The sequence below is a fragment of the Penicillium diatomitis genome (genome assembly GCF_028827545.1).
Source record: "Penicillium diatomitis strain IBT 30728 chromosome Unknown utg000013l_segment0_segment0, whole genome shotgun sequence".
Lineage (NCBI taxonomy): Eukaryota > Fungi > Ascomycota > Eurotiomycetes > Eurotiales > Aspergillaceae > Penicillium > Penicillium diatomitis.
The window spans coordinates 1,229,334-1,371,938 of NW_026623185.1; the positions used below are offsets into that span (position 1 = coordinate 1,229,334).

A 142,605-nucleotide genomic window follows, 5' to 3' on the forward strand; every position below is an offset into this window, starting at 1 on the left:
CTCAGCGTTCAGGAAAGCAGACACAAAATCAATCGAATGATATTACCATCCAAGAGCTGTAGTGATAGCTATAAACAACTGAAAGCTTGTTGCTTTGGCAGTTGATGCGTAGACATCAAGGTAATCGATTCCCTGCCGTTGTTTGAAACCTTTTGCAACAAGGCGAGCTTTGTAAGTGCTATCATGTTTGAACTTGAATACCCATCGAATCGTAATAGGCCTTTTGTTCTTGGGGCGCTTCACAACTTTCCAGGTGCCGTTTTTCAAATGCTTCTCAAGCTCCTTGTCCACTGCAATTTGCCATTTTTCCTTGACAGGACATGCCATGGCTTCTTTGTAAGATGCCGGTTCAGTTGTATTCTTTGCGATAGATTCAACTGCACTGATAAGCGGTGAGGAGTCATGTTTCAATGTAGCAAGGAAGGCGCTCACATCGAGTCTTGAGGACGCAGATGGTAAATCCGCATTAGATCCCTCTACCCTTTTTTGGCAGTAAAGAGCGTCCGCGCCGTCGTCTGCAGTTTGAGCAGCGGCTGCGAAACCTGCAAGATATTGCTGAGATTCAAGCGCAGCTCGAGACGCCTTCTTGATGCGTTTTGATCGTCTCGTTGGAGGAGAAGACTCCTCCAGAACTTGACGGTTGACGTCGATGATGCAGCCATCCTCACCCGCCTCAATATCCTCTTCGGGTCTGAGAAGGCCTCACTGGAGCCTGGAAAGGCTTCGGACGGGCCTGAAGAATTCTCATCTTGCCCAAGCGCAAGGATCGCTTCTCGCTGGCGTTTCCTTGCAATCGAGGTTAATTGAGGAAGCTTCGCTCGTTCTGACGGCGGCAGATCACTCTGAGTGATAAACGGAGTTGGAATGATAGGCTGAGGACGCGTATGCTGAGTAGGTTGTGTATCCTGTTGAATAGAAATCTCTGTATCCAAAAAATCCGTAGGCACGTAGCGCCTGTGATCAATAGGTGTAGCACCAGGCTGCTGAGAAGGAGCATCGAGGTCGTAGACCGGCTTGGGTAGTTCGTCAAGCGAAATCTCGTTGAAAACCATATTCCTTGATACAACGATCTTGCGAGAGTGAATATCATACAAGCGATAACCACCAACTTGAGAGTAGCCAACCAGGCGAGATTCCGCCATTTGAGGCGATAGCTTTGAATGGCGAAGCTCCTTTGGAATAAAATACCAAGCTTGACAGCCTAGAGCACGCAGACCAGATACATTAGGTCGCTTCCCATAGAACATTTCATAGGGAGTCATGCCAATCTTTGAATGCCAGAGTCGATTCATGGTGAAGTTGACTCCAAGGAGTAGCTCACCCCAGAGATGTTTCGGCAACTGATTTTCAGTCAGGATAGCCACCAACGGCTCAATAAGCTAACGATTCTTTACCTCTGCAAGACCATTCTGCTGTTTAGTGTATGGTGGCACTGGATCCTAAGTGATGCCGGAGATCTTATAATGATCTGCAATACTAACGTGTTCGCCAGCATTATCACCCACAATAGATTTGACCGTGTAATTGAATTGAGTCTTAAGGTAGGTGATAGTCTCTTTGACTCGATCAACGATCTTATCCTTCGATTTGAGCAGGAAGACCTAACAGAAGCGAGAAGCATCATCAGTGACGGTCACAAAATAACGATAACCACCGAGAGCTGCATAGGAGATTGGACCCCAAATATCGATGTGTAATCGATCGCCAGGTCGAGTCTTGATAGGATTATCCTTGTTGTATGGAGTGCATGGCCTTTTCCTTGGATACAAGGCGGGCAGGGACGTTTGATTCTAGTCCCTTGATGAAGCTGATACCATCTGAAACTGATGGTATTTTAGCCACTTTTTGTTCACCTGTATTACAAGCACGGCGATGCGCGAGATCCATATAGATAGGTTTCGGTTCTTTGGTGACTGCATCTGCGTGAACGTAAGAGAGCGTGGTTTTAGAGGATGCAGCGGATGCGGCATAAAGTTTTGAAAGCTGCTCCTCGCTATCGCAGGCTGTGAGCCAATATTGGCCACGTTGGCGTTCTGCGAATGCAATAATCGCATCATCCTTATTGCGCAAAGAGCCACAAGATTTGCCAGAAGTTGAGAAAACATCGTTATCATCTGCAGGCTTGGCTGTAGAGATCAAGTTATGCGCGAAGGATGGGATATACCACACCTTTCTAAGCAAAATCTTGGTTACCTTGAACGTTTCAGAGTTGCGAAGCTTGAGGCTGATATCGCCGTATCCCTCCGTCACAACATCGCGACCATCTGGCAATGAGACGCGAATGCGGCATGTTGAATACGTGACGAAGGCAGCTTTGAACGGTGTCATATGATCACTTGCGCCGGAGTCAAGCATCCAAACATGTTGGTAATCATCAGCGTCAACGCTCGCTACTGAGAGCTGAGGAGTTACGTATGCAGACGCCGCGCTTGTGAAAAATTGGTCGGCGTTAAAGGATACAGCCGATGCAGCTGGTAATTCCTGATTTGTCCTTAGACGATGAGGAGGAGGTTGTGGCAGCTGCGGCACCACCAGACTTGTTCTGGTCCTTGGGTCCCTTGTAATTCTTGCCCTTAGGATTCTGAAAGCAATCTTGAGTGCCATGTTTGCCGTTAGTTTTGTGGAAGTGACACCATTTCAGATTTGGATCCGAGCTTGAATCTTTCGAGTCCTTGTTACCATCCTTTTTGCCGTTTTTCTTAGACTTCTCATTTGACTTGATATTCGTAGCCATAGCTGAATAGTGGCGTCTTGATGACTCGAAGGAAAGGAATTCTGCAAACGTATCTTGCATCAAGCGAGGACTCTCTATGTCCGGTTTGTGGCGTGTAACTAGTGGCTCAGTAGATGGGTGTGCGCGAATAGCTTCAATAAACTGGCCGTACTGAATCGCCTGTGGAATAGGTGTCTTGATTGCTTCCTGTAGCTCTTGGAAGGTCTTCTGCCACTTCGTGACGAAGGTACTGGAGTTACCCCCCTGACGGAAGTGACAAGTCGCCCATTCGCTGTATTTCTGTTGGAGGGATTGGACGCTCACTTGACCGAAAGTTGAGCAAAGAGCTTTGAAGGCCTGTGGCGAAGATTTGTATTGTCGAATAAATATTTTGATGGAATCGTCAAGAGACGCAGATAGGAAGTGCAGACATGCTGAATCAGTCTTTCGATAGACTGTTAATTCCTCATTCTTTTCGAGGATGTCGGTCTGCATTCAAACCCGAACTTCCGCATCGGTGATGTTTTGAGGATCAACACCTTGTTTATCAGCCAAGATATTGCGTACTTCGGACTGACGAGGGAGGTCTAGAGGAGTATCAATAGGCGGATGGTAGAAACCGGTGATAACGGGCCAATAATCGAGATCCTTGTAATTAAGGAATCTCTCGAACTCCGTCATCCAGATATCGAAGTTAAAATCGCCCTTTAGTCTAGGGACACAATCCTGAATCTTCTCCATCTTAATTGTATGTGTTGTGTGTGAAAAGCTTCAACCTTTAACGAGGTTTTCGAAGCTATCGAAGCAGCTCGGAGCTGCAGAGGGGGTTGGCCCAGAGCCTAAGAATCGGCGCGGAGCCGTGAAAAATCAGCGCGGAGCTGTGCGAGTCGAGTAAGGTCGACGAAGAGTTTTTGATAGTGTTGCTGGTGTCGCGAGGTGAGTTTTAAGCCGCAGCGCTTGCAGGACAGCAAGGTTGGTGTGAATAACCTCACTGGCACGCTAGACGGGGCTCATAACCTATTTGACTGTAGGATCCTGCAGTCAAATAAGAATCCTCTAGAACCTCGTGATAGAATCGCTCAGAATCCTTCTGCCAAGACGATATCCGAAGGCCATGGCACATGGTTTACCACCGGGCTCTGGCCCGTCACAGTAGATGCCATAACTTCCTACTCCAATATCTCAACAACCATCAATTTTTTTGAATCGAATAATAGGATATAGACTTTTCTTGACTTGTGAAAATGATATACCTCAATTTGAAGGAATTTAGATGGTGATTTTGATGCTTTACCATAAAATACGACGTAATATTTACATCAGTGTTAAGGAGTCTGTAATCAAAAACTGAATCTTGGAGTCCGGGTAGACTCCACTAGTTCCCACAATATATACATAGAGGTTCCGCGTACCCAGTCCCTATGGCCCCACACGGAGCCCTTGGGGTTGTTACCCTAAGGTAAGGCGGGGTCGATCCAACAGTGAATCGCCTTGAGTCATCACGTATGACTTGCGCCGTGACAATCAGGGACAGAATATATATTTTTTCGTTAATACTGTTATTGGTTTCTGATACTGCGGCAGCAGATTAGAGACACTACTTGGATTAAGGTCCCAATTTATCTTATTTCAAATAGATGTAGTTGTTGCGATATGAGGTGGTAATGTATCGCATTTACTATGTGTTTTTGGGTGGCCCGCTCAGCGGGGTGACCCGGTCATCCGGGAACTACGTTATAGTTTTCCTAAAAATCTTCGCGAGATCTAGGTCATGTGGTATTCGTTTTACCTAGCGTGAATGATGAGATACGGCTACGGTAGGGGCAGCAGTATCGACGTGTGAGAGGGATGAGGAGTGAGATTGCTGAGGGGGGGGAGATTCTACCTAAGCTATGGACTGTAGTGAGTGGCAGAATCACATGCCATGCAAACAGTAAAGCTCGCGGTTTCTCGTATAGCTCGCGAGTTAATATTTAGAGATTAAAGCCCGCGCTCGTGAAATTTCGACCGGCGGGCGGGGCGGGCTAGCCCGCCTATAAACTGCGAGCTCTAGCAAGGTCAATGTATATACCGCTGTGTTACGGAAGCGTTCTGGGCGGACACTAACCAAGACCATCGAAGATCACTAATATCCGCGGTTGCGGATTATTTGACTGAGGATCTTACGAAGGAAAACCCTAGAAGGTGAAAACACTCGACCTTGCCAAAGCCCGCGAGTTAGCCCGCTCCGCCCGCCAGTCGAAATTTCACGAGCGCGGGCTTTAATCTCTCAAGTCTTAACATTAGCTCGGAGCCCCGCGAGCTCTAAGCTCGCGGATCATTTGATGTTCGCTCGCTCCTGAAACTCCTGCACCATTTTCGTAGTGAGATGCGTGAAAATAGATATTACGTTCGTGTAAGAGATCTGTTCCTTGGGAAACACGTCCGAATTTTCACTTTTATCTAGTCACGTGCTGCTCTTCTTTCTAAGTCCAAGAGAAACTTTCGGTTTAATTATCTGGACCTGGGTCCTACCGCAACTGTGTCGCATCGTACCTGTGACGGGCCAGAGCCCGGTGGTAAACCATGTGCCATGGCCTTCGGATATCGTCTTGGCAGAAGGATTCTGAGCGATTCTATCCGAAATGGGATCGACACTCTTAAGGACCGCGACCGACCCCAGTCTCTTCTTCTTTCTTTCCTCAAGATTGTTACACACAGCATGTTGGCCTAGTACAATTGAATCATTTCTGCTACAGCCCTTCACAGTAACTGCTCACAATGAAGGTAGTTTGAAAGACAACGCCAGCAAGGTGGGCTGGTCACTGGAAATTAGTGTTGCGAACATGGTGGGACCAGACAATCTCAGGATGAGAGGAAGGACAGGACATGGGAGGACAGGACGTGACAACGCCTGCCACGTGTGCCACGCGCACCACGCGCACCACCTCAAAACTTAGGATGTTACTGTAGCTTCTTCTTTTTCTTTCTCCTCTCCAGCTTTTGAGATCCTTGATACCACGCCGACAAGTTTTGATAGAAAGTTTATGAGTCCTTCTGCAGCTTTTCCTAACTGGCGTACAACAATTAGCATACGACTCAAGTAACGTTATGTACCTCAAGCGCTGCTCTACTTTCTCCGCTTGAGAAATGACAAATTGCGCTGTTCTAGCCATGTTTTCTATGTATGAGGAAACTTCCAAATCTGAATGAATTATGCCGCGAAAAAGCGGGCTCGACCGTCATAATTCTGATGTCTTTTTACTTTGCTGCTATGGGAATAGCCGAGTCTCTTAACCAAACAGCCAAAAGACTAGTTAGAATATACCAGGCTGCGGGTGGCTACGGCTTCGCATGGCTATCAAGTCCGCAGTCCGCCTACCAAGTGCACGAGTGATTTTGCAATATCATTAGATCATATAGGATTTAATCTCATTTCCCGACGCTTGTCCACGATCGTGAATTACTGGATACTTCAACTTCTTTACCCACAACTCTCACCGAATGACCGGCTGATCGTAGGTGCAGGGAATACTTAGAAAATAATGGATTGGGCGGTAGTTATTCGGGTGACGTACGGAGGTATCAATGGCACACAATCAGAGTAGTTTGTATCAGCATCGTTGGTAGTGAACCTTTCGCGACAAACTCGCTGATTGGGCGTGGGTTTTATTAAGTGAAATGACACTCAGTAATGTCAATCTAGCATCGTGATGACCAAAGTTGTGAGTTGTGACCAATGCTGAGTCAAGCGTGACTTTATATAGAGATACATCTTCCCCGCTCACGGCCTTTTTGACGGATTCACCCTCGTTTGCGTATATCAAGCCCAGAATGCGCACGATATTCCAGGTTTATACGCAACTTGCGTGCATACTCTCCCTTGTCAATGAAATTCATGCGCAAACTTGGAAGACACAAGTGAATACAACCATGTGTAATTGGAATCAGTATCGCGGTGTGATACGAAATCCGTTTCTTGATGATCAATTGTGAGAAAGGCTAAGTGTTCCAAGCAATACAATTTCAGCAGAGTATCGTGTTCAACGGTGGCTCGCTTTGGTGGCAGAAGTAGGTACCTCATTCGTTTTTTGAGCACTACTAATTCTTCCCAGCGGATACTCGGACGGTTCGCTCGGTATTCCTGAAAATAATGGTAGGCGTTTCTGGAGGGCTCTGTCAGATATGTCTAATGAAGCCACTAGAAAACAAGAACAGCCCGTTTTTGAGCTTCCCTCTGAGCACGCCATTCGATACCCAAACAACGAATGTGACTGCACTATTCTCGGCAAAGCCGAGGTCACGAATCCAATATCAAAACTTTCGAAGCGGTGCCATGTTTGGCAGTGATGAAGAAATACTTCTTTACGGGTTAGTCTATTATTATCACTGTAATTACGGCATATATTAACTCTGTAGCTCTGGACGATAGCGGCGTGACCAGGGAAACCGACACTAAGAGCTCCAATTCCGCCAATCTTCTTGGATATAGATCCGCGACTCATCCGTCAGAGCTGAATACGGGGTACTTCTTCAATTCCACTCTGCCGAGTACCATTAGTGAATCTGTGACGAGCGGCAGCCAGGTCTCCGTGCCAAGTGAAAGCCTTGCATTTTACTTCGGTGGAATGAGAGGCAAAGACTGGGGTCAGATCTCCTCCGACGATGGCTCGGCAGATACAGCAGCTACGACTTTGATCATGGTCAACATGGGGATATCCGGTGACCAAAAGGTCTGGAAGAATTTTTCGTTGCCAACATCCGTCGTCAGCCGAGCTGATTCCCAGATGGTATGGATACCGGTTTCCGAGCGCGGAATTCTGGCCGTGATCGGAGGGGTCCTTAATCCGCAAAACATTTTCCCTACAGGCCTCTCTGTGTCTCAGGCGAAACAAAATGTTTGTAGACGCCCTTAGATTGATGCACATTTATTCCTAGCAGCAACATTATTTTGCTAATACGACTCAGAAGGAGCGCGACCCGGAGTTCATGCGACAAATTTCGATATACGATATCGCACGGGAAAAATGGTAGGTGTTCCTTTCTTTTTATCTACAAGATAGTCTCGTGCTGACATAGAGCTGGATGAAAGGTTTCTTCAAGGGACGACTGGAGATATTCCATCCAAGGCCTACGCTGCGTTTTGCGCGGTCGTTGCTTCGGCCTCAGATGGAAGCTCCCACAATATATACATCTACGGCGGTTACGACGGACAGGATGCATTGTCCACTCCTTACGATGATGTTTACATTCTTTCCTTACCATCCTTCGTGTGGACGAAGGCTTACACAGGCCGACCACAATACGGCCGGAGTGGCCATCAGTGCTTTCGCATATTACCCGACCGCATGCTGATAGTTGGTGGTCTCTACAAAGATCCGTCGCTCTGCCTTCAGGATGGTTTCGTACGAATCTTTGACTTGAACACTCTGGCTTTCAACTCGTCATATTCGCCGTACATTAACGAGGATTATCTCGTCCCTGATCCGATTATCCGCCAAATTGGAGGATCGTGAGTACTCAAGCAATAGATACAGATAATGGCTTTGTGTATTCACCACAACATAGAAACACGGGAAACGCAACGGCAAGCGCACCGATACTCAAGGCCGACCCAGAGCTAGTGTCAATATTGAACACCAAGTACACGAAACCGATACCGACGTGGTATCCGTATGCAGAAGGCATGGCCACATCGGTGCCGCTCTACTCACCCGCAAAATCGTGGGTGGTCCCTCTTGCCGTGGGGCTGATCGTCCCTAGTGCTGTTCTTATGATCGGTACGGTAGTTTGGTGCTGTCTGCGACAAACACGCCCTAGAGTGCGGTGTGTATTGCGCGGTAAAACAGGCGTTGTGGAGATTGACAGCACGCCAGTTGCCACCTCATTGAAAACGCAAATTCACAAAGTTCACGAGCTACCAGGTTCGCCTGCTAATGACACCTCCGGCTACCCGCTATCGATTACTAGCACACCTCCTGAAATGTATGCTCGGCTCCACAGCTGAGTCTGCGAGGCGTACTTTAGGAAGCCAGTGAGCCAACCTATTAGCTGGCACGTGGCGCCTCATAGGGAAAGGATCCAAAGCTTGATAGTAACTAATGACTATATGAGACTGGTTCAGATAAGACATGATCCAATTGGATTCGAAGACTACTGTATCGGCCCGGTCAGCTACAATACTGTCAAGTCTGGATGTTCGTATTCATCGAAAATTCTACGCAGCTCTCGGGAAAAACAAAGGGCTTCGCTACGCTATCATTCCATTCACTTTAAAATCAATAATGAGAATGACGATCTGAATTTCTGTAGCTGTATGGTTGTTCAAGCGTCTACTAGATCTGCATTGGTGCTGCAAGATCACGAAACGGACTCAGTACTACGGATAAGGCTATAATCATGATCGAAGCTCGAGTGCACAGGATATGGAGGATCTTCGCTGTCAATGCCCATGATATCTCACAGTAACCCGCTGTTCAGTTTAGTCGTAATGGGTCACTCAATAATCATCCTCCTTTTGGACCATGAATGGATGTAGGACGGTGAATGATGCCGAAGTTGTCTCTCCATGAACTAAGATAGGTCTACGACGCGAGGTGTAACTGTCGAGATCCTAATCATAATTGATCAATTAAATATCTATGTTTCATTACCCCGAAGCTTAGACTGTTCGTAGATTTAGACAAGTATTACTTACTTTGTATTCTATAAACAAGTGGTGACTACCTGACTACCGTATGTAGCCGTACCCTGAAAGAGTAAAAGGCCTCAATATTCACGCGTGAATTATCTGATTGTTCCAAAGGGAAGAAATACAAAATATTCTTCTGATTGCTAATAACCATTCACATTGACAGCCCATATGAGTATCCACCTGAACTTTCGGCAGTACAAACTGCACATGAAGCTTTCCGCTTTCCACTGTGGTTTCATAAATTGAACTGCTGGTTTTCGTACTCTCGACATCCCTCGGCTGGTCACTTGCTCGAAAGGATGCTCAGCAGCTTGATACATACAAACTGACTTCCATAGCGACGTGTCGCTCGATGTGCACTTGTGCCACTGGCAGTGCACCGACAGAGATAGGTATTTCGACACGGTTCGTTTTATTAAAGTCTACAATCGAGACTCCACTTCCATCTTCGACAACTGACAGAAGTTCTAAAGAAGCAGTCCCCGTTACATCCTGTAGGTAAACCAACTCACTATGAGTACAACTCTTTTAGGTTTAACCCGAAACGTAGTCTGGGTAGATTGGAGCCACTCAATATGTCCGACGCGTCTTAGGAACCCAATATTTACTGCGAATTCTCTACTACCGACTGATTTCACTTAGGGCTGCCCCCCGGGGATTATGTCAAACGGACAAGAAGATGCCAAGCAGACTATGCAACTTCGACGCTGGTCCACCGGCCAAGGGCTATTACTGCTCACCACGGGAATGTGCTCCATGTCCACTATCAATCAAGCATCAATCAAACCACAGTTTTGGAGACTGTTTATTCTAACAGCATATTTCAATCTGGAGCCTTTAGAATTCGGTATTGACTACGATATCTTTATTCCACAATCGAAGATACGTAGTTGAAAATAAGGATGTGTCGCTTCCAATTCCAGGGCGGTGCTATGACCGATGCAGCGATGCAATGCTGGTGGCTGATGCAATTGGCAAGAAATCCGACCTGTGTCGATCAGACTCGGCTTTCCTAGCTTTCGTCAGGGTATGCCAGGCTTGCGTTTTATCCATAAGCCTTCCACGTTAGGAACTTACCATCCTTCCTGAATTCCAACAGTTCTTATATTACTATAGAAGGCCCTCTGTGCAAGAGCCACTAACGCCGACTTTCTCCTCCAGACAAGGCTCAGAACGATTTTTAACAAAATATATGACCCTCGGGGGCACGGGCGGGAAGAAGTAATTATTGACCATTAAACATTCTTAACTTCGAGCGAGGCAGCTACTTATCGTTCTCTATCGGGCGAAAGACTCTTTCAAAGTTTTTCCGCCATTCACTATACAACAAACATCCCAGACACCGGCTCCTTGACACTAGCACTGCGCCATAGTGTACAAAGATCTAAAGTCATAGACCTTTTGAACCATCAGCACAGTCAATGAAAGGCTATCATTCACCAACAGCGTCCGAGACTAAGGTCAATGGAATTACCACGAATGTGGCGAGCTCTCCTGGCACATTTCAAGCTCTGTGGCTTAGGGTTGGTATCTGGAGCATTCATGGACTCTTCTTCATAATCGAGGCCCACGCATGACATGCTGCGGGTATTGAGTTTGGACTTCCAGTCGTAACGCACTATACATGTCATCGAGGCCGATGTGTAAATGACCTTGGCAAGGACAAACAGATCTCGGCAGAGCAAGTCAATTTAGATGCCCGCGACAAAGCGACGGATTGAATGAACGTCGAGTTCATCACAGTTCTATCCCATCCCGCCGAAACAGAAAAGATAGTCAATTACGGGCAATGGTAACGTATAGAATCACGACATGAGTGACCCTTTCTAGATGGATATTAAATTAAGAAGATTCAAAATATTCTATATGGCAGTTCGTTTAAAGTGCGTTTATCCTTCTCGTCGGCGTTACTAGGTTCAAAAAGGACTCCGTGCTTTTCAAGCTAATTTCTGAGCTTGACTGGGAAATCCAATTTTTGGGCCAAACCAAGTGGTCATCGTACTCTGAAGACACTGGAATGCTTCATTTATTGCCTGAGTCTGCTTGCATTGACCTTGCTTTTCTTTCCCGGTTCTTGTTAAATGGTACGACTCAACTCAAAACGCAGGTGTATTTTTCGGAAGGCGTCAAAGCCCATGGAACGGGAGAAGGAAAAAAATAGACGAAAGAGGGACAGCAAGGAACATTGACTTCATGACATGATAGCCTACTTAACCAAGCACGGTTGCAGAATGATAGACCCCCTAGAGCTTGGTTAGCATGAGTCTGGGATTGATTAAGTCGCCAGTCAACTTTGATTAATCTTCGAATCTCCAGTTCCCATGGTGAGTCTCCCGTCATGATCTGCGAAGTTTACAACTCCGAAAGCTAGAGATTTTAACATCCTAGATGTTTCTGCCTATGGTTTCTCAAACTTGCAACTCGGATTTATGTTGAGTCTTACTCATTACCAGTACTCGATTTATCTTCGTAGCCGGCCCGTGTTCTATTAATAACGATATTTCCTCATGAGTGTTTGGAAGTTTCTGAGAAACACGAGGATGTAATGATTTATGGTCATTATCTTTATTAAGAGTCACTTCTCCTAAGAGTTCTCTGAATTAAATGACTACGCCACTCTGATGGCATTCTCGAAGCCTCGAGCACTTTCTTAAGGACTGGGTCACTTAGAGATGGCTCTACAATGTGACGACAAACCCCTGATAACATACACTGACTGATAGGGAGGGGTTGAAGTTGGGTGGTGTTTCCAGAGCTGTCCGACAGCTGACTGCGAAGGCTTCAACGTCACTAATTGTCAACCTAAGGCCATAAGAGGTGATGCTGGTCCGCTGGAAAGTCTAGAGGAGGCCGGTAGGTGATTTGTGAAGACCCTCGAGGTCTCGTATGTGGCCGATTTCACGACAGCGTGTGCAGAAGCTGCGTCGCGGCTTGGGTCACGAATCAGACCATGGTTATCGTCAACCAGGGGACTAGACTCAGATATCCAGTGCTAAGCACCCAAGAGACAAAGTTAATATCATCCAAGCTGTCGACCGCTTGTTCTCCAATTCCGTCAAGCCATCGCTGGGCCAGTGGCGTCGACACTTCCATGTCTTTTATGCGGTCTTGGTCAGAACGCCTTGATATACAGCCATTGCACTGGGCGTCTTTTCCAAGCATTGCAATATTCTTCGCTCAGACTCGCATAGTCTTGGGCGAATGGTGAAATACAACCCCTCATTGACTGTCCGTGTCATTGTGTCATTGTAATGTCATCCGCACCTTACGCCTTCTTGGTTGAAAAGAATGACACGCTTTTGTATCGAAGGGTCAAGGGGTTCGGGTCACGGTTGAAAACGAAGAAGAGAACACTAGGCTCCAAGGAAGCCAGAGAGTAGAAGATGAAAGAAGCTTGGCTATTCAGTCTATGACTAGTTCGGAAAGGTAGTATCTAACTCACCAATGGATTTCTCGGCGTACTGGATATATTCGATACCAAGTAATCATATATTACCGTAAGTCTCTGTGAATTCCTTAGCTGGTTGGATTCCAACCTCACGTACGTCCGCCCACCTTACCTTCCATGCCAGGTATTGACAGTATTGACACTGGCATTGACACGTGGGGTTTCATCTTTGCGCACACCCCATTTTTTTGACCGCCAGTGTAATACAAGTATAATAGCCATTAGAGACAGCTTCAGTCGCAATTTCCAGAATCACTTTTCACCAAATGGCGAGTTAAGGGGTGATTTCTGGACGCAGATCAAGTGTTATTTTCCACTTGAATATGTCATTGTACAGTGACCGTACATGAATATATAGCTTTGCACTTCAGGTTTCGTACCAGCATATATAGTGCATTATATGATGAGGGGTTGAAAGATCATCCCTCTATTTTAGACATAGAAGGCAATAATGGGCGGTACTGTACATTGAGATTCCAACATCGGTAAAGCTCATGAGGTATGACAGGGTGCGGGAAACTTCAGTCCGCAGTCTCTGCTAATTTTGAAACTGATAGAGCCATTTATGGACACGTAAGGTGGATTGTTTTTATTCCTCACACCGAGCCACCTGTAGCCAACAACAATTTCCTGCCTTGCAAAAAGCAAAAATGATGGTCTATGGATGGAGTTTCATATGAAGAAAAGCCATTGCCCCCATTACCTTTGAACATCAAGAAAGCTGGTAGATCCTCAATCCCCGAGGTCAAACTGAGTCAAAACCCAGCTTTCGCGTTCATAGATGACGAAGAAAAAAACAAACCATTACCTCTGGAGCCACCTAGCCTCAATGAACGCACCACTGGGACTTCCTCTCAGTCATCGCCTAGTTTTGTCTCGAGTAGGACCGAGCTATCCACGTCATGCTGGCGACAAGTCCCTATCCAGAGCAAAACAGATTATCACGACAGCAGAAGTTTCAAAGGAAGACCGTCCAGTACATTAGTGAGGACAAGAGTGTGCTTGGAAAGCAGATTACTGGCAACATTTTTCGGCTTTGATCACGAGCAAAGATTTGATCATGCTGCCCTTTCTAGTGGACGATTACTCCAGCGACTGAAAGATATCATCACAGGAGATTTCACGTGGCCTACCAAGTTTGACCGACCTCTAAATTGCTGTCTTCTACTTAGGAACTTTATAATCTGCTCTATTGACGAGTTTGATTTCGATAAATACAGGCGTGAGGTGCTTATCTTTCAGCAAGATAAGTATTCAGACCTCCTTGGAGTGAATCGAGGGTTTGGGCTATTGTGGGACTTTCTACACGCTTACGATAGCTTTACCACCCCACCTCATCGGTTTCAGTGGTTCCAGGTATGTTTAAAATGATCTGCAAGGTATTACGTGGGATCATGCCATAACCACTTTAACAGGATCGCGATCTCTCTGCGGTTGATGCAGAGCATATGCTTCAAATTTGGACAGCATTAACAAAATCGAGCGTTAAACTTCAGAAGATAGTTCTCTACGGTAGAATTCCATCTGCGACAAAAGAGGATTTATCGCATATTCTTGAACATCTAGACCTAGAATCACAGGAAACTGAGACTCGCGGAAATTCGTTCAAGAACATTAGTCAATTATTCCTTGAGTGGGAAAATGTGAAAGTGGAGGAATGAAGAAGAGCCGTCCCTCCAGAGTAACAAAACATTTAATCCAAGGAGACAGCCTCCAGGAAGCGATTTTTGAAAATTTGTTCCTCCGTACAGTTGATTCCGAAAACAAATTAACCCCCCAGGTTTTCTTTCCCAGCACGCCACTGATATTTAGCTAAGCTAATTTCGGCTACTTAGCTAGAACCCCTTCTCTGAGGCATGAGTTCACGACGCCGTATAACAGGCCGTAGAAGAATCTGGAACCTGGGCCATCCGGATGAGGAGACAAAGTGGGTTTCTGGGAGAGGGAACGCGTGTGTCTGGGAGTTATACGTTTTTGAAATCGCGGTATCCCGTATGCCGTTGCTCACATGGTAATACCATTATACCAAAAGGTCTATGCCAGACTATTCGTATCGATAAGTCTGCATGCAACCGTATATATAGTCAGTTGATCCCGCGCAATATACCACATACGCATCCTTTGGGATCATAATCAACTTTATGTTCATACCTCCAGCTTCCGTACTGCCATCCTATTCGTCTAGCACACGGGAGAGTAGAGTTCATCCCTTTCACATCCGCGGCACCATCACCACCGCCTGTAGCTGAGATACTATTAGCAAGCAAAGAGAGGGAATCAAATACAGATCATGTCATTTTCACAGAACGCTCCTCCATACTCGGTTTTGTCTAACTCCGTTCTACCTATATCATGGGGTAATTTTTGTGATTCAACGGTAGCTAAAAGCCAATTGTCGTTGGTGGCAAGGTTGCAATTGCTGTTTTAAACGTACGTCATTTCAGATATACATACTGTTACACTGTACGCCAAATTTCACTTGCAAAATTTAGGTCAGGCAAAGGCAGAGAGCTCACTTCACAATTTCTTCGTCCAACACTCGAAGATAAAAGTGTATATACCCCAAGTAATCTTGAAATGTCTGAATTGAACATGGACTAGTAAAGGTAACACAAGATAGGTAAGGTATTAAGCCACTGGGTACCGGTAGAGGTAATCACTTAGGTAAACTACAGACTCTCCTGACCTCGGTCGGCATCCGTGTTAGAGCGAGCGCAGTTACTAAATGCTCCTCTAGTATAGTGGGTCTGAGATTTGATGATGGACCGGCATGTCAACGGACAAGAAGTTTGACAGACTGACTCACTCTGAAGGTGGACAAGGGATTCTGGACTGGCCGCAAGAGGCATGTGGTCAGGAAGTTCTTAAAGATCCTTACATTACATTTTTAACACGCCGAGTATGTAACAGGACTCAAAAAACAATCCATGATTAGCAGATTAGAACTTCATATGGGAACGAAAGTAGAAATTTGTTTCAATTCGAACGGTCTATACAGCTTGTAAGTTTCGAGGCATATGCATCACAGATATTTCGATACTGAGCATTATCAGTTGGTTGTAAACAGCGGTTGGTTGGGGATTATCGATGAAATGGTAGCATGCACAACCCTGCGACCCTGAACGGTGAGAACTTTTACCGGTGATTACCGGTAGGAACCGATAATTCCGGCCGAAATAGGCATAGCTAATTGAAAATTTCCGATAAGGAGGTCGCGGGGGTAAGGTCCGTGCATCCCTGCGACCTCCGTGGTCAGCGAACCCGGATGGTATTGGCATCTCATGATTTCTACCGGTAATTCCCAAGTTTTGGCAGGAGGAGAAAACCTTGCGACCTTGTATGGATTTACCGGCTCCTATCAGTAGCTAGCGGGTAATATAGGGAAAACAGGTAATTCTCGTGACCGATACAAAACTTACCGAGACTGAGCTCAACTCCTAGCTTTTACCGGCTTTTACTATTTGCTACCAGTAGCGAGTCCCTACTATGTACCTACTACGTATCAGGCTGTCTCTTGGCCGCAGAGAACGGCTAATTCCTGGTCTTTTTAAGAAAGAACGTACGCTCTTTTTCTTTGGATAATTCTGGCGGCTCACCACCGAGGGACCCGCAAACCCACAACATTAGATAGTGGGCACTGGACAGTTTTAGCAAAAGTTTACAAGAAGTATACACATGCCTTATTTGTTATTTGGTAAGGCGTAAAACTTTAGCTAGAGCGGTCAACAAAAAGCCGGCCACATAGCCGTCCCCGCACTTCCGTTCTGCCACCGCCTGCCCGCTTCTTCTATCGCTGTTCCGCTTGTTCCATTCCTTCTCTTCTCCAAGCTTTTTGTAAACAGCATGTTGGCCTAGTCAGTACTGAATCAATTTGGCTTCAGCCCTCCACAAACTTACTTAATGGCCTTTCGCGGTTTCCCCTGCGCTCGGGGGTGAGCTTACCTAGAAATGCCTAACTTTAAGTAAGACCTAGTCCTAAATTATAATCTTTGATCTTTCATAGTCCTTAATGATATTCTATAATTTTTAAGTATAATGTGATTCCAGAGGCATACCGCAATGTAATGCGGGTGCGGGATCATCTGACTATATGGAATCCCGGTGCCGTTGCTCACATGGTATTACCATTAGGCCAATAGGTCTAAGCCGGACTATTCGATACGAATTGTATTTGACTGAAGGATCTTACGAAGTAAAACCCTGGAAGGTGAAAACACTCGACGTTGACTAAGAGAAGAGAAGAGGAGGAAGAAGGAAGCTAAGCTAGACTACTGAGGTTGGTGGTCCCAGCTGGTGAGGGCGTAGCCCAGGCAGTATAGCAGGCCTCACCATCAAACAAATTGTCTGCATGCTGTAAAGGGCTGTAGCAGAATTGATTCAATTGTACTAGGTCAACATGCTGTTTACAACAATCTTAAGGAAGGAAAGAAGAAAGGATAGGAGTCGGTCGCGGTCCTCAACAGCGTCGATCCTATCTCGGGTAGGACCCCGCTCAGACCCCTTCTACCAAGGCGGTATCCGGAAGGCCATAGCATATGGTCAACCACCGGGCTCTGGCCCGTCACACATGCAACGGTATATATAGTCAGTTGATCCCGCACCCCGCCGCCTTACGGCATGGCATGCCTCTGGGATCACAATTCTAAAGTAAACTAGTATTGATTTTTCTAGAATTCTATATAGGTAAAAATGGCTTTACTAGAATATACTAATGAATTTTAACTTAAGAGCTTTAACTAAAACTTAGGAAGAATAGTATATAATATGTTACGGCGTGGCCGAACAAGTTGCGATACCATACTATATATACCAGACTCTGGGCAGTTGTATAGTAAGAAGAGAAATCAGTGCAGTCTCATTGAATATTGAGTGCTCGGGTAAGCTCGGTCGGGGACTTGGAAAGCTGGACCTGAGGACACCCAGGATGGGTCACGTGGTCCGTAGTGGCCGCAGCCAGCCGCAAATCAAGGACGTCACAACTGAACGAAGGACTCGCAGATTCCCCAAGGGAAAATTCTCGGAGGAAGACAGTCCGTAGGGAATCAAGAGTCAGACTTGTTATTCACTCATGCCTATATTGACTTGCTCCGTAACCGTTGAGATATCTTTCCCATCTCGCACCTCCATCTAATCCTTACCGTCTCTTCATATAGCCTGTATCCGACCCAGTCCTCCCTCGGGCTATCCCTTTTGGGGATTGTCCTTACAGCGGTATCCGCAACCCCGGATATTAGTGATCTTTTATGGTCTTGTTGGTTAGTGTACCGCCCAGAACGCTTCCGCAACACAATATCACTATACAGTACATAAATATAGAATTAAGATCTTACAAGAGTATTAATTTTTTTTTTAAAAAAAGAATTAGATACTATATAGGAAGATTAAGTAGAATTCAGTTAGATTTAGTTAAACTCAGTTAAATTCAGTCAGATCTAAATACTTAAAATATAAGTATCGAGAAGATATATTTATAGTTCATACGATATTTCCTAATCTATAGTCTCTTCTAGTATATAATCTTTTCCAGTATAATCTAGTATATTCAGGAAGAATTAGTAACTTTAAAGAAAAATTATGATGACTAAAAATTATAGATCCTACTTAGACATTACGAAAGCCTATAGAGCCCGCGGCCCGTTAAGCCAGTAGGCCGAGCTCAGGCTTTATGTTAGGGGGTCTGTATCGCAGGTCAGAGAACCTGTTGGCCAGGCAGAGAGTCCAAGTCTATGGGGTCTGAATTCAAAGACTGAATCTTGGAGTCCGGGTATACTCCACTAGTTCCTACAATATATACACAGAGGTTCCGCGTACCGAGTCCCTATAGCCCCACATGGAGCCCTTGGGGTTGTTACCCTAAGGCGATGCGGGGTCGATCCAACAGTGAATCGCCTTGAGTCATCACGTATATATATCAGATAATGATCTTCGATCTACTTTCAACTTTTCGATAAGATTAATCAGTCGAAAAACCACAACTAGCCAGAAAGATTCTTGCGAGCTTGATCCTGAAACCTCTCGCCACCGCTGAACTCGCCTTTTGATTCTGATTGGGTCTGCGAGAACCTTGCTACATAATTGAGCATATGTCGATACTAATGATCTTAATTGTTCGAAATTCCATTCATGCACTTTTATAACCGGTTGACAGCTTAACAACTGTGAGCTTAACGTTTGCAGTCGTGGGTTGGTGGGCCGCTTTGCTACCACGAAAGGCGCCAGCCCGAGATTGAAGGCCCTCCCTCGAGTACCGACCGTCACGTTCTCCTGTAACACTGCATTCTGTTTCTCGTCACATAATTTATTTATCGCCCAAAACGCGAAAAGAGCGACAACGCGTGGTGAGATTGAATCACAGTTAGCGCCATGTAATTTGATCACGCCTTGGCCATGGCGATCTTTCATACGTTTCCGTCACGCGCCCTGTCTTGGAACAATACTCTGAAAGCTTGGAGTCATCAAAGCTCACATTGATTGATAAGATATTACAAAGAGTGCGACAGATGATACGTCATGTCTTATAACGTTGAGGAATAGCAGATGGAAATGAGTGAAATTCATTTACAGATCGATGGAATAGCGTGCAAGTTCCGTTCGATTCCCACTAAAGACGACTTTCTGGCCTCCCAAACTCGAAAATTCATTATGCGTAAATTATTTATTACGTCAGCCCTCGGAATTATTAGCTTAGTACGCAGGAGAGAGTGAAAAGGTGCACATTCTATCATTTTCTACTTCATCTATTTCGGACCCGGCGACCTTCTTGGGTCTGGACATCAGGACAGAACAGTTCGGTCAGGTTGCCCTAATTAAGAATAGTAGAACACCTGTGTTCTTTATGTTCCTCCCGAAATAGAGAGACCTAGCTAGAGGTTGAAGATCTACAGAGAGAAAAAATGGTTGAGGCAGTCGACACCATTCTGCGACTAGGATTTCAAATCAATACACCCACACTTCAGACTTTTACTTCGCTCGAAATCAAAATTCAAGGTAGACCTTGATTTTCCGACCACAATGACAGAAGAGAGGACTATTAATCTCAATCTTGACAAAAGTGTGAGAGTTTTCTCTACTCGTTAATGGTTTTTGGCTGTGGATTTTCTTGGTATGAGAATAAATCTTAACTCGCTTTCACTTCCGATTTTCTCATTTCCACCTCTCGAGCGGCTTCGTTCTTTCACACTTTCCTTTCGCCACTATGAAATTGTCTAATTCCATAAACAAAGCCTTCCAGAAACTTCATGATTTCGCATTATCGATCCGTAAACATACCGCCGAAGATCTCAATTCATCTTGATATGTCTGGCCACTATAATCTTTGAAACCTCTACCGTCTGCTTTTCTAAAATCGTATAAATGCTGGGTCCTCGGAAACTTCTCTTGACCCTTAAAAGAAGAGCACACCGGACCAAATCGCGGCCTGGCTGGACCTTGTTTCCGGAGCCGGAGAGCTGTCCCTGGTTGACACGGGCCGCTTTAACACGATCATACGTGAAATAAGTTACCCACGAGAGCAATAAACATCTGTCTTATATTTTGCTGACAACGGCAAATGCATAAATTCTCTTCGAGAATCGAGGTCTATTTCTTATATTCTATAACACTGTGATACGTCGAGGGCCGTCGGGCCCCGTCCGAGTACGCATGAGTATTTCCACAGGTGACAGCACACATGGCTACGCCAATAATTCTACTCGGAAGTTAATAGTACTCCTTTTAGCCAGAGTGGTCTGGGCCACACTAGACATTACAAAAGCTTGTAGAGGCCGCGGCTCGTTAGGCCCTTCGGCCGGGCTCAGGCTTTTGTAATATCTAGTAAAAATCCAGCCAAGAATTCAAAGTAGGTATATTTCAATTTTCTGCAACGGGCGCGAATGTATAATCGTAGCTTATAGAGTATAAGTGTGAAGGGCTATAGCAGAATTGATTCAATTGTACTAGGCCAACATGCTGTTTACAACAATCTTGAGGAAAGAAAGAAGAAAGGACAGGAGTAGTCGCGGTCCTTAAGAGTGTCGATCCCTTATGCATGGAATCCTCTAGAACCTCGTGATGGAATCGCTCAGAATCCTTCTGCCAAGACGATATCCGAAGGCCATGGCATATGGTTTACCACCGGGCTCTTGCCCGTCACAGTACCCCCTCCTCATTTTGACATTCGATATAACGAGGTCCTCATCCCTGTCGCTTCGGCGCCGATTCGCCGGTGAGATAGGGCCGAAACGTTCTTCATACTTGTCAAGCGCCTCACAGTTTTCGACAGAGCTCAACGGTTCCCACGTAGTCTCTGCATAACCTGCCCACTTCACTAGGACTTCTGCTCTGGTCCCTCTTCCTACTCTGCGCACCCTGTGGTCCAATATCTCCTCGACCTGGTACTCCAGTTCACCATCGACTACAAGGGGAGGAGGCTGCGAATCGTCAACGATTTGCGAGGGTAACGGGTCCGACGCTGCAGGTCGTATAAGGTCCACATGGAACACTGGGTGCACACCAGTTGGCATATCGAGTCGAACAGTGTGTGGCGATGGCACTTCCTGCACGGTATATCTCCCGTGTAACCAGTCAAGCTTCTTCGAACACCGCTGAGACCGAATGTTCTTAAGGTTTAGCCATACCTTATCCCCTACTCGATAGACCGGTGCTGCCTGACGAGACCGATTGGCATTCTCTTCCTGCTTATCCTGCGCGGTCGCAATAGCGGCCTGCGCCCAGTCGGTTGCATCTCGGAGGCGTTTCACGAACGCTTCTCCCGCTCGTTGAGGGCCAATAATACTAGATCCGTTGGTAAAGTTCGCTTCCTCAATTCCAATAGGGTCGACGTGATAACCGTGTGTGAAGAAGAACGGTGATATTCCAATCGATGCAGCATCTCGGTTATTGATCGCCACCGCAATGACTGGGAGCAGTCCTTCCCAATCGTTCTGCGCATAAGATGTGAATACCCGCAAGATTCTTTCAACTTCCTGGTTCGCGCGTTCAGTGGAACCGTCTGTCTGCGGATGGAAAGCCGTGGAGGGTCGGCGTCGAATCGATAACTTTTGCAGACGACTTCCCAGAACCTGCTAATAAATTGCGGACCCCGATCACTCGTAATCGCCAGAGGGAGCCCATGGTGCATGTAGAAATGCGTCAGGAAGGCCTCAGCTACTCGCTCTGCCGTCGTCTCGACCATACCGACTAAGATAACTCCCTTCGTTAATCGGTCTGTTATGACTAGAAGGTTCGTGGCTTGATTGTCTTTCGACGGGGGAAGGTCGGTGACAAAGTCCATTGAGATTTCGGCCCAGATTCGCTGGGGAATCGGCAGTGGCCTCAATAACCCATGCTTCGTGTCACGCCATGCCGTGCTTCTGCCGCAGATTGTGCAGTTTCGCAAGAATCTCCTCACATCCTTCGCCGCTCCAGGCCAGAAGAACCGCCGAGACAGTATCGCATAGGTGGCGTCTCGACCTGGATGACCCGTAACGTGGGAGTCATGAATTTTCTGAATGATGCCAGTGCGTAGCGGCTCGCTCTCAGGAATCCAGATCCTCTGCCTAAAGCACAGCAAGCCTCTTTGTCCAGATGACACTCAGAAAGGCTGGTTTTCGTGTTCGTTTCGGCCGCAACTCGCCGTTCCCCGTCCTTCAATGCCTTTGATGCGCTTGATAGGTAGTGTCGATTCGTCGAGCCTGTTGCCATTCTCGTTGGAACTCTTCCTCTTCGAACAATGGTATCTCTCGCTCGAAGTCCAGTGGGGCATCATCATCAGAATCGCTCATGCGGGGACGACCCGTTCGAATCGTGACCTTTTCGAACACCTTTCGGAACCGATTCGATAGCCTTTCATCTTCGAAACTTTGTGGCATATCCTGACTACGCCGAGAAAGTGCATCAGGGCGTGATGCATGTCGCCCTGGCCGAGATTGTAGCGTAAAGTCGAATTCGCTCATTAAGTCTGCCCATCGCATCTGGCGCTCAGACAGATGTCTCGCCTTATTGAAGTATCGCAGGTTCTTATGGTCCGTTACGATAGTGAATCGAGGGACCATCTTTAACTCAGCCCTCCACTCCCGTAAGGCGCGAATTATCGCCAAAAGCTCCTTATCGTGGATCTCGTAGTTTGACTCGGCTGGCGAGAACTTCTGTGAGATATACGCGCACGGAACTAATCTGCTATCATCCTGTCGCTGAGACAATACCGCCCCGGTAGCCCATCCTGATGCGTCCGCTTCCAGCACCGTTTCCCTGCCTTCTTCGAAGTGCGCCAGGATCGGTGCATTAATGAAGAGCTCCTTTAATTCGTTGAAGGCCTGCTGGCATGACTCATCCCACTGGAATATAGCGTCCTTCTTTGTCAACTTGGTCAACGGGACCGATAAGGTGGCGAAATGAGGGATAAACGACCGGTAAAAGTTAGCGAATCCCAAGAATCCCCGTACTTCGCGAATTGTCTTTGGGGTCTCCCATGCCCTGATAGCTTCGACCTTCTTAGGATCCACATGAATGCCTTCTTCTGCACGAATGACGAATCCAAGGTATTTGACAGTGCTCTGTTCGAATTCTGACTTTCCAATATCACACTGCAACCCTGCTTCCTTGAGCTTCTGCAGTACTTTGCCTACTTTTCGGCGGTGATCCGACAGTGATCCGTTCGAGTAAATGATGATATCATCGACATAGGCTGATACAAAGTCGTCAAGATATTGCTGTAAGGTTTGGTTGATGAACCGCTGAAAGGTCGCTGGCGCTCCGGTAAGACCAAATGGGGTAACATTCCACTCATAGAGACCGTATCGGGTTCGAAACGCCGTCTTCCACTCTTCGCCTGGAGCGATTCGGATCTTATGGAATGCCGCAATCACATCGAGTTTTGTGAACCGTCTTGCCTTTGCCATATTCCTAAGGGTTTCGCGGATTAATGGCAGTGGGTATCGGTCCTCTACACTTAGTTCGTTCAACCCTCGATAGTCGACGCAGAATCGCACACCTCCGCCTGGCTTGCGTACGAGGAGGACTGGAGCCGCAGCGGGTGAGTTGCTAACGCGTATAAAATTCTTGCCCAACAGGTCAGTTAAAGTCTTGCGTAGATATAGCAACTCTTCCTTATTCATGCTGTACAAGGGCCCATAAGGGGGTGTCTCTTCGTTGCCGTTCCGGTCGCGTTTCAGTGGGATCTTATGATCGATTCCTGGACGATGTGGTGGTAGCTTCTCGGCTAACTGTTGACTGAAAACTTTGAGCCATTTCCAGTAATGTTTTGGCAGCTTTTCCTTCGGATCGATGTGCTTTTTTGGTTGCAACGCTTTGTCGATGTCGTCCAATGTGACCTTTCCAATCTGCAGTCGTTCCGGTTCCGGAGCGCTATCGAATAGCTGGCGAATCGACTGCGCTGACGCCTTGTTCACCCGTAAGGTCTTCACTCCAGGTGGTCCGATTGAGGGGTCTCGCCGATTCCAACAGCGTGTTTGGCGGCCATCCTTGTCGAAGATATCGAGATACCCCTTCCTTGCCGAATATCTTCCATTGACATCCGCCAACCATGGGTCTCCAAGTATTATTTCGTCTATCTGCTTCTCGATGACATATGCAAACACGCGGTCCTGTTGGTGACCATGGATGTCGGCGTTGAAGTATGTAACGTGGGTGATTCGCCCCTGATTCGCTACTACTCCGTCAAGCACACGGGTGCAAATTCGAATGCGCGGAAGATCGAGAGATTTAACGAGTGCACCGGTTACAGTTGCATAAGATTGGCAGCCTTGGTCAACTAGGGCTTTTGCAAACTGAGTACCATTCACTCTAACATCCAGAAGAAACGGCGGTGATTCGTTCTCCAATAGTCTCCTGACCCCCTTCTGCTCCTGCTCGCGACTAAGAACAGGAGCTACTCGTTTTCCGACTCGCTCTCAGTGCTCAAAGGGGACTCGATCTCCTCTCCCGTGAAATCCGTTTCCTCATCCTCAGGTGCTGGCTGCGCCTTCTTCACTCGACTTCGTTTCGGCAAAGAACCGGTGTCTTTTCGGTCTTTCTTCGTCTGACCGGCTGCGACGCGACTAGAGCCTGGGCGCTCGGCAGGTCGATAGGAACATCCTGCGATACGATGGTCGTCACCACCACAACGGAGACAAAGGCCCTCCTCGCGACGTCGGGTTAGCTCTTCGTGGCCGACCCATTTCGCCTGCTTGTCGACACTTTTTCGGGGGCGATTCGCTCGAGGATTAACACGATTGGCGTTGACAGTAGGGGACCAATCCATCTCGTCCGGGTCCTTCTGTTGGCGACGGAGTGATTTGTTGGTTCGACCCTTACTCAGATTCAAAGCATCCATATCGGTCGTAATTTCATGCAGCCGGCCAACCAGCCCCGAATAGGTGGCGGGAATGCCGCGATTCATTAGCGCAGCACTCATCTCTTCGTTCAACGCGCCTAGTAGGATCTGCCGTCTAGCCTCGTCTGGCCAGCTCATAGCTCCGGCGTCTGCAAATTCCTTCTCAAGCTTCGGTAGGAATCGGGTAAACGGCTGCCGGTTTGTCTGCTTTATCTGATGGAGTCTTCTTGCGGCTCGCGATTGCGCGTTCGGGTCTCCATATATGCCTTCAAGATACGCGAGCAGGTCGTCTGGACCGGCAGTGTCTCGCGAGTGTTTCACATACGTTCCAGTATTCTTCCATGCGAGCTTCTCGAGGCGCGAGAAGACATACATAAATTGGTCCTGCTTAGACCCAATCGCTTCGCCGTCGACTGCTAGCTTATTCTCCATCGTGATCCGCCAAGTGCCCCAGTCGTTAACGTTCCCAGCAAATGGTGGTGGATCCGGGAGTCGAGATCTAGGTCTACGTACGGTAGTCGAAATCGATTCAACAGGGGTTAGCGTAGGTTCCGTGGTCGTCTCGGTAACGTTTCCTTCGGTCGGAAGGTTTGCCGACTGTCGTGCCAGGATATCTTCGAGTTGACGAATTCTTTCATCTTGGGTGACGGCGCGTTGTTCAATTTGTTGCATGATCGTCTGAACTCACGGGGGTGGGGCCTGCTGATCCTGAGAGTTCATGATGCCTTGGTGTTTCGTGAGCTAACCGGTGGCGATTCGGTAGCGTTCTAATGTTCCAATGTGCCTAGAGATTGGGTGTCTTCTAGAGATTTCCAATGCGTCTCGAGCGCTAGACTTTTGCGCGAGGGTCCCGTTGTAATGTATACAAACCGCTGAACCACGGTCGGTTCAGGGGTAAAACCAATGAAATTCCGGTGAAGGTGCCTAGGTCAACTCCCTAGGGCTTTCCAATGACCAATGATACTTCTGAACGACGTAGAAGGAAGATTGTTGTATGTGAAGGGCTATAGCAGAATTGATTCAATTGTACTAGGCCAACATGCTGTTTACAACAATCTTGAGGAAAGAAAGAAGAAAGGACAGGAGTAGTCGCGGTCCTTAAGAGTGTCGATCCCTTATGCATGGAATCCTCTAGAACCTCGCGATGGAATCGCTCAGAATCCTTCTGCCAAGACGATATCCGAAGGCCATGGCATATGGTTTACCACCGGGCTCTGGCCCGTCACATATGCCATGGCTTTCCGGATACCGCCTCAGCAGAAGGGGGTCCGAGCGAGGTTCTAGTGGATCCTACCCGAGGACGCTCTTAAGGACTGCGACCGACTCCTACCCCTTCTTCCTTCTCTCCTTAAGATTGTTGCAAACAGCATGTTGGCCTAGTACAATTGAATCAATTCTGCTACAGCCCTTCACAAGTAAGGCGTATACCACCCTTTTGATTCAATAAATGCTTGCACCCTATTAGGGATAGCCTCAGAAAGGTATTACAGTTGCTTTATATCAATATTTTGCCAAGCAATCTACGCAGCTTCTACCAAGATTCGCTTGGTCTTATTCTTGTTTTCATTTGCATAAGATCTTACTACGTGTATCTAGTAGGCGGTCGGAATTCGTTGGGCGGTCAGTAAAGTGGGTCCAAGGGGGTCCAAGGGGGTCCAAAAACTTATGCGTACTCACTGTACGTCACCGAATACCCGAATACTGTACCAACTAAAACGCCCCCTCCTTTTAGGGGTTTCAAAGCAGTTACTGTTGACCACGGGATCATTAAGTACGAATTCTCGAAAGCAGACGTAACAACGTGCAACAATGCTGGATAATTGTCATATCATTGACTGCTGAGGCAGTAGCGGGTGGATCCCGCGCTTTCATTTGCACCAACTACCTACTGACTGGGGGTCAGTCAGGGCTCCCTCACACCCTCCGCTAACACCACCGTCACCAGGACGAAAGTGAGAAATTACTCTAGACGAGTGGGCTTTCCCAATATTTAATCGATTTGTCCCGTGCCAAATTATCCAGCAAGACGTCTAGTGATTTATCCTCAGCCATACAAACAGACGACCATCTTCTATTAACTTGTTACCCAGATCAAGCTCAACCCGTGCTTCATTCACACCGAGCGGCAATAGAATCATGCGGTTCACGATGTGTTCAAATTGCCATCGCGTCATTGATGCAGACCCAAAGGCTACGCCGCATAGCCAGCCCAAATGTGGATTTTGGTGTCCAGGACCAGCAGAAGCTCTCTGGATGTTTTCTTTCTGCCCTTGCGACCTGCTCGATATAAAATAACAGGCTTTTCATATCGAGGCTGAGCATCCACTTCTGCTTCACGAATGGTGACATGGACGTGGTCGAATTCATGCTGGCTGGCATAGCGGAAAGTGAAAGGAAGGATAGGCGAGATGTGGAACTACTCTCTCACACTTTGTAGTGCTGGGTGTCGTGGGGCCGCACAAGGCATTGTTGACTAGAAGCAGACATTCAATTGATTTCCTTGGTACTTATCCACTAACGTAGCGGGACATGGGAAAGAAAAGTTCGAATAGCATATCGACACAGCCTTTAAGACAGGTACGATCGTCGAAAGGGCGCAGAAGCCAATCCAAGACAGGGGACGGACCAAATAAAGATTCAACTGTACACTTGAAGTCGAGATATGCGAAACGTCGTCTTAATTGGGCAAAACCCACATCGATAAACATCAATCTGAACGCGGGTTCTCACTTTTACCATTCTCCGTTGTTGAAACGTCGGCGAACTAGGTCAGTGACGAAATTAGACAAGACCGAATTCCGTTATACAGTAGTTTTCGAAATCAGTTATACCTCCACACTCTTGCGACTTCAATCCCGGAAAATAAATCCGCTATATGTAAGCTCTGATTGGATCAGGTATTTCAGGCTTCATTTCAGACCGCTTTCCAAAATGATCGCTGTATTTTATAATACAATAATCATACCGCGGGAAGTGTATTTTACACGAAACTTTCATACACACGCTACCTCTCCGGCCCCTCCTTTCCCCGTCCATCAGTCAACAACTTCCCGACATATCGCAGTTACAAGTCTTCCCAGTTTTAGCACGGATTTACTTCAAAGCGATATAGCTCCAAGACTCTCCCCTACGAAGCTCGTTCTTATACGTGATATAATAGAGAGCTAGTCCTTCACCACATCTGAAATAGCCGCACAGGCTAAATACAACAAGCTAACTATCATCAATATCCGCAGAAACTTACGACAATTTAGAAGCATTTACGCCCCTCAAACCCGAGTAGGTCGGAAACGAACTATGATACCCCAGATGATTAAAGCCCTCTGTGATCATCTATTTAAGAAACCTAGCTTGTACCTCGATAAGATGGCTATATTCCTTTGGGATAAGTTTTAGACCATAGTTACAACCTCCAGCATTCGGAGAGCCCTTATCGCTAAGGGTTAGTCGAAAAAAACTGTACGGTAACGTGCGAGAGAGCAAAATACTAATTTACGAGATTACTATCTGTATAATCTATCCGACTTTAAATCGTACCACCTCGTATATATCGATGAATCTAGATATAATAAACGCGTTAGGTTCAGACGGATAGGTTAGGTACCACTTAGCAAGGCCTCTTTATAAGTAACGTAATTCTACCGTGACCAGAGATACCAGATATTACTAGTATATAGTTGTTCTCTCGCGTATCTTCCGCGGTGCTACGGATATAACCGTATTCGAAGACTTTATAGCCTAGTTACTTCACCACTACCGGAGATAGCCAGAACCTAAATCTATCCTCGTTATAGATAACGCGTCCTTTCACCGGTCGGAGCGACTTATAAAAATGTGTGAAGACGCAGGGGTAAAGCTAATCTATTTACCACCGTACTCGCCGGACCTGAACCCAATCGAAGAGTTTTTTGCTGAACTTAAGGGATTCATTCGGCGTAACTGGAATTACTACGAAAAGGACCCCGAGAGAGGATTTGCTGCCTTCCTTGAATGGTGTATCAGTGTGGTGGGGGCAAAGGAAGAGAGTGCTAAAGGCCATTTTCGACATGCAGGGTTGAAGATCGAACAAGTCTCAGGAAGTTGTTAGGCCCGAGCTAGGATCAGGTTTCACGAACAGTCAGCCTAGCCTACTCATTGAACCACGGGTCATCGAGAATCTGCCTCGCTGATGCTCTTGCCGACGGTTCAAAACACAACAATCTTCCAATGATTTCTCCCAGCCTCGTTATATCCTCTCTTGTGAGATCAGGGGTCCGGCGTCCATCAAAATACACCTCTTCCAGCCATTCGTGCAGGTTGGGCCCGGAGCTTTCCGCGGTCACGTCCCCTTTATCCATGGTATCCCATATCTTTTGCCATCTTTTAGGTAGATCGTCACTCGCCATCTCTTGCATTTGACTGATGAGAATTGGGGTCGTTATTAGAAAGGTATCAAAAGGTGGCTGGCCCGTGAAAAGTTCAAAGAGCTGTCATAGTTCTCAATTCAGTCATGTATAGCGTTGGGACTTCAGTCACTTCACGTACCATGCAGCCCATACTCCACAAGTCAACGTGATGATCAATTGGATCCTGGAATAGAACTTCGGGTGCCCGAACTGGTAAAGGTGTGTACAGCGTGTGAGGAGCGGCATTACATAAGAATGATTCTCCGAAGTCAATTATTTTGATCGACTGAGTCGAGTTCCAAGAACGTGTTCGATATGAGGTGGGCTTCACGATATACTTCGGCACGCCGAGCTCGAGATCTTTCCCATCGTGCCTCTGGACACGGCCTATTTCAGGTTTTTCTAAAATCTCAAAGAAAACGTCTTCGGTTGCCTTATCCATGCAACGCATGGTAAAGGCCAAATTGCGGGTGTGCAAATCTACTTTAGGTGAGAATTGTACGGATTTTCCCCAAGTGAGTTACTGTACCTCCATGTCCAATATTTCGTTGGTGTAAATCATTAAGCCCGGCAAGACTTTGCTTGGCAATGATTTTGGCAAGCCCTCCAGGGAGTCTCCCACCGGTAAAATGGGCATCAATCACGTCCGGAATGTTTGGCCCCAAAACCTCATAAACGAGGCATTTATGAAATCCATTTGGGCCCGTTAGGTCGAAATCATCGAGCAACTGCACCACATGCGTCGGACTAGGGTGATAAGATGCCAGTTCCCTCATGGTTTGGAGTTCTCGCGTCTCCCTATCATGTTCCTGTTCTGCAACGGAAATCTTCACAGCGACGTAAGTCTCTGTCCTGCAAGCGCATATTTTGATTAGCTGGGACTACCATCCGTTACACTTTGTATGTATTACCTGTGATCTCTCGCCGCCCAAACTGTCGAGTAACCACCCCATCCTAATTTATGCAACACCTTATACCTTCCAGCTTTAAGGCATTCTCCTAAGGTGACTGGGTGGTAACCGCCTTGTCGGTAGCGATGAAGTGGCTCCGCTTCAATGGGGCAAATATAGGTAGGCTGATCCATCGGGCTCTTGTCGGCATTGGTAGACATGAACTTCTGGAAAATGCAAGAACTTCTCAAGGGAACAATACGTCTCGGTAGAAAGGAGGCGATGTTCCTCATACTGGACCGATATTGTCGGTACAAATAATGTTGATATCGTCACGAGCTCAAAATAGGTGAATATGTCCCACGCGCCCTGGACGCGGATAACGTGGCAAGAATAGCCAATCACATGATCTGAAAAGCAGTCTCAGAGTTTCAAGCGGTAATTGATTGGTCAGCATCGCACCTCCGAAACATGTCATCAAGGACATGTCAGTATGAGACGGGCGTCTATGCACTCTTAAAGAAGCTATCCTGGCTATTGGAGCACCATGCCAGAGCCTAGGAAAATGGCAAATATAGCGGCGCTTACCAGACCTATGCATGTAATGGAAGAATATATATAGTGATCCCTTCTGCTCTTGGGAGATGCTACTACGAAGATTCCAGACACACTGATTTAGTCCACACAGAACCTTTATGAAGCTCAGAGGCCACCATGTCCGCCATTCCTCGACATGCTGTTAAGTTCACCCAGAGAATCCGTAACTCTGTTCTGCGTAATCGTACCCTGACCCTTATTGAAACCGCGACGGAGAAGCCCGACCTAGCGCATTTCACCATCGCCACCCTCAAGTAAGCAAAATGTTAATACTATGAGGTCATTACTTCCAAAAACTTACCATTGCAGAAACCCGTCGCACACGAGTCATACCGACCTCGAGGCGCACGCTACAGCATTATTGGTAACCGATGAATAATACAAGAACAAGAAAGTACAGCCGGTTCATATCTATCATAATAAAGAGGGGCGCTATACTGGCCATGTTCTATATACCGAAAGAGATATGAAACCGTCGGATAAATAAGCTACAGTGCTACGATAACGTTTCGAACGCTATTGCATATATTATGTTCAGAATGTAATGATGATCTTTGTTGGCTGGGGCTGATCCCTGTCTTTTTGTCATACGAACGTTTACTTTTGGTCATAGCCTTATAGTGCGTAGAGGCATGGCTACTTATTCATACTTTCGGCTTTCTCTGAATACTTTTTGCCCAGTGCTATCAATAAACGTCGGACACTGTTAAGAGAATTCGGAATCTAATAATTTGAGGATCGGTTATCACAAATCGTTGGATACACCTATTGCGCTCGGCCGGTTGACCATGGTGAATAATTTTGCTGCAAATGTCTCAACTTGTTGTCATCATATAGCACCTCTAGCTTGTGTTGTCCAGGGACTACGGGCATGGAGAGGTAGGCGTTTAGGAAGATTTAGCACCACGTCGAGTATATAAATACGAAGACTGATATACTATAATTTCTGCTATATAAACAATCTGACAATCTGGAGCTACTCTGTCTAATAATCGATGTTGGAAGCCCGAACGCCGTGATACTCTAATGATCACCTGTCTGTCTAAAGAATCTCATAAATAGGCACCGCTTTCTTCACCTCCTTGACCCACTTTGCGATATTCTTTACAAATCGACGTACGATACCTATTTTGATTCCTCTCTCGATGAAAAAATTTGGGTCTTAGTCCTTATACACTTACTCGAGATCAAGGCCGTTCTCGAGTATTACCTCGTATGTTTATCGGAATGCGGCTTTGAGGGTATCCCTTTCGATAGTCGACACTAGCTATTTAGTATACTCCTCGACGGCTATATCTGTAGCACCCGGGATCTCAAGGGGGCTCAGAGCCGTCAAGTCAACCGCCGCTTTAGAAGTAGAAATATCTATCCTATGGATGGTAGACTGTGAGGGTAGGATATTAATATTAATGGGAGGATATAGTGCTCCATGTGACGGGCCAGAGCCCGGTGGTAAACCATATGCCATGGCCTTCGGATATCGTCTTGGCAGAAGGATTCTGAGCGATTCCATCACGAGGTTCTAGAGGATTCCATGCATAAGGGATCGACACTCTTAAGGACCGCGACTACTCCTGTCCTTTCTTCTTTCTTTCCTCAAGATTGTTGTAAATAGCATGTTGGCCTAGTACAATTGAATCAATTCTGCTATAGCCCTTCACAGCATATGGTTAACCACCGGGCTCTGGCCCGTTACATTACTAGGCCTATGGGGTGGTGTGTGGAGTTTGGCGGAGGTTTTGCGTCCGGCAGTATATTATGTAATATAGGGGGTGTGGGGCGGGGGGTCTAAAAACTTATGCGTACTCACTGTACATATGCTTTAAATCTACCTCGTGAAGTATGATGTCTGGCCTGTTCAAGGTCGAACTGAATTCGAATAGTACTTGCGATTGATCAATCCCCGCCCTTCGTCTTTGAAAAGGATTAGTAATAGTCCCTGATGTGACCTTACCGGTCAGACGACAGACACAATTGCAGGTAGTGTGTGAACATGACATGGTTCACCTAATACTAAGAAAATAGACTGACAAAATTATGAGGGATCCTAGCCGGATTGTTCGGAGGAGACGTAAAATTTCTGAGCTAAAAAGACGGCGTTTTGTAGGATATGGTTCTCTTAACCCGATCAATGCCTAGCAAGGAAGGGCATATATAGGTACGTAGAATCAAACGTAAAAAATTAGCATTTGTCCGGAAGAACAGACTAGAGATATTGTTGAGGGTGACACGGCAAAATGGTACCCAAAATCTATTCTTTGTATTCACATCTTGTCCGTGAAGATACTTTTGTGAGTTCTCGTGGGTGAGAGAGTTTGTAAGATCCTGTCCGTAATAAAGGAAAAATAGGCAGGGCATTCAGTAATGGGCTCCGTTTTCGAATTTGGCTCTAGTTTGCGGACCTTCACTAGATCCATAGAGGTTTAAAATTGTTGCCTTACTCTTCCTCATGAAACATCCATAAATCATGCCTCTATCCGGGTAGACCGTCATTCAGTTAATATACCACCGGACCCCAGAAATTCGGCCCGAAGTAAGAGACCCTACCAGCGCCTCAAAGAGAGCTCGCGATAGATCGATAGAGTTGTTGTCGCACCCCATGCACTTATCGACAACTGTCCCAATTTTGGTGACCCCATTATAGGTTATAGTCACCAATTTGCCACAATCGGAGTCGGTCATAATCCCGTGCGGAAGGGCCAGGACAAGCTCAATCTGACCGTTATTGGTAGTATCACAGGAGCTAGGATTGGAAGCCGTGGTTGCTGTATCGTAGTAAGTGATGTCACCATTACAGGGGGTGCTCTTAGAGCAAGCATCGTTATAGTCAGAGCTAGTTTTGGCAAGAGTGCTGGGGACTACGGTAGCAGCCACGGAAGTGGCGATAAGCCCATTATCTGCGCCAGCCGAAGTCATTCCCCTATATGCACCGAAGCAATCATTTACAACAGCCCCGAAGCAAGAAGTGACGAGCAGCGATCCCCTCAATATAATGTTCTGAAGATTTGGGCCCATTGCGCAGCTGAGTTTCACTCGGGCAAAATGTTGGTGCGAAGAGCGACATTTACCTCACTTATTAAACGGAAGGTGAAAGTTTAAAATGGGCAGGTACCATGATGCATGTTGCTACGCAATCTTGAGGCCAGTTCGAAAATACTACCACCATTCTCGAACCCGTGGCGTGCCAGCTTCGAAATTGAAAGCATCAATTTGAATTTTCTTGACATGCAAAAACGCATAGTCTAATTTTGGAATAAAGTAGTGCATACTACATACTGCATTGCATTCAATAAGAAACATGTATTGGGACGCCAGCATGTCGCACCCTCCCAGGAGACAGTGCATTCATTAGTGCGGGTGCAGAACACAGTTGAGTCACATCCCGTTCTGCGTTGGTGGTATACGGACCGTGTCCACTTTTCAGGCAGAAAGTACCCGGCTCCCCAGGCATTATAATACAAATAGGTTACCAAGTCTCATGTATCTCTTGACGATCGCAAAACATCATATCTTTACGGTCGCAGAATATCATCCGATTCAGGTAATAAACTTTAAATTAGGATCGAGCTTCTGAATAGCCTCAAAGCCTAGGATATAAAATGGTTTCGATCTTAGAGGTAGTTAATGATTATAGGTATTAAGTTATGGTAGGATATTCAACGAGTATGTGAATACTGAATACTAGATAAAAAGAACTTGTGGCTGTGAGTTAAGCTTGTTTTCCGAGATTGATACGAGTTGCGGAAAACATTTTTGATTAGGGGTCTGTATCGCAGGTCAGAGAACCTGTTGGCTAGGCAGAGAGTCCAAGTCTAAGGAGTCTGAATTCAAAGACTGAATCTTGGAGTCCGGGTGGACTCCACTAGTTCCCAAAATATATACATAGAGGTTCCGCGTACCGAGTCCCTATGGCCCCACATGGAGCCCTTGGGGTTGTTACCCTATGGCGACGCGGGGTCGATACAACAGTGAATCGACTTGAGTCATCACGTATGACTTGCGCCGTGACAGTCTCGTTACGATCCCGCACACTTTATTATTTCATATACATGACACCGAGACAATATTAGGAAGGCTCTTTTTGGAGGATTCTCGTGCTAGGGCCAAATTTGCCCCAGGTCCCAAATTTTCTCACGTTCCATGCGGACGGATCTCCGGGTCTGGCTATTTAATGTAGGATATAGTCGCGTGCACTTCACTCCTGTGTCTGTGCAGCCTTGGCCAAGCGGAACTATACACATTCTAAGACCCCTTACCCTTATAAATGCCCGTCAGAAAAAAACCACCCCCTATGCCAGTTGTTGAAGAGGTAAATGACATCAGTCATTGACTCCATGCTCATAAAAGAGGGCTTCTACTGACATGATTAGGAAGACTCCTACTCCGCCTCCCGCCCAGTGTTCATTTTCTAGCGGCGACTCAGACAAAGAAAACCGTGAGCCGCAGTTCCGGGTCACCGATACGCCAATAGAAGTTTTAGATCCAATCTTCCTCCATTTGCATGATGTTGCTCACAAGATTGCCGACCTCTCCTGTGCAGTCATGATACTCTTTATTCGACAAATACTTAGGCGCGTTTCATGTCATTCTTAGAATTTCTTGGCGTAAGAATTATGACTTCAGGTATCTTGAACATCATAAGTAGCCATCCTATGGACTTATGACTTGAAATGTAAATTCCACGCAAACACAATCTGTATCCTAATAATTTGAACTTGGCGACTCTTACAATCATTTGCTTTTGATCATGAGTCATAAATTTCTGCCGTTTTGCTGTTGAAGCATATCTATAACGTACTATCTGACCAACGACTGGTCACTTGGATTCTCGAACAGAAGCTATATAACCAGACCTTTTCTTCTTAACTATTTACGCGATTTTCAGCCCTCGTGACGAGGTCCTTATCTGCAAAGGACACTGAAAGGTTTTGACGCCGCTCTCTCAAAAACAGATGGCCTGATCTTGTAACCTTCATTACATCTTTGCATAAATATATTCCTGAGAAATTCAATCCACTGAAAATGAATCCGTGGACATCAAGTGTCTGGATGCAAAATTAGGCCGTACTTTTTCTCATTCTGTCCCCACGGACACTATTCTTAGCGGGCTAGGCCAATGCGCTAGGGATGGAATCGCAAAGTAATCTCTCACCTAAACCTTGGAGGACTATCACGGTTTCCAACAGTTCCGTGGAGTCTTCGTAGCTAATTGCCTAGCATGGATAGGTACAGTTCTCTTTCATTACTGGTTACCCGAGTGCTAGATCTTAGCGCTAGCTTCGGTGCCGGTCGGTTTCGAACTTCGGAGCTACCCTTCGGAAGCAAAATAACAACGATCTTTACCCCTCCCTGAATTCAACGGTTCATGGTGGGTGTAAGATGTGCCATTGACGCCAGTCATATGTATGAGAAATTCTTGAATACCGTCGACAAGAGCTCTCAAAAACATCATTTCCTTAAGACGACGCGTGTATAATCGAGGCTACCGAAGAGCAAACAATTCATCGTATGAACATACCGGAGGTGAGAGCAGATTAATGACAATTTGCAATGGCCATGGTAGCCTCGTGCTTCTTCTGCACACTATCTCAAGTACCAGCCTATAATCCTCGAAATGGCCAAGTTCATGCCCAACTGATACTTCAATCCCGGTGGTCCAAGGATGAGGCAATCTCAAGGTAACTTTGTAGGTACTTACACGTTGCGTATTTTGTAGTAGGTACCAAAAATAAAATATACAGAGAATTCCCTAAAACGGGATTCACTCGCTGCTCCGTTATGATACCCAGCCTAGATACATCCATCCACATCAGCCTCTTTGAACATGAGAAAGGTACTCATCCTATCAGTGGACTCCCTATGACCTTCACGCAGATGTTATATCTTGAGCTTCCCTCCGCTTCGCCTGCTTTTTTTGCACACGGAGGTGACTCGCAATCGACTTGTCAAACGTCAAAGCGCAAGAATTCTGAGAACTCTGAGCCACCAGCCGAAACGAGTAAACGCCGATGCATTTGATTTTGATGATCTTACTGTATTTATGGTTTTGATCGTGAGGTATCCTCATTTCCTCGCCTGGGACAAAGCGATGCATTACAGGTATCGAAAATTAGATACGGAGTAACCCAAGTCCCAAGAGCAACACGATAAACATAAAGCCATGATGTTTAGAATTGCGATTACTTTCAATCGCCGCTATGGAGCAACAATGCGCTGAACCAATCTTCATTCACGTCACGTATTGCTATCATAGAAATCTTGGGTAAAGTACCTAGTATTTACTTAGTTAGTTAGTTAGTTAGTTAGTTAGTTAGTTAACGTAATTCACACCCGACCGGGCCACCTACCCTCATTAAAAAATTTCAAGTTGGCATATCTCAACCAACACCTATTCATTCAACTAAATATAGCGATTTTTACATGTATTAATCCTGTGGCCAATCTCCCTACATCCACTGCACCTAGGCGGGGCCCTGGTAGGTGGCAAATTTGCCGGAATAGGCAATTCGCCCTGCCCATGCGATACTACCTCGTCACCTTCAACTGGCTGATTTAGCTGCTGAGCTAGCTGTAGGCCCTCTTCGACGGTCAAACCCTCTTCGCCGGGCAGATGCTTAGTCGACCGAGTACGCTTCTTCACTATTTTCTCATTCGCTGCGCGTAGACTCGTGACTTCTTGCGCTAGTAGCGCGGTGTTGTGTAGCGCTATACAGTGGCCCTTGATGATCTGGTCTAGCATGGTTTTTGATGGGCTCGGTGGGCTATTCGACCGCCGCTTTAGTAGGTCTTTAAGCATCGAAGCTTGCTTCTATAGCTGAATCACGGTCCTGGGTGTTTTTGGTGTGAATTGGCTAGATCTGCTGCTTGGCCGGGTACTTGGTGGTGTAGGCGTTCGTAGAGAGATATTAAGCTTCGAAAGCACTCTTTCGGCATCGACTGGTACTAAACCACTAGCTACGAAGCTATTGTGAATAATAGCTGGCCGCTGGAAGGCCTCTAGCCGCGCGCGTTGGTAGTCATCCAAGAAATCGAATTTGTCGATATGGTTATATCCTCTACGCGCAAGATCGCTTATAAAGCGACCGTACGCGTGCTTAAGCACTGCAAAGCATCCAACATTAAGCGGTTGTAGTAGGTGCGATAAATGCGAAGGCATACAAAGAGGAACAATATTGTTTTCTGCGCAGATCCGGTCGAATTGGGGTGTAAGATGGCTTCCATGGCCGTCAGGAATCAATAGCTGAAACCGGCCTCGTACGCGCGAATTCGTGTATGGGATAAGGTGCTTTTGTAGCCAGCGAAGGCCAATCTCATCGGTAGTCCAGCCGTTATTCGAGACCTCAATCCGCCAGTCTTTTGGTAGGTTATCAAACCAACCCGCAATAGCAACTTTGCCTTTAAAGATCACGTATGGCGGTAGCGAATAGCCATCTGCGCAGATTGCGTCGACAGCAGTAACCCATTCGCGATTTCCTGGCTGTAGAATAGATCGCCGACCGTAGTATTCTGCTCGCGTAACCACCTTCTGCGCTGATATAAGGCCCATCGCGAATCCAGTCTCATCAAAGTTATAGATATCCTCGGGTTGGATACCGTTCTCATCGATCACGCGTTGTACGGTCGCAAACCAAGCTCGTAGCGACTTTGGGTCCTCATTTAGGGCGCGCTGGTAGTCGTAGCGTTTCGAAAAGCGTGTACGAAGCTCATCGCGACGTTTACCAAAATTTGATGCCCAATTAATACCAACGGTAGGCGGAGGATGGCTACCGCGCGCAGCCAGTAGGATATTAGCCATTTCTCCTACAGTAGCAGGCCTAGGCGCTGCTCCACGCGAGTCCATAGAGATAATCCATTCAACAAGCGAATTCTCTTCGTATTGAGTGAGTTTATGGCCAGATGGTCGTTTATCAACGCGTGAGATTCGGCCGTCGGCGCGCGCTTGCAGGGTTGAACGTGGTATGGCGTATAGGCTAGCTGCTGCACGAATAGATTTGATTCGGCCGTTTTGAAGTGAATCAAGGGCTAATAAAATCTTGCCCTCTTGATTGGCCGATTTCTGCGAAGTTTCAGGCCGAACTGGTGGCATGGTAGGTGGTTGAAGTTAGAGTGTAGGTAGGAAGACGCGATTTTGGATAGGGTGGCCCGGACGGCTGTGTGGCCCGGTCGGGTGTGAATTACGTTAGTGGGAGGAGCCTCTTAGTAAGCGCTCCTCCTGTCAGGGCCGAATTGGCCCCGGGTGTGAAGGGCTGTGGCAGAATTGATTCAATTGTACTAGGCCAACATGCTGTTTACAACGATCTTAAGGAAAGAAGGAAGAAGGGGTAGGAGTCGGTCGCAGTCCTTAAGAGCGTCCTCGGGTAGGACCCACTAGAACCTCGCTCGGACCCCCTTCTGCTAAGGCGGTATCCGGAAAGCCATGGTATATGGTTAACCACCGGGCTCTGGCCCGTTACACCGGGTCCCAAATTTTCTCACGTGCCATGCAGACAGGACCTCCGAGTCTGACTATTTAATGTGAGGTTTAGCATGCAGTCCTGTGTCTTCATAGCCTTGACCCGACGGAAACATACACATTCTAAGACCCCCTTCCCTTTGCAAATGCCCGTTAATCTCAGAAAAAAACAGACTGCTCAGCTGCCAATCATTGAAGAGGTATAGCATTAGTCATCAACTTCATACTCATGAAAAAGGGCTTCTACTGTCACGATTAGGAAGATCCCCACTTCTCCACCTCCTGCTAAGTATTCATTTTCTAGCGATGACACTTCGGACAAAGAAAACCGTCAGCCGCACTTCCGGGTCCGCGATACGCCAATAGAAGTTGCAGATCCAATCTTCTTTCATTTGCATGATCTTGCTCATAAGATTGCAGGCCTTTTCTATGCAGTGATGATACTCTATTCGGCAAGTATTTGCTCGCGTTCCATGTCATGTGTAGAAGTTCAAAGCGTAATAATTGGGGCTTCAGATGTTTTTGAACATCATTTGTAGTCATCCTATATAGATATGATTTGCAAGTAAAGTTCACGCAATCTGTTTCCTAGAATTACGAACCTGGCGGCTTTCACAATCATTTGCCTTTATCCACAGGCCAGAGTTTATCTGGCAAAATGACCGAATCTTGGCAGTTTGAATGATGAAAAACAAATGGTTCGATTTGGTTCCTCTCAAGATAGGAGTGGTGAGTTGACTTGTCCCCGCTTTTGCTTGGTCTTTCATCTGCTCTGTGCTTATCTTTTCTGTCCTCAGATAGCTTTGGTAGGTTATTTCCGCATCCAAGAGGGTGGCTTTCGCAACGTTGACTCTAACTTCCATGAATCAGCGCTCCTGGTCACGAGTCATTAAACCTACCCATCGAGTTCAATCACATCTAGAGCTCTCGACTTAGAAAAACCATCCTGCTAACGATTCCCAACAAGGGCCCCAAACATTCAACCTATACCAGCGCCGACTCAGCCATTTTCTCTATAAGAACGGATAGACAACATGCGTAGAATTAACACCACCATTCCGCTTTTAAGCTTGCTCGCCCGGATCAGTCGCGCCGCATATACTCTGCACGATGATTACGAAACCACCGACGTATTTTTCGACCGTTTCAACTTCTTTACAGTATGTACATGACAGAAAGTGAGATATCACTTTAGTGAATCAGGTCGGTCGTCAAGCCTTGGTGTACTTTGTTGACTCGTCGTTACAGGACGTGGATCCCACACACGGCTATGTGAGCTACATGAATCGGTCGGCAGCCACGGTTCGCGGTCTCATTGAGGCAATGGGTAGTTCTGTATACATCGGCGTCGACGCAGAGCACCAGGCCTCTGGCTCCGGTCGGCAAAGTGTGCGGCTAACAAGTACCAGGTCCTACGGGCACGGCTTATTCATTCTTGATCTGGCACACATGCCGGCTAGCGTTTGCGGGACATGGCCTGCCTTGTAAGTGCAACTCTCCTGATGAACCTGTCAGAGTTCCTCGACTCGAGTATATATATAACTATGCGAATAGTTGGATGCTTGGAGCAGATTGGCCTAATGACGGCGAAATTGATATCATCGAAGGCGTGAATAGCCAGTCGGTCAATCAAATGACTCTTCACACGAAAGATGGATGCTCAATTCAAAATTCAGGCTTCACTGGCTCTCTCGAATATTCTAACTGCTACGTCGGGGCCCCGGGACAACCGCTTAACTCCGGTTGCGCTATCCTGAGTGGTAGTCCCCAATCCTATGGCGACGGTTTCAACAATGCTGGTGGCGGTATATATGCTACAGAGTGGAAATCCGCCGGAATCAAGGTCTGGCATTTTCCTCGCTATGGCATTCCATGGAATATCATCATTGGTCAGCCAGATCCGGCAACATGGGGTACGCCTTCGGCTGCGTTTTCTGAATACTGCGATATTGATAACCATTTCAAAGATCTGCGAATTGTACGTTCAACGTAACCTTTGATACTCTGGGATACATAAACCTTTGACATCTTACCCGTGAGTTCCTCTGGATCTAGGTCTTCGATATCACCTTTTGTGGTGACTGGGCCGGCAACGTCTGGTCCTCCGGTTCTTGCGCCTCCCAAGCTCCAACTTGCAATCTATTTGTTCAGAATAACCCCGCTGCCTTCAAAGAGGTATTTTGGAGAGTAAATTCTTTGAAAGTTTATCAAGATAACGCACGCCCACCACTTGGCTCCCCCTCTGCCCCTCCCGGATATAGCTCTGTTCATCGCGCTATCGGCGAGTCAGTCTCTCGCAAAGACGCAACACCATTTACTCGGCCTGGACCCCGCCATTTCCGGCATGGGCATAAAGGCCGGGAGCGAGCCTAGGTTGACCGCCGGTTTCAATCAGTCTCACGTGACAACTGACCTTGTTTCACAAAGACCTTGAGACTTGTACCTATGGCTTGCTCGATTACACAGCAATATCGCTTGTACGAATCTTTTGATCGTGAACAAACTCAGGCTACATTCTGCACGTACATGGCCAATACCTCGCATTGATAATTCTGAAATGACATCAAAATGATCTGTGGTCTGTTGAAATAGTTGGCTGTGAAAGCTGGTCTTAAAGAACCCAAAACCATTCAACAAGGTTCGCAAGGACTCTTTTCACACAGCTCCAAGAAAGAATACAAGAGATCCGAGATCAGTAAGGAAGCTTTTTGCAAGCTTGGAACAGAGAGATGGAGAAGCAAGAATATTGACTTAACATTAGAGGGTGATTATTTGGGCGCTATACATGAAGCTTGCGAAGGAAGCATTCAGAAGTAGAGCCACAAGAGAGTAAAACCCGAGAAGAAAACTTCCAATGTAAGCTTCCAAGGCATCGCCGAGAATCATTATAGGCAAGGAACGTACCCGGGTCTATTAGCTTAAGAACCTGATTGCTGGCATCTCTATATCCAGTTCGAGACTATTCGCGACGCGTAATAATTGCTCATATAGTCCAAAAGAGGTCAGCCGCAATGGGAGGGGATACTCGCCAGGAGAGTCGCTACCCTTGTAGGAGGTGGATGAAAATTCTCAAATGCGCCTGCGATCTTCATTTGGTACCATGGGATTAGTCAAAGTCGAGACCAAATCAAGACAGCTTCCTTATGGAGTGGAGCTTTGCAATTATTACGGCTTATTTTAAAACAGCACACATGTAATGATATGCCACCTTTGAGCTTGGTTGTCCCCTCCCCCTAATCCAGATCTTGTCTTGTCATTCTCTCTCTTATGTATTCTGTGTGAAGTACAGTCTGAGGCAGTCCGGGCTTTCCAAACGCTACAAAGGAACGGAATTAGCTACAGTCGGTGCAGCCTTCGCAATATGAGAGGCATGATATGTGAAATCGCTACGAGGGATAGATTCTACCTGAGCTACGGACTATGTCAGTTAAATGATCACGTGCCACACTAAAAAAAGGAATCGTCAAGTCTGTTCCGCTGCTAGGGCCTTTAACATCGTAGAACAACATGTAGCATTCATTCATCGACCTCTTAAAATTTCTTTAACGCAGCCAAACGTACTCATACCTGACAGCTGACTGTACGGATGCTTACCTGGTTACATAGTGGCGGTGCGAATCTCGATATACAGGATGCAGGGCTAAGGAAGGAGGAGAAATGATTCTCTGTAAAGTCTTACCGGTACCTCTCCATAGTAAAGATGTAGAAGAGGAGAGGTAACTGTTCGTTGGTGAGGCCTGCTATACTGCTTGGGCTACGCCCTCACCACCTGGGACCACCAACCTCAGTAGTCTAGCTTAGCTTCCTTCTTCCTCCTTTTCTTCTAGTCAACGTCGAGTGTTTTCACCTTTCAGGTTTTCCCTTTGTAGGATCCTACGGTCAAATAGTAACCGAATCTTTGGGTACTCGTAAGCTGATATAGAGCCTTTCATTCTTGTCTTTATCACACATCAAGTCAGCTCTCCATGAGCAACAAAAAATTGTACCTGTACCGGAGATGATTGGGATATGCAGGCTAGGCGAATTGCAGCAGCGGAAATGTCGGCGGTTTCAAAATAAAAGTTGCAGAAATCGGGATTCAAATAGAACAGGATTTCCTTTAGATTCGGGAGTTTTGCGGCAAGCAATTCATGAGCTCGGTGATAACTCATCAAGGGATATTTCGGGATTCCTTCTTCAATATGAACAAACAATCGAATCTCGAATCCGACACTTTGATTAGAGTGCCGTGACACCACACTCAACGTATCCAAGAAGGTTCCTAGCCGGCAGGGATCAAACGAGTGTTGGAAAAACAGAGTGCTCCGGGAAAAGATGTAAGCCTCGGTCTCCATGTGAATTTGGTGATTCACAAGTAACAGCTGAAGTGAAGAAACATCTTGGATGGCCCAGCTAGGACAAATCGAAAGAATGCGATATTTTTCACGCGTTGTAAACACCTTTCCACGATCTCGAATGGCTATAAGAGGCCTTTTCCAGTATACGTCATGAAGGTCAAAAACGAAGTTGTAGATCTGTAGTCGTATCTCCATAGGAAGATTTAGTAACCGGGATTTATTGGGCAGGTACATCGAAGAGCTGAGTAGCTGAGATTTCGTGTCGGATTCGTAAGTCGAAAGAACTATGCGGCAAGTTTAGGTCTCGGTAGGCTCACATATGCTTGCAAGAATCCGAATATAAGGAGTTACCACTTACCATACAGGCTGAGATGATTTCGACCTCACAGGTTAGTGGACAGCACGACGAAGCCGTTGAAGCTTCCCCGCATTTGACAAGAATGCCGTCGAAGCACCATGACCTTCGATTCTCCAATTCCTATCAACAACGATTAACAACAAGCTTAGTCAAAGTTGACATGCCCTAACGCCAGTGTTTGATAGTCATTATTTGTCGCATGGTCACAAACCCCCCACGGAGAGATCAACCCACTTTATGAAGCCACCGAGAGAGGACCATCAGGCAGCACTCTTATGGTAGCAGCAATTGAATGAAGGGGACCCAAAAATTGCGTAAATCCTCAATACTCCTAGAGATACTCAGACGTAATAATTAGCCATAGGAGTAGAATGGCAAAACGTTGGAAAGCTTAGATAATCCATCCGAGAAAAACCGAGACCATCAAAGAAGAGTGATGTGTTCCTACCTCTGCACTGAACCCGAGTTCTTTATTTATAGCAGTCAGCATTAGTAGCCCTCATACATTTAACTCTCACGCCCCATGTCCTGCGCAACTGATTTGGATTCACCCTCGAAGTAGATCACTAATTTCTATGTGAATCAGACATTTGCTGGCGCCCCGCCTTGAATGGGGCCTTCTGAGTATTAATATGCGCGTCCACATCTCTATGCTCGCGGTGGTCATGATAGAAGGAGCCAGATTAAGTACAGACGCGACCCAGACACTGTACCACAGGACTCGCGACATCGGAACTGTTGCAGAAGGCTATAATGTGCAGAGCGAGGGCGCAGAAGCCTTCTTGAGTTCCTATTGGATCAGGAGTCAGCACGATTTCACCATTCAGTCTAACGCTGCCGGCAACTCAGTGACTATAGTTTCACAGAAGCCTAGCGAGCACTTTACCCTCGTTGTACCGCCGCTCGTCGATACCAACACCGGTACAAACGTTCCCTGGATTGACAGCAGCACTGCAACACGTGCATTGTTGATCACGTTGATAGCCTTACCGTCTCTTTCAGAGTCAAATCTTTCTCAGCACTCTGAAACAGTAAGAACCACGAGCAGCCCGGCCTCCATTGGTGAGGTCATGACATCGAAAACGTCTTCTTTGGTGTCCAGAAATACGCTTTCATTGACCATCAGCACTGATGCCTCAACCTATCTCCTTCTGCCAAGTAAAAACGATATTACCACTACTGAGATGATTGGTAGAAGTACATCCGCGCTGGAATCGAAGGCATATAGCGTGGCCTTCAGCAATTCGTCGACAACAGGCATGATTCCAAGGTCAACCAAATTTATTCCCTACATCGCCACAGTAGCTACCCCACAGTCTGTCTACAAGATTACCTCAACAGTCGCAGCAACTACCGAGGTCACCGCAGCTACTTCGATCACCCAGATTAGCGGCAGTGTCGATGCAACTAGAAACCCAAAGGGCCAGGAGGTTGGGTCCAAGGCCGGAGAATCGACAGCGGAAAAGTGGACAGCGATCGGCCAGACTCCTTCTGCTATAGCAGACAAAACGTCGCTCAGTGAATTAGCTGGCCATTCCGTTACCAGTACCAACGCTCTGGAGTTAAACACAATGACTGGAAATTCCGTCGCGCGGTCGCGCACTTCAGGTCCTATTGATAGTGGTTGGAGCATCTCCTTGGAGACATATCACACTTCAAAATCTATCAGCAGGACTGGCAGTTTTGTTAGCACAGTTGGCACAAGTTCACCCCCATCGGTCCCCAGCTTCTTGAGTATGAACACCATCGTATCGGATACAATTCCATATGTCACAGAACAATCAACTTCAGTTGATTCTACTGATTCTACAAGTGGAAACGTCTTGGTAACGACCACGGGCAGGCTTTCCGTGTCGACAAGTTCCTCTGACCCAAAGACCGCGATTCCGCTTTATTCACCGGGTAGCAGCTCCCACGTCGTAGCTACCAGCAGTGTGACGTCGGTTCCTGCTGGCGTACATAGCATGTCCGTTGTCGAAACGAAAGACTCGAGTGCCATAAGTTCGATATCTGCGCTATGGGGGAGCGTCAGCGAATCCTTCATATTCAGTATCACCACTGGCGCCTCGCTGCGCACGAAGAGTGCGCCTGATATCGAATCTACAACCCTGATCATGACCATTTCTCATAGCTTCCCCGTCACAACAAGTCACGTGACAAGGACCTTGCTCAGACCGACTATCCAAACTTCTAGATCAACCAGCCCGACTTGGAGACCATTCGAGTATCCAATGACTACCTTCATTAAATCACCTATCTCGGCTATAGTGGCTAACACAATTCCAACTCAGACCTCAAATTCGATATATATTGTGATTTCAATGCCTACCGAAGAACTCACCAACAGTGTCGGTGATGCTACTTCATTACTCGCGATTGGAGCTTATGAATCGGGACACGTCCACACGATCATTATCCCGGAACCCACGTGGAGCTCGACTATCAAGCCGTCTATTATTAGCAGGCCGTCAATCATTGCAGGACTGGCTGCAATCTCTGCGAGCTTGGCCGGTACAGGCATTGAGCCAACATCTTATACACCTCGGATGACCACCTCAGGTTCGAGGAACATGATCTTCCATATTTCCGCCACGATTATGACTCCAAAAAATGGACACGGATCAATAAATTCTCTGTCTTTGGACACTGTCGCACCAATCTCGGAGACGGCACAGGTGTCTACGACTGTAGACACCTCGCCTATTGCCCACACCACAAGCGCCAGTGACACTGATTTTTTCTTTCCCACCACCACCGCTTCTACTTTGTCACATATGGTGTCAGGAAGATACACTACATCTGCAGTATCGAGACCCATAGTCTCAACATCTCAAGGCCCTGGGGACCCCAGTAGTTCTACTGGAAACAGCAAGGGTGGTGGTCATTCTGACGGCAGGAGCGGTCTGGGTAATACAGATGGTTCTGGAAATACTGCTGGTGCCAATGGAAGTTCTGCCGGGATTGGCGTTGGCGTTGTTGTCGGCGCCATAGCCTACGGTGCCGGAATGTTCTGGATCGCTCGCCATTACCGCAGAAGAAGAAGGCTACGTAGACACGGCAATTTGACTTATAGGGAGGGAAAATTTGATACCTCTATGAAGCCACCCAATTCCAACATTGGTCCTAGTACAAGATCTCTTTATCCCAGACAGAAAATCAGCGCGCCATTGGGATCGGAGAACTCACTTGGGTGGTGAAGGACCTTTTTATGTTCATTTTTTGATTGGCATTGAGGGTTGCGTTCTTGGGACTCTCGGACAGAGGCCTTGTCGGTGTATTCACCACGTTTATGGAGGATTGAAGGTAAGGGGCGCGGTTTCATCTTCTCAAGGTGCCTGAGATAATAATTATGAAGGATATACATCTATTATACGAGAGAAGATGTATTGGCAAATAGTTTTTTGTAGGTGTCATGATTATACACCGATGTGGAGAATGCATTGCAACCACCCAAAATGCATACTTTTGCCAGCTATTCACCGTTTTGTCACAAAATCAGGACAGGCCGGCCGTCTTGCATTGAAGGTAGTCGGTGATTGGCCTCTCATCCAAGGTATCCAAGGTTTGTGCGAGGTGTCGGCTTGAGGTGGTTTGCCCAAGCTCAAAGACTGGACCCTGACCACTGAATTTGTGGATTGAATATCTATGGCATGATAGTCTCTGTATCGACAAATCATAAACAGTAACTATAGATCCTTCGGTCGACACCACCTTAGAGTCTGATGATTCTGTAAAGTATTGATCAAGTCTTTTGTGGTTTATTCTATGGCCCGAGGTTCCCGCCCGTAGGACCGGCTAGCTTGATTGAGGTACCATCAACTCAAAAAGTATTCCAAATGACCTAGTCTTGTATGTGCTTTTGTTCGGCATTTCTTTGACCCCCGAGTAACTATAACACGTCAAAGTTACGTAATGGATAGTTTTGTAACTAACAATTATTCTACTAGGCCAGTCAAAATCAGACAGAGCGCTAGAAGCGTTGTGTAACTGGGAAAGAGGCACATAAAACGAAATTCCACACAAGTTACCCAATGCGTGACCTATGGGATCGCAGTAGGCTAACACACCTCAAACAGCAATCCGGGGACTTGTAATTTGACAAGAGTAGGTCATTGACAGCTAGATAATGCGCAGTATTGACTTATAATTATGCAACCATTCTATACTAGGAGCACCTGCTATGCCGCCTCTGCTCCCACTGCAAAGACAATGCTGGAATAAATACGTCGACACCTGACAGGAGCAGTCTGCGGCCCAGAACTGTTCTTCTTCTATTGTCTTTTACTATGGTCTAAGTGAGCATCTCATACCAAGCGACAGTATATTTCTTATTCACAAGGAACCAGCCGATTAATTTCTCAACTAGCCTGCATTTCCTCAGACGTTGATCATGGTACGAGAGGGGAAAGATGTGCCATGGCCTTGGCCATACAAAGGAACTTTCTCAAGACAAAATTTCCAGCCGGGACTCGAAATTGTGCCAGAAACTCCACTTACGCCTGTCAAGGACACTGGCAATGGAGCCCAAAAACCACCACAGGGGGCCCAGCGAGACTCTGAGCCGTCTCAAAAGACGCAATGGTTCACCGGCCAGGCTCATCAATGCAGCGACATCGGCAAACATCCTATAGACGAAGGTCCTGTGACACAACATTCAAAATAAGGCTGTGTAATCATGACCTGGTTTATCAAGAACTATTCTCTGTTGACAAAAACAAACATCAAGCACTTCTTGCATCGCAGATAAATTATACAAAGGATCCCAGGTTTCTGTCGATTCAATGGCATTCAACACTATAAATTAAAAATGTTGTGTCCTTGATCAGGGTTTGAAATTTAACAAACTTACCACAATTTGAAAGGCCTTGCCCGCTCGGTTCAAATATGTCATCGCAGATTCAAGATATAGTCAGAACTACTCGAAATGGATAACGACTTTTCAGAGACTGCCGAAAACAGCTTATTTCGCAAATAGAATATCTTCGTAACGAACCAGAAGATTCTTATCATAGGAAACTATGGAAAAAAGACTGGGTTTAATGCATAGAGCTCAGAAAACTGTCCAAAGAACTTCAAGCCCCAAAGGTGAATTAGTTGATGCTCATCCAAATCAAAAAAACACCCTTTCATCTAAGTGAGAACTTAGCTTATGGTACTGTATTGACCCCAGTCTGCGACGTCTCCAAGTGGATCGTGCTCGATGGAAGAATCGTCGTATATTCGGTGATTTCCAGGGGATTCTAGCCTATCCAGTCCAATATAGACTATGTTGTATGCTAGAAAGTCTCAGAAGGGCTCATGCACTATTCATTATGACTGCACGATATCGAGAATCTCAAGAGCTAGAGCGGAGAAAGCAGAAGAAGGAGAAGCTACAGTGATAGTCAGGGTTTTGAGGTGGTGGCGCCCCAGGGTGTCCCATACCTGCCCCAGGCCTAGGCGGTTCTCTCCGGGGCCTATCTCGAGAAAGTCCTGTCTTGTTCACAACAGACTACTGCCACTCCGGTTAGGCGTTGACTTGGTTTTATTACAGAAGAACAAAGCCGTGGCGTGCCTCGAGCTGAATAGAATAGAAAGAGAGTGAAGGCTTTCCTTCAGGGAAAGTAGCTTCGTATTAACTCATCAATGTTGCTTTGACCTTGCTCAAAGAGATAAATGGCACAGAGCGACAGCCGATTGACACGGACCACCATGGCACAATTGCGCTACTGTTTGCATGGCAGGTGATTCTGCCACTCACCACAGTCCATAGCTTGGGTAGAATCTCCCCCCCACAGCAATCGCACTCATCACCCCTCTCACACATCGATACCGCTGCCCCTACCGTAGCCGTATCTCATCAGCTACTCAGCGCAAACTTTTTGTAATAAATGAACATCTTATTAGCAATTTATCTTGTAATCCCTGCTGAATGCGATATGTCGGTATCAAGCACAACAAGCACAGGTTCAACAATAAAGCTCGATTCGTTCATAGTATTCCCGCTACGCAGACGCGGGGATCAGTGGTATGGGAGAACAGCTGAGTTCAGCCAAGCGTCCACGGTGATATATCTTGTACAGATGGCAGTTGTACTGTACGACACGAGAGTGACAGTGGGTTTAATATGGGATACAGAGCTTGTGGTCGTCACCCCATGTGTTATCGAATCCGAGCTTGCTTGAACTGAAGTCGCATAGATATTCACAGGAAAGCCTCGTGCAGACTAGGCTCGTTGAAACAGACTCAGTTAAAAGATAGCTAATAGTGAAAGAGTCTTGGCTATCGCTGGTTTTTATTGCAGAAGAGGTTGTGGTACTTGAAAGAATAAAGCTTGACTACGTCTCGGATACTGCGTAGCAGCTGACTAAAGCGGTAGAACAATACTAACCTAGCGAGGACTGTAAGGTGAGGTCTATTGATACGGTAATCGGAGCGAGGGTGCTGGAGCTCTGTAAAGATACTGAAGGCGAAATCGAGGTCAGGCGGTAATTGCTGCTGATTACGGTCTTAGACTTTTGTACAGATTGTATAGACGTGAGGAGACGTCCCGTCATAGAGGAATAGTTAAGTGCACCGGCTGTATAACTTATCAAAGCCGCAGAGCTAATTGAGTGTGTAGCCACACGAGAGAGGGTACTCTTATTTAGAGTTACGGTGGCGGTTGTTTGAAAAAGATGGCTCTGCGTCGTTGATGTAGAGACTTAAGGCTCCGGTCGAATCATTGAGACAATGGCGATAGGGCTTATATCTAGTGTAATTACCCTCGATGTTATTGAGGGAAAGCTCGATGTCCTCTTAGCAGGACAATCTATTACCGTTGGTGCGTAGCTGATGATTGTCACTATTTGTGTTGTATAGACTGTCAAGATTGTTACGAGTTAGCGAGAGTTAGCGGACTTGGATTGCGGACTTGGATTTCTTCTGCAGAAGAAATCAGTAGCGGAAGGAGGATACCGAAGGGAGATCCCGTCACGAAGGCATGTTCCGGTGATCTCATCATCTTAATACCTTCTGCAAATTAGATTTCTCTTTCCTTTTCTCCATCAGGCTTTTCGACCTTCGTTGAATGCACAAGTTGATTTCGAACTTATTGGCACATAACATAGTCGAAAAACCTCATTCAAACCTTACACTTCAAAGTCTAAGACGGGCATCGAGATAATTTACAAACTCAAAGCCAGCCTTAGAAGTTTCACCATCATCACAACCACCGAACTGAACCGACTTGTACCGAAGCCACAATGGCACGATCACGCGAGCGACCCTCCTCAGCGGAACGAACCCCTCGCCGAACTTCACTGAACTTTAGCTATGAAAATGCTCAATACGAACTTGAAACTCCTGAACAGCTACTTGAGTGGATCTCCCATAATAGCCGGGTAGCTTTCCAAGCGCTGAACCAGGAGGCTGAAATGAACCAACGACTTCTTGAAGAGAATACGTTGATGAAGGAAAGAATCACCCAGTTGATGGAACAAACCCCTACTGTCAAAGCCCAGCACATGGAAGAGGCTTACGCTAGTCTCCGTGCCGATCTTACCTCTGTGGAAAAGAAATTAGAAAATACTATCAAAGAGCGTGACGGACTCGCTACCGCGATGCGATTTATGCAGATTGGCCGTGGTAACCATATTAGTGATGGTGGACTTGGTTCAACTCGTACCACCCCGGATGCGGAGGAACTCCCTCGCAAGTCTACCAAAATGCCAAATCCCCCTATGCTTAATGACGGTAAAGATGTGAAGTTCAAGCATTGGAAAGGTCTCATGAAAAGAAAGCTTTTATTGAACCCGGACCACTACCCGACTACATCCCACCAGTTTGCCTACATTGTGAGCCGCTGCGAAGGCAAGGCATTAAGTCACATCAGCCCTCGTTTGGAAGAAGATTCTACGACCCCATATCAGACTACTGAGGAGATCTTCAATTATTTGCAAACTGTTTTCCATGATCCAAACCATAAGCAGGCAGCTCGTGACGAATTTTTGGACTTAAAGATAGACCCAAAGCAAGTTTTCATTGATTTCTTGGCCGAATTCACCACACTCGCGGAGGAGTCAGAGCAGCCTATGGAATTAAGAAAGAGAGATATATACCGCATGCTTCCCATACTTATGCAAAATCAGGTCATGATCTCCGCCGGTGATAGCTCTGTCACTTTAGAAAGATTCATCCAACAATGCCAGACTGCTTCACGCGCAATTTCGCAGCAGATCGCTACTCGCAGTACACGCCAAAGGGCAGTCGCACGGAGTGGTCGTACTCAAAATAACGTTACTACTCAAGGCAATGTTACGACTCGAAAAAACACCTCGAATTCGGATATTACCGCGAATTCTTCAACCTTCCTTAAGGATTCAACCAAGAAAGCACAGCTCATAAAGGAAGGAAAATGCTTCATCTGCGAGGAAAAAGGTCATCTCTCTCGTGACTGCCCAAAAAAGAAAAAGACCAGTATCGCAGCAACTGGATCCAAAACTACTGAGGACAAAGTGAACCTCACGAATCTGGAGGAATCCGAATCTGACTCGGAATCGGAAAAAGTCTAACCCTGGGCAAAGTCTCCATCCCAGGGGGTGTGTCTAAGTTGATTTTACAAAAAATGTTATCACCTACAAGGAGTGTGGTTATTGGTGCTCAAATAGCCATCAATGGAAGAACAGTTCAAGTAAATTGCCTCGCCGACACAGGAGCAGATGGATATTTGTATGTTCACACCAACATGATTGAACTACTTGTACCATTAGGAGTCAGGACGCGAAAACTTTCCACCCCATGCCCAATCACTGGATTCGATGGTATTTTGCGAAAACCTGTTACGCATGCTACCAATTTGACCCTGGTAATGGATGGTCATATGTAGCTACGACAGCCTATGTTGACTACTGAACTAGGTAAACGTGACATAATTCTGGGGCGCGCTTGGTTTGCCGAACATAAAGTCCTGCCATATTGCAAAAATCAGAGGTTGATATGGCCAAGTGCCCCAACACTGAACGAGGAAGTACAGCAAGCGATCAACAAGGCAATTCCACGCGTAATACTCGGAAGACCATCTCCGGTTGACACGCATGATCATCAAAAGAATATGGAAAGATGAAATCAACTCTTTGAAGTTGGGATCAAGAACAAAAAGTCTTATGGTCAAGATCAAATTCTTCTTCAGAAGAATACAGCTCAGGAACCAGCATTCGATATCGCGGCGATCGGTGGTGTGGGTTTCCACTGTCATATGCAAAGAGAGGGTACCACCTCATTCGTGACCTCACTGGCTCAAATCGACAAGATTATCGAAGAGAAATCGCAATCACAGGATACGTTGAAGCTTCATGAGATGTGCGAAATCAAGAAAATCTTTCCCCGGGAATATCACGAATTCATCAAAGTATTCTCAAGAATGACTCCCTCCGTCAAGTAAACTGTCCACTTTACAAGATGACCGAGGAGGAGTTAAGATTTGCAAAACAGTACATTCTGCAGAATCTCGAGAAAGGATTCATTGTTCCATCCTCCGCACTTCACGCGTCACCAATCCTAATGGCTGAAAAACCAAGTGGTGGCCTCAGATTCTGCGTTGATTACCGGAAATTAAAGGCCTTAACTAAGAAGGATCGATACCCACTACCTCTTATTGATGAATTGCTTCAAAGAATTAGCAAAGCTGAGTGGTTTACTAAGTTGGACATCCAACAAGGATTTCATCGAATTCGCATGCACCCGAGCTCAGAGGACCTTACAACTTTCAGATCCAGGTATGGATGATACAAGTATAAGGTCTTGCCTTTTGGACTAATGAACGGTCCGGCCACTTTCCAACGGTATATCAATTATGCACTAGGAGATTATCTTGACGACTTTTGCACTGCATTTGTGGATGACATCCAAATCTACACAGATGGTGATCTGAAGCAGCATCAGCAACATGTGAAATCCGTACTGTAACGATTGAGAAAAGCAGGATTACAAGTGGCACTTCATAAGTGCGAGTTTCACACTCAAGAAACTAAGTTCCTCGGCTTTATCGTTGGTACTCGAGGTTTGCGGGTGGACCCTTCAAAGATCGATGTGATCCAAGCGTGGAATCCACCTACTACTGTATTAGGTATACTCATTTTGTTGCTGGTTGGTGCAGAAAACCATAACCTTCCTCTGCCAGTCCTCTTCACGAAATCAGTTCTGTATATCTTCGAAACCAGGTTGACCTGAACTCAAGAGAGGTGATGCCTGGAAGAACTGAGTTCGTAAAGAAGATGTCCAGCTACGAGAACGTATTTCAATGGTACTGCAATGATGTATCAGTTCGTGAAGTTCAACTGTACCGAGTCCGGATTGAAAGTAAATGTTACGGGGCGATATCGCAGGTCGGATCACCCCTTTGCTAGGCAAAGAGGCCAACCAAGTCTATAAGGTCTGGTATTCAAAGGCTGAATCTTGGAGTCTGGGTAGAGACTCCACAAGCTCCCATAGTATATACATTAAGATCCCACGTGGCGAGTACCCACATCTCCACATGCTGCACGCGGGGTAGATTCGACCGTGAATCGTATTCCATCACCATGTGGCCTGCGCCGTGACAGTAAATTATTAGTGCCCGAGCGGTGCCCGATCAGCTTATGCATTTTCCTTATGTCTTGACACAGGAACCACGCATTCCAAATATACTTCATCATCTCTCTTCAAGTATCTTCATCGAGGCCTGCTGTGTATTCACGAAATTCTCTACACCACCATGAGTCCGTTATCTCATATAATAGATCCAGAAGGTGAAGTAATTATAATACTGCGCAATGCGAACAGTCCCTTTGCCCCACCCACGCGAGATACATGTACCCATCAATGGCTTGACTCCTCTCAAACATCATTTAGCAATCCCGAGAGTCCTCAGGTGTCGGTTGGAATTCAAATATTCCATTACAAACTGTTAGAGCCGAATCTCGGGGTGCAGACCAAGAACAAGTATAAGGATGAGAAGAGGAAGGCAAAAAAAACAGAAGCCTTTTGCTGAAGGTTTCGCTGCTAAAGAGACCACCGTCGAGGCTACCGCTGCTGGAAAGTCTGTTGTCGAAGGCCATTTGGGTCAAAATTGCTCGCGTATTCAAGTCTCTGCAAAACATTTGATGTTTGCCTATCCATTTTTTAAGAGGCTACTTACTGGAGGCTGGAAAGAAAGCGTTGCATACTTCCAGAAGGGTTCAGTTGAGGTTACCGCGGAAGGCTGGGATGTTGAAGCGCTCATGAAAGTACTTCAAGCCATTCACGGTCAACACTCTCACATACCGTGAAAACTGACCCTGGAGATGCTTGCGAAGATTGCTGCTATTGCAGACTATTACGAATGACGCGAAGCCCTGGACTTGCTGGCGGGCCGTGGATCGAAAGAATGGAAGAGGAGACTCCGTCGATAGCTTCGAGGGATTCGATTTTATGGTTGTGGGTCTCTTGGGTTTTCCAACTCCTTACCTAATTCAGCTTACCCACATCAATCGCTATCGCGCAGAGCGATGGTTTTATTGATAATTTGGGACTGCCAATTCCAAAAGATGTCATAGGTGAGCGCATATACATCATTCTGTTAGCTTAAAGACTAATGTTACTATAGTTTCGATCAATAGACGCAGAGAGCCTATCAAGAAGTTGATAGACCTGATCGGTGATACACGCAGACTGTATCTACTCGGCGCGCGCGGCTGCCGCTTCGAACGTCGCTCAATTATGTGCGGTGCTTTGACCGTCCAATCAAAGGATCTACTTCTGCCGCATCGCAAGTTCCCTTTTCCAAACGTCAGTTACAGGTCTCTCGTACAGAGAATGACGAACTTCCGATCACCCGAATGGTATGATTCACCCTCAAGACATATAAACAAACACAGCTGCCCTGGATCCTCCTTCGCATCCACATTCAGCCGTAGATGGTTTTTTTGAGGGGCTGGAGCTGAAGAAATGCAATACCCTCTGACGAAGAACTATGAAGTCTCAATGCTATTCGACTGAAAATACAAGAATTAAATTCATGTCGCAGGGTACGTAACATCATCCCGGCCACCCCAAAGCACCATACTAAATGCAATAAATCACAATCTCATGTCTCAACAACCATATCTATATAGGATAAGTTATTAAGTGCATATGATCTAAACAGTAATTCTAGACTGCGGGTGTAGTGTAGCATAATCACTCTAAGTAGTTACAGATATGAATACATTTACATCTGAAAGGTGAAACTTACGCTTTATCTCATGGCAAACTATACATATATTTGTCTGAAAGGTCCAAGAATCATACATAGACTTCCGTATATAATATGTTTAGCTTAATGCTACGCACGCCACAAATGCGACGGACAGAAGCTGAAAGGGATGATGTACGAGAGTCATTGTTCAAATGAGACTTTCCCATAAGGGAATTTTGCAAGTGATATTTAGTGCCTTCTGTTAGAACTAGGAAATCACGTGGAAAGCTAGGAGCGGGGGAAGCGTACTTTGGTAGGTACCTGTCGCACTACTACCCTCCCGTTAGCTTGGCGGTCAGCACAATAGTCGGACCCCTTTAAAAGCCTGTAACGTGCTTTGCCTCTCCATAAGAGCAAAGCGGAATGCCAAACACCTCCCAGTATGGCGTTGAGTATTGATAGTCAAGATGTTCTCTACACGCTAGCTTGTGAATACGTGGTCCTGTCTAACGGTCTTCAGGAAATCCTAGTAAAAGCAAGGCCGGAGTCTGAGACGACCATTAAAAGCCTTACCGAATGTCAACAGCGATTTCACATATGGAGGGCACATTTAGGTGTATTTGCAAGAAAGAACCAAGGCTTAGACACGAGACTCCGAAAGTTTCCAGACCTTCAAGACCTTGTTGCTCGGTTATTAGATCTCCTTCTCGGGGGTCTGAAGCGTTGTATGAACGAAGACCAAACAGAAGTTGAATTAGACCAAACGGCGATAGGTCTTGCCGGGTCTCACGGCCACACTGAAGAAAGGGCTCTGGAATCAATTGAAAACACACTTTCTCGACTCAACCGCTTAGGTACCACAATTCGCCGATCGGATCTCGACGGATGGAGAGCCAGGGGTTTTGCCGCAAATCTCGGTCTCGACTCATTTGCCGATTTATGTTTGAAGGCACTACATGCCTTATATCCTGATGCCGATCGGTCGCTGAAAGATTATTTAAGCAAGTCAATGGTAGAGAGATACGCAAAAATGCGACTCCTCGACTCTCGCCGCGAAAAGCGAGGGACCCACGGCGAACCGAATTCCGGACGGATGATGATCATGGAACCGCCTGGTCACGAGCCGTATACTGAAGATTCTGTGAACAAACCAGCTGAAGCAATTCCTGTAGTAGCTGATCGTTTGGGAGTATTTGCTGCATCCTCTCAGTCCGACGTATCCGGTGTTCACCCCCATCAGATCCGGGCCTATGAAGCGTCGCCTACACCTTCGCAGACATTATCGATTCACATGAATCGGGCTCACTACCCGAAACCGCCCATTGCAAGTGGAGGTAGCGATGTCTTCGCTTGCAAATGGTGCTCTGAACAATTCAGCAAGAAGACACTTTCGGCAAGCAAATAGCGGTAGGTGATTTCTACACTATGGGCCATACGAGTCTTTGAAACGATCACAGACCTTTCTGTTGTGTCTTGGACCTAACACAATTGGCCGTATATGTGAACCTTTTTGGAGATTCTCACATATCCCATGGAATTGGAGATGAACCCAGCTAACTAATTCAAGCCGCCACATAGATCGAGACCTCAAGCCCTACGTCTGCCTCTCGGAGACTTGCACAGAAGGGCACCCGACCTTTTCGACCTCGGATGAGTGGTTCAGGCACATGGAATTACACGGCCACCGATGGCAGCGACAGAATTACTTATTAACAGCTTGGATCTGCACTATCTGCGACTTCAAGTCGAACATCTACAGGAATTCCGAGGCCCTCCACGTACATCTAAAACAATCACATGCTGATGAATTTACAAGTAAACAACTTCAAGCCTTCTCACGACAGAGCAGGATAGCGCAGCCAAGGGCTCGGAACGAGTGTCTTCTGTGTTGTTGCCTTGTGGAGGAGACACCCCAAGACCATGGTGGGGTGGTGTTTCCCAAGCGAAGAAAAGGATCGTCGAAGCAGCAAACTGCAAAAAATGCTAGGAAGACTCACGAGACAATTACCGCTGTTCGCCCGAGCCCCCAAGCCAACTTTTCCGACACCTCTTCGGATTCAGACGATGCCAACCCTCCAAGTCACAGACCTCAAACTCAAGTCCACGCGAGGGCTCTAGCCCGGCACATTGCGGCACATTTACAAGGGCTGATGCTCTTGACTCTACGCTTCGCAGCGTTGCAGACTGACGACGCGGTTTTGGACGACGATGCTAAGAGTGATTTGGTGGATACCGACGACGGGGCTAGTGCCTCGAAAGGCATGGATATCGGCATATTATCCGACTTTGACTCCGTGGCTGATGTCAGTACGGAGGTTCTTCGAGGTGATGAAATCCTGAGGTTTGATCCAGATCTTGTTGGCGATGACAGGACGCTTTCTCAATCCCAGACAGCGATTTCAGTTTCCAGGAAGTCCCGAGACCATGTGATGGCCTCGCAGCCGAAGATGATATTTTCCTACTCGGAATCAGGAAGTCAGGGGCCTTTCAGTCGCGAGAGAGGGAACCACCTGCAATATTCCAACTCTTCTCATAACGAATACGTACCGGCTTGATCTGTGCCTTCCTGGTGGAAGCCGCGGCTACGAGACTAATGCTGGATGACATACACTCGCCTTTGCCCGCCCTGCCGACTGCTCGAAATCAATATACTTATGGAAAAATCAGAGATCATATTTCATTCTTGTTTTGCGGCCCCTAGCGTACGGCGCGACATCAGCCGCGACCTATGTGAACCAATTGTTGTCTAGCTTTCCCTCCATGCGCTTTTGTCTTGTGGTTGGTATCGGTGACCGGGTATGAGCACTCAGGCTAATAATCGACTAGGAGACGTTACAATGGCTAGCCGAGCGAACCCACTGGCGGTGTGGTCCAAGTTGATTTATATAGGTTACTTAGCGGTGGAGCGCCTAACACTAGCGAATATAGTGGTAGAACTGAGAGCGTTGACTCTAGCTATTTCAAGTTCACCGGAGTTACGACTCGCCCTCCCACTGTTCTGTTGAATTTTTTTCCGTCTCTTCAATTGCATTATCTCATACAAGGCCGCTAAATCGATGGATTGGTCAACAAGGTGCAAGACGCTAGGTTCATGAGACCGACCATTTTGTTCAAGTGGATTGTAATCACACAGTATTTGGCCTGTGCGCATTCTGCACGTGGGCCTAGTCTACTGAGTCCCAAGCCACTCGCCACCTTCTGGAGAGCACCAAGCATCAGCCATCTATCGCGGGCTTATTGAATCTATAGATCGAGTGAAAAGAGATGGTAGGTATCGGGATCAACTTGCCCGAGAGGCGGATGTTATGTGTGGAAATGGAGGTGGCGGGACTTCCTGAGAACCATTCGTCCCGGTCATTTCTGGGACATTTGACTACGCGGACTCGCGGGAGAACAAGAAATGACAGGGAAATGCGGCCACCACGGCTGCAGCCTATGCAAAAGAACTTCCTACCGAGGTTGCAGCGCGCGCCCTGTTAAAGATGCTCCTACTGTCCAAGAATTCTGAACAAATTTAGGTAACATATCTTACTCAGGATGCCTAGCCAACAAGACTTAACTAGTTGCTACCTTTGACTACCTGCAAGATATGTAGCTCGTCGCTTCCAGGTTCCCTCCAAACTACAAAGCATGCCAGTCTACGAAAATTCCGTTGGACGGCAAGACGAGCTAGACAAATTGTCACAATATTTAAAGCTTTAGGTGTCTGGGTTACGAAAGAATGCGATTGCCCACAGGCTGTCAGGGATAAGAAAGACACAACTAGCGGCTCTATTTGCCGAAGACCATAGGGATGACTACACCGCGATCTTCTTGCTTAGTGACTAGAAATGAAGCGGGTCATTACAGGCTTTAAGCTCACAGGCAGCCTAGTCGAACACATACGGCAGATGAAGGCGCAATAACTGTCAAAGAATTGGAGCATCCGGCTGGACCTGCCCTAGAATGGCTACCAGTAACAAGGAATTCACGTTAGCGTATCATCTACGACAACATTGGCCTTTTGACGGAATCTCTATCTGCTGTGAATGAGGTGACGAGCTTTCACTTGACAGAAGACCATGGCTCTATTCTGAGTAAATCTCGGTAAATATTTTGGCGGAGATAAGAAGGCCCTTTCCCGTTAATGGGGTATATTTTAAAGATGCATTTCAACTGCTTCCACAAAGCAGCCGTGTGTCTGTGAAAATTCTACCTCGGGAGCGTGAGACACATCCAAGAAGAAAGTGATTTGAAATCTAAGTGGTACACGATGGACTGACATTTTATAGAATTAGTTTGCCTTTTGTGTATTCTACGTAGATCACCTTCAGCGTTTTTCCATGTAGGGTATTTCATTCGTGATAACGAAACGAGAACCACATAGTATCTGGATCACAGCCGAACAAGGATGTCTCGTGTTAAATTATAGCTACAAAGAGACACGGGTTTGCTGTCAACATGAATTAATTTGTATCGCACGATTCAAAACAAGTACGTCCGCGCCACAGAAATGCTACCATATCGTGCTGGATTCCCGAATTAGATTATCTGTTCTGAACGGATAAAGTCGGCCACCATGTTGCAAGCTTTTCTTCTGAGCTCGAAAGAACAATATCAAACCTGTCCGCGTCCAACGCTAGTATTAGGATACTAGTCAGTTTCTCCCTCCTTAAGAAAGCCGCCAGAAAGCCGAAGTTATACGATGTACCCATTCCTACGACACTGATGCATCCATTGTCTAGCACAGACGAAAGTCTAAACTCGACCCTGCTGGATGGACCGCACCCATTTCAGTTGCATGGACTTCCCTGTTCAAGAATAAGTGAAAAGGATATTTTTGAAAGTTTTTATTTGTTGAATTTGCGGTGTTGGCGATTGTCATTTGAAAAATCTCTAGTTATATGAACAGCTTTTTGAACATACTGATCATAGATATTATCAAAAACCGCCAATTGGTCACTGAGCCTTTGCAGTCCGATAGGCATTCGAGGATCTTAGATGGTCTACTTCAGGCAAGCAACACGGAGGCGGGCTGAGAGTGGATCCATACAAACGACCGTTGGCAGGCTACAGAAACACATTCGGTGCGGACCAATTCATTCTGGCCCAGCTGGTCACGAAGACGCCGAGCATACTATGACTTGGAAGTAGCTGATTGCCTTTTACCGTGCTCTGCTAACACGGCACCCGACCCATCCTCATTATTCACAGGTATTTCAATCATCGAACCTTGGAAATTGTTTCCGAATGGGCTTTATCCGATCCACTGGGTAGGAATATAAAGATTCCTGGGGAATATACCCAGTAAATAGCATGGAAAATTAGTATATGAAAACATCGTTGTAATGGAATGCAATCAGAGCCAAAAAGTATCTCCAAATACAACTCAGAAAGTTTGATACCAAACGCCTCCCTCCCCTCTGATCAATCGCCTTTCCCATGCGGGGCCTCACTTGGACGTAAGGCAGCTACGGTGATCATAAACTGCTGCGCCAGCTCTCGTGAAGTCATAGTGATGATTATCATGCTTATATATCTATCTAGGCATTTCGCCCAGCAAGTTTGATTTACAGAGCGTAGCCCGCTGAGATATGGTGATACGTATTCTGTATTCTGGCTTAGGTATGTATGTGATTCGAACCAGCCTGGGATGTAGCAGAAGTGAAACTGTCCATTCACCCTGCATACAAGTTCTAGCCACTAGAGATCCTTCCTGCAAATTGGACAAGTGCCAGAACTTTTCTTCAGCCAGTTGAAAATACAATCCTCATAGAACATATGTTTGCAACACGAAATTTCCACGGCCTTACTCCTATGAACAGAGATCCGATCCAGACAGATGGAGCAACTTCTCTTCGTGAGCAAGGACAGATCTTCTTCGTGAACTGCACCAAAGCTTGGCGTTGGATCAGCAAAAATATCGCCAAATTCTCGTAAAAAGCTGTGAACTTCCGTGGACAACGACCTTCGAAGTTGGTGCAACCTTTGACGGAGTTCCTTATTTTCGGGATCAAGCTTGAGCGCAACCGAGATGGAAATACATGAAATTTCCGGGCTACCCCAAATCTCTTGGGCTGTCGCATAGCGAGACAGAAAAATGACCCTTTTCTCTTTCGCAAGTAGATCTGAAGAACACCAATCACGGGCTAGATTAAGTGATCTTTTGTAGGCATCCCCCAGAGTCTCTTTGATTTCCATCATACGATCCTGTCTTATATAGATATCAAGTCGACTGCTGACGAGGTCAAACATTAGACTCATCCAGTCGACGGTTGCCTTTTTGTTGCGGTGTTGTGTCCAATGTATCATGACTGATGAGGCAGAATCATAGTAGCCTAGGGCTTTGGTTGGGTCCGTGTTGACGTATGTGTCCCCAATGGCTCGGAGTTCCGAGGGTAGTTGCATGAGAAGTGTGTGAGCTGGCATGTGGTAAGAGCTATGATGCTCTTTCTGTTCGAAAACAACGGTGGATTGCGGCGAGATTCTTCCCGTCAGTCCTTGCACGAAGCTCGCTGCGGCATTCTTCGTCACCTCCGTTGGATCGCAGCATTGAATTCTGAACTTGAACACGCGGGGAGAGGAGCGGAAAGAGAGCCAGGAGCATACCCCGAGCGCAATATTCTCCGAGTCTTTAGACTTGCAATTAAAGAGCAGGTACCGAATATTCCGATCTGAGGAAGAATCCACAGAGCAATGTACCATGAAGTCGGGCTGTGTCATTGCAGGACGACTATAGGATAGCTCGTCTCTAAAACCATCGCTTATCGGCAGAACTCCATAAATTAAAATTGACATGGCGATGATGGAACACAGATGAAGGATTGTGCCGCGATGGAACTATATCTGCGGGCATGTTTGTTTTTAAGTCGTTATCCAGCCGGGAGAGCCTTCCCGACTGATGGGTGTTTCGTATGGCATTTGATTCTGCCGCTCACCATAATCTACAGCTAGGTAGAATCTCTCCCCCGCAGCAATCTCACACCTCATCCCTCTCCTATATGGTGCAGCTGCGCCTAGCGTAGCTGCCTTCCATCAATAGGGGTTATTGCGGGATCCTTATCAATAGTTTATGGAAGGTCCGTGAAAATAGAATCATTTGCCCTTGAGATGTGACGTGATAGGAAAACGGTGTCTCTACAAAAAGGATATACGTAACACGGTTAGTTCTAAATTACTCACCTACCGAACTGTGTGCTTAACGGAAAATCGATATAAAAGAACAGAGTAATTACAAAGCTCTCAAAGATCTGTGTTTTCTTTGTGTACTGATACGTTATGTTGACACAAGGCTCGTGCAGAAGACATTAATAAAGAATGTCGGTACTTTTCGATTAACAAATAATCGCAAAGACGTCCTAAACCAGGACTAGATGATTCAGGACAGATATAACTTACGTCACGTAGATAAGATATTTCAGAATTAGCCCTGACACCAACAATGAAGGCTCAAATTAGATTAACCTATGCGGGAGAATGATTGTTGTTTTTACGTTGTGAATTCTCATAAAAAGCTTCCTCGTGAAGTTATTCTTGGCGATCACTGCCGGATCCTTTACTAGCAGTTTTATCTTACCAAGAGTTACACTTTAAGGAATGGAAGTCACTTGATGTAAGATCCATAGACGTCTACTCTACTACGAGAATCTCTACTAGCTATCGTGAGTTTAGGTGTCGGCTAAGCAGAAATCTTAGTTTTATTAAACAAAAGAAGCCTGGCAAAAGGGAAAAAAGAGAATTTGACTGGCCGCCAAGCTTCCATTTCAATTGCGCCAAAGAAAATCGAAATTCAGATCACATTGAATCGCTGGTCGCAATTCCGCCCGCATGAAAAAGGCTCTATAGGCAATGTCATGTCTCTTAAAATTCAAAAACTGAAAGGTGCCAATACCCAGAAGCTCGCAGTATTGATGACCCTTTCTTTGGCTAGTTCTGGAATGAAAAAGTGGGCAATGGTTGTGATCTTGGACTTATTGACTAGGAGATGCAATGACGGCTTTCAAAGCACTAATGAAAATGTAACAAAATTCGGCTCTCGACTTAGGGAGCAGCGTATCATGAGTGAGGCTGGAAGAAAATATGTGCCACTGGAATAAAGATCGTAGCTCACAACATCATCATGAGGAAATTCAATCGCATAATTTCAATAGAAGGTTCTCTTTTCAGACCCGAATCGGGACTCAACGACCGTTTGCAATTGCCAATTTGAACTCCCAATTTCTATGGCAAATTCAAAACTGAAAATCTGTAAACGTAATCGCCAATGCTAGACGCTAGACGCCAGTAATAGACTCCTCAGTCTATTAAGCCATCTATACTCAGTAAATCCGTAGTATCGATTTCACGATTAATATTAGTGTATTTAAAGGCCTCCTTTGACCAGAGAATGGATCCATTCCATGCGAAATTGCAACAGGATAGCAGCACCATGACTTCTCCTCGCGAACTTCTATCCGAAGACCTTGAGTATTGTAAAGTTGCTCAATCACTGAAAGATATACTTCAGAACGGTGATCGCCTCCGCAGTACAACGTCTATTGGAAAAGTGCTAGACAGGCTCAAGTCCTCGTCAGATGCAACTCAATTTCAGGATACGCTCAATCAAGCTTTGCAGTACGCCGTGCTGAAGTTTCCCAATGAGCTTGGTACAATCAAGTATCTGATCAAACTCGGCGCGAACCCAGGGCATTCCTTTTGCGATGTCATTAAGTTCAAACGAGCTACCTGGAGATATTTTCGTCCCAACTCTGAAGATTACGAAGAGACCCATCACTGGGACAAAGGGCCCGCCGATGAAAGTGACTCTGATGATGAACACAACTCTAACGATGGGAGCAGCTCAACTAATAAAAGAAAGAAAATTTATGAAAGGAATAAGAAAGACTGTTACACTCTCTATGAAAAATATGACAGACAGCAAGGAAAAGTTCCCTATATGAGCGAAAACACGACAGCTATCGACATTGCCGCCTTTGTGGGTGATGTGGAATACACGAAAGAACTTCAAAAGGCTGCCTTGGAGCGAGAGCAAGAAGATTCCAAGGAAACTAGAAGCAATCCCTTAGTAATCGCGGCCTGGCTAGGAAATATTGAAGTCGTAAAAGTGCTTCTACAGCAAGAAGAGGAAGAAAAGCAAATCACCTATTACAGCATGGACATGACGCCTGTCTATGCGGCTGCAACACGAGGTCATCACGAGATACTGAAAATTTTGCTCGCGGGGAAAGAACAGAAGCGACACTGGAAAATCTTTGTAACACCTTATACTAATCCATCGGGTCCCGCTCTTTGTGCTGCTTCTCGACATGGCCACAAGGACGTTGCCGAGCTTCTTCTTCAGAACGGTGCTTGTATTAATCCAGACTGTGATCCAACGGAAACTCCTTTGTCATATGCCATGATGAATGAGCAACTTGCGATGATGGACTTTTTGCTCGATAACGGGGCTATATGGAATCCTGACCTATTGGTGTCAGATGAGTCTGATCTCAGCGACACAGCGTTGAATCATATCATAGACCGCCTAAAGAAGAAACCCACAGCGGAATCCCTATACGCCGCCTTTTGTGTTACGTGTGCTACCTCGAATGCGAATGCTACATCTGCAGTCCAGATAATGCTGGAGGATCAAGACGTCATATCGGGTTTACGAAGCGTAAACTTACAAGGCCCAGACTCTGGATGTTCTATGAAAGTAGGGCCTCTCAATATAGCTCTAAAACACAGCAATAAAGAGCTTACTGAGGTGCTGCTAGACGCAAAGATTCCGGCCATTTGTCGAAGCGGTATTCTTCAGACCTTGCTCGAGTCAGAAGTGATGACCGAGGGTGGCGCGGACCAGGAAGCCTGGCAGAGAGGTATTTTGGAATTGACTCTAAGACATCAGGTTGTATATGGGTTGGAAAGTGAGATTCGCCAGAATGGAGACAAAATCATCGATTATGGAATCAGGCTTGAGCGGTATTACTTTATTTACAGAATATGCAAAGATTTTATGGGTCTTTTGTCTGACTCCGCTCTCACAGCTGTCCAAAAATCGCTACTATTTGATGTGGAATCAGTGAAAAAAGACCATTTGGACGCTGCTGACAATTTCAGCTGGTTTAGCTCACTGTGGCTCGATATCGGGAAAATCGTCGATCATCGTGAACAGAGCCGAGGTGACTGTTGGAGTACCCGCCCTAGCTTTGTAATCAGCAAAGACCAGCTCGGCGGATGTTTAATGAATTTTCTTATGATTATTGCTATTCAATTTATCATCGCTTGTGTTTGGCCCTGGGTTTTCTGAGGCCTAAGGCCCGACTTGCTTTTCCAGAGCTAGAGTTTACGCTTCACTGCTCCCTAGAATGAGCTACTAGCTAAGCAGGCTCCTTGCTTTTAAAAATCTCGCACATTGCAAGTAATCTTTCTATTTACTGTCGACGAGTCCTGCAAACACATTTGAATAATGTTGGTCATGATGATATTGTAACGGGCCAGAGCCCGGCCATAAACCATGTGCCATGGCCTTAAGGGATTGTGTGGGCGAACGGAGGATAGACACCGCCTTCGGCAGAAAGAACCCGGTGTTCTTCGGCAGAAGAACACCATGTGGACTCTTCCCTCTTCAAGATTGTTGTAAACAGCATGTTGGCCTAGTGCAATTGAATCAATTCCGCTACAGCCCTTCACAGATATTTCCAAAAAATATACTCCTCCATTCATGTATCTATGCCGGGAACATATAACAAGCTTGGATATGATACCTTGGAACGGCTTCCTAATTCGCGTGATGTCAATCTAACCGAGAATCTCCGGGCGCTCCTAAAAAATACATTGCATTCACAACACCATGAGCTATAACACCCCTTGAACAACGAGACGGCGCTCGATATACAATCGGAGACTCCCCAGAAAATCCGAAAAGGCCTAGATATTGATTCAATGGAGCACTTTTCTATACTACACGAAATAGGGTGTTTAGGTTGTTGAATACGAAGGCCGCCATATTGACGTCCATCATCCTGCCGCAACCCTGTCGTTCTCTCACGCGCTCGACATTGAGATAGTTTGTGGAGGATACTGCCAGCAGATTCCACGAATCAGTGGCAAATACAATAATTATTGATCAAGCGTGTTTCAAGAATAAATACATTTACATCTTAGACTGTTTAACTTGTTCAACTTCACCTAGAATGGCGTTTAACCGTTGACATGTTTCGTCGCACACAAACATTCTGTTGCAAACAAGGCTCCTGTAGCCAACCAGGGGCGCATGGGTCGCGGGGTCGCTGCGCAGAGGTCGCTGAACGGAAATTTTAAGGATATACCGGTAATCACTGAAGTATCCCGAAGAAAAAAGGGTAGCGGCTGAACGGAAATAGCGGTCGCTTGATGGATCTGCAAAGTTCGATTTGAAAATATCCCGTACCTACCAGATATACTAGTTTTTCCTATAATTTCTAAACAGCGAGCTAAAACAGCAAGCTAAAACAGCAAGCTAAAACCGAACCTGTATTAGATAGTATTAGGTTCTAAGAGATATATCATTAATTTTAATAGTAATAATTAGTTTATCTTAAAATACGTCAGTCTATTAGAGTATATACTAAAGGAATAGTAATTTTTTGTGACGGGCCAGAGCCCGGTGGTTGACCATATGCTATGGCCTTCCGGATACCGCCTCGGTAGAAGGGGTCTGAGCGGGGTCCTACCCGAGATAGGATCGACGCTGTTGAGGACCGCGACCGACTCCTATCCTTTCTTCTTTCCCTCCTTAAGATTGTTGTAAACAGCATGTTGGCCTAGTACAATTGAATCAATTCTGCTACAGCCATTCACATTTTTAAACTCAAGTTAATTAAGTAAAAAGTACATTCTATTAAATTTAATGAAAAACTATTTAAAGTTTCTAGGTTATTCTAATTTTCTATTCAAAATCATCAGAATAATATAGAATTATAGTAGATTCTTGAATATTCTATAAAATATCTTGAAATATAATTGAACATATATTGTAGTGGGGTATTCGGTTGCATGTACTTAAAGTAGTTTTACAGGTACGGGTGCCTGATGGTCTTACAGCCAGGGGATGTTATTTAGTCCTTGAGGATTAGGAAGATCATCAACCACCTCTCGGTCTGATCAACAGTTTTGGTCTGGAGTATGAGGACGGTCTTTACAGTCAAATTCCTTACACTTGCAATGTCTCACTCTTTTTGATTCCTGCCCATTGTTCCTGATATCGGACTACACGATTACCTTGAAGGATTCTGAGACTTGCTTGCTTGTGGTTTTGGTTTGGTTCCTCTCTGACTCGACCTGTCTGGTGAGATCAGACTGCCTTGAGCATTCCCCTCTTTACTATATACTTATTAGACATCATTCTAATAATTATATATGATGGGTATTTTCCCAGTTATCATTAGTAAATATTAAAATGATTTATATAGTTTCAAAAATCTTTCTATTGTAAAAAATTTCAACTAAGATTATACTATACTTGTCTATACTTGTCACGTGCAGTTGGAATCACCCGTGCCGTTGCTCACATGGTATTACTATTAGACCAAAATGTCTATGCCAAATCATTCGATGGCATGGTTTGCCGTGCAACGGTATATATAGTCAGTTGATCCCGTACCTCTATGGGATCACACCGTAGCGCCGGCCCGGCCTAGGCAGTATAAGTTCACATCCCGCTTTCTCTTCTGTATTCTATCACTATCTAAGCAACAATGTCTCAAATTGCTGACCCTAGCATAGACATTCTCAGAAAGAATATTTACTGGGAAGAGTGGGTGCAAATCGAAAAGGAGAAACGTCAAATGGTGGTTTTCCACTGTGATGCGTACTGTTTGGAAAATCACTCGTACCACTTTTGAAGGACTCTGCCAGCTCAAGTATCCACAATCAAAAATTTGGTCTTGATCAATCAAAAACGTCTTGAATTTGCCAATTGTTGACTTAATTTTTTTTTGGTTTTGATTTGGGTCCATTAATCTCGTCAGAGACACAATAAGAACCGGAAGATGCAGGAATGTTGACCAGTAAGAAAGCACTACACACGCCTGAAACACATATCTGTGGCCTTCGTAATCTTAGTACTTCGACCCACCCACTACCTTCGGTTGTGGGTAGGCGGCGGCCTCACCTCAACCGCCATCCTCACCTCAACCGCCAACTTCACCATCTCTAAGACCTACTACCCCGTTACACCAACCACCATGCTTAAATCGAAGAAAATTAGTGAGCGGCGTCTTCCTGAAGCTATTCAAGCCTACCATCAAGCTGAAAAGCTAAACATCAGCGTAATTGGGCGGTGATATATTATACCGCGTACTACCCTACGTGATCATATCATTCTTAGTATAGATCCTCAAAGTAGTCGAAAATCTACTACTAGAGTTCTACTACCTTATCTGGAAGAGGCCATGATACGCTGAATCCAGTAGACATTAATTTAGAGCCTTGGAGGAGTATAAGATCTAAGGTATTGGTTTCCTAATATATATAACGCACCTTTGCCAGCCACTGGACAGGAAGCCCTTCCTATCCTGTAAGCAGCACTTTGTGCGTTATAATAACGTATACTGTCTTTGGGCCGGTGATTGGAATCGAATTAATTATATCGACCGTATCAACTCTATGTAGCTGCATCAACCGCATTATTTCTATAGAGCTATATCAACCGCATCAACTCTATAGAGCTGCATCGGCTGCATAAACTCTATAGAGCTAAATCGGCCACATCAGCTCTATGAATATGATCAACCATGATAAAGGTACATCTCTATGCGATATAACGTATAGTATTCAGGCTATAAGAGAGCCAGAGGACTCATATAGGCGAAAAAGGCTGTAAAAAGTGCTAAAATCGATACAGCCTCTAGAGCCTGATTCAACACCATCCAAGACACCCCACATAGCCAGCAAGCTTTTTGAAGACCTAGATAACGCGCAGGGGGCTTAAATTTCGAAGGCGTCTAGGCTAGATTGGTAGTCAAGTCAAGTCTGTATATAATTATTATATCAAATAGGACATGGCGTTGATGATAGTGAAGTTACCAAAGTCATGCAGATTTTGGTGAAGTTGGCGGTCGAAGTACTAAGAATACGTAGGCCACAGATACTCAAGCACAGAATGTAATTTCAAGTCAGTTCCCACCATCAGTCTCTCGTATTGGCAATAAAGGCTTCCACTGGCCAAAGAGAAACTAATGATAATGTCTCACCACGTCATAGCTTCGGTCAAAATGTCAGCCGACAATTGTTCACATCCAGAGGCCGGAAGACGTCTTCAACGTGGATTTATCCGCTCCTATTGATTCATAGTAGTACGTGGCTTACAAGGGCTTTTTTAAATCAGTAGTTAACCGGTGGTAGAGATCATACACCCAGCACAAAATAGAGATATTGTGCGCAATCTTCGAATATAATTCTCTGTATCTGTACAGCCCTTCGCTATAAAAATCGATACCATTTTCTATATTTAGGACGTTCTTCTGCTAGAAACTTCCGGGACTTCTTCATTGCTTTTCGGAATTGTCTCTCGGTCTGGTAGCTATGCGTAGCGTGGCGACTACAAAAGCAGTATGCATGACCAACTTCCACCTTGATTCGAGGACAGTCTTTGTAGCGATGACGCAAGCAAGACCGATAACCCGCTTCCTCTTTGCAGAGACACCACTCGTAGACAACGTGTTATTTAGATACACATATTTAAACTCGTAGTATGGTAATTAGCGAGGAATGCGTCGGCGTTTTCGTGTAATACAGGCAATATTTAGCCTCGTGTACTTCAAGGGAGACGGCGTTACCAGCGAAGGGCGGTTTATGGTATCATTATCTAGGGTGAAAAACTAATCTAGCAGTAGTTATTTATATGATTCGAGGCTCTTAAACTTTAGCGGAAATAGAAAAGATACTTAAATTGTTAGAAGGTCTGTATCGCAGGACAGAGAACCTGTTGGTTAGGCAGAGAGTCCAAGTCTATAGGGTCTGATTTCAAAGACTGAATCTTGGAGTCCGGGTAGACTCCCCTAGTTTCCACAATATATACATGGGGTCCCTGTGTACCGAGTCCCCACAACCCCACATGATGTCTTGAGGGTTGTTACCCTAAGGCGGCGCGGGGTCGATTCGATCGTGAATCGTCTCGAGTCACCATATGTGACTCGCGCCGTGACATAAATAGTATGTTTCAAATATTTTATAGCCATGGCTAGGTATCAAATTGAACGTTGTCCATCAGAGCCCGCTCAGGCGGCCTACTACTATGTTTTTTTTTAAACGACTCCGATATTATTAATAGCATCGCCCACTTCCAGATTAATCTCGCCTCAAACTGTCATATTTAAGAAGCTGTGAGTTATTTCTTGCAGGTAATCATTGACCTCCAGCGACCCCATAACCTAAACGACCATACTACAAGCCCGTGTGACATCTAGGAAAATCCCAAGGCAGAAAAGTCTGAGTTTCGCCGGTGGTTAGATTTAGCTAAATACTTTCCATTCAGTCGGCGCGAAAACCCCCATAAAGCCCAATTCGAAATCCACGTTATAAGCAGTATAAGACCCTATATAGGATACGTTCATGCTTTAGTAAGACTGTTTGGTTGCCGCTAAAAATCGTGCAAGCATTACCCTAGGGGACACCAGTCGCTATGATGGTGACAGTAACGCTAGCAGCACTTAGATATTTCGGGAACGCCATCGACGGACAAGACTCTGCGTAAAGTTAATATAACTCGTGGATGGCTTTTTTTCACAACCTCCCAAATCATAGCCGAGCGCGGACTTGGATTTCTTCTGCAGAAGAAATCAGTATCGGAGGACAGAGACACGCCCACCACGTGTGCCACGCACACCACGCACACCACCTCAAAACTTGGGATGTCACTGTAGCTTCTTCTTCTTTCTCTTTTCTTCAGCTCTTGAGATCCTTGAAACCACGCAGACAGTTTAAATAAAAGTTTACGAGTCCTTCTAAAGCTTTTCCTATCTGGCGTACAACAATGACTATCCATTCACTATAAGTGAAAGAAGAGGCCAGATCCAGTAGACCGTTAGTCGCATAGTCCAGCTAAGCCTAGCCACCAATTAGTTTTATTTCAAGCTATAAGAGGGTAATTGCTAATAAGACCACACACCAGATTAGGCTTATAGGAAGTAAGATCCCTACGACTTTAACTCCAAGAAGACTATCCTCGGGGGCTAGTTAAGGTAGAGACCGATTCCATCGATCTTGTATAGCCAGCGCAGGTACTGCGAGCAGGGTACCTACCATAAACGGTAAAAATGCTAGTCCGACATGATAGGGGGAGAACTGATAGTTCTGTACCAAGATCACTAGTAGGCTGACATAAAGAATAAAGAGTACGATCTGGCTTATTCTCACAATAAGCGCAGTCGGCCAGATAACGGGCTCGAACCAGAGCACCTCCGAGGGGCGCCTAATCGCAGGCACGAGTGCTTTCACTAGTCCTCATCGTGGCGCATTTTGCTTCTGTCGCACTATCTCGTTCTGAAATGTCTCTGGCGTGAACACCATGCCAAGAAAGCATGACCCGGCCAGCACAGATATGAACCAGAACGACGATCGCTAACCGTAGGTTGCCACAACAGACTCGCTAACAATAGGGCCGAGAGATAGTACGATTACGCCTCCTAGCCCGTACATAACAGAGGCGAAGACACCTAGCCGATTACTAGGGATGTTCCACATATCATTCAAAACGCTAGCGAATACGCTGACAGACGGCGAACCGGTGACGCCAGCGAGCGCAGGGGACACTGCAATTGTGCAGTAGTTCTTTGCAAAACATCCCATGATACTGAAAATAGTAAGTAAGAAAAGCGAGACCATGTAGATATATTGTCTGCCAAATTGCTCTGATAAGGCAGAAGTGCATATTAGCCCGAACACGAATCCTAAGCCGTACAACGTGACTGGTAGAATAGCCAAGGTTTCTCGAACGCGAAACTCGACCATGATCTCCGGTATACTAGCGATATAAATTGAGGTGGCGAGAGTACTAGGTTAATTCTTAGCAACGTGGATTGTACCGCTTGATTCAGGTTTACTCACATTACCGAGAAACTCAGTATAGCGCCAATTAAGACCACTACTTTTTTTACTAGTCCTCTAGCCTCAAGTATGTTCACCTCACATCTGCCTTACTTATAATTGCGCACGTTACTGCCAGACTGTAAGTTTACCATCTCAGAAGGCGATTTATAATAGATTATTTATTCAAAGAGTAAGCGTCGTGACCTCCGCTATTTAGGTATAGGAATTAAGCCGATTTATAGTAACAATTTAGAGCAAGATATTTTATGACGGGAAACTTGGAAGATAAGGAGAACAAGTACAGTCAGATCTAACCTTGATATCATCGTTGCCTATTCTTTACTAAGCAAAGTAAATGCAGTCAATCAAGAGAACAAGTTATTTCCTTATCATACACAGTATAGTTATTCAGTTACTTTCGGGGTCCAGATAATAGTCGGTATTTAATAGACCAACGCACAAATCGACTTTCAAATATAACGTCATTTTTTCTCATCATACGGTAACGGAATAATAGCTTTTCAAAAATAGGAAGAGGGGCTTCCCCTATGATATAGCATCTCTCACGCTCACGCTATACGTAGTCTTACCGAGCGAATTAGAATAATCGCCGACTAGAAAAATAAAAGAGTACAAATAATATCCAATCGAGTGACGAAGGTTGTCTATCGGAAAGAAAATACAGAAAGATTACGAAATAATAATAGAATAGAAAATACCACCTCGAGTGCCGGCCGATTACCGATATAGATAATAAAGAACCGGATACTAAAGGGCTAGATAGATTACATGATCAATATTATATAGTCGTTACTCGAGGGGAGGCTTAGCAGCAGAGATCCTCGTATTATTACGAAAGTCATATATCATTATCGATCTGTCTCATGTGAACATTACTACTTTCAACAGCGGATAGGACACCCCTCGGATAAGCCAGGATAGCACCACCAGAGAGCGTACAAAGCGGCACCCGCTACTATCACCAATATCCTACGGATTTTTGACCTCCGTAATTGATCAGTTATCTGACTTCAAGTTCTGTTGAGGAACAAGGGGCATTTCAACCACCATATACATCGTCTTTCTCGCCGTATACGTGCTGTCTATATTCAGGAGTACTCATGCCTTCGTGATCCAATCGGTATCACATTTACTCGCCCGGTATCCGATCTTTGTTACGTGCCAATAAGTTCGAAATCAACTTGTGTATTCAACGAAGGTCGAAAAGCCTGAGGGAGAAAAGGAAAGAGAAATCTAATCTGCAGAAGGTATTAAGATGATGAGATCACCGGAACAAGCCTTCGTTACGGGATCTCCCTTCGGTATCCTCCTTCCGCTACTGATTTCTTCTGCAGAAGAAATCCAAGTCCGCAATCCAAGTCCGCTAACTCCCGCTAACTCGTAACATTACCCTCCTCTCTCTAAAAGGACCTGGTCCACCAGGTCAGTCAACTGGTTGTCATCATCTGGGTGGTCATCTGAGTGGTCATCCTCGGATTCACCTCGAATTCATCGTTTAGTGCTGATTCGGTCCAGATTTGCAATCTTTCGGGCGGTCCTGGTTGATCTGGATGTTCCCGATGGAATTCCAGTAGGCGTTGTGGTGAGTTTTTGAAATTTCTTGCAAGATACCATGTGTAATAATGTTGACATCCTTTCCACTTAACCTTATACTGTAATTTTCGATGTCTCAATCGAACCGCGATGATTTTTTCGACTTCCCATTCTGGTTCTTCATTTACTTCAATTGGTGGCTGGGGATCCGGTAGTTGACCCTTCAAGGGTTCGGATTTGGATGCTCTGCGTAATTTGTCGGGTGAGAAGATTGGGTGCACTTTCATTGACGCCGGTAAGTCGATTTTGTATGCATGTCCGACTTTATCTAGGATTTTGAATGGTCCGTAGGCTTGATGAGCCAGCTTACGTCCTGGTTGGTCTGTTTTCCAATTTTTTGACGTGATGTAGACCATATCTCCTTCTTCAAAATCTTCCGGTCGGCGATGCTTGTTAGCTTGCAGTTTTTGGCGTCCTTGGACTTTAGTTACATGCCGCTGTACTGATTCCTAAATTTCTTGCAGATTACTGGTGAACTTAGAAGCTTCTGCATCTGCATCTTCTGGTTCTTTAGGTCTCGGTCGCACATGGTTATGCCAGTCAAGGTTTTCCGGAATCTTCCAATCGAAGGACTCTTTTGGTTCGTAGCCTCTTTCGGCGAAAAAGGGTGTCATACCAATCGTATCCCGGTGGTTAGCCGCGGCTGCAAAATTCACCATTGCAAGGAATTCTGACCAGTCGTCCTGATGATAACTGACAAAGGGTCTTAATCTCTGTGCCATGTTCTGATTCGCAATTTCACTTTGACCATCTGTCTGCGGATGATATGCAGTTGAAAGTTTCCTCTTAACTCCCAGAATTCTGCAAAATTCTGTCCAATTGACCACCTCGGTCGGAGACGATTGAGTCAGGTAATCCTGTCCACCGGTACACATAATCGACGAAGATACGGGCGGTTTGTTTTGCATCGATATTTTTGTGACATGGAATTGAAATTGGTCGCTTAGTGAGGCGGTCCACGAAAACCACTACTGCGTCAAAACCATGCTTATCCTTAGGAAAGGAGCGAAAATCCATCGTAATATGTTGCCATGGTCGTTCGGGGATTGGTAGTGGCTTCAGCTGACCGGGGATCTTATCTTTCCAAGTCTTCGTCCTTTTGCAGACTTGGCAATTATCAACGTATCTCCTAACGTCTTGACGTAAGTTTGGCCAATAATATCTTGATGCAGTCATTCGGAACGTTTTTTCCTGTCCGGGGTGCGCGGTTGATGGCTGCCGATGGATTTCATCAAGTAGTCTTGCGCGTAGGTCTCCTTCGTCCGGTACAATTAATCGTCCTTCGTGGAGTTTCAAATCGGATAAGTCTTCCAAATTACGATGAGCTTGTAGAAGGCGTTCGAGAAGGTCTGATTGCAGCTGCGACTGCGACTCTCCTACCGGAGGATTATGGTTTTCTTCTGCAGAAGAAATCAAGATCCCGTCCTCTAGTGTTTCCTTTGGAAGCATAACCTTGAGTTCCTGACTTTTTGTAGGTTTTTCCGTCCTTGAAAGTGCATCTGCCACCACGTTGCTCCTGCCCTCACGATAGTTGATGATAAAATTGTATCTTGACAACAGCTCACACCAACGTGCCTGGCGAGCGTTTAATTTTTTTCCTGTCATGAAGTATTGTAAAGAGTGATGATCACTCGCTCTCGAAGCTGCTTTGTAGTCCTTCTAATTCAGCTCTCCATTCTTCGAGGGCTTGAAAAATTGCTAGCATTTCCTTGTCGTGAGTGTCATACTTCCGCTGAGCTTGATCCATGGTTTTTGAAAAGAATGCGACTGGGTGCCAATTTTCTCCATTTTTCTGTGAAAGCACTACCCCCATACAGCCATCAGAGGCATCAGTCTCCAACTTAGTTGGTGCTTTAGGGTCGTAATGAGCCAAGATTGGCGTTGAGGTTAGTGCAGCTTTCAGTTGATCGAAGGCCTTCTGACATGATGTGTCCCACGTGAATTGCACTTCTTTGCGAATCAATTGGTGCAGTGGTTTTGCGATCCGACTATAATTTCTGACGAATCTTCAGTAGAAGTTGCACATTCCTAAAAAGGACTGTACGCCCCTTAACGCTACGGAAGGCTTTGCTAGGCTATGCCCGTATTCCATATCGTGGCCTAGCCAAAAATATACGCGGACAGCCGGCTGTGTACTTTGCCTGTCGCGATTTATTTTTCTTTCTCGAATGGAACGTTCATGATCTGAATCGTCCGCATTATAGGTCCATATTATTACTATTGTATTCCCGATGCTTCCTTTCTCTTTCGATATTCCTAAAAACCCATTGACTGCTTTACTATTTTTATCGATAATCTTCGTTTTTATTCTCTGTTTTTTACGTTCGGTCATCTTCTCATTCCCGACCTACGATGTTGTCAATTTACTATTGCCTGGGTTTCAAGGCCCTATTCTCCAAGCAGATTTAACCAGTGAGGTAAGCATGCATCAGAAGCAAGATCTTTTATTTTTCAAGCTCACGATGTCCAGAACGACGAGTCAAAGACATTGCTCGTTACCTGCCCTGCACGTGTCAAACCGGATTCTTGCGGCATACCGGGAAACGGACTCACCGTAATTAGTGCTGTTAGCTCCGTTCAAGTAGCAAACGTCGACAGCTATGGGCAGTAAGTGATGAGCCGTTGTCGATGACTGTTCAGGTACGGCCTGACATCGGTGATACAGAACAGCATCACTTTCCTGCAATATCGAAGGATCACTCTACGCATTTTGTCATGCAACATATGGTACGGTCAACGCTCAAGGTACACTAGCATCTAAAGATCTCAATTGGATGCAAGTACCTATTGTCACGCCTTTTGTTTGATGGTGAGGCCTGCTATACTGCCTTGGCTACGCCCTCACCACCTGTGACCACCAACCTCAGTCTAGCTTAGCTTCCTTCTTCCTCCTCTCCTCTTCTTCTTGCCAACGTCGAGTGTTTTCATCTTTCAGGTTTTTCCTTCGTAGGATCCTGCAGTCAAATACCTTTGACCTTGGAGATCTTGTAGGGGCTGCGCAGAAGTCAAAGACACATTTTCCGGGCCCGACAACACAAGGGCCCTCGTCCTGTCTTGGGTTCCCACCACAAGTTGGCATAGACCGGAGGCATTGTTCCGAGGCTAAAACGCCAGTATGTTATATCTAATGGTCACTGCTGCTTTTTTCCTTATTCGCTTTTTGTATGTTTAAAAAAGACCAAATGCAACACGAGGGTTGGCGGGGCGGGTAACTACTCAAAATAGTAGAGTTTGGGATCCAAAGTAGCGGCATAAGCACACTCCGTTGAATGAGTCCACTGGAGATGCTCGCCACCTGTGACTTCGCTCTTATAATGACTCAATGCTTAGATCAATTTAAAGCGTCGTTCTTAGATACAGTACGGGCTGTAACCGCCACTGCAGCTCATACTTGGGGCACAAGTAGCTCGTGGGGTCCATATACTGTTGATACACTGCTCAATCACATTGCCGTTACATTGCCAGACATTGTCTATACGAGCGATTTGAGATGTGGCGCTCGTGGAAGTTGCGGGCAGTGTTTTCGTGACTGTGAATAATTCGCTCTTGGTTGAATCTTGGACGGCAGGTATACTTGGATGGCTAGTAGAAGAGCTCGCCTTTCCCGAGTATACGTCCTCCGAGTGATCGAAGTCATAGATCTGTTCATCGAGTATTTTCACAGAGACAGCAATTAACCCGTCTCGGCAAGCAGTTCCATTAGAACCCGAAATTTGGTCCAGTATTGAGTATGCCGTATCAACGCAAACCTTTCTATTGTGTTGTGTGTCCAAATGTTTACCTCCTGGTGGACTGTGAGTACACCTTTCGCAGCCATCGATGACAAATAGTTGATCTTCCGACTCTTGCCCATTTACCGTAAGAACCACCCGCTTGCCGCAATAGCGAGATGGATTGGTCCGTATAAGTTCGCAATCAATAGCCACTCCACGATTGGTGTTTAGTTGGTCTAAGGTGATCAGGTTGTAACCACCACACATAACACCACCCCCATTCTGCGATTTGAATGACGTGCCACAAGTATTGATTGTCTTCGCATTGTAATAGTAAGTAGCGAGCCCCTCACAACTATATATGATGGAGTTTCCTCCCTCGGGCTTGCGCGGTCTGCGTGGCCAGGACCAGCTTGTGTGGTTTGTGTGGTCTGCGTGGTAAGGCTGCTGCCTAGTCTAGTCTAGTGTGTTGAGAGGTTTGGAGGTTTTCCCCTGCGTGGGCAGGTTTTCCCTTCTTCCTCTCCCCAACCCGTTCAGATCTCGTGCTGCTTCCTGTGCCTTTGGACCGTTGTAGCTCTCTCAATATATTATATTATCAGCCGGAGAGTTGAATGTTTGAGAGTAACTAACTCTAGGTGTTGGATGTGGAGACATCTTGTATGCAATCTAAATATATGATTGTTCAAAATCCTGGGTTTTTGGTCAACAGCGTGAAACGTTCGGAGCACACACTCAGGTCTATATTTATTTGTAATCTACAACAGCAGTCTTGAGAGCTATGATTAAAATTACAGTAATGAAAAATCCGGCTTTCTAAAGAGCCGGTGTGGGTGTAGGTCGTGCTCTAATAGAGCAGTCCGACATCATATTCTTACCGCGCTTGGAGTCGGCAATAACTCTTCCAGGCCTGAGCTACATTGTATGCTGAAGGTATCCAGATTACTGGCTTCCGTTTATCAAAAGAATGGTGTGGAAATTTCTTGATCTATTCCTTGCCATTCCTCTTACCTTTCCAAATCCATACGGGACTAAGAAGGTATCGGTGCATTGTTCAAGTCAAAAACAGTATTTAAAAGACGATCATAGCCAATGCAGAGTAGCAAAGATGGAAAATTCCCTAGTCTTATTATTCTTTAACCAGCTTGCACTTGCTTGACACCAATGAATCTATCGGGTAGTGAACGAAATTAATTACCAGTAGAGGAGGCCTGACTTGAGTCGTATTAATCGAATTTCCATGCGATTACTCGAGCCTTACATATGACTGTGTTTGCTGACCATTAATCGAATGTAGGCTATCAGTGTAATCATAATTGAGGTGATTCCTCCTAAGTATGCATTACTGTATCGGCGTATTTGAAAAGGAATTGTCAAATGAGTACCTGGGACGAAATGAAGGTCGATAAAATGCCCCGATTTTCTATGAAAAGGTGTCAAGGTACTTCGGCATGTAGAATAAATGTAAAGTTGAATTCTGTGTATTGATAGCTTATTTGCGGCAAGATCTTTGTCCATTCGTACGAATCCGTACATTAGTGATGAATGAAATCTGAGTCTCCAGAGCTCCGGTGATGGTCCTCAAGATAGAACGGCTTTCATTTCGTTAGTGAAATATATGAAATTGAACTGCCCATAATTTCGTATTGTATGTAAGTGGTTCTTTGTTTTTTCTGGCCGGGTGAGTCTCTTCGAAAATGCGTTTCAAATGTTTCATACCCGGCCGATGATTTTCGATATTCTCTGATCACTTTTGGAGGAGGTGGTGATTGATACCCTTCATCCGATAAGCCAACTTTTATCGTTTAGGATGGCAACGTCATTATTCTCACATATGGTGCATATGAAATTCAAACTCTTCTTGACTAGTAGCATGCAAAGTCGATCGTAAATTCCTCATATAGTTCCCCGTGGTGAAAAAGTCTGAATTTTGATACACTTCCCGGCGATTATTTGGAGCATGAGGTACGACGGTATATCCTGCCTGCAAGCAGACACAACGGTAAGGGAATGGGGAATGGGTAGACTGGCCTGAGCGCAGCATGAAATCATGTCGAAAATAGACTTCGTGGTATTCTTTATGGACTTTCTATGTCTTTCTCCAAGTCCTGAGCCTCAAATTTACATTTGGCTGCCATTTTCCAATTAGCCGACGGCCAACAGGCTATTCAATTCAAATCTTCCTGATTCAGTGTCAAGCTTTTTTTAACAACAGTGTTGCTTCAGCGTTTCTTCAAAACCTGAAAGTCTTGCTTTAGTGACCCATCCACGATATTATGGCTTATAGCCCCTTCTCACCACCTCTTCAGTCCGAGCTGTACTGGCCATGGTTTTATGAAGATTCCGATTCGAGGCCCCCGACAAAGACGATTTTATGGAATTCAATTATATTAACTACGTACGTCTTCTTGGGGTATTACCTTTCATGAGGGGCGTGACTAAAAAATCCAGCGCGCCACTTGCATACGACCAGTTCCCCTCAGGCTATTCCCTTTTCGGAATTAGTCTTACATTAGTCTTATCAATGCTTGTATTACTAGTAAATACAGCTCGGTGTTATCGAAAAGAGATCTATGTCTTGAACAACCTCGAGGGTACATTGAAGCTATATCCAGCAGACAATAACCATCTACCTACCTACCTACGGTACATGGGCATGCTCTACTATCTAGTACTGAATCTGTGATTACAACATGCGATGTATGAGGTATATACCGCACTAATCTAAGGCAGCCAACTCGGGTGGCCAGAGCATACAATTTCCATCACTCGTAAAACAGCCTGGAAATCATTCAAAACGGGAGTATAATGAAGGTCAATGTTTCACAGAGGGGATGACTGTACTGTAGTCAGGTCACGTCCCATCGAAACAAGAGCAACGGACTGTTCCGTACAACTGCAGATAGGTCGTAGATGGCGATGTCACGGGCTCCACACGACCCAGCCCATATGTTGGAACTAGGAACTATACCTGGGAACTAGGAACCTAGTCCTAGTCCTACAGTAGACCTTACCTAACCACCGAGCCTACGCTTGGATCTCGAAAAAAACTTCGTGACTTGCCCTTTCAAGCGATGATTTGCCTTACCCCTCGTACTTTCTCGCGACCGTGTGGGCTCCGAACTTCGAGTCATTTATGATCGGTCATATACTCATAGAAATTGTCATGGCATTTTCAATGTCGGATGGACTCTATCGCGATTCAAAGACAGCGTCAGGTCCCGTCTAGGCCTGCAGAAAGTACCGTGCCTACTGCCTACAATATTACTCGAGGCCCACATTAGCACATAGTAATATAGTAATAGAGTAGACGAGCATTAGTAGTTTTAACTAGTTTCTGTACCGGCGGACACCCCTTCGGTTCTTATTCCGTGCTCGCGCGCATCTCTCTTTAGTAGGACTTACTTACTTAGAAATTGCTACTTTGGTACCATCGAGAAAGTCAAAGTAGCTGCCACTTGAACAGATCGGGCTATTCGAGCGATATAAGGCGTCCAACTTAGTGCGGACGCAACGTCCAGCCGTAAGATCGCAAGACATCTCCGTTTATGCGAGGCTCCTGCTGATCCTGGATAGGTAAGGTAAACTACGCCATACATCAAGTGTAGAACTAGGTGCTATGAAGAACGGGGCGAGCACTAGATGATGACTATCTCGAGGGGGATATAGAGTGCCAATGCGCGACCATCAAGGGAGACGTACCACACACGTACACTGCGTAGATCAATAAAAGAGCTCGTCGCCGTGCTTGGTACGTGATTGCTATTGCGACGGGAACAGGGTGCAAGTCGCCGTACTCTGGACAAGATCCGATATGTTTGGATATGTGAATAGTGTTATCTGTGACCTAGGTACCGGGCCAAAATATCCCCGGATATGCAGAATTAGGGAAGGGGAATATCACGAAGATTGTTGGCTTGTGTGATTGTGGATTATGCTATGGGCGGCAGGCAACTCGAGGGTGACATCAGAAAAAGAAGGAAACAAAAAAAGGGTTCCCCAAGCGAGGTTTCGAGGAGCAAAACAATATTCTTCTGGCTGAGGGATGCAAGTTTTATAGAATGAAAATCGAGACTGGAATGAAAACCAAGCAGTGACAAAGGGCAGCAAGTCAAATCATCGTCTACATACACATGCTTCGCTGACAAGTCTCCCAGCAATACAGAGTATCGGCATCACTCAAGGAGGTGTCATATTCAATATCAAAAGAAGGCCCTGACAGGATACTTTCTGTTGATCCACCAGTTGACTAATCTGTTCTTCGGGGGAAGCGTTCAAACCACCTCGATTCATGGTTTCGCCGCTGTAAGTGAAGCCGACGACACAGGATTGGATGTCTGCTGAAATTGATCTTATCTTTTGCGCTACTCCTGAAAAATGGAATGTGAGCGTACTTCCCATTCACAATCTGCTCCAGAAGTTTCCGTGCAATGTCATGTTCACGCACTCTCTGCGATTGTGTTTCACCTACCTAGGTGTTTGTGGTGAGGCCTGCCATACTGCCTGGCACACACATGGGCTACACCCTCTCACCACCTAGGACCACCAACCTCAGTAGTCTAGCTTAGCTTCTTTCTTCCTTCTCTCTTCAACGTCGAGTGTTTTCACCTTCTAGGGTTTTCCTTCGTAAGATCCTCAGTCAAATACTAGGAATGTAGCATCAGTAGTAAGTATAGGCCTTTCCAAAGACGTAGAGCGAAACTAATTGATCGTAAGTGCTATTTGACTTTTACATACCTAGCTCGACCTCGAAGAGGCCAGACATGATACTTCACGACAAAAATTTTAAGTATGTATAGATTTGAAACCAGAAACTTTCCATGAAGAATTTGCATTCTACGTTACGACTTCTCTTCGACACACCAGCTGTGTATCATTACTTGGGATTACCTAAGGGGATTGTAGTAGTTAATACATGGAAAGCTTGGTAAGGATGCTCGCAGGGAAGCCCGATTGCCTAGTAGGTAGCCTTTGTGGAGCTGCTCATAGGCTGAGCGTCCAGGGGCTGAGAATTCAAGATGAATCGGGAAATTCTAATGCTCCACGGCGATAAAATTCTCCCAATGTAGTGACTTGTTCCATTGACTAATAGAAAAGGTAAGGCACGGTCAATCTGCCGAAATCTTTCAACGTTACTTACGGCACGTGGAAGAGATCCTGCGCGGTGTGATGAAGTGCAATGTGTGTACCCTGGAAAGCCTTTTCAGACATCGGTGATACAAATCATTGGGTGTGGAGTTGAGGCCAAATCTGACAAGATTCGAGGGCTGGATATGTCCCTGAACACGCCTTGCAAACGCTAGATGAAAGTGTCTCATCGACGGTATAACTGTATTCTCCTTCGGTGTGCCCATGAGTATTGTCGTAAAGGCGCTACCAGAATGGCCGGCAAGAAAATTCTGACCGTAATCTATTGCCTAAGGTAAGCGTGTTCAGTTCGAAAAGTTTGAAAAGTACTCACTCGGCTCGGATGTAACGATCAGTCGTAAGATCAACCATCCGTAACTCAGATTTGTGATATGCTTTGGTGGATTCAAATCTGAGCACGCATGATACAAAGAGACTTTATACTCGTCAAAGATTACGACGCCGACCTTTCACCCTTTCACACTTTTGGGCTTTCAGATGTGGTGATCTGCTCTGGTTAGGTTGGACAGTCAATCTCATGGAGAGTTGTGAAGTTGCAGAGAGAGACCTACTAGTTTAACAGAGGTAATTGTGTATCATAGTGTAAGGAGGTCAATAGCCTTTAGCGTGATGTTGTTCCATTTGTGCAACGGTAATGAAGCCACGATGAAATGCTCGGGCCAGTATATAGCTCGTCACTACCAAAAAACAACGAAATATATTAATGACAAACCCAGACAATGAGAGATGTAAGATAGATATCACTGTTGGATCTAGCGGTGCTTGAGTGCAACGGCTTACGTATCTGTGACACACATGGTTTTAGACTATACTCTTGAAAATTATAGTTCAGTTTCAGTACACCGATAGTGGTCCAAGACTTGGTTCAAAATCTCCGATTCGAAGTCTTAATTAGAGCATGGAATAGAAGAGATCTTACTTGTGCTGTCTTATCGCGGCTAGCATACTAGCTCGCTTTCCTACCTATCTAATTATTGCTCTATGAGGAACGCCAATGAAGGCGACAAGTCCATCCGATCAGTTCATTCGAGTCATACTTGTTATCCCATGGATAATCGAGAATATTCCAAATAGAGAAGCCATAGAAATTTGATTGCTTTTACTACCTGAGTACTACCACACGCAAAGACGAATCTTCGGTTTCATAGACATGTCTGACGCTTTGTCCGCCACCCCCCGGGCATCATTCGCCGCATGGATGCTACAAACACTAAGAACGATGTGTTCATTGTCGCCGGGAATAAAATCAACCTCTAATTGATCACCTAGCTAGGCACTAACCACGGACATACAATCTCCTATATAGGATGCTTCTCTTGAGACGCTTGACAAAGCAACCTTGACGTTCTTTAAGATCGACGCCGTGGGCCTCATTATCGAGAGCAATCCTCCAATTCTGACTTTTATGAAGTTAATTGACTCGCTCGCGTGAACGACACCAGAAGCCGAGAATTTAATCATTCCAGTATCTCTTGATTGACTGCCTGGGATATTTTAGCCTAACCGATTCGTGCGTCAGAAGCTTGAGGGTACTCACCAGCTCGCATCTTGTTTCATAGTACTTTTTTGCTTGGCTTTCCAATGTTCCACGCAGCTTCTTAGGGAGTTCCTGTTGAAATTTTCCCTATATAGGGCCAAGTCTGTCACAATTTCTCAAGACTCTCTGACCTTTTGATTCACTGATGCGGATCAAATATTTTGGCTTTTTCGTCTTGCCTCTTGTGGTAAGGTCACCTCTATGTTGAAGATAGAGGCGTATATGAGACACGTTTGGAGGCTTACAGTGAGGCACTCTCCGAGTAACATAAGATTTTTCGTCCTCATTCATAGCTGTTCATCTCAGATAGCTTAACCGCTGAAAAGAATCCACAGGGCGTAGGAGCCCAGAAGGCGTAGCGCTCACTGTCAACGAACAGATACGGATATCCAAGCCCATTTGTTCTTTCTAGGACGTTAGATTCGATGATTGCCCGTATACGTGATATTCCGTAATTTCCGTTCAAAGAAGTCATTCGAACCCCTGAAACCTTAAGCCGTTGTGGTTTTGGATCTTTGTGGAGTTGTTGACCGCAACATTGCGTCTTTTCATTGTCGCTTTGAGATACTATTATGATGGGAACATTCTCGGTGAGCTTCGTGTCATTGAAAGATTTCATGATTCAAGTTTCTCTCCACAAATTTCTATCTTTGGGATGGGCTGTTGTGGCTTTTTCGGAGTCCGGCGTTATATCATTATATTTCACCAAATGTAAGCGTAGAGATTTCTCCCACGCGGCGACGTGAAGCAGGGCCATGGTGTAAGTCTTGTGTGCACCAACTTCGTGAACTCTCAGGTTTTTGTTAATGATATGAGAAGTTTATCTTATCTTCGGCTTGACGCACATCCTAGACATAAGTATTGCTGCCAAAAGAGTGTCCTATTTATAGTCGTCTTTCTCGGTCGTCATATCTCCTTCTCCAAAACTCACAAGATGGAGATATCTAGAGTAATTTTCACAATCTTTATAGTATCTAAATCAAGATAATCCCGTATAGCTACCTACACAGATAACTTGTTGGCAGAAATTGCCTCTTTTTTCTGAGTGGTTAGGTAGTAGTCAAATGGAAGATGAAGGACTAAAGGTTCCCTCTTGGCGATTTTTCTTCTTTCCATCTTTTGACCCCTATATGTCTATTTTGCCTCTTCGCCTAACACTGCTCCCACTGTTCCTCGCTGCCTCTAAGCTCTATACCAAACCCTAGCCCGCCAGCGTCACAACTGCTACAACTGTACTAAAACAACCCTTTCAGCCAATTTTCTATGAAGCGGGTACTATGCTACTGTACAAGGCAATAGGAAAAGAGTCTTTCGCTTCTATGTAGGCAAAATTCTTTTCATCTTGACATAAACTTCGTGCCATTTGATTGTTTCCTTGTACAGGACGAGTATTCTTGGCATGACCTTGGATTCTCGGTGTTGGTGCCTGTAAGGTAGGAATTAACTGGAGCAGGAATCACATTAGCGATGTCGTCGTTATGACCCTTGCGCCACCCCCTTCTCGGAAGTCTAGCGAGAATTGAGTGATTCCTGAGTAGAGCTCGGACTTTTGGTATGCTGTACCGAGGTGGTTCATTCTCTCAGGACTTCAGGATCATCGAACTTTGAATTCGAGAAAGGATATGATGATCTATATAGGGTATTTTGTCAAAAAGGTGGGATCACAGGACTAGTCCTTGAAATGTTGACTACTTTTGTCGTGAAATAATTCAAGCAATAAGAATGCATGTTCGCCCCAGACTACATTTTGTAGCGAGTCCGTATTCCTAGGCACCGAACCGTGATCCGGCGACACGTCTTGAACGCTCAAGTGTTGAAATTCCTTCCTCACAGTATTCGAACGCTGAAGTGAAGTAAACATTGTCTTGTTAGAGCTCAATAACGGCAAGAACGGAGTGTATCGATGTCATTAATCTATTACAGATAATCGAGATATGTTATCTTGTCTCCGCAAATGGCACAAAGAAGATTGGCAGGAAAGCAATAGCAGTCAGCGTGAAGGTGATTACAATTGTAAATTTGCAATAATACCTATATCCTCGTGTAGGGCCCGTGACGCTAGGCAATCTTAGGCCGGTGGGAAAAGTAGGAAGCTTCCCTTACATCAGTCTTGTCAGACCGAGCGTGGGAGGTATCGCAGGATTTTAAGACCTTGTACTAATCCCTGCTGGAGGAAAGGTAATTCACAAGCTGCCATTTCCACTAAGAACGCTCTTGGCGGATGCCTTCTCCCTGGTTGGTATACCTAACCTGTTTCTCGCAGTGTTCGCATGTCCCTCAGGGCGCCATGATGCATCAGGGACCAGGCGTGTTTTTGAGCCAGAATAGTCTACTACATATAATAGGAAATGGCATACTTAAATTCTTAACACCTCGTTTTCGTGCCTAAGGTCTTTTCTAGTAATATCAGGTTTCCAACAGAAAGTAGTTGGAAGAATGCCGTTTTAGTTTGTATTAAAAAGCGCATGACCGGGGGCGCTAGCCGCGTCGAGAAAATCATCAATGTGAAATGAAAATTAAGCAAAATTATTAGATTAAATATGATTTTTTGCGCCTATAACGACGACCCCGAGTACCCTATTGGGTCCGTCCGCTAATACCTCTCCATAGACCTGTACTAGTCTCAAGAATATCCTGTGACTTGGAAAGACGGTCATCGCGCCGAGAAATCCCAGCACTGATAAATATTTCCAAGTAGTCCACAACTCTTGTAATTCAAAGCCTGGAAAAAGATTCAACTCATGAGTCATGATGGTAGCCAGCCATGATACCAACTCGGAAGGACGCGACAATGGTAAACGTATAAAGTTAAATAGGAAAACGATACGAGTCCAGTGATCATATGTGCTAATCGTCGTATGTTGATCGCAGAAATTATCAGCACAAAGAGAGGCGCAGAGAAAACACCGCGAAACGCAGAAGGAAAGGAGAAAATATGCCCAAACAAGAATCGAACACTTGGAGGGACTACTCCAAGAATCTTGTCGGGAAATTCAGGAATCGAAATTTCAGCTTGTGAAATCTCAGGTCGGCCATTCCCAGTGCGCGCAGCGGGCAGATCAAGCACAGGAGACATTGAGAAGGAACCAGCGCATTCTTGAACAGGTGGTGTTGACTAGTATTGAGTGGTTGGAACGAAAGGAGATGGATTCTTCTAAGACTGTGAACTACTCGAGGGGCAATAGCTACTCGATCGGGGTCACGTGTGCATCTAATCGTGTATCACGTGTGTAGGACGCGGTCCCGCGTCAACTAGGCTGTCACCTTCAAGTTCTCACCTGGACAACAACGCTTATACCAAATTGGGGGTTTCGGACAGCTGATTGACCATTACGCCTCGCTTGAATCCCCAGACTCAGTCTTGGCCTTCTTATCACCAGTATCCCCAATGCCAGGGAACGGGTCGTTAGGGATTCCCTCGAGCGCCATTGAGTTGACGCGAAAGAGAGATTAGCAATGGTTATGTTGGATGCGAGGTAGACCAAGACTCCCACGGACCCCCTGTCCGAGCTGACTGAGCCATTGGAAAAGGTTGCTCTGCAGTCTGCACCTTAAGGCGTGAAAGAGATATTTCTGACTCCTACCGCCTCTGGAGAATAAATACCCTGTGAGATACGAATGGCGCCACCAGTGGTGCTGTGTATCATCGCTTGGAATCTTCTATTGAAGAATGAAGCGTACGCTAAATACATCTCGATTATCATACGTACTCAGCCTCCTCTTTACAAAACCTCTTAAAATGTGGTATTCGCCAAGGATTCTATAACTTCAATGAAATAGTCCAGCCGTTACGAAGGCTATGCCACCCACCTTATCAGCTTATCTACCCGTACTTTGTAGTATCCGCGTGCGGCGCGTACTCATATCAAAAGAATATATCTGATTCTTCCATAACTCTGGTATCCGTGGTCTACGGACTTCATCATCAACATCATCAATATTATTAATGATATTCAAAGATTGATTGATCCTCCGTAGGGAATTAATTCAAACAGACTTTATATAGTCAAAATTCTGGCCGAAGCTCAAATTGGCCCCTGCAGTCTACTTAGTACTAGTAACAAGTAAAAGTGATATAATCTAATAAAGGGCGCTGGTTAGAACCGTGGTATCTTTTCTTTGGCAAAGTAGATGGTCACGTGCATATTTAGTTCGTACGTAATATATAACAATACTAGTACATCTTCAATTCGCATCACGGTCAAAAATTTGGTTTTGATTAATGAAACGTTTTTAATTTGAAAGTCGTTGTTTTTCATTTGTTTTGGCTCTAATTTGCGTTCACTAGTATATACAAGAGTTGAAGAGTACCGTACCCAGTACGGCACCGTAATATAACTAAATAACTATAACCACCTAGCCACTAACGTAGTTCCCGGCCGTCCCGGCCACCCCAATACACCATACTAAAAGCGATAAATTACAACTTCATATCTCAACAAACATATCTATTTTAGATAATATATTAAGCGTATACAGTCTAGGTACTGTTTTTAACCTACTAGTATGTTGTAGGAAAATTACTCCAAGAATAAGTTGAGATATATGTGTTTAAATCTTAAACGTCAAACTTACGCTGTATTTTATGGTAAAGCATCGAAATAATCGTCTGAAAGGTGTGAAATCTAGATATACTCTTTATATACCCTAAGAGATGTATATACTAATATTTTGACGGAAATAAAACTCTGGTGGTTGAAATATAAAGGAATTAATATTTAGCATTTTGTATATGTTTTGGGGTGGCCGGGACGGCCGGGTGGCCGAGACGGCCGGGAACTACGTTACTCTTAAACACCTCACCCAAGTGACCCGAGAGACTCAACTTAGACCTCATCTAACGTACTCAACGAGTCAACCTCGACCTTATCCAACACGTTAGTGACGTTACACACTCAAATTAGACGGAGACCTTATCCAACGCACTCAACTTAGGAAAGTTAGAAAGTTAGATCTCATCCAACAATCAACACACTCAGAGTCTCAGACTACCCAGTAACTCAACTTAGATCTTATCCAACACACTCAACTTAGACCTCATCCAGAGAACTCATCTAAGACCTCATCCAAATAGTGTAGTCGGTAGTAATCCTAAACCCCTATCCTTATCACTTGATTACAAATAAAAATATAAAGTATTACTCAAGGAAGTTAAGGTTTGGGTTTCGATTCGTAGAGCAGTAAATCCTTTAATTTCAATGCCTAGTAAAATTCAGAAAATCTATATTTAAATATTTATTCTCTACCCAAAGCTCCAGGAACTTCGAACACCATAGTAACACGGTTGCGCAACAGTGCCGCATCGGGTACACCGTACGGTACTCGACAAAAGACGTTGAGAACTGAGAGGGACCGTGTTGGCGTGTTCTATCAAGTACCATACCCGATGCGGCACGGTTACGCAACTATGCTACCACGGTATTTTAGAACACTTAGCGGGCGGCATGGACCGCATGGTATATCATATCTGAGATGGGTTCGGTGACCAGAGCTCCAATCGCGTGCGATATATCAATCGTTGTGAACTTGTGACTGCTACCTTCCGATGAAGCTCATGAACCTTCCTAATGAGATTTTGCTTCATATTGCCAGTTATCTTGGAAAAGAGCTGGACATCAATGCGTTCTCGCAAGTCTGCAGACACCTTCACTCATTACTCGATCGTACTCTGTACCAGCACAATGTTCGCTATTCTGATAGTACCGCTCTGCTCTGGGCAGCGCGTCAGGGTCGTGTCGAAACTGCAACAAAGGTCTTGGACGCATGTTGCCAGCGCCAGGCAACTATCAATGACCGGGAACACCCATCAGCTGTAAAGGCGATAATGGGCACTTCTGTATCTGGATCTGCCTGTACTCGTCTCGGCAGAGAGGACATTACCAACAGGCTTCCACATATCACCATCCGATCCGTTGACGACAATGGTCAGCCGTCGACGCCTCTGATGGCATGTATTAATTCGCGTACAATTGATTTAGGCCAGACAGCCTTGTCAATCGCTGCAGAGTGTGGGTATCTAAAATTCGCGGAACTCTTGATAGAAGCCCAGTGTGATATCGAAGCGTTAGATCGCAATGACCACTCTCCGCTATTTCACGCCATATGCAATAAACATATCAGCCTGGCGAAGTGTCTGCTTTTGGCGGGAGCTGATCTCCACGCACAGGCCTTCCCCGAAGAATCGTTGATCTGCTGCGCTGCAAGGTGCGGCCATCTTGCGTCCTTGAAACTGCTTCGTGAATATGGGGCATTTTCGAAGCTTGAACCCACGCCCGTACTTCGATTACTGCCATTACAGGTGGCTGTAAGTGGCAAGCATTACGAAGTGGCTGAATTTCTTCGGGGGGCCCTGGAGTTGGACGCATTGATTGAGCTGGAAAGTGAGAACGTCCGCGCTTTACTGATTTCCATAGCTGCTGCTTGCGGCTGGGAGGATTTTGTGCATCGACTGCTGATCCTTGAATGCCCGGTGGATGTAATCGCGCAAGATGAAGCCATATCATGGCCCTCGAAAAGAGTGTATCCCTTATGCAGAGCAGCCGCAAACGGTCACTACCGAGTTGTACAATTACTCCTAAAGTGGGATGCGAGCCCCAATCCCCCGCCCGGGCACCGAGCGGAGATGGGGCCCTTGTTTTGGGCAATCCAGGGTGGATACACCATGATTGTTGAACTCCTCCTTGACAATGGAGCGAATCCGAATACACCCGACTCCCACGGGGAATCGATGCTGGCGTTGTCTTTACCACACGCTGCGATATTTCGACTGCTAGTATGGCGAGGCGCTCATGTCATCGATAGGAGAATTGTCATTTGTATGAGGATCTTGGCGCTTTCTACTTGTTCTGTTCTCAGCTATTATTTATTCATGGTCTAGGAGTTGTTAACGGGGCGACGGCGCTGCTTGCTATGGCACGTATGGAGGGAACCTAAGCTTCGGCAATGACTGAAGAACAGGGCGAGTCCCGTGAGAGCATCCATATATCGACCCGAGCAAGCGGCGGTATTGGAACGTCTCCTTTACAGTCTCTTCAATTTAGACTTGGCAACTAAGCTACGCATCGATTCTGTCACAAGAGCCGCCGTATTTATGAACGAGATGATCCTTATGACTACCTCGCGAAGATATCAAAAGGCGTGCGGAAAAGGCATGCAACCGTGAACTCTTCGGGGCACCCGTCGGTAACATCTAGCCTTGCACATGAAGCAGCTAGACGTCCTGCATATGGATCCCGCTCTATCAGTCCAAGCTTGATATACCTGAAGACGTATGCATTGTGGAATGTCAACCCAGCCGACCCAAATGAACATGCCCTCGTCTCCGTATTTTGTATCAACGCGGAGTCGAGCTCGTCTGTCGTTTTCACATTGCTGTAAGCGCCGCCCAGCGGAAATTGTCGAGTGCAGTCGGCATGTTTCTTGGGCGTATGATGGATTATGAAATACCAACTTTGTGATTGTTGTTTCAATGTCGATACCGAGCCATACTCCGTGTGGTAGATCGCGCTCTCGTGCCTGACGCATGACATGCTAACATGACACCCCGGCATGATAACCCAACTCACTGGCTATGTGCGCTCCTGAAGAGGGCGGGTGAGTTAATGGAATAATGTTTTTCCGAACCCGTGCTTGCGCCTCCGGAAACTGTTCGGTAGAAAAGGAGCCACGCTGAAGGCAGGATGTGATTTTCATGTTTCAATTTAATCCCCTTAACTCAAACCCTGCATATCCGATCTTTGTTTGATCAGCAAATTTCAGTAATACTCTACTCGTGACGCGAGATTTTCGGGCAATCTTAGGGTAAAAGCCCAGCTACAGCTGGAAGCATGACTTGCTTTTCTCTCTTTCTACGATCCTCGATCGATACTAACACGGTCGCACCTTTCAATTTCCCTGCATCGTACGCCTAAGACCCCCAGGAGAGTCACCAGCTACTAGGTACTATGATAGAAGCATGTTCACTAGGCTTTTTTGGCTTTGAGTTTGCGGTGTTTGTGACATACTGTAAACCGAAAATCAGAAGATAATAATTTCAAATACTGAGACGTCGAGGCAGTCAAAATGCCTTATTCATTAGTTAGCTAAACATTGGCTAAAAAACTAACTAGTTAGTTAACGTAATTCACAGCCATCTCGGCCACACGGTCAAGTCGGCCACCCCAAACACCATACTGAAGGCGATTTTTCACATCTTCATATCTCAACAACAACATCTATTTATGAAACGATATTAGAAGTGTATCATCTAGATGGTGTTTACGCCCTATCCGCGGGGTATGGGAAATTTACTAGAAGTATTAATAGAGATCTACATACTTATGTCCACGACGTCAAAATTACGCCGTATTTTCTCGTAAAGCATTGAAATAATCATCTAAACTGGCTAAATCTGCGTTATATTATTTTGTATTCCAAGGGAAGCCTATATCCTAATATTTAAGTAAAAATAATCTATGGTTGTTGAGGTATGAAGATGTGAAAAATCGCCTTCAGTATGGTGTTTGGGGTGGCCGACTTGACCGTGTGGCCGAGATGGCTGTGAATTACGTTAGTAACTTTGATTGGATCGCTTAGTCAACTGAACGCTTGCTTTTTCCAAAAACAAAAACTGCAGTTGCGCGAGCTGCTACCACCATCTCACCGGAAACCGGATCTGCCATCTTGATGCTCCCTTCCATGTAAATCTTCCGGCCCTCAGCTTTCACCGGCCATGCACGCAAAATCAGCGTCGCGTCCGGGTGAATCGGTTTCTTGTAGTCAACTGTCAAGCTCGCCGTAACTGCGGGATTGCAGCAGTCTGCGAAAAGCTGATCCAGAAGGAATGCCTGATATCCACCATGTACTTTGCGCGGATAATAACAGATCCTCTGCTTCGCATTTAGATCAAGATGTACTGTTGCATGTCGACTTCCATCGATATCGCTGAAGTCGGGCCGATATCCCGCAAGAAGCTCTCCGTAGAGATGACCCGAGTCCAACGGCTTTGTTTGGGAGGACGAGGGTGTCGATGATGAACACACATCTCGAATCGGCTTATGGATTATAACGCCGGAACGGGAACGCCACCGGGCGACTGGGTAAACGATCAGGCATGCTGACCTGCGCGCCAAGCATATTCCTTTACCACTTGTTCGAATCAGACTGGAGTGGGACAAGACGCTGGTCATTCGCAACAATGAGCTCATTATTGTTTTGTTGGATTCTAGCAGACTGTGGTGATGGAAAGGGATTGGAAAGGTTGAAAACAACAACAAGCGAGTACCACCGCCCTAGATATTTATGCGCGCACACGTTGATAACCACTGTTAGCAATCACGTTGAAATTGTTCGAATATTCATCGTGTAACGATAAGATGCGGTACTTCTTATGAGCAATGAGGATACTATTATGCACTATCGACTCGGAGCAGTGTTCATAGATAAATGTGGTGGCGGTCGACCTCCTTTCGGTCAGGGGCGAAAGAAAGCAAAAACACATCCTAAGCTCTTGAACATCTTAGTCTATTGAGTATCTGCGTCCTAACTAAATATCAGGTGATACTTTGTAATCACACTACATTCGTTCGAGAACATATCTCTATGGATGCACCCCGAAGTATGGTATGATGATTCATTTAGACATTACGCATTGCAGTAGTGATATCTCGATTGTATAAAGCAATACGTCAAACTTGGTCATTTGTCTAAAGATGCTCAAAATTACCGCAAAAATATCGAATGGAAACGTGATTGCATAGGTGGGAATGTCAAATTATCGCTCAAGCCACGATTCAGCCAAGTAGTAGTCCAACATATAATGGCGTTTGAGTCTGAAAGCTTTGTGGTGGGTGCTCGCAACTTTTCATATCATGGATAACCCGGATCCCTGATCGCTTTCAATTGACGGGGCCCTAAATTTCGAGCAGCTAGCAGTCGTGTCGATATAGCCAGCTCACTATGCTAGCAAATCGAAAATCGAATCCGCGTTCTCGGCTCCGGGCGTTTAATGTCGTCTGAAATTGTATATAGATGCAAGAGTGTATTCGCGAGATTTTAGTGACCCTGACTCTACGAAACGCAGCTGTCGGATCGACAATTCATCCAGTATCTGACTGGTAGCTTGAGGCGCTAGTCTTAAAACCCATACGGACTATCGACCGAATGACTCGGCAGCGGCAATGGCCGAAAGACCGACAATGGGCAGAGGTGACTAGAATCTTTTCTGGCTCGGACATGACTATCCACGGTGACGACTTTAGGGCGTGTACCTGGGACCTAGGTGGAGGTCGGAGTGTAACATTGACGTTCGTACGCCTGTAGTCATACCGCCACACCATGTAGAGTTTCAAATCCAGTCTGTGAGTCTTGTCTGCTACGGTATTATTCTGAAATTTCCATCCTATAGTGATCTCTATCATCCCTTAGTTTTAGTCTATCGCGGTCCGCGGACCAGAATCCTATTTCTAAATACGCCTGAAGCGGTTTAGCGCCCAGCCTCATTTGTGTCATTATTTGCTTTTCTTCGCCTATCCGGTGGGGCGTTAAATTTCGATCGGTCGAGACCTTTTCTCAGATTCCTAATTCTTCGGTTACAGGGATGAGCCCGCCTTTGAATCACAGAGGGTTTCTGAGGATGAGAGTATGAAAGGGGCGACTCTCATAATCACTTCTTCTTGCTTGACCGAGTGCATGAGTAACTAGGTATGAGCTGATATGGGCTGGTATGAGCTAGTCATGCTACACACGGTTTGTTACTATTGCAGTACGTCCTGTTCCCGAAGTGTGCCTGCGACGGTAATGCAAGGGCGACCGCTTTTTCCCTAGATCGAAAGCTCTAACCCGCGTTCCCTAGGTGGGGCTGGCATAGTGACCACCCCTTCTCCTGTTTCTAAGTACCGAAATATCACGAGCATAACAATAGGACTCTGGATTTCATAACAAGACAATACTTAGCTATCATACAGCAATACAGCCTGTCTCCCGATATATCCCTGTAACGTATGACCAACTACCTCCACCATTATTACTTGGATCTGTCCATTTTCAAAGACCAGGATCCTTATAACTCTTAATATTTGAAGTATATTCATCCAGTAAGTTTATAATTGCCTAGGGTGTTTCCCCTGCGTAGGGAGTCAGCAGGAACCCCTTCCTTCCCTCTTACTATCTGCTTGTGCTGAAATGTAGGCCAAGTGTATTTCTTTTGCCTAGTAGGATGTATATAGGCAGTCAATTGTGTAGGTAGTCAATTGTGTAGGTAGTCAATTGTGTAGGTATGTCAATTCATATCGTCATGATGTTTTCCTTCCAATTGCTTGATGCATTTACGCTTAATGCCACCAACAAGTGATTTGGTAACACTAGCTTAGTGATCGGCTGACCAACACCCAGACTTTTACATGAGGCATGGTCATTGATCGTTCTGCCCATTCGACTGATTCCTTTCTGCACCTCGGGTGTAAGGTATTCCCAGTCGATCGATGCACAGGGAGAATTAATATATAGTATTATAACTGAGCCTTTACGATGGAGGTTGAAATAAAGCCACATGCACGATCATACACCTTGAAGTACGTACATAAGCAGTCCACTGCTCTTTGGCCCGTGGATAGCAAGGGTGAATCAAAGCTTGAGGCAAGGCTTTACTCTGATCGGCGGGGGATAGGAGGCCAGGCCTTCGTACAGGCAAAAGAGGGAGAGGGAGAGAGAGAGAGAGAGAGAGACAGAGAGAGACGAGATAATAGAAAAGAATCACATTCAGAAGATACAAAGAAAGAGAAAGAAGGAATCGTGCAAGATATGGCACAGAAAATACCCTTCTATTCTTTCACATGACAGGTGCTAAGCCAACATGAAAAGAGGAAGTAATCTCCGTAAACACTGAAAAATAATTTAACGTCTTTGTACAGTGCCGAGCAACCACGACGCAGCAGCGTACATATCACGGGGAATGCAAAGGAGGTCCGATACCTCGCCTTAAACGAGAAAGCGCTACGCGTCAGCATAGTGCGAAGCCTCCCTCAAAGGTCGATTATCCGTTCACTGCATGGGAAAGCGGTTAGGCTGTGGTAATAGAACTTGTTTTATACATTAAAACGATCGCCTTCGAATTTGCGAATTACGAAAATGTGTTCAAATTTGAATTTGAGGGAGAAGGTAAAGCCAATGATTAGTAGTTCACAGGGCATTCGCCAGCGGCAGGACCTCGGAAATCTCCATGTTAAACAAAGTGAAAAGAGCGGCACGGTATCCACATCTCAATTCTTATTATACCTGATCAATTGCACAAATTCAGAAAACTAAATTCAGAAAACAATATCAAAGATTGAATACCGGTAATTTTCACTGGGAGATATCTCTCTAATGCAGAGACGACCGGATTTCTAGCGAAATTCGAGAGCTAGGCGTTCTACAGACATGGCTTCGGGGGTTGCGCACCAGTGCATCCATTGCTTTTCCACATTAATTGGCAGGGAATTTTATGAGCAGCATTGAAAAATTCTTGATGGGAGTATGTATCAGTCGCCTTTATTAGCTCCGCCATTTGAAGATGTTGGTACAACACGCCCTGGTTATATTCAAGTGCATACTTAACAATCGCCGGAACGTTGAACCAGCCCAACCGGAAATCAAATCTTGACGTCAATGATTTGAGTCGCTCAGAACTATATTCATTCCCCTCTGATTGGGTTTGAATAATCACGGAAAGAGAAGAGGGACTGAGATTCTCAGCGTTTTCGTAAAGCCCAATGAGAAAATTCACGTCATGCAAGATAAGATAAAGTTGACGTATAAAATGAAAATGACTCTTCGGGGTCGGTAGGCAAATTGATGATTCTAGAAGGCCCTGTAGTTGTTCAAGGAGCGGATAAAGTATTTTTGGCCTCTTTTTCGTCGTAGAAAAATTGCCTAATCGTCGGAAACATGTTTTAGTTTGGAGCATCAGAACCTCAATGGGCACTTCCTGGGCGATGAACCTGAAGAAGTGGGGGGCGGTGTGCATTTCCGAGTATTTTATTCATTCATTCCTGGCGAACCCGGCTGCAGATATTTATATGTGGTCTATCTTGGATAATAAGACCTACGTTTACAACCCAAGTTGACTTTGAGAGAAGCTAATAACACGCACAGACTATACAGGGATGAAAATAACTACTAAACCTTACCCGCGAGGGATTTGTGGTGCTTACTCGTGTAGACAACCTCAAATCCTGCCAACGAACTTTAAGTGAGTCGGCGACCAACATGACAGCGAAGTGTTGTCCAAAGTTCTCCCATTTTATAAGATAAAGTCTGTCGTCAAGCAGTAGTGGAAGTGTGACATTTTCAAGGCAATACCCTAGTGATAAAAGTCATCTCCCTTACTCAGTTTTAATGTAGCCCTCGATTGTCGTCTGGTCCCTCGCCCCTTGAGGCTCTTCCGGCGTATCGACCAACAGTTGAAGGGTTTCTCCTCATGGCTCGTTTTTTACACTCACCTTCCTAATGTTTGATACAAAATATCCATAACGCACGTATCGAAAACCCGTGTATATAGAGACCTCTGGAAGTTGTTTCCCTAATCTCCGACCGTTAAATGTTGCCCGATAATGACAAAGCAATTATCGTCGGCATTTCGGCAATCAAGCAAGTAGCAAAGCCAGTAACCTGAATGGCGCCTGAACATCCGCAAAGATACATAAAGAAACTCCAGCCTACCGACGAGATGAGAAATTTCCGTCAATGTATTGGTTCCTAGCTGCCCTGAGCCTCACATTTGTCCTATGGTTGTGGATGCCCACTCATAATATGGCATTCGTCAAAGTTTTTGTCGTTTTATTCTCTTTCGCAATATTCATTTTCAATAACGGTTGTACGGCATAACATTCAGAATTGGGGCTTGCGATACAGGATGCTCTTGAAGGACTTTCTGGGGCTAATCAGCCACGGAAACAGTAATCCGTGGAATATCCAGAACGACCTTTCAGCGCTCATAGATCAAGAACATCCAAGATGACAATGCCTTCATTCCTCAGCCCCGGCATTTCATAAAAATCAGGCAAATTATATACTCATTGAGAATTGTAATGGTGGTAAATGCCAAGGATAGAACTATAAAGGACTCCGGACATTTTAATCAAACGGCGTGAACAAATTATACGAAACTTTCTTTTGACGCCGTAGCGCTACTTCATTCCTTCAATCCGTGGGATGACTCTACGCGAAGAACAAATGATCAATGGCTACGCAGCAAAGCTTGAGCCCGAAGACGCTCAGATCGACGGAGGGGAGGAGTAGTAGGTTTTGGAAGGTCAATTGAACCCCAGGAGGCACAATTTCCACGTACACCACAGGCGTAAAGTCTCTCTATCGAGATTACAGTCAGTACTTGCGAGAGAACACTGGCACACTTGTAGGATGCCTACGCTCATTCAATGGAGACTTGTTTCTGTGCAACCGCAGCTCACCACGACCCTCAAAGACCGATAACTTAATAGGGCTGAGGGTCTTGACAACCTGCTCTTTGACGTCTGCAATAACAACATAATATTTTTGACTATTGTCGGGTTTGAGTCGATTACTGAAGGATTCCTTTACAAAGGATAACACTTTACCGCAGGCATTTGCTGCCCAAACGATGATACCTTCAGGCCCGCCTCGATTCACCTCGTCGCAGGAAGACAAGCTCAGACAATCAGTAGGGGTGACTATCGCGATAACTTGCAGTCTCTCATAATTCACTCGGTGAACTATCCGGCATATAGCGATCAAAACAACATTTCGATAAGCTAGTGGAAGAGGGCGGACCACCATCGCGCCGATGTCAAAGTTTTGCCTAGGCGGATACATGCTTTCATTGTCGATGTGATTTAAAGACTAACTCGTTCTCAAATGGGAGCGGTCACTCCATTTTCTCCAAGGTAGAGGCATGATTCCCGAAGTGTAAATCGAAATTGATACAAAGTTTCAAAGGCCATGGGTTACAGTGTTAGTCCTGCGATATTATGATTCACCCATAGAAAAGCTTTCTATATACAGCATATCAGCATAGCATAGAATATCGAACCAATTTGTACGATGACCACCATAGTGCATATAAGCCTTATATGCCCTAATAAATTGATAAGGTGGGTTGGGGTCGCGATTGTATTCGTCTGTGAGTCTGTGAGAGGTGAATTGAAACTAAATAATAAATTTACTCAGAATTCTTGAGGGCACTTTAGTCCATTTTAGTTTAGTAGTCCCGAATCTCCACTGGGCCCCACTAATCACCGCCAATAAGGCCGAGTGACGTCACTGCTCTGATATTCTAACGTGCTTTAGAGATGGGCTGGGTAGGAAAGTGAAGCTCAAATTAGCATCGCTCTGAATAAACAGCTTATCCTAACTGTCTGTGCCTCGTAGCAGTTTTTGGTGTCAAAATGGGGCTCGGGAGACCGCAGGAAAAGGATACATGGTGTCAATCCCAATGGGTTGCTACTCGTACCAAAACAAGAGTGAACATCACATCAATTGTTTTGTAGATGATGCAACACTTTTATATGGCGAAAATCAGTCATTTATGTTGTCATTAGGCACCAGGATATTCAACATCCGTGGACCTCCGTTATACTGTAAGTTCATGGGTATTTTAACCCCCATGAGCGCCCTCATTTTATGTTCTTCAATCAATCAAGTCTTTCAATTCAATCAATCTCCCCTTTTGATTCCGTTGTTCTAATTGGCCAATTTCCAAGTACTCCGTAGCTGTCACATTGTTGATACATGGAAACCATGAACCCGCGGATGTTTATTGGAAGCCTCCATCAACACCAGTCTCGGAGACAATCTACTCGCTCCCCGGAGGGTATTTGGCTGCGCTTGGGAACTGTACTCGAGGTTCAAGGAGCTAAAATGCTTCTTGAGTCGTCTTACGCGTTCTTGGAGCTGCTAGAGCTAGCGCCGTGTAAGCTCATGTACTCCGTATACTGCATCCTTAACATCAATCTCAGGTACACTCCAGGCGATCCTAGAAGTACTTCAATCACCCGGAGATCCGCATTTGACCTCTAAGAATGGCTTGAGGTTCCAGGAGCAGTAGAGTTACCGGGGCTGCCCAACACGTGGCTGTGAAAGAAAGGAGTGAACATGAACATGAAGCAGCCCAAAGGTTTCTTCATCCATATTTTGAGGGAATTCTATTCCCAGGATCGACGGAAGTGATTGATTGATTGATTGATTGATTGATTTATTCATAGACTGTCCCAGCCGCCCTATTTTAGCAGCTATGTAGCGTGCGACTATAAGTACAGGTGTCCCCGCCCTCGCTTTCAGAAAATAAGCCGTTCTTTGCCAGAATGCCTTCTCCGTCCGCACCAGTAAGTTACATCCCCTCCTCGTAGTATTGGTGAACGTTCTGTATCTATGTACCCGTCGGGCCTTTCCTGGCCCTCCTCTGCTTCTATATACCAAAAATCACTCGTCTTCGCTATGTGTATTTGAGTACCGTGGACGGTACTGCCTGGAATTGTCCTAGCAGTCCCGTCCTCAAGATCATCTTGGCTGCTTGTACTGCCATTGGCGGGTTACAGAGAATGCGCTTGATGTCAATGCATGGAGACTTGCCTGCCCACATTCGTTGTCGTTCTTCCACCCAGTTCCGGCAGTCGAGCAGGATGTGTCGTACCGTCTGTGGTCCACGGCCACATTAACATTGATCTGTATCGGCCTTGTTGATGGCGTGAAGGTAGGCCCGTAGGCCGATCTTACCCGTACGCATCTGTGTGATTGCTAAGCTGATTGCTCTATGTACCCCGGCGTGTGTATCGAGGATCGCTTTCCCCGGTCGCACTCCCAGCCTAAGGAGCTCTCTGCCGTGTTTGCATTTCTCCCACGCCTGGTCCCATTCGTTTCTCATAGCTCGGCGGATGGTAGACTTGGTAGTTGCTGTGAGTGTTCGCAGGGAGTCCGGTTCTAGTAGCGGTTCGGCGTTCGCCCTTGCGTTCGGATCAACCCCGGCAGCCTCTTTCGCAGCTTGATCAGCAGCCTCGTTACCAGACACTCTGATATAAGCCGGGATCCATCGAAACTGCACTTCCCAACCTTGGCTCCGGGCCTCGTCAAGCGCTCGTACCGCCTCGACCAGAGTGTACTAGCCAGACGGGTGCCTAGGGTTCCGGATAGCTTGGATGGCCGCTTGGTTGTCGGTGAATATAACGGCGCGCTTATTTAGAGGATCGTATGCTGGTGGTGTGTCGAGTATTATCTGCAGTGCTAGGGCTAATCCCTTAAGCTCTGCCGCATATACCGTTAAAGTGCATGATTTGCCCATATACTAAGTCCGCTTCGCATAGATTCCGTTAGTCGGTGTAGGTATCACCGCAACCGCTCCGACATAGCCGTTGATGCTACTTCCGTCAGTGTAGATGCGTAATATTCCTAGTGCCGTGGCGTCGTGCTCCTTGACTGCTTCCTCCGCAGATTCGTTGATACGGACGGATAGTAGGATCCACCAGGGTAGCACTACGTGCGGTATACGTTTCTCCAGCCGTTCAAGCCGCAAGCCGTGTTTACTCTCTAAAGTGCTCGAGAAACGATCGAGGGGGCTCTGTTCGCTGCGTCCTTAGGCGGGCGTTCTAGTCTCACCCCTCCCGGTCTCGGTTGTGGCCATGTCATCGTGTAACGGTGTCGTTCTAATGCGCATCGTGGCCTCCAGGGCAGTTTGCTCCAGTTGCTGTTGCACCGGGAGTAAATAAGATTCGACGTCCACTGCTGCCCCGGCCGTTGTCCGAAACGCCCCTGTGATGATCTAAGCTGCACGTCTTTGGATCCTCTAGATCGTACTCGTCATAGCGTATCCCCTACTTGTGTGGCTGTTTCCAGGGATGTGCCATGCCGAACAGCCATAAAGCATTTAGGGCACAACCATTACGCGGTACACATGTCGGAGATTGATGGCCCCTGTGCCCCATATTAAGGAGGCGAGTGCTGACAGAGCCGACAGTCGCTTCGTTGCCCCAGCCTCTACTTTCTCGCAGTGGTAGTCCCAGCGAAGCTTAGTGTCCATCTAGATTCCTAGATAGCGACATGATGCGGAGGCCTTAATAGTGGCGTGCGGCAGGCGGAGAGTATGTGTGCTGTTCTTTTTAGGATCCCGAGTAAAGTGGACCAGCTCGTATTTTGCCGGCGCAAATTGGGAACCGTGTTTAACTGCCCATTGTTTGGCTTTCCGGTGAATCCTTTTCAAGGTCTTGCAGTTCCGTTGTGCCGTCGGCCCTACTACTAGCGTAGATACGTCGTCAATGTACCCGACCGCCTCCGTATCCTATGTCTTGCATGCCTCAATCAGGTCTGCATTGTAGAACAGGTAGAGGATTAGCGAAACCGGCGATCCTTGGGGGATGCCAGTCTGGATCGGCGTCGACGGGGTCGTGAATTCCAGCAGCTTAAGAGTCGTAGTACGGTCGCCGAGGAAGGACGCAATCCAGGCTATGATCCTCCGATCAATCCCGCGTTTTCGAAGGTTATATAGGAGCCGTTCGGGCGAAACGTTGTCGTATGCCCCGGATACGTCGAGTAGCGGCAGAGTGGCCACCTTACCCTCAGACCACGCTTGATGTATCCGTTGGAGTAGAAGGTGCATAGCATGCTCCGTCGATGTGAGTTTACGGCCCCCCGCATGTCGGCTTGGAAGAAGATGGTGCATATCTGCTAAATAGGAAAGTCAGTTTGCAATGATGGTTTCCATCACCTTTCCTAAGGTATTCAGCAGTGCAATTGGTCTATATGCCTTCGGTTGCGTGTAGTCGTTTTTCCCCGGTTTCCGGAGCACTACTGTGATGGTGTCCTTAAAGTGCGTAGGGCAGTAGCCATGTTGAAGACATGCATTAAAGAGCGTATGAAGGCTCGGCAGAAGGATATCAAGCGTCTAGTGCAAGATACCGTTGATGATTCCGTCGGGGCCGGGAGCTTTGTTTGGAGACGACCGGCGCACTGCTTTCTGGATCTCCGGGATAGTGATGTCCGGGCATTTGATTAGTGGCGGATACGCGTATCCATCAATATCTGAAAGATCAGCTTAGAGCGGGGGCGGGAAGAATGTCTGGCGCAGTGTCTCGGCCTTTTCTTCTGGCCCATAGGCAATTCCTCCATCCTGTTTCACCAGCGGTGGCGTGCAGGCCGCCGATGCGTTGTGTCTGTTCTTGGCCCATTTAATCAGGTTCCAGAGGCCAGATAGTGACGCTGATGCCTCCTCCACTCTTTGACGATGGTTGTTTCGAAGAGTCTTCTAGATGAGTCGGCCCTTCCTATTACGTGCTTGTCGGTAGGCCTCGTAGTCACCGTCCTGTCTTTTACGTTGCCACCTTCGCCGGAGTTGTTGAACTTCTGTGCAGAGGTGTCTGCACTCTTGGTTAAATCCCGGGATTGAGCGTGGGGATTGGTTAGACCACAGGGTAGACGCCTCAATACCAGCATTTAGGGCCTAAACGATGGTCGAGACGAACCCGTCGATGCTCTCCCTGTCCCTTAATTCCGTGACATCATTCGTCCTGGAGAGGTGATTCGAAGTTACTTATCGCAGGGTTGTTAGGTTCGTCTTTGACCAAAGCCGCTTTCTCTTTAGTTCCGCAGGTTGCAGGTTCCATTCGACAACTAGGGCAATCGGGAGGTGGTCGGAGTCACAATCGAGGGTTTTATCGATCTTGCAATGTGTAACGCTGGCTGCTACGTCTTCGGAAGCAAAGGTTAGGTCGATTGTAGATTCTCCATCCTTCCATCGGTGAGTTGGAGTTCCGGGCATAGTAAGGAGCTGTAGCTAAGAGTCCTCAATAATTCTAAGTAGGTATTCGGGGTTAGGCCCACTGCGAGCCCGACGATAGTCTGTTGACCAGAGCGGGTAGTGTAGGTTGAAATCGCCAAGAACGACGATTCTGTCTGAGCTAAGTGTCCTAATAGCTTCGGCTAACGTCGTGAGCGTGTCGGAGGTCACTTCGTTATAGACGTTGAAGATATAGACGCTTTAGTTAAGACGAGAGTCGGAGATTTTGAGGAAGATTATATCATTAGAGATAAATAAGACGTTCCAGGCACCTGGGTCAACACGTTTGTTGACATAGACGCAGACCCTTGTCGCCGCATAAGGGAAGTACGTTAGCTAGAAGTGTGCTTTAAGAGGGTGGTAGGATGTGGCGATGAATGGGTTACGCCAGGGTTCTTGGATTGCCAAGACGTCATATTCCAGAACCCTAGGGTTTTGGAATAGGCTGGCGAGAACCACATCCCTCGACTTTTGGACATTGTACTGTAAGATTTGCAGCTCTTGATGCCCTAGCATTAGGGAGAAGCTGTGTTCATCGCGGTCTATATATGATCGGGTCCGGGTTCTTCGAGCTTGTGATAGAGTGATAGGTGGTTCTGTCCGACGTCGGTGTGACCAACTAGGGGTCAGGGAGCTTCCACTTCCTCGCGTCTCCATCCGCACTACTAGATTTTGTTTAGTATATCTTGACTAGCGTAGGTGTTTGCGGAGCTCTGCAGCAGTTGTGAAGTCCTTGCCACAGTATGTGCAGACCTTCATGCATTAAGCGATCGTTAGATCGGCGTTCCGTTTTGGCCAGTCTGTGTAGATCTCCTAATGCTCAGGGCATTTACATCCTTTGTATATTCTTCCCCCGGCCGTGCGGGGGTCCGTAACCATAGATGTCTGTGGAGATAGGTCGTCATCTGGGGGTCCGTAAAGCCATACATCGCCGATTTCGTTCGCGATGCCGTTTAGCCAGTCATCTGCTCCTCGCATTTCCGATTCTTCGGTGGTGTCGACGGGGTGTGAGGGTGCTAGGAGGTCGTTTATCGGGTCCGACTGCCAGACTAGGTCCTGCAGCACCGCAGGCGTTGCCCACCCCTCTTCGTCCGTCAAGGCGATAGGCGTTGGCACAGCGCTTAGTTCATTTGATGCCCCGGTTTTCATGGGTTCCTGTGCCCGTGTCGCCTCTGGCCATTAGTCACCAGAAGACCCGGTGGCATCTTGCGGCGTTCCAGGGTCGGGGCTTTCGAGGGCGTTCGTTTCTGCTAGTGTGGCGTTTTCCGGTCCTTAGGCCGCCCTTAGGGCAGGAATAGGTCTCGACTGTGCCTGTGTTTCGTGGCTCATATAGGTAGTAGGCGGTTCCGGCTGAACGGTGCTTTCCTTTGGAGGGACGTGCCAGTAAACGCTACGGATTTCTTTGGCTCGTTCCATTCTTTACATCTCCTTCCTCCTAGCTGGATAGGCGTTACTCTATGCAGTGTGAGCACCTTTGCATACTACACAGTAAGGTGTGAAACTCCACTCCCTTCTGCTAACAATGTTTCGTCTCATGTAGCCCTGCACAATAGCCGCAAACTTATAATGCGTTACATTGAGTGCCGATGTGACCGTAATTGTAGCACCGGAAGCATTGCTTTATTCTGCAGGTACGGTCGTAGAGCTAGCATTGATGAATCTGGCCTTCCCATGCCATTCCGGCATAGATGACGGCATTGGCCTTTTCTGGGTCTTTGAACTCCACAACAATCGAGGATGCATGCTTGAGAGTGGCCTCTTTAGTCAGCCATCCTACGTATGAAATCTCCGCGTTTGGGACCACTATGTAATTGTCTACGAGCACCTGTTGAATTGTTGCGTCTTAGTCTTTGATGTTGATAGAATTGGTCGGGATTCCATGGGCAATAACGCCGTAGGTAGGAAGGACAAGCTCTGCACGTTGCCCAAGGCCCTTAATCCAGCCTTTGTCTTGTTTGAGCTGCGCAGCCTCGGCTGTTGTGCTTGTGAATATTTATATATCACCACTTTTGAGTTGGTGTGCCGCGACTACTTTGACCTGTTTGGTCGCAGCGTTGCCACGAATTGAGGTTTCCACTTGTTGTTTGGCCCATGCCGCAGAGTGCGCGCGGTATCGTTGGGCAATACCTTGGTCTTTCAGCTTCACTGTTATGACTCGGTCCTTATATGCTGTAACCGTAGATTGGGTCTTGGTGGTATGCAATCCCTGTGGTGCAGGAGGGGGAGAGCTGGTGCGCCTTTAGCAAGCGCCGCCACCTGCGCCCAGGTCGCAGTGGCAGTTCTTCTTCCTCCGCTAAAGTTGCCTTGGTTTATCGGTGGAGGGGTGGTTCATGTTCCCGGAGACAGATTCTACAATCCTAGGCCACCCAGCCCGCAATCCTGAGAGCTTCAAACCCCTTCCTGAGAGTAACCGTGCCTATACTGGGACCACAATTTTTGTGTGAGTCTAATAAGCTTTAGTTTTGCAGGTAACCGGAGACTGTTCGCATTAGATTAGTTCTAGGGTAATCAATGAATCAATCAATCGCTTTCCGCTTATCCTGGGATGACTAGTGGCTGCTATGGGAACGCAACAGCGATCTCCGAGTCGCGACCAGAACTAGATTCCCTGTGAACGCTCACAGCAACCACTAAGTCTACCATCCTTCGAGTGATGAGAAACGAGTGGGACATGGCTTGGGAGAAAGGCAAGCATGGCAGAGAGCTCTTTGGGCTTGGAGTGTGACCGGGGAAAGCGATCCTCGAGACACACGTCGGGGCACACAGAGCAATTGGTTCAATAATGACACAGAGGCGCACGGGCAAGATTGGCCGGCGCGCCTACCTCCACGCCATCAACAAGGCGGACACCGGCGAATGTCAATGTGCCAATAGACCGCAGAGGGTACGACACATCTTGCTCGAATGCAGGAACTGGGTGGAAGAACGACATCGAATGTGGGCAGGCAAGTCTCCATTCATTGACATCAAGCGCATTCTCTGTAACCCGCCAATGGCAGTACAAGCGGCCAAGATGATCTTGAGGACTGGACTGCTAGGACAGTTCCAAGCAGTACCGTCCACGGTATTCAAATACACATAGTGAAGACGAGTGATTTTTGGCAAATAGGAGAGGAGGGTCATGAAAAAAGCCCGACAGGTACATAGAAACAGAACGATCTACAAGACTACAGGTTGGGACAGCGATTGGGCTTTACTGTTTTGGGGGGGAAGAAAGGAACAGCAGATGAAACATAGTTTTGGTGAAAGTTGTTAAATGTCATTGGTTGGCTGCTACTCCCTTCTCCACCTTGGAGTAGCCAAGTTCTCGCCACCAAGTACCTCGGGAAATTTGCCCTTCAGTGCCAACCCAGCTCCCCGAAATGTACTCCGTATGGAGTCAGCGATCTATTGCTGATCAAATTGCTAATAAAGCCCAATGAGAAGCATTATGCCGGGCCTTTTATTAGCCACTACTGACTGAGCTTGCTCGACCACCTTATCTCTATCGTGTGTTTTACGTCCGGCTTGGAAATGCATGGATTAAAGTTTCACACTGTCATATGAAAGAAACACTCGGCAATCATAAGGCTAAAAATATACCCGAAATTTCAAAGGCAGCAGCTTTGTAGGCCCTGATTAGGGTGTACTTCTCCAGTACTTCGCACACCGATTCACAATTGCTCTAAAAAATCTTCACCATTCGGGCGAGAGGTCCCTTGTGCAATGGATGCTCTCCTCGATCCCTTGAATGCTGTTCGATTGATCTTGGGATTGGGAGTCTGTGGATATCTCTCTTGCTCCGCGGCTAAACACTGCTTTTGCGTTCCCATGAGCTGGATAGCAAAGGTCTGAGGATATCGCTTATCATTGTTCACCCAAGAGATGCGTGGGAAAATAGTGAGAAAGTTGCCGCCTTGGTGGCTGTCAACCACTTCGTTCTGATCCTCATTGTCGCCTGGAAATTGAAACTGAGACCAATCATCATCGTCCCACTTGAGGGGTTCAAAATCCGTCTCGTACTTCTTGCTAGCAGACTGGATGGGACGCCAAGTCTCAATGGCCCGCTTCACAACATTTTCTATTCTCTGTCGCAACTCGCCGAATTGGGATTCTGAGAGCACATCGAATAAATAGTTTGACACGTTGCGCGCCACATATTGAACCGTGGACTGGATAGATACCTGTTGGGCGCTTTGATCGATGGAAAGTAACATAGATCGACAAAATGACTCTTTCTCGCGGTCAACGGTAGCGAGCTTACATAAAACTGCCCTTATCTCCGTGTCTGAGAAAAGATAATTTGGCTGGAAAATGTTCGTGTCAATTTCTCGGGCGAGAATGGCTAGTATCACAGCGAGTCGCATTCCTTTGGCAGCAGGAGAATTAGAAGCAAGTAAGGGGATATGATGCCGGACCGCAAGTTCGCTATCCCTTTGGAATTTGTCCCAAGCCATTTTATTCTACGAGGTTTTAGTCATCATATGTGTGATTCGGTAAGATAGCACTTACACTGAGAGCTTCGGCACTGAGGTTTTGGTTCAAGATCGCAGCAAGCTCAGAAGTGGCATGATCCCAAAGGTTCGAAAATTCCCACATCCTAATACGTAAATGTCAAATATGCTATCATAACAGTCAAGCGTCAACATACATTTTATATTCGTCGGCTTCGGCACCGCGTACGGCGAAACTCTCCAGCTTCCTAAGCTGTGTTAAAGTCTTTTGCCCTTCTTCGTGAAATACGTTTCTCTCTTTCTCAAGTTCTGCGTTCTTCTTCTGCTCTTCCGATAGTAGCATCTTCAAATTAGAGCCAGCATCCTTCATTTTGTCGATCATCTTGTCTTTCGCTTTGAGAACTTCCTGAAGAGAAGTAATATCGCGAGACAATTGAGCTGCCTTTTCAATTTCTCGGAAATGGCCCGCCTGTAGATTCTTCAGCTCGCTTTTGAGTCTGCTTATCTGTTCAGCACGCTCATTGAGATCATTATCCTTAACCCCAAGGGACTCGAGGTGCAACCCATTCTCCTCTTCTCGACCTCTTAACTTGTCCATGAGCTCTTCATTCGCGGTAAACATCACTTCGACTGCATCTTGTGTTTTACCTTTCAAGACCTTGAGATTTTGACCTTTGACTAGCTCTGCTTCCTTGGCATTTATTTCTCCCTGCCGATGAGTAATTTCATCGAAAATTCTGGCCGTGCTCTGTAGCCCAAGTCTAGATGCGGGTTGGATTATTTGGTTTTTCTGCTCCTCTTCAAGCTTCTCAAGACCACTCAACACCCTATCATTTGCGCTTTTGGGTTTATGTGGGCTCTGAACCTCAAGCATAATCTTGAATAAAACCGAATCAATATCTGTGCAAGCTCACTTGCCACCCATCCGTTACTCAGCCTTTCCTTGATAGCCCATCGCCATGAATCGGCATACGCATAATTCCAATCTTCCAGGAATCCCTCGGCTTCGCGAAGAGTATCAAGCCGCTTGTAACACGGGAACGAGCAATCTTCGATCTCTGCTTTTGCCTCGCTGGACATAATCAGTACATATCTTCTAATTTGAGAATATACATACTGTCAAGTGTTGTAAATTCCCGTCTTTCTACCAAATGCAACAGCATAGTATGCTTGGCGAGACCCCTGCTTATCAATATCTTCACCTTCATGTTTGAGAAGTTCATCGAAGTCGATAACGCCCTGCAACTTCATTGAACGCCGAGCACCTTCCAGTGTATTTGCTTGGAAAAATTTTCTGCCAACAAAATCTGCCACGCGAGGGTGAACGTGAGCCCTAAAAACCCGGAAATCGTTAGTCCAAGTTTGGTTGCCCCGAGTGAGCGGCTTACCAAGTAGAGAATATAGTAGGCTTGTCTACCCGGCCTGCCAACACAACGTAAAAGCTATGACTTTTGTCTTTTGGTGAATGATTGTTTTCCAAGTCAAGCTCCAGCGATATATTGCTAGACTCCACCGAAGCGACGTCCATGCTTGTGTGATATTTGGTCGTTTTCGGTATGGCGTATGATAGTCTATTGAGACACGTCATAGTATCCACGAAGCATTTGTAGATATGCGTCATTTCTTTTCCGCCATCCAGACCGGGGAGGACATGCGCAACCTTGAAGGTGGTTTGTAATGTTCTCACTCCGTTTTCCTCCTCTGTCAGCACATCTTCGAGGTATCTGAGCAGCTCTTGTAGCCTTCTTAATAGTCGCATGATCTGGGAATGCAACTGAGGTTTGAGACGTTGGTCCATAGGAAACGAGTCAACTGGTTGTATTCCCACGTTCTTCGACCAAATATGAAACCGGTGGAATTCATCCCTCCATTTTTCCTTTGAATTTTCTTTCTCGTAGGCTAGGAAAGCTTCCGTAGATGAAATTTCGTCAAATTTGACGAGGATTCCCCGTGCCAGGTCAGAGGTGGTTTCCATAGTTTGTGCGTTCCGGAGTATTGAGTAGGACTGATGCTTCTGAAGAAGGGTAGGTTTCATCCAACTACCCCTCTTCAAGCATGGCTGGACACGTGGACAGCCGACGAGCGGGGTCAACGAAAAGCATCCCTTCCTGCTCATCAAGAGCGGATCTTTCTTTTTTACCAGAACGACTGAATCGTCATTTTATTCATATCCAACCATGATGACAGGCATTGAAGTCGTGGGACTGACTCTGGCCAAATTTCCCCTCCTCGTGAACCAGATTGATGCATATGCTCGCAGCATCGAGAGGATTAGGCTATGAGGCGCTGGAGCAGTGAATTCAAGCAATATCCCATAAAACTCGGATCTCAACACGCGATATTTCTGAATACCTTGGAAGATGTCCTCAAAGATGTGGTAGACAAAAGAGAAGAGGTGACTCATTTAATATCCAGTCCGCAGGTCGATCGTTGGCAGAGCCGGATATTGCAAGAGAGACTTTGCACCAAACTAGGACGAAGTTTCAAACCATTCCTGGGAATGATGAACAGAATTTCGGAGTTGCTAGGCAGGGCTTCTAGTCGCATAAGTATTGAGTGCACTGATGACTTGATTGCGAAAGTAAGGTGCGATTGTGTCAGTTATGTTGCAATAAAGCTGACAAGCCGACAGCAATCCAGTATGTCATGTTATCGAATTATAAAGTCCATATTCTCAGTACCAATCTACGAGGATATTCTGCGAGAACTCGATGATGCAAACTCAATACTTAAAGCCCTAATTGCGCCCCGCAGTTACCAAATCGAGACACAAAGTTCACAACTCCCATCCTATCTCTTTCAGAAAAGCAGAACAATGCGGCAGCATTTCAATGCTCTTTTCAAGCAAGTTGCCAGTGGAGAAGGTGGAAATGTGCTTGTAAAGGTCACCACAGTGCTCATCTGCAACTGGAACTGAACTCTCTTAAGGAGAATAAAATTCACCGTCTGTCGAAAGATGAATAAAAAGCCCAGATTGTTTTCTTGAGTTCGACTACTGAACATTCAGCCGGAAACTTCAAATGGAGTGAAGTGAGGTGCGAGCTCCGGCATCTTGAAGGTAAACCGCAAGGTTCACCAATCGATGACTTTTGTTCCTTCCTTTCGATTACAAGAAGCTCTGATGAGGATCAGACAATAATCGACCACTTGGACTCTGATTCTAATCCTGATTTTCATTATACTGTGCTACCGGTCAATTGTCATCACAAAATGTCAACACGCAGATCATTGAAGCAGATCCCTTTGCATCTTAGCAGGTATGAGAGGCTACGCATTGCCTCTGGACTAGCGTGTGCGTTCATCCAGCTCTCTGGTAACTGGCTGAGGCGCAAATGGGATAGCTCTGATATTAGCCTAATCTTTGATACCGAAGAGAAGCAAATTTTGCTGGATTTTCTTATCTTTTCTTCACCTGTGTCAAACTCGCTGGCCTCAGATGAATTGCCCATTACGATGCGAGTCTCCGATGCACGAAGGAGTAATTTAGTCCCACTTGGATTCATCTTGGCAGAACTTTCGCTTGGAGAATCTTTACGGGAATCTTGCAAGTTTGAAATGGAAGAAGAAATCGTGGATCTCCAGGCCGCGCACAAAGTCATAGACATGGTGTCTGGCGAGAGCGGTTGCAATTATGCAAGGACAGTTGAATACTGTATTCTCACAGCTCACCAGCGTATGGCAGTGAGTGAGGAAGCATTTCAGAGACATGTATTTGACGCAGTCGTATCGCCGTTGTTGGATGATTTGGCACATTTCGAAGGTCTTTCTGTATGAGCCAGAGCGATTTCACTGTCCATGGGGTCATAGGATCTCAATAGTCGTGCGAACTACAACCTGACCTCCAATACATCTCCAATGTACTCGATAGCCTGTTCCAAAGAAGATTCTTCTTAACAATCAAGTGGCTTTTGTGAAATGTTTTTAACCCAGAGACTACGGAGTACTGTGTAAGGAGTGATGGCACTCCAAAGTGGAGCTGGGAGTAGAAATAGGCCAATCAGGTCTTTTCAACAGGTAACAAGCAAAAGCCCACGCGAAGCTCTTTACATACACACCCCAACCGTTCCACCATACGAACCTTAACCATGGACCTGGTTTCCTCCCCCACCAGGTCACTTACTTGACTCCCACGCCGCTGCTAACGCAATTGAAGCCGGGAGCAATGTCTAGTTCACTAAGATCGCGTTCCAGGAGCTTGTTTGTGCCTGCTTGGGGTATAATGCACTCTCGATAGAGCGGTTCCTGTTGGAACGTAAAGGAGGCTTGAAATTTTTCTCTTATTTCGGAGGGGATACAAGACGCTATACACACACACACACAATTTATTAACGCCCGGCGGCTGAACCGAAAGGGCAACTATCACTGATCTAAATATACATGCCGTAGTTAATACTGCGCCTCCTTGCAGCCCATACAAGCTTCTTTCAGTGTATTTCATCTCAGATGTTAGTATCTTAGCGGGTCCTTGTGGGTTAGTGTTTGTTAATGGTGAGGCCTGCTATACTGCCTGGACTACGCCCTCACCACCTGGGACCACCAACTTCAGTAGTCCAGTTTAGCTTCCTTCTTCCTCCTCTCCTAGTCAACGTCGAGTGTTTTTCACCTTCCAGGGTTTTCCTTCGTAAGATCCTACAGTCAAATACAGTCTGCATACGTCAGAGAATGTAATCATGTCTAACGTCATTCGTAATTCAGATAGAGCAATGCTGCAAATTCCAGCCAAATAGGTTGGGCTTAGGACAGACATAGCTCACTGACTTTAGGCGTAAAATCGTAGAAGGACTGAGTATGATCAAAATTGGAGAACAGAGCAAAAGTGTTGTGTGAGTGAGGTCACAGGTGGCGAGCATCTCCAGTGGACCAAGTTGATGGAGTGTACCTACGCCGCTACGTTTAATCCCATACTCTACTGTTTTGAGTAGTTACCCACCGAGCCAGCCCTCAAATTACATTTGGTCTTTCTTAAACGTACAAAAAGCGAATAAGGAAAAAACCAGTAGTAGCTATTAGATCTAACATTCTGGCGTTTCAGCCTCGGAACTCACTATCTTCGGTCTCTGCCAACTTGTGGTGGGAACTGCAAGACAGGACGAGGGCCCTTGTGTTGTCGGGCCCGGAAAAGGTGTCATTAACTTCTGCGCAGCCCCTTCAAGGTCTCCGACGTTAAAGGTGTGACAATAGGTACTTGCATCCAATTAAAATCTTTAGATGCTAGTGTACCTTGAGCGTTGATAATACCGTATGTTACATAACAGAATGCATAGAGTGATCCTTCAATATTGCAGGAAAGAGATGCTGTTCTGTAGTACCGATGTCAGGCCGTACCTGAACAATTATCGACAACGGCTCATCACTTACCGCCCGTGGCTGTCGACGTTTGCTACTTGAACGGAGCTAATAGCACTTATTACAGTTAGTCCGTTTCCCGGTATGCCGCAAGAATCCGGTTTGACACGTGAAGGGCAGGTAACAAGGAATGTCTTTGACTCATAGTTCTAGACATCGTGAGCTAAAGGAAGGAAAGACCTCGCTTCTGATGCATACTCACCTCACGGTTGACTCTGCTTGGAGAATATGGCCTCGGAACCCAGGCAATAGTAAATTGACAATATCGGTCGGGAATGAGAAGATGGCCGAACGTAGGAGATAGAGAAAAACGAAAATCAGCGATGAAAACAGTAAGATAGTCAATGGGTTTTTATGAGCTTCGGAAGAGAAAGGAAGCATTAGGGATACAATAATATTGATCATATGGATTACTCAGATTATTGGCTAGGCCACGATATGGAATACCTGCATTACCTAGCAAAGCCTTACGGAGCGCTAATTCGGTATTGCCACCACTGCCCTCGCATCATGATCCAAAGCATCCTGGTGATGAGATACAGCTACGGCGGTTGCAGTCACCTGATGCGAGAGAGGGACGACCTGTGGGATTGCCATGGAGGAGAGGTCCTAACTAGGCTATGGACTGCGGTGGGTGACTGAACGACACCCTACAAACACTATGTAAGTCAATATCTCCCATCGTTACAGCCCATCCACAGTAGTCTTCGGGCTAGAGCAATTTCTATAAGCGAGGTTAGTGTTAGAGCTCTCATCTGTCCGTACATGTAGTGCTCGATCTCGCCATCTCTTTCCATCTCCTCTTTTCCGTCTGCTTGCACTGTATCTTCTCTTCTGGAATTTAAGAAGCGGCCACCGCAGACGACACCGATAATCGTAGTATCGGCTTGCCAAGGACCGCTCAGGCCTACAGGATATCTCGTTGGCCCGTAAAGCGGCTGAGGGGCTCTCGTGTCATGCAAGAGAACCAGCGTATTTTTTGATATATGGCGCTCCCTTCGAACTAGATACGCAAGAGCCGATTCGCGCTTCGTCTAGTGAAGAGTAGGGACATAGATGTTACAGGTTGGGGTTTGAATCACCGTGCATAATAATAACCAAGAGAGGACGAAGGATATTCAGATGTAATGCCCATGCTTTGTACTATAGCCCTCAAAAAGATAACAGCCCCAGAAATACGTTTTCTGGGATCCTCGGGAATTACGCACCGCCCGCGAACATGACCCAACCCATGAGAAGTATGTTACAGCGGTAAAGAGAATCGTGCTCTCCGAACTTTGTCCACTCGCTAACGTCAAAATTATGATATTTGAAAGTTTTGGTTCTATGGGCTTTGTGAAACAGAAAGATTCTCAACCATACACGGCACTCTCTGGCCCTCACTATATTCGAACAGGCACAACATGCGCTTCGTGGTCAAAGATGCCTTTTCGGGTTGTCGATGGTCCCGCCATCCTCACCAAGACAGCGCAAGTCAGCAAATACAACATGAACGACAGTTTCACAAGCAGCAACGCAAGATTGTCTCCAGCGTGCGATACAAAAAATGCGGGACCAAATTCACGAAGCCTCACCCAAATATGTCATATGTCACCTGTGCTCCCAATGTATTACGTATCTTTGGGCAGCCCTCCATTAGGCGGTCGCTTTGTACCAGAACTGATTTTTGGGTTCTTGGAAAAGATCACGACAGCTTTTGAGAGCGCAATTGGTGACATTGTGTTCTGGAAAGAAATCAACGAACTGTTACGATCAATCTCTCCCCATAGTTCCGCGGTATATCAAGCTAAAAAAATCACGGATCACATAGGTAGGGCCACACTGTGGATGAAGCGTGAAGACCTGGAGCATTTTGATTCCCACAAAGCCCGGAATATTATCGGGCAGCTCTCTCTCGCCACGAGAATGGGCTGTAAGGAAGTCGTGACGGACTGTGCCTCGACTAAACATAGGAAATTCACCGCGGTGATGTGCCCGCATCTCAATTTGTAGTGCGTTGTGATCATGGGTACCGATGACGCTGCAAAACAGAAAAATGGCGTTCATAAAACAGAAAAGCTCGGCGCTACAGTCCTGAGGGCGCGATGTCTATATGGTGCTGCCACGCTACGCACTGCGATCGCCAGGCCTTTTCGGTATGCGGCTCTGTACCATGATACGGCGTACTACTTGATTGGGGGCGGGGCTCTTCAGGCCCCTATCCTATTCCTGGAATGACGGCGACTTTCCAACAGCGTCTTGGTGCAGAGGTTACGAAACAATTCCAAGCCAAGTCAAAAAATCAGCCAGATGCACTGGTGGCCGCGATTAGTACTGGTACTGGTGTTGTCGGCCTCTTTCGACCGTTCATCGACAGCGCAGGAGTAAGACTGGTCGGGGTCGAAAATGCGGGAGCATCATCACTGACCAACGGCCAAGTGGGTGTCCTTCGTGGTACAAAAACGCTGGCGCTACAGAATGACGGCCAAGTTCTCGACTCTCATTGCATTTCCCCCGATCTAAACATTTCTGTGTCGGTCCAGAAGTCGCCCACTGGAAAATCAGTGGTCGAGTCGAGATATACACCGTAACAAACGAAGATGCGCGCAGAGGATTGGGTATCTTATCTGGGTATGAGAACGTCAAAGCCGGCTTAAATTGCAGTCATGCAGTAATCAAGGCGATGGAGATAGCCAAAGAATTGGGCCCGGGGAAGCATGTCATTCTTTTGGTTACCGGTGATGATGTAATTGACACATAGACTAACGTAGTTCCCGGCCGTTCCGTACACCAACTTCCATCACGAAATTTCAAAATCAATCATCTCAACCAACACCCTTTGATTCAACTAGATCTTGCGATTATTACATACATTGATCCTGTGGCCAATCTCCCTACACCCACTACACCTAGGCGGAGCCCTGGTGGTTGGCTGATCTGGCTGATTAGGCGTTTCGCCCTGCGTATGCGATAATACCTCAGCTACCTCAACTGGCTGATTTGCCTGCTGAGCTAGTTGTAGGCCCTCTTGAACGGTTAGACCTTGATCGCAGGGTATCTGCCTAGTTGATCGTTTGCGCGTCTTGATAACCTTCTTATTTGCTGCGCGTAGATCGGCATTTTCTTGCGCTAATAGCGCTGTATGGTGTAACGCGATACAGTGGCCCTTGATAATCTGATCTAGTATCGTTTTCGATGGGCTTGTAGGGCTATTCGACCGCTGATTTAGTAGATCTTTAAGCATCGATGCTTGCTTTTGTAGCTGAATCACCGTTCTAGGTGTTTTCGGTGTAAATTAGCTAGATCTGCTGCTTGGTCGGCTAGTTAGTGGTGTAGGCGTTCGTAGAGAGATATTAAGCTTCGAAAGTACTCTTTCAGCATCGATTGGTACTAGCCCACTAGCTGCGAAGCTAGTTTAGATAATCGTTGGTTAAAAAGCCTCAAGCCGCGCGCGTTGGTAGTTATCGAGGAAATCAAACTTATCGATATGGTTACAGCCCCTACGCGCAAGATCACTTATAAAGCGACCGTACGAGTGTTTCAACACTGCAAAACAGCCAATATCTAGTAGTTGTAGTAGATACGATAAATACGCAGGCATATAGAGTGATATTGTTAGGGGGTCTGTTTCGCAGGACAGAAAACCTGTTGGCTAGGCAGAGAGTCCAAGTCTATAGGGTCTAATTTCAAAGACTGAATCTTAGAGTCCGGGTAGACTCCACCCACTAGTTTTCACAATATACATATGGGGTCCCCGTGTACCGAGTCCCCACAACCCCACATGATGTCTTGAGGGTTGTTACCCTAATGCGGCGCGGGGTCGATTCGATCGTGAATCGTTTCGAGTCACCATATGTGACTCGCGCCGTGACAGATATAATATCGTTTTCGGCGTAAGTTCGATCGAATTAAGGCGTAAGATAGCTACCGTGGCCATCAAGAACTAGTAGTCGAAATCGACCTCGTACGCGCGAATATATTAAGGGGATAAATAGCTTTTATAGCCAACGTAGGCCAATCTCATCGGTAGTCCAGCCATTATTCGAGGCCTCAAATCGCTAATCTTGTGGTAGATTATCAAACCAACCAGCGATAACAACTTTGCCTTTGAAAATTATATATAGCGGTAGCGAATAGCTATCGGCGTAAATTACTTCGATAGCAGTAACCCATTCGCGATTTCCTGGCTACAATATCGATCGCCGACCGTAGTATTCAGCTCGCGTAACAACCTTTTGTGTTGATATTAGGCCCGTTGCAAACCCTGTCTCATCGAAGTTATAGATATCCCGCGGTTGAATACCGTTCTCATCGATCACGCGTTATACGGTCGTGAACCACGCTCGTAGCGATTTTGGATCTTCGTTTAGGGCGCGTTAGTAGTCGTATTGCCTAGAGAAACGCGATCGAATCTCTTCGCGTCGATGAATAAAGGTTGATGGCAAATTCTTACCAACAGTAGGTAGAGGCTGGCTACCGCGGGCGGCCAGTAGAATATTAGCCATCTCTCGTATATCAGCTAGCCTAGGCGCTGCTTCACGTGTATCTAGAGAGATGATCCATTCTACTAGCGAATCCTCCTCTAGTTGAGTTAATTTATGGCCAGTTGGGCGTCTATCGACGCGTGCAAGCACGCCTTTCGCGCGATCGGCTAAGGTTATATAAGGGAGATAATATAGCCTCGCGGCTGCGCGTATAGCTTGATTTCGGCCGTTTTTGATATCGTCAAGGGCTAATAAGATCTTGCCCTCCTGATCGGCCGATTTTAACCAGGAATCAGAGCGTTTTGGTGGCATGGTAGGTAGTTGAAGTTGATATGTAGGTATGGACACGCGAATTTGGAGAGGGTGTACGGAACGGCCGGGAACTACGTTAATTGTCTTTGGCCCGGGCTCTCCGAGACAATATGCTGGAAAGCGGGAACTAGATTCGTCTATCAATGTCCCAAGTCTTTGATATTTGCATAAACGATAGCAACGTCTCAATATGCTGCATCTGCATCTAACACTTCTAAGATAATTGGTGATGATCCGGCGAAATTACTTTACACGGCCAAATTACTCGCAGCAAAATCTGTAACAGACGACCTTGATGGTACCCCGAGGATAGATATCAAGTCTCTGATCCACAATTTGGTTGTGTAGGATATTGGTTGCGTATGATCTTTCTACCGGGGGCCTTCTGGCCGTTGTTTGTTCAGCATGGGTTCAACTTTGGAGCCTCAGAGACACTGAAAGAGCCTACAAGCCTTGACTGATACTGATAAGCCGTCAAGTTGAGAAACTGACGAACTTCTGGACAATATGGTCCTGTTGAGTTGGATTTCTGTTGCAATCACCGTAAATCATCAAGGGCTATGGCGTGATTTTGGAGGCCCAGCCGCCAAATCGGCCGAGATCAGGTGCTAGTTTGTTTGGTATTACTGCGGAAGAGCTTGAAGTCCCTTGTCCCTACCATCAATTTGAATTTCTTTAATAGGTCAAACTTCGTTGACAGACTTACTGCATATTTAATCTATAAGTGTGTGTGACTGGGGAGGTGGTCTCCACCCAATCATGCCCGATCAGAAAAATAAGATCCATATCATAGGGAAGTGCTCAGGGTTTCAAGCTGGATGATGTGCGAGACCCAAAATGTAGAAAAGCTTTGCCAATGAGGGTTGCAAAGATAACGGTACTGTGATATTAGGGAGACTTGCTTGGTTTCGCCATGGAGGCTACTTATCCCGAACACCGCGCAAAGGTGCAAGTCTTGTTCGAGTGACGTACACAGGACCCGTACGCCTGGGTTCAATGGGAATGTAAACAGCGAGACAATAAAACGCAATGGGAAGAGCATGGCCATGGTGAGGAGCTACAACAATGAGCCTTGCATAGCCTACAAGTGAGACTTACGGCCTGTCGATGATGAAATGTAGTTTTACAAAGATACAACTACAGCTGCTCTCAACCGACATTGAAGTGAGCGATGATCTATTTAAACACTATCCCATGTGCTAAATATAGTAAGAACGGCATTCCGAAGACAACATCCAACCAAATTGATTTGAAACACAACTAAATGCGGCAGACTATGATTAGAGGGAGCGAAGGTGGGTGCCCAGAAAGGGCCAGAGTTATCAGCCCGTATCAAAAATATACTGTGGAATGAAGTAGCAAATTACGTCTTACGAATATTGAACAAGCACTTTTTCGACAAGTGAAATGCCCATTGATGACCCAAATCAACTACTATATTTGCTACGGTCCTTTCTTATTGTTACCTGTAAATTAAAGCTAAATAGTTCTCTGTTGCATGGTCATAGCAGCTTCCTGCTCGGTCATTTGGCTCTGTAGCTGGTACGAGCATTAATCTGGAAAGTTGCTCTCCAGGCGCAGAGAAGACCATTCCTTGCAGTAAAGTGCTCTGCGGCGGAGAACAGAAAGCCATAACTCCTCCAGATAGGGAAGGAAAGCAAGAGTCCATTTCTCATTATCGGAGATCTAAACTCATCGACTAGAAGCGATACGACTACAATATTCACAGCAAAGTTGAAGAATAGTTGTCTATAATAGGATCGAAACTCCACCATCCCGCCATCGACCCAGCCAACGTGGATAATATTGATGTGAGATGAGACAGCAGTCATGCTAAGTGGCCCGAATTCTAAAAAAGTCTTGGTTTGTAAAGACTATAGTGGGTCTAGAGGGGTAAGAGTGAAGCGGAAAGTGATCATTTCCATTCAATATGTCGCAGCCGATGGCCGAATCCTATTCCCGGTGATCATCTGGCCCGCTCCCACCTATCGCAGCGCATAAAGCATTCATCCGATACTAGGCTGGCAATTTAGTTGCTCAAAATCTGGCTATACTGACAGTACGATTAGTTTCTATTGGATCAAACACGTGTTTGACCCGCAGACTATAGCTGAGGCCGGCAGCAAGCCACGCCTCATCATAGTGATGGATTTAGTAATCATGAATCGATGGAAATATTAGATTTCTGTTTGAAAAATAAGAGATTTTCCTGTCGACTGCCATCGTCATCGTATAATTCCTCCAATAGGCTCCGAACATGTGTGTTGTGTTCTCATCATTGAAAACCGAATATTGACCAGGTGGAATCGTTGAATCGTGGATGTGCTGGCAGCATTAGAAAACGACATTTCAATTATTCTATAGCCGTGCTCGCAGTGAAGCTTCACACGTTAAAATGTTCTTTCGGGACAGTCAAAGAGCATACCTCGGCCTTTCAACCCAGAAAATGTTATTGGGAGCATCCAGAAGCCGTCCGAAGACATAGCGGAGCTTCAGCGTGATGCCCGGGTCAACGATTACCATGCTTCTTCTGACGAGCATCCTGTCACCCCTGTCACATTTGATGGCCTATATCTCCTACGTATACGATTGAGGAGGATGTACGTAACCTGATAGCGTGTGGCAATTTTTGCTTCCAAATAATGCTCAACGCTACCGGATTGGCATTTGCGAAGCGTTCTCTTCTCCTGCAGTAGCGGATAGGGACACAGATTGACAGATTTCTTTTTCAAGTCATATCTATAAGACCTATGTAAGCTATCAAGCAAATAGAACGTATCAAGTAGCCATTAATTTATGAATTTACCTCGAAAATTGGTACAATAGAATAAATGTGTTACCCACCATCATTGTTTATCCTCAACGCAAGCGCACAACCCGCGATCTTTTCCTTCGAATTGGGTAATTTGGGTAGTTTCAGCAGGCCGTGAGGGTGAGAACTCAAATATTTCGTTACATGCGAAGTGCTATTGTTAGTAACTTAATGCTGCACCGTATGTGAACCTCTCATGACCCTAATGATCTTTGAAAGGCCAGATGGACGAGAATTGTTACGGAAGGGCTTGTACTGGGAGGCTTCGCACGAAAAGGAATATTAAATAATGGTCTCGGGTAGACGGTAGACTCCGTTCCAGAATTTCGAAGCCAAAAAGTCGTCATAATGTACAGAAGAACTGGGAGAAAAATAAATGGATTCGAATTTGGAAAGAGATGAAGGGGGGATGAGCACGCTTATCGAAGGGACTGATATACTGCGCGGCACAAAAGAACACCTTTAGCTCTACATTGAAAATAAAAGGGGTTGAAATGTAAGTTGATTGGCGGTAGAGGAAGATAGGCGGCTCGTAATGGGTTCTAGATGGTAAGGTGAAAGAATTTGTTTATACTGCCGAATACTATCCAAAGAATTACATTTCTTTTCTAAATACTATACCACTATACCTCATTACTATACCTCACCGAATGCTGTACCAACTATAAGATCTCTTCTCCTTTGAAGGCTCTTAAAGCATTTTCCATTGACCACGGATCACTAAATAAGAATAAGAATTATCAAAACCTGACGCAATACTATGCAACAATGCTCGATAAATGTCATATCATTGACTGCTGAGGCAGTGGCGGGTGGATACCGTTTTGATTTGCATCAATTACTGACTGGGGGGGTTGTCAGAACACCCTCGCACACTCTGCCAGCGCCACCGTCACCATGACTCGTGTGAGGAATTGCCGTAAAGACGAGTGGTCATTTCTGATATATAAACGATTCATCCCTCTTAAATCGTTCCAGATATTAGCGATTCATCCTACGCCATATAAACGGACGGTCATCTTCTGTCAATCTGTTTCCCAGATCCACCTCAACCCGTACTTCTATCACACCGAGCGACCATAGAGTCATGCGATTCACGATGTGTTCTAACTGCCACCGCGCCATTGATGCAGACCCGAGGCCAACGCCGCATAGTCAGCCCGATGGTGGATTCCGATGTCCAGAAAGGGCAGGAGCCCTCTGGATGTGTCCTTTCTGCCCTTGCGACCTGCTTGATCTAGAACAACAGGCTTTTCATATCGAGGTTGAGCATCCGCTTCTGCTTCAGGAGTGGTGGCATGGACTTGGTCGAATTCATGCAGGCTGGCATGGCGGAAAGTGAATGGAAGGATAGGTGAGATGCGGAGCCCCTATATCACAATTTGTAGTGCTGAGTACCATGGGGCCACACAAGGCAATGCTAAATAGGAGCAGACTACCAATTAGTTTCCTTGGCCCTTACTCACCAAGGTGGCGCGACATAGGAAAGAAAAGTTCGGATAGCATATCGACACAGCTTTCTACACAGAAACGATCGGCGAAAGGGCGCAGAAACCAATCCAAGACAGAGGACCAGATAAAGATTCAATTATACACTTGAAGTTGAGACGTACGAGACGCCGTCTAAATTGAGCAAATCCCACCACGGTCAACATCAATCTGAAAGTGGTTTCTCACTTCTACCATTCTTCGTTTTTGGAACGTCGACGGGGCTAGCTCAGTGACGAAATCAGACAAGCCTGACTTCGGTTATAGTATTACATGAGGTAGCGCGGTAGGGGGCTGGCCTATCCTGAAATGTTACGCTTCCGAAGTTCCGAGACTAGATTACGTGAAAACGACCAATTCCCTCCACCGATTTGTGCACTTTCCGTGGAGTCCGAGGTCATTGTAAAGCGATTTATTTGGCGAGGATGACAGGAATAAAATGAAGTTAAATTCAATTTCCAGGACACCCTTGCCCCCTCCTCGATCTCAATTACGGCGCCGATAACGCAACGGTGGAATACTGGCAAACATTATGTATAGAGCGAGGAGATTGCAGCTCAACGGACAGCCTTTCTGGGCGTCAGAAGGCTAATGATGAGTCTTTAAATGCTCCTCGTTCCCCCGTCGAACTCACTGTATAGACAGGCGCTTGTGAATCTCTATATTGATCTGATTGGCTGACTGAGATCACGTCGAAGAGGGCAGGAAATCAAGTGTCTCTAATTCGAAGGTTTGGTCTACAGTGCCGCCCGTTATTGCCTTCCATATCTAGAGACAATAAGATGCTCTTCCAAACCCTAAACAGGTGATGGGATAAACCCAATATGGAATCGCGTAAATTACGCGTTATGACTATACGTAGTACTGGTACCTGATTTTGTACCCCTAGTTATACCGATACAAGTCGCTGTAGGCAGGAGACGACTAGAAGGTTCTATGTAAACTAAAAAAACCAGCGACCTTTAGCAATCCAGCAACTTTCCTCTCTCATCCCTCAGCTGCCTCACTGCAGAGGGTTTGATGCTACCTTTAGTGTCCATCTCTGGTCAAGTTGGTAGGCAAGACTTGACAGTATGATTTGTTTTGTTTCGTGATTACTATTGCTTATCGCTATGCGGCGGATTGCGATGTTCATTGGGCATCAGGTATTCCTGGCTAACCTTTCCCGGAGAACAGCTCCAGGCTACCCTTCCTCTGGACATATTCGCGATGACCCATAGCCCTTTTGATGACGATCCAGATCAACCTTGGATAATCGGACCTATGGGAAGAAATAGTTTTATTTCTTACGCCAAGGTCTGATTTGCTACGCACTGCGTAAAAGGGGAGAAGTCTTTTGCGTCGAGGCGTCTCATTGATTCTGGCTTGGGCCACAATTATTGAGATTACGATTATTGGCATATAAGCTGATTGAATTTATCTGCGTTGCCTCAACTATAGAATGTGCCATTCAAATCTACAGCAAGGAAGCATTGCCTAGAACCTTCCGGACTCGTATATATTTTATAACATACTTAGCTCTTGGTTTAACCCCTTTTCAATGTCCCGCAATCGTTCCCCTGATAATTATTTCCTCCGTACCTGAATTGCCGATTTCAAGTCCCTTGCCAGACCCTTTCATGTCACAAGTTGCTCTTCAAATGTTGGAAGGCTCTCTCATCTTATGTAAGAACCTCCTTTTGTGTATTTGGCTCGATGTTTGACGGGAAGACCCATGAGTTGGTGGTGAGATTATAGAGAGGGACAGCCGGAGGGGACCGTTTGTTAAGAGAAATGTCTTTTCCACTTAGTTGCTTGACTTCGACATCCGGGCGTTGTTTCACACATTGAAGAGAAGACGCAGAAATGTGAGGGCTTTTAAGGTCAATACGTGGTGAGACGGCCAGCGATATATTGTTAGGCATATGCCACACCTTGGCTGCCACTGTCTTGTGTTTGACTTCGGTGCAAGTCGTTTTGACCTCCTGCGCCAACTCGGACTTGGTCAATAAGTCGCTTTCGTAGTCCTTCACCGATATCTCTTTGAAGTCGTTACTTTGCGATTGTTCCGTTTGCTCCACTTTAACGACATATTCCGCTTCAGACACTTTGGGAGGCTTGACTCTAGGAAGGAGCCTGGTGATTTCCTTGCCAGTTTCTGGTACCGGTAATTGGCCAACACCTTTCTCGGCAGCGATCGTTTTGTTGATCACAATCTCCCTAAAACGACTCAATAGCTTTTGAGCAGTGACCTCCTTCGTCTCGCGATATATTCCCTTTATCACGTCTTTCCACTGGTCCTTCAAGTGGCCTTGAAGATCATAAGGCTTGGCTGATTGTACAAATCCAGCCCAGTCCCTTACAGTCCGCTTAGCAAGTTCTTTGCTAGCCTCAAACCACTCTTTATGGCTCTTCCCGCACCACGGGGCTTTACACCTTCGCTCTCGGCGCCATTCCTTGATTAGTTCATAATGTGTAAGGGTCTCAACACGATGAGCGTGAGGAATATCATTCAGGCTGAATAATAAGTTTGGCTCATAACCGCAGTTTGACCAGTGTGCTAGTCGATCCGAAACTGTCTTTGCTGTCCAGCCAATCTTTACATGGCCAGGGGAAGATTCGTGATCAAAAACATAAAGTGATCCTGTCTCAAAATCTCGCTTTTTGAGAGGTGTGAGCATCTTTTGATACACTGAATCGCCGGGAGAAGGCTCTACAATGTGACGACGAAACTCGGATAAAGCAGGCTGAGTGACTGCAAAGGGCTGGCGGTGAGCGAGATTTTCAGAGCTGTTTATACGGCGGGTCCGAAGGTTCTAACCTTTTTGGTCTTCAAGTCCGTTGGATATGAGGCCGGAAGTGCTTGAGGAGGTTGGTAGATGACAGGTATATTCATCTGACGCCTTGAATACGGACAGTTTCCTAGTAGCATCAGAAGCAGCTGCGGCGGGGGCTCGGTCGCGAGCGAGCCTATGGTAACTATTAACCATGGGCTCCAAAGAAGAATAATTAATGTTTGTCACTCACCTGACAGATTTTGCTTTATTTAATGACAAGACCGGTTGTGCTCGAATCTCGTTGAGCCATCTCTGGGCCAGTGGTGTCAAAAGTTGCAAATCTTCTATCTTGTCACGATGCTGAACACGTTCCCATAAACAGCAATTGCATTGGGCGTACTCGCTTAGTATTTTGATATTAATATCTTCAACTGGCGTCGCCTTGAGTAGATGCTGAAGTTCGACTGCGCGTTGATTGTCTTGATCCCGGCAATTGCTTTTGCACCTTGCGCCTTTCTGTGTGAAGAAAATGCATTGCTTCTGAGTCGATGGGTCAAGGTCATTGAATGATATAAAAAAAGATATATCAGGATTGAGGACCATAGTGAAGGAAGCTGGGCTGGTCAGTCTTTCAATTGTTACTCGTTTCGCAGAGTCGAATAAGAAGAGGTGCGGAGCAGCTCACCTGAATGTGAATGAGAGGTAGGTCACATGGGCGTTTCTTGTGAGTTACAATACCAAGAGTAACAGGAATGTTCTGGTAATTTTTTTCGAATTCTTCCTAGAAATCTTCCTAGAAACTTTGCATGGCTTTGAGGCAGTAGAACCTTCCCCATGGATGGTAAACATCCTCGTTATTTATTTGGGATAAATGACGATGCGGTACGTTAAGATCGATATAGACAGTGAAATAGCTATCCCAATGTAAATTTATTGGTTCGCCGTGGGAAAAAAGTCAGGAGAATGCATGATTGGAATTGGAGTAGTCACCAATTGTAAGAAGAATGTACTACAGGCTGTCTAGCGAGAGGCCACGATAACTTCCAGGATGATAGGGAGAAGAAGTTGACGAGGCTCCTACCCAAGGGCCCGTGGGGCAAGGTCCGTTGCCTGCTGTACAAGTGTCAGGTTTACAGAGTAAGTGCAGGTCAGCTCTCTGTCTTAGTGGCTAATAAGAGTCTGCAGTATGTGAAGGCTGTGGTACAAAATAGGCAGGTGCCAAGAGTGAAGGACTTGTCAGGAACCCGTCATGTGCACGGTTCATCTGTGCCCCTCCTCACCTGTGAGTTGCAACCGGAACATCATTCATTTTTTTGGCATCATTGACCCTTCACCATACAGGTTTCAACCACTCTCGCAATTCAAGAATGACCGGAGGACATGAAGCAAATCCTACGCACTTTGTAACCAAGTAGGTGGCTGAATGTCTCTGATAAGGACTCATCTCACATCTGAATGCTTCTAGTATCCTTCCCCTCTATCACGGGCCGCTTGTCAACATTCGAATCGAGCCTAGCAATTTAGAATATGCTATTTCAAGGGCCTTCTCTCCGCGAAATCACCAATTTTCTCAAAGATGTTTGAAGGCAACTTTCTAGAATCCCCGCAGCAGACAGCGATTCTAGAAGAAGAGGAATCCATTGTGTCAGTACGGAGCCTTGAAGCACTTTTTCAATGGCTTTATCTCCGCGTTATCAAATTTGATATAGAAGATGCTGAGGAGCATATGTCCGCTGCCATGGAGCTCGTGAGGCTTGGAGACAAGTACGATATTGTCGGATTGGACCATGAAATGGCCCAATATATTAAAGGCGTACTGCTTGCCAATCTTCATCCAACGACCAACCGATTTCACCGCCATATTGACAACAATACCTACTGCATTACACGTGATCATATTTTCTCAGCAACTCGCTTGCCTCGAGATCATCCGGTGCGATGTATTTTGGCTGCTGCGTCAGTCGAAGGGTACCTTCGGAGCGACACGCACAAGTTTGCTGAGGAAACCCAGCACCATCCTATTTTCAGTGCTGATTTGCTCCGAGAGGTGAGGTTGGCACTGAACGGGATTAAACCTGTTCGAGGCGCGACCTTTGAAGATCCAATTACTGGAGTAAGATCAGAGCTGAACTCAGTCGGACTATTTTGGGATTAATTGTGCTGTCGTAAAGCAAGTCATGATCCTCGAAACGTTTGATTTTTGTTGGTCTAATCTTCTATTTATCGAACGCTGAGAGAGCGACCTTGAGCTTATTGTGTTCGATTGTGGGCACAAGTACGGATTCGGGTCTCGCATCCTTGGGCTAGGAATCTCAGCCACAGCTATATGGGCTGGCGGGCGATGTAGGCAGGGCCATATAACTGTCTCGGGAGTGAATCCGTTCATCCATCGCGGTTCGAATGGGAACTCCAGGTCAGAGGGTGTGAAAGAGCGACCCCATGGTGAGTGGGATAGTTATTTTTGGATATGGATCAGGGGTTATTTTTGGACATGGACATGTAGCAGTACATGACTCTGCAGTTTTATACTTTCATGCTTGTTACCGTGTAAATCTGGAACAAGTCTTTAATTACGGACCTTTTCATATACGGTTTAGCGCATCAAGTGATTAGGGTTCGAAAGAGCACCTCTGTGTTACCGGATATGGAAGGCAAAAACCGTCGGCACTGTACTAATAATATTTTTGCAACCGGATGAACTCGGTGTGACCCAGCAGCGAGTGGCCTCTGCTTCAAAAATTCGCTTCGTTTATCAGTGTTAAAGCAAGTTTATACACTATTCGCCGTTGTGAAAGATCATCGTGAAAATTGGTAATAGAAGTGATGATATTAAATCCCGAATTTTCAAAAAATCCTGGCCGACGAAGTCGCTAGATACTCTTGCCCAAGGATTTTTTTAAGAACCCATGGGCGCTGCCAGTGTAGATACCCATCTAGATCCGAAACCCCTTGTATTTCTTTCTCATGGCCCCTTCCTTTTTCGATGCCTGCAAACTTTCGTGTAGCGTCTTGTATGACCCTATACGGAGCATATATATACATAATACATACTGGGATCCGACAGCGGCAGCTTAGATTCGACGAACCGTTTCCCTCTTAAACTTGTCTGTTGTGCAGGAACCGGGGCGCGCAGACCCAGGTCTCAGGACCCAGGGGGTTGGAAAGGTTTTCTCCTGCATAGACGGGACAGGTCGTTTCTTCTTTGCAAAATCGATTTTGAGTCTCTCCTTTTTTCCCGATTGAAGGGTCGTTCAGTAGTTCGATCGATGCTGCCTCTGGCACCACCACTTCGATTAGCAACTTCCCCTTCATTGTCTTTCACTGTTTCGAGTAAGTTCTACCGTCTCCTTTTTCCTTCAGTCAATCATATCTACAGCTACCTGAATTGTGTTGAGAACATGAGAGAACTACGGACTTGGATTTCTTCTGCAGAAGAAATCAGTCTCGGAGAGCAGGGACACACCCACCACGTGTGCCACGCGTTGACGGGAGTTAGCGGACTTGGATTGCGAACTTGGATTTCTTCTGCAGAAGAAATCAGTATCGGAGGGGAGATACCGTGAACCACGCGCACCAAGGAAGATACCGTTAACCACGCGCACCACCTTAAAAACCTGGGATGTACTGTAGCTTCTTCTTCTTTCTCTTTTTCCCCTCCAGCTCTTGAGATCCTCGAATACCACGCAGACAGTTGAATAAGAGTTTATGAGTCCTTCTAAAACTTTTCCTAACTGGCGTACAACAAATTGTCTCTTTCGCTGCCTTCCTCTTCCCGTAGGTCTGTAGGCTTTTCGTATTCCTACAAGTGCTTCTTGGAATCAAGAAATGTTCCTTTGCGAGCCAAGAGATTATTTGACTGAGGATCTTACGAAGGAAAACCCTGGAAGGTGAAAACACTCGACGTTGAAGAGAGAAGGAAGAAGGAAGCTAAGCTAGACTACTGAGGTTGGTGGTCCTAGGTGGTAAGAGGGTGTAGCCCATGTGTGTGCCAGGCAGTATGGCAGGCCTCACCACAAACAGAGATCACGCACATTTCAAGTCCTTCAAGCTTAGGAGGTCACGTGCTAGTCCTGGCGGAGTCTTGAAAGGAGCCTGAGGCGAAGATATAAGTCTCATAGGTGCCTTCGTACATTCCGTCCGACCATCAATACACCACTTGCGTTATCCGTCCACGGGAGTCCTCTGCCATTCTCTTTTCTGTCCCAGCCGATGAACTTAATTAAGTCGAGGTCTCTAAATACCAGTGTTGCATTTCCATCTCATAGTGGAAGCTCGGTTCTGATAGCAATGCTTTTGGTCGATTCTTGATCAGTTCCACCTGACTGAGGCTTTCACAGTCTCTGTTACGTTGAGAAAGGTGGCGCTACAGATCGAACCTCGGTACAAGACGATAGCTACCCAGCTTCTTTTCGTGCCTATATCCAGGGTCCTCTGGGAGAACCATTCTATGCTCTTGAGAATGCGACTGAAAAAGTAGCGAACATATACAACGAATCGACACCTAGCAAGCCATCTTCTTGCACGGCTTCACCAGTATCGCTCCTTATTCGATTTACCAACACTTATATCTTTCGTTCGACAAGCATACCATTCCAAACATCCAACGCACCGAGGTATATTTCCTATCTACAAGGTAATATAGGATCTCTTCCAATGATAGATATCTTCTCTAAAGGCTATACTGATCCTATCCGACGATCCTCAAGACCACCTTACTGCCTCTGTCTTGTCTCCACGAAAGAAGTCTGGCTTTCAGCGCCAGGCACGGATCAGAGCGCTGTGTCATACTTTCTGGGGGCACTTTTACGATATGATAAACCCACATCAGTGCCCGAAGAATACCGAGGCGGAGCTCAGCCTCGCTCTGTTTCTCGACTATGCGCTGAGAATCTACGATGTGGAGAATCTGTCAATACAAACAAGTGATTAGTAGCTCTTTGTCTGGCCTCTGCGTACACACTTGGCTTAGACCTCAGCACCGAAGAAGACAATATCACCCAGTTGGTTCAATTCGAGTGTCGCTCAGTTATACATGACTTGAGCAGCCACGGTTTCGTCTGGGCCAACATAACGGTCAGAACACACATTTCCTTGCGGCTATCGGGACGCGGAGCGGCGGAGTACATGTCGTGGGCAGATTCAAAGTAATTGAGCAATTGAGAAAAGTCTGTTCCTGGTCGCTATTTAGCCTACAGTATATATTGACTCCCACAGTTTTCCCACAGAACTGTATCTTAAGATTTCCGGACTCGCTGTATCAACGCTACTGAAGAGCTGACTTTGTAAGGACCATTTGCCTTAAATCACGACAGACTTTCCGGCAAAGTTTGGGGACAGCAGGGCTTTCCACCGGAAAATATTGTTTCCTACCAAATGTGATTGATTTTGAACTCTGATGTGTAATCACTTGCGTCCCCCAAGACATATCTCCCTCTTACCACTTTTTCACTACAACCATCGAGCAGGGTAAATTTGCAGGAACAATTTTGCAGAGAATATCCAACATTGGCTGGCTTAGACCCTCTCACAAAGCTTCTGTCATAAGAACCCGCTCATTATGGAGCGGCATGAATAAAGATTACATAGATTGAAAGACCAAGCAAATCAAGGATTGTACAAAGCAACGACGGACTAGACTTGGTAAGGAAACTGATTCTCAGACCTCTATAAGATCCAATGATTGTGGATGGCTCGGTGATCTAAGCACTTTATCACTACCTAATACCCATAAGTAAACGTAGATTACCATATCACCTAGTATAGCCCGGAAAATGCAAAGGCCGAGTTAAACCCCAGTCAAACTCGGTCCAACCTAGCTAAGATTATATAGCGCTCTCAGTGTGAAGGGCTGTAGCAGAACTGATTCAATTGTACTAGGTCAACATGCTGTTTACAACAATATTGAGAAAAGAAGGGAGAAGAGATAGGAGTCGGTCGCGGTACTTAACAGTGTCGATCCCGTCTCGGATAGAATCCACTAGAACCTCGCTCGGAATCCTTCTGCCAAGACGATATCCGGAAGACCATGGCATATGGTTAATCACCGGGCTCTGGCCCGTCACACTTAACTCCTAAGAATTCACCAGTCAGGTAGCAAATCATTCCCTGGCTCGGATCAAATGCCTAAGTCACTTTGATTCACGCGATCATTACAGTCGTCTTAGTGAAATGACACGAAAAGGTTAGCTGATTTCGGGTCTCCGGGTCAATGATTGGCCAATCAACTGATAGCCCGAGGCCGTCGAGTAATCCCATTCAAGGACGCTTTGAGGCCATGGTTATTTTCAATGTATTTAGCATTCCTGGTTACATATTTAGAATTAAGGCTTTTGAACCAATCAATCACGCATTGGGCTTTGTTGCTCTAATAAGCAGCTTCTGAGGATCCTTTGATTCGTCGTGATAATGATATGGTAAGTAACACCGATGAACGCCCTCGAGGCGACCGGTCTCCCGTCAGCGAGCTATGAAGCGGCGACCGGACTTGATGTCGATCGACCCTGCGAAAATTATGCACTGAGTAGTTGGTATTAAATAGCCAGAGTGTTGCCCAGCACTGGACACAAGACATGGACCATCTAGTTGTCGTCAGAATGTCCACCAATCTCCCCGACGGGGCGGGAAACGGGATGGCGAGGCCCACCTCTGCTGAAGACTGTGGACCTCTCTGCCGATCCTACATAGCCCTGAACAAAATTCTGCCAACCTAGGACTTTTCGAAGTGTAGCTGGTGGCGGTGCTGCCTGAGTCATACTGGGCGGTGTGCTGTTCTCTGCATGCAAGGAAAAACCAGGAAACACCAATCACAATGCTCTTAGTGTTTGACTACCGCCCACTTCGGATCATTTATGGAACTGACCGTGACACCAGCGCCGTAAGAGCTCCAGATCTCGATACTGATTCGTGGAGATCAAAGTCTCTCGTAGGCGCCCCGGAGTGGAGTGTCCAAGGGGCTGCCGGGTTTGGATTGGACGCCTCCAGAAGATGGTAACTCAGGTCCGGGTGGTACACTACCCCCAGCCTTTCGCCTATTACTTGCTAACCTAATGCTGGTCCGTGTCCAGATTTCCTTCCCCTTACACTTCCCTTTTCTCTTCCCCTTCATGAGAATCCTTTCCATTGACGTTACACCACCACCATTCGGAAGACCTACGTGCTCTTTACTGTTCGCGCCGCTCGTTCTGTCATCCCTATAATTTCATAGGGCTCTCCGATCTCACTCATTTGAGAGACCTCGGATTGGACACATACGTGTGACCCGACCGTAGAAGCTCATATAGTCTTGCCTCTGTCTTCCTCTTGTTCTTGATATCCATTCCAGGAGCAACCGAAGCCTGCGAGGGAGGAATACTCAGTTCGTAGAGGCATCTTGTTCATACTTGATTAGAAACACGGCATACTTACAGGATGACCACTCCGCGATCGCCAAGCGGAAAAAGTTTCACGAAAAAAGTTCTCATTGATTACTTGGATCCTACAATTCCATGCTACCATGCTTCGCCCTGTATCGCCCATGATACCAAAAACCACGTGGGATCAATTTCCCTTGCCATCAAACCTAATTTTCTCGAAAGAAAAGCAGCCTATAAAGATTGTGTTTGCCGTCCACCACCAGTATATTTGACGTTTCCTTCGCATAAACTCAACAAACGTGAAATACATCGGAAAAAGTAATGACAAACTCTGTCCGTCCAATATACTCGAAAAGCTCTACTCGTCGGGCAAAACCCCCACGTCGTCAGTCATAACTATTCAATTGGAACTCTCGGCCTACGGAACGGTCGTTTACCCTTCTGAGCTCTGGAAGTCCCTACGTTTGGCTGATAGGGACGAGGGGTTCGCGGCCTTTGCAAGTATCTGTCGCTATAAGTCTCTACGTCTACATCTGATATATCGACCGCTCACCGATGACCATTGAGATCTCCTATCAGGCTTCTTCTCTCAAAAGGGCGAAAACTCAATACAGGACGAGTCTTCTAATAATACTCGTCGCTTCTATCTAGAAGGAAACTATACGAACCTAGATCTGGCGTTGCCACAACATTCGCCCCCAGACTACAATCAGTCCGTCTTTAAGCAAGCTAACAGTGATAGCTTGCCGCCGGCCTATGATGAGGATAACTTGGGGGTAGGAAACAAACGGCCCAGAGGTATCTTTCTAAATCACGGTTTATTGTTTACAAAGGCTCACGAGAAGTACTTAGAGTCCTATACACCCTCGCCCTATGATGACAAACGAAGAAGAGTGTCTAGCTCAAACCCTGTGAAATCATCGGATCAACTTGCAGAAATTATTGGATCACCCACGGAAGCCAATACACCTAGTACCTGCTCCCTATCCCGTACAAAACTCTTTGGATCTCCCACAGACCCCAATACACCCAGTGCCTACTCCCCATTGCCCAGAGAACCTGACACGTTTAGTGCATACTCACCGTCGCCTAACCCAACCCGCCCTACAGACTTCAACCCTACCTCTTCTCTTGGTCGCAGAAAATAGGGGAAGCTGTATGCCTTTGTGAAGAAGATCAAACGGAATTTAACGAACTAGAATGCGAGGTGTTTACTCTATCGGAGCGCTCTTGTTCACCGATCAATTCACCAGATACAGATCATGAACACGGGGTCGATTCCGAGTCAGGCAGAAACGATAACAGGCTCGATAGCGCTACTGTGCAAGCACTGAGAGCGTACATCGACTCGACCATTCGACGCGAGGTCGAACATTTGGTCAATGACGCGAAGCGAAATATTGAAAAATATTTTGACAGAGCCATGGAGACGCTCTTAGAGGAGTCTTCCAATTAAATGTATGACTTTGATCCAAGGGGCTGGAAGCGACCTTCGTGTTGTACGCCAGCTAGAAAAAGCTTCAGAAGGACTCATAAACTTTTCATTCAAACTGTCTGCGTGGTGATCAAGAATCTCAAGACCTGGAGGGGAAAAAGAGAAAGAAGAAGAAGCTATAGTACATCTCAGGTTTTTAAGGTGGTGTGCGTGGTTAACGGTATCTCCCCTCCGATATGGATTTCTTCTGCAGAAGAAATCCAAGTTCGCAATCCAAGTTCGCTAACTCCCGTCAACTCGTAACAGTACGCGTGGCACACGTGGTGGGTCCTCCGAGACTGATTTCCTCTGCAGAAGAAATCCAAGTCCGCGCTCGGGGTCACGTGATCACGGTCGCTCCTTTCAACTACTGATTTCTTCTGCAGAAGAAATCCAAGTCCGTAGCTCTCTCATGTTCTCAACACTTCGCGACCAAGCCGACGATTGCATGCTCGAAATTAGAGACACAACCACCGAGGGTCTGGAAGAACTGAAAGAAGAAATTTAAAAGTAAACTCAGGCAGTGGATGATTATGTGACCGAACGATTAGACACGATCGACGATAATGCAAGCCGGATGGCAAGGTATGTTGCGCACACAATTGTCTGTGTACCCTTGCTAATTAGTCAGCAATGCTATAACTAACGTAGTTCACGCCCGAACGGAACACACAGCCGAGCGGAACACCCCAAAACACCATACTAAATGCGATAAATTACAACTTCATATCTTAACAACCGGATAATTTTTTGACAAAATATTAAGGTTTCATAATATAAGTAGTATTTCTAGCTCACTGGCATATTTCAAGGAAATCAATTAAAGTATTGATAGAAATATATAGATTCAAGTTTGAAAGAGCAAAGATACGGTGTATTTTATGGTAACGTATCTAAATAATAGTCTAAATGACTTAAAAATCTATATGGGTTATTTCAGTGGTTCACTAAATGTGTAATCAATAGTGCCAATTGAATTGGAACCCTGGTTGTTGAAATATCGATGAAACAAAATGTGGCAATCAGTATGGTGTTTTGGGGTGTTCCGCTCGGTCGTGTGTTCCGTTCGGGCGTGGATTACGTTACCTAGTAGGCTTGAAAGGTGCCTCTGTGCCCGACGCAATTCTAACTGAAAGCTAAAATTTACTGCTCTTATTTTTTTTGTTCCCCTTCCTGTACCAGGTTCCTGTGGAGCTTCGTGACTCAATGATACACATAAAGCATGGAAGCTGTTCATGTGACACGCCATAGTAAGGAATCTAAGGAGACATTCCGCTTTTACTGTAATTATCACGCGGCGCGGGTACTCAGGAAGAATTTGGTATCTCTTATATTGTAGGTAACTTGAGCATAAGAAGCTGGGCCGGCGCACCGGGAGCAAAGAGATTTCGAGACAGGGGAACGATTGAATTAATGATCGGCGAGTAAACAAGATAGCAAGCTCGTGACGTAGTCTGCAGCTGGGCTGGGTGAGAGAGACTCGGTTCTTGTACTGCTTTTAGTATATCTGTGAAAGAGTCGAAGCCCAGCGGTCTGGACTTTATAAATTTTTACTGTACACGTACAATTGCTTCGATTGTCTGTGAAGACAACCGGCTTCATTGAAAAACTTCGCGCTCACTCCATTCAGATCATTAAGCTTCGTGTACTCACGTAAATATTATGGAATCTTTGGTCACTCACACACTCGGCACCATGGCTGGTCTATTTGCATTATTTTTGTATCTTGAAGGCTGCGTAGTATGTCGAAAATATTAAGGTATGATATACAATATTTACGCCAGCGTCGCGGTGACAATGCAAATGTGGTAAACATTTACGCAAAACTTACCATAATACTCCTTTGCTCTCTCGTAATAGCACAGACATGGTTGCTAGTTTCTAGTTCCATCGCTTTATCTTTGGTGTTACGGGCCGGCCACTAATCAATACTATGGCCAACTTGGGGGATACCGGATTCTCTTATCGCGAATCTTAACAAGAGGAGCCGACTTGCGCAAATAAGCCATTTAGAGCAAATACATACTTTCCCTCATCAATGGTTTCCTGCCATGCCTTACTTCGTATTGCGGGGCGTATCCGCAAAATTACTGTTAGGTGATATCATACCTTACCTCAAATTCAGACTTTGGACAATAAAACCCTATCCCGAGTTGCGAAATGGGAAAGAATCCGGAGGCATTACTAGCCTTTGCTAAATTTCTCAAAGAATATAGCAGACTTGAAAAAGTCGCCCAATTGACGTACATACCACTTAGCGATCGAGAATTTACTTTTAGATTTTCTAATGACGTGACAAATCGGCAACACAGATGTCGTATGGGGAAATCAGAATTCCCTCTATGTATTGCCAAACTCGTGGACAATTATCCACCCCGTGGGTTGCGCCTAGTGGAACTGCGGAATTAACAAAATTGGGTTGTCGTGGCTACAAAGCCCAATTCCAGGTTACTCAAACTCTACTGCCTCCGATAAGTATTTCGGTGTAATGAAAGAGATGAGGTTGCATCGGTCGGTAGTTTTGCTGTAATGAGATTTCGAAAAGGCCTTCCCAATTCACCCACTTGAGGCGAAAGAAATACGCGAGGACGGTGACAAAAGGGCACTAGAGGATCTTTACAGCAGTTTTGTGTCTTTCCATTCAATCTTGCTACTCTAGTATCATCAATAAGGCGATATGAGAACGATGAACAAGATTTCCACCCATTCTGTTCGATATGGTCACAATACTTCATCGCGGACGCGTACTCAAGAGCACTATTATATAGCAAACATGGTCCTTATCAGTGAGCTACGGAAAACGTAGCACTGACCAAAAGAGGGGAGAAAGGGATAGTGAGATTTTATCTGGTGAGAGGTGCTATCTAAACTACTGGTGGTGGTGTGCGTAGGCGTGCACCACGCTGGTGTGACGCGCCTGACCACCAAACTATCTCAACAGTTCTATTGAAAGGAGCCAGTAGAGATACTATTTCATCCTATCACGTTGCTTTGTCTGCCTTCGCTGTAATAAGACTGACGTGCCTGGTGAGAAATCAGCTCATTAGACCGGATGATGTCAGAATTGGTACGAGGGGGGAGGTCCCGTACCTTGCGTTTCTGGGATATAAGGCACAGATCCCGATCCATGACATTTTGGAGTATCTGCCGGATCAATGTAGATACTGTTCCGACTCATTGGTGTGTTATCTCAGCTTCTCGGGGTTGAAATCGCTTTATAAGCAATATGTCAAAGATTCAAGTGAATCACTTCGACAGCTTTCAAAGCGGCGATTTCTGAAATAGACGCAGAAATCTATGTATGAGGAGCAAATTTACTTGTCGTATATCTCCATATTATGCTCGCTCATCGATGGCCTACTCAAAGAACTGCATTTCCAAGATTATAAAAGTGCTCTCTCCACATTCCAGGAGGAAGTTGACTTTCTTCAAGACCAATTCAATGCAATGTTACTGTGGCATCGGAAGCACCGCACATCCAATATATTGCTCCGTAGGTATCGGCGAGACAAATAGGGACAGACAGTCAAGGTGAAGTACATATGACCAGCTGGAGGGGGTTTTGAGGTGAGCTAACTGACCACCACCTAATTATATGTGCAGTGAATTTAGATGAAATGTTATCTTGAGCTTAATATAAATGAATAGAAACCAGTCTCTTTTTCTAACGTGGTCTGAACTAACCGGGCCCCCTCTCCCACACCGGACTGGTACTCAAAATTAGTGTATTCTTAAATTTTCGCGTTAAGAACTCATGTATTATGTAAAACTTCAGAAAATTTTGTCATGCGAAAGAGATGGGCTCGCCTCCATGGATCGCTTGCGGGTTTAGCCAAAGTTGTTCTTGTTGGCGGATGTCTGGTTCGCGAGGACATGGGAGATATGGCACAGGACCTGACTAGCGTAACATTCCATTCTAGATTATCTAGATTATGGATTGTCCTTCATTTCTACCAAGAAGAGACACCTTCTATGGAAGGTCTCATGGCTCAGCAAGAATTTCATATTCACAAACGATCAATTTTCCTTCGACGTGTGTGAAGAACCACTCTTTTGCCGCGACGGATGAGCTATGCCAGTCGGCTACCCTCCTACCCTCCTTGGAATGCGAAAGTCAGCAAACTGTCCGAACCTCGGCTGCTAAATAAAAATTAATAAAGAAATACCAGAAAGAGGGTATACAAGACCCTTTCAAGAATTTTGATTACATAAATTTGAAGGCCTGGTCCTTTTCTGTCATTAACTTGGCAACATGAAGCGATCATTGATGTCATATTCAAAGACGTAGTATAAAGACGGAAAGAGCACGTAATGTACTATGAATTTGTTTCCATCATGACAAGCACTAAATTCAATAGCCAATTTTCGACAAGTAGCTCAGGAATGCTAAATCCGTCCTGTGTATTTTACTGGAGACAGTCCTGGCTCTTGTTTAAGGGATGGTTTCGCATCACGCCAATCAATCGCCTTGCTTTCATCGAGTGATTACGTGCCAATGCATATAGATGCCAGGTTTGGACATGTCTAATTCGTGTTTACTTCTTATTCGGAATTCATAAGAGCTATAACAGGGGAGACACTATATAAACAGGTTTCAACTCTGAGCTGAAGCGTGCACACAGAGAATCGTTCCGCTAAACAATGGACTCGCATACTCCTTCCAATCTTCCTAAGATAATCGTCCGGTCTGCAGACTCAACCGAGCCCACGGAGGAAAAGGAACCTGGTGAGGCTGGCGGCGTCTACTTAAGCCCACCCCCTCCAGAGAAGCCCATGACGCGAGGTTTAAACGTATCCAAGGAGTTTAATTCTCGGGGCCAGAGACCGGACCCGGAAAGAAACTCCTAAGCAAATATCGATCTGCGGATCAGGACGCCGGACAGGCAGAGAGATTGCTTGACATACCAATCCCCTTGGATGTGTATTGTCTGACCGTATTGAAGTACAGCATAGGATATAGCATGCCCGAGAAAAGGTCTGCCGTCTGAGTTTAGGCTCTTGGTCATCCAATTAGTCTAGTTAGTGGAGACTTCTTTTCCGGTAGAGGCGAGGCTTGAGAAAAAGCCTGTAAAATAACAGAGGGTACAGAATCTCTACCATTCTGTGTTTAAGATTTGCGGATGTACTAGAAGGAATGTACACATCTATTTCTGTTTGATTACTGTTAAAATTAGGCAATACACCTGAATAGTGCGGGGGAAGTATAGGCATTGAAATTCTCATTTCTTGACAGATCTTTGACGTTTGCGACCAACATAACGCGAACCATTGAGTATTAAGTTATAGTCATTTGACGTGAATGAAATTCTGAGCTTTTCTTTTCATCACTTTCGTTCAGGCTTTGATGGCTTTCGTAGATCAACTACCACCAGGCTCTGAAGCTATCAACATTACAGGCGTGGGAATGCATACTTCTCTAATGCACAAATCATTGAGTCGGCATTTCCATGCGCATATTTATCAAGAAAGGGGGTTCCATGTCTTCCCATTTCTATGACACGATCTTTAACCCTAAGCCTACAATGATAACTAGCGGGACCGGACTTTTGGCTCTGATGTTGTGAGATTTAGATCATTCCCGTTAAAGCGAGAAATGTATAGTTGAAAGTTTATCTTTTTGGGATCTATGATCGCTTGGGCGGTTGCGGGTGGTCTCTCCGGCTTACTGATTTATGGCAAAGGAGAAGAGAGACTCAAGTTTGACAAAGAACATGGAGAAGGCGAAATCTGCCTACGCAGCGCGAATTTGCTCTTTAAAGAGGCTTTTAGCTATATAGGTAAATATCTAAAGGGGAGTTTCTATCGTAAGTTATGCAGCAGAGGTGTAGGAGCGATTGCGGCACAATGAAAGACTAATATGAGCAAACGAAGATCCATAATACGGAAGATATCGTTCCCTCAGGGAACAGAACGAAGCTGAAAGACTGCCGAAAAGCTCCTTCCGCGATGAGCCTGATTTTCAGGCGCATCAATTTCTTTCGGAAGAGTGGCTGTCGAGGGACGAAGTGGGAGACCCTTAGGAGAAATGTTCGAACCACACTTCAGATAGGTCCATTTTCTTCAAACCCTCCTTTGCATAAGCAGATCGATCCTTTTTGTCCTTCGCAAGCTCTGGGTGCCAATTTGAGGCGCTTTCCACCACTCCGTATTCCACAAGAATATTACCACCGGTCCAGTCCTTGCCAGCTTCGTCCAGTGATTTATTGCGTCGAATAGCTTCCTCGACGGCGGCCTTGACCACCTCCAGTCCAGGGCTTTTCACCACACAGTAGCGCTCCTCCTGGGGTACAGGGGACTCGGTGGCATTGTAGCAGGCGAGGTAGTTCGGCTCATAGGGCGGTTTAGACTGCAGGTCCGGGGACGCCTCCTGTCCACCAAAAATATGAACATCCGCGCCTTATATCGCTGTGGCCAGCTCCTTGGATTCCTTGGACATGTGGCTGATTCGTCTTGAAAGTCTTTGGCGGCGGTAAAAGCGTTTCCAATACGGCCATACTTTCCGGCGGCGCCGGTAACGCCTTCCTCGAAACCTTGTGGCTGAGCCGGCACACCTGAGGCAGCTCCCTGCAGGCCAAAAGGGCCGAGAAATTTGATTGAACGTTTTATCTTTCTGCAAAACTCGGGGAGACTTTCTTGCATGTGTTAATCCATGTTCTCGAGCTTCTTTTCATTGTCAGTCGCGACAATGAAGACGACATTGATAGGATCAGCGGAGGTTCTTCATCGCGGTTTCAAGCGTCCTTCGCAGAGTTCAATACCAGCACCTTTGACTTGCTCTGGCGTAATGATTTCGGCTTTACCAACGGAGCTCAGAGAGCCTTTGCGGACTGATATAGCGGGCATTGTAGCTGGAGGTGGCATGGGATCTCGTGGGATAAAAAAGACGGAATGAGCCGGTTCAGGTGGGAACCAAGCATATTTTTATATCACAGGTCAGGGGTTCCTGACTGGGTGGAAAACGCCTCGACGTGCACGCCGTCAATTAAAGAATAATAATAACGCTCCATTCGACTATCTGTCGAAGATTAAGAAAAGGAGCCCAGGTTGCCTGGCAAGGCAGAC

General features: G+C 46.0%; 23 protein-coding genes across 23 annotated transcripts; 11 read left to right on the forward strand and 12 right to left on the reverse strand.

Moving 5' to 3' along the window:
- Positions 1–3,208: 3,208 nt before the first annotated feature.
- N7539_008709 (uncharacterized protein) lies at positions 3,209–3,454 on the reverse strand (the record flags this gene model as incomplete). Its single annotated transcript, XM_056938304.1, has 1 exon — positions 3,209–3,454. One exon carries the CDS (start codon positions 3,452–3,454, stop codon positions 3,209–3,211), a length of 246 nt encoding a protein of 81 aa, XP_056786686.1.
- Positions 3,455–6,526: 3,072 nt separating this feature from the next.
- N7539_008710 (Kelch repeat-containing protein) lies at positions 6,527–8,699 on the forward strand (the record flags this gene model as incomplete). The annotated part of the gene is made up of 9 exons (XM_056938305.1): positions 6,527–6,650; positions 6,709–6,763; positions 6,808–6,848; positions 6,898–7,063; positions 7,125–7,590; positions 7,661–7,722; positions 7,785–8,204; positions 8,261–8,472; positions 8,542–8,699. The coding sequence occupies 9 exons, from the start codon at positions 6,527–6,529 to the stop codon at positions 8,697–8,699; spliced, it is 1,704 nt and encodes a 567-aa protein (XP_056786687.1).
- Positions 8,700–12,651: 3,952 nt separating this feature from the next.
- Positions 12,652–13,056, reverse strand: N7539_008711 (uncharacterized protein; the record flags this gene model as incomplete). The annotated part of the gene is made up of 2 exons (XM_056938306.1): positions 12,652–12,793; positions 12,947–13,056. The coding sequence occupies 2 exons, from the start codon at positions 13,054–13,056 to the stop codon at positions 12,652–12,654; spliced, it is 252 nt and encodes an 83-aa protein (XP_056786688.1).
- An 11,742-nt stretch (positions 13,057–24,798) lies between these two features.
- N7539_008712 (retrotransposon gag protein) lies at positions 24,799–25,816 on the reverse strand (the record flags this gene model as incomplete). The annotated part of the gene is made up of 2 exons (XM_056938307.1): positions 24,799–24,906; positions 24,986–25,816. The coding sequence occupies 2 exons, from the start codon at positions 25,814–25,816 to the stop codon at positions 24,799–24,801; spliced, it is 939 nt and encodes a 312-aa protein (XP_056786689.1).
- A 3,455-nt stretch (positions 25,817–29,271) lies between these two features.
- N7539_008713 (uncharacterized protein) lies at positions 29,272–30,640 on the reverse strand (the record flags this gene model as incomplete). Its single annotated transcript, XM_056938308.1, has 4 exons — positions 29,272–29,610; positions 29,669–30,009; positions 30,059–30,381; positions 30,441–30,640. The coding sequence occupies 4 exons, from the start codon at positions 30,638–30,640 to the stop codon at positions 29,272–29,274; spliced, it is 1,203 nt and encodes a 400-aa protein (XP_056786690.1).
- A 493-nt stretch (positions 30,641–31,133) lies between these two features.
- N7539_008714 (uncharacterized protein) lies at positions 31,134–31,395 on the forward strand (the record flags this gene model as incomplete). Its single annotated transcript, XM_056938309.1, has 2 exons — positions 31,134–31,270; positions 31,326–31,395. 2 exons carry the CDS (start codon positions 31,134–31,136, stop codon positions 31,393–31,395), a joined length of 207 nt encoding a protein of 68 aa, XP_056786691.1.
- Positions 31,396–40,502: 9,107 nt separating this feature from the next.
- Positions 40,503–41,841, forward strand: N7539_008715 (glycoside hydrolase family 16 protein; the record flags this gene model as incomplete). The annotated part of the gene is made up of 4 exons (XM_056938310.1): positions 40,503–40,628; positions 40,717–40,952; positions 41,023–41,446; positions 41,524–41,841. 4 exons carry the CDS (start codon positions 40,503–40,505, stop codon positions 41,839–41,841), a joined length of 1,104 nt encoding a protein of 367 aa, XP_056786692.1.
- A 2,954-nt stretch (positions 41,842–44,795) lies between these two features.
- On the forward strand, positions 44,796–47,360 carry N7539_008716 (uncharacterized protein; the record flags this gene model as incomplete). The annotated part of the gene is made up of 1 exon (XM_056938311.1): positions 44,796–47,360. The coding sequence occupies one exon, from the start codon at positions 44,796–44,798 to the stop codon at positions 47,358–47,360; it is 2,565 nt and encodes an 854-aa protein (XP_056786693.1).
- Positions 47,361–57,344: 9,984 nt separating this feature from the next.
- On the forward strand, positions 57,345–58,869 carry N7539_008717 (uncharacterized protein; the record flags this gene model as incomplete). The annotated part of the gene is made up of 2 exons (XM_056938312.1): positions 57,345–57,673; positions 57,882–58,869. The coding sequence occupies 2 exons, from the start codon at positions 57,345–57,347 to the stop codon at positions 58,867–58,869; spliced, it is 1,317 nt and encodes a 438-aa protein (XP_056786694.1).
- A 5,810-nt stretch (positions 58,870–64,679) lies between these two features.
- Positions 64,680–66,486, forward strand: N7539_008718 (ankyrin repeat domain-containing protein; the record flags this gene model as incomplete). The annotated part of the gene is made up of 2 exons (XM_056938313.1): positions 64,680–66,150; positions 66,392–66,486. The coding sequence occupies 2 exons, from the start codon at positions 64,680–64,682 to the stop codon at positions 66,484–66,486; spliced, it is 1,566 nt and encodes a 521-aa protein (XP_056786695.1).
- Positions 66,487–90,896: 24,410 nt separating this feature from the next.
- N7539_008719 (uncharacterized protein) lies at positions 90,897–92,228 on the forward strand (the record flags this gene model as incomplete). The annotated part of the gene is made up of 1 exon (XM_056938314.1): positions 90,897–92,228. The coding sequence occupies one exon, from the start codon at positions 90,897–90,899 to the stop codon at positions 92,226–92,228; it is 1,332 nt and encodes a 443-aa protein (XP_056786696.1).
- Positions 92,229–101,777: 9,549 nt separating this feature from the next.
- On the reverse strand, positions 101,778–102,620 carry N7539_008720 (RNA-directed DNA polymerase from mobile element jockey; the record flags this gene model as incomplete). The annotated part of the gene is made up of 3 exons (XM_056938315.1): positions 101,778–101,978; positions 102,102–102,440; positions 102,507–102,620. The coding sequence occupies 3 exons, from the start codon at positions 102,618–102,620 to the stop codon at positions 101,778–101,780; spliced, it is 654 nt and encodes a 217-aa protein (XP_056786697.1).
- A 3-nt stretch (positions 102,621–102,623) lies between these two features.
- Positions 102,624–103,994, reverse strand: N7539_008721 (uncharacterized protein; the record flags this gene model as incomplete). The annotated part of the gene is made up of 3 exons (XM_056938316.1): positions 102,624–102,896; positions 103,458–103,613; positions 103,674–103,994. The coding sequence occupies 3 exons, from the start codon at positions 103,992–103,994 to the stop codon at positions 102,624–102,626; spliced, it is 750 nt and encodes a 249-aa protein (XP_056786698.1).
- An 18-nt stretch (positions 103,995–104,012) lies between these two features.
- Positions 104,013–104,319, reverse strand: N7539_008722 (uncharacterized protein; the record flags this gene model as incomplete). Its single annotated transcript, XM_056938317.1, has 2 exons — positions 104,013–104,193; positions 104,231–104,319. The coding sequence occupies 2 exons, from the start codon at positions 104,317–104,319 to the stop codon at positions 104,013–104,015; spliced, it is 270 nt and encodes an 89-aa protein (XP_056786699.1).
- Positions 104,320–105,920: 1,601 nt separating this feature from the next.
- Positions 105,921–106,256, reverse strand: N7539_008723 (uncharacterized protein; the record flags this gene model as incomplete). Its single annotated transcript, XM_056938318.1, has 1 exon — positions 105,921–106,256. The coding sequence occupies one exon, from the start codon at positions 106,254–106,256 to the stop codon at positions 105,921–105,923; it is 336 nt and encodes a 111-aa protein (XP_056786700.1).
- A 496-nt stretch (positions 106,257–106,752) lies between these two features.
- On the reverse strand, positions 106,753–107,200 carry N7539_008724 (uncharacterized protein; the record flags this gene model as incomplete). Its single annotated transcript, XM_056938319.1, has 3 exons — positions 106,753–106,932; positions 106,999–107,089; positions 107,112–107,200. 3 exons carry the CDS (start codon positions 107,198–107,200, stop codon positions 106,753–106,755), a joined length of 360 nt encoding a protein of 119 aa, XP_056786701.1.
- A 1,560-nt stretch (positions 107,201–108,760) lies between these two features.
- On the reverse strand, positions 108,761–110,620 carry N7539_008725 (uncharacterized protein; the record flags this gene model as incomplete). Its single annotated transcript, XM_056938320.1, is given in 4 exon segments — positions 108,761–109,549; positions 109,599–109,686; positions 109,738–110,440; positions 110,455–110,620. The coding sequence occupies 4 exon segments, from the start codon at positions 110,618–110,620 to the stop codon at positions 108,761–108,763; spliced, it is 1,746 nt and encodes a 581-aa protein (XP_056786702.1).
- Positions 110,621–116,105: 5,485 nt separating this feature from the next.
- Positions 116,106–116,878, forward strand: N7539_008726 (Tryptophan synthase; the record flags this gene model as incomplete). Its single annotated transcript, XM_056938321.1, has 2 exons — positions 116,106–116,124; positions 116,283–116,878. 2 exons carry the CDS (start codon positions 116,106–116,108, stop codon positions 116,876–116,878), a joined length of 615 nt encoding a protein of 204 aa, XP_056786703.1.
- A 12-nt stretch (positions 116,879–116,890) lies between these two features.
- N7539_008727 (Tryptophan synthase) lies at positions 116,891–117,456 on the forward strand (the record flags this gene model as incomplete). Its single annotated transcript, XM_056938322.1, has 2 exons — positions 116,891–116,972; positions 117,080–117,456. The coding sequence occupies 2 exons, from the start codon at positions 116,891–116,893 to the stop codon at positions 117,454–117,456; spliced, it is 459 nt and encodes a 152-aa protein (XP_056786704.1).
- Positions 117,457–121,829: 4,373 nt separating this feature from the next.
- On the forward strand, positions 121,830–122,162 carry N7539_008728 (uncharacterized protein; the record flags this gene model as incomplete). Its single annotated transcript, XM_056938323.1, has 2 exons — positions 121,830–121,920; positions 122,026–122,162. The coding sequence occupies 2 exons, from the start codon at positions 121,830–121,832 to the stop codon at positions 122,160–122,162; spliced, it is 228 nt and encodes a 75-aa protein (XP_056786705.1).
- A 3,460-nt stretch (positions 122,163–125,622) lies between these two features.
- On the reverse strand, positions 125,623–126,621 carry N7539_008729 (GIY-YIG nuclease family protein; the record flags this gene model as incomplete). The annotated part of the gene is made up of 1 exon (XM_056938324.1): positions 125,623–126,621. One exon carries the CDS (start codon positions 126,619–126,621, stop codon positions 125,623–125,625), a length of 999 nt encoding a protein of 332 aa, XP_056786706.1.
- A 1,672-nt stretch (positions 126,622–128,293) lies between these two features.
- On the forward strand, positions 128,294–128,872 carry N7539_008730 (uncharacterized protein; the record flags this gene model as incomplete). Its single annotated transcript, XM_056938325.1, has 1 exon — positions 128,294–128,872. The coding sequence occupies one exon, from the start codon at positions 128,294–128,296 to the stop codon at positions 128,870–128,872; it is 579 nt and encodes a 192-aa protein (XP_056786707.1).
- A 12,687-nt stretch (positions 128,873–141,559) lies between these two features.
- N7539_008731 (uncharacterized protein) lies at positions 141,560–142,386 on the reverse strand (the record flags this gene model as incomplete). Its single annotated transcript, XM_056938326.1, has 2 exons — positions 141,560–141,939; positions 142,302–142,386. 2 exons carry the CDS (start codon positions 142,384–142,386, stop codon positions 141,560–141,562), a joined length of 465 nt encoding a protein of 154 aa, XP_056786708.1.
- Between the last annotated feature and the right edge of the window lie 219 nt (positions 142,387–142,605).